At 32.6% G+C, this 113,765-nt stretch overlaps 13 protein-coding genes across 25 annotated transcripts; 5 read left to right on the plus strand and 8 right to left on the minus strand.

Moving 5' to 3' along the window:
• Positions 1-593: 593 nt before the first annotated feature.
• LOC110605602 (protein CELLULOSE SYNTHASE INTERACTIVE 3) lies at positions 594-11,610 on the minus strand. Of its 2 annotated transcripts, none has more exons than XM_021744235.2 (8): positions 11,449-11,610; positions 10,961-11,155; positions 10,420-10,478; positions 7,096-10,168; positions 4,129-6,676; positions 2,946-3,400; positions 1,508-1,624; positions 594-1,201 (listed from the first exon to the last, which is right to left on the minus strand). In XM_021744235.2, the coding sequence occupies exons 3-8, from the start codon at positions 10,476-10,478 to the stop codon at positions 1,049-1,051; spliced, it is 6,405 nt and encodes a 2,134-aa protein (XP_021599927.1). In that variant the 5' UTR covers positions 10,961-11,155; positions 11,449-11,610; the 3' UTR covers positions 594-1,048. The 2 variants fall into 2 exon arrangements, with proteins under 2 accessions (XP_021599927.1, XP_021599935.1); XM_021744243.2 differs by having other exon boundaries at positions 10,961-11,070; positions 11,449-11,604.
• A 9,483-nt stretch (positions 11,611-21,093) lies between these two features.
• On the minus strand, positions 21,094-23,061 carry LOC110609419 (NAC domain-containing protein 2). Its single transcript, XM_021748980.2, has 3 exons — positions 22,701-23,061; positions 22,338-22,612; positions 21,094-21,843 (listed from the first exon to the last, which is right to left on the minus strand). The coding sequence occupies exons 1-3, from the start codon at positions 22,864-22,866 to the stop codon at positions 21,415-21,417; spliced, it is 870 nt and encodes a 289-aa protein (XP_021604672.1). The 5' UTR covers positions 22,867-23,061; the 3' UTR covers positions 21,094-21,414.
• A 10,959-nt stretch (positions 23,062-34,020) lies between these two features.
• On the minus strand, positions 34,021-35,000 carry LOC110609115 (E3 ubiquitin ligase BIG BROTHER-related). The gene is made up of 2 exons (XM_021748463.2): positions 34,869-35,000; positions 34,021-34,736 (listed from the first exon to the last, which is right to left on the minus strand). Exon 2 carries the CDS (start codon positions 34,721-34,723, stop codon positions 34,094-34,096), a length of 630 nt encoding a protein of 209 aa, XP_021604155.1. The 5' UTR covers positions 34,724-34,736; positions 34,869-35,000; the 3' UTR covers positions 34,021-34,093.
• On the minus strand, positions 34,978-37,877 carry LOC110609113 (protein HAPLESS 2). The gene is made up of 5 exons (XM_021748461.2): positions 37,741-37,877; positions 36,868-37,044; positions 36,664-36,764; positions 35,369-35,871; positions 34,978-35,112 (listed from the first exon to the last, which is right to left on the minus strand). The coding sequence occupies exons 2-5, from the start codon at positions 36,963-36,965 to the stop codon at positions 35,044-35,046; spliced, it is 771 nt and encodes a 256-aa protein (XP_021604153.1). The 5' UTR covers positions 36,966-37,044; positions 37,741-37,877; the 3' UTR covers positions 34,978-35,043.
• On the minus strand, positions 37,593-42,682 carry LOC110609112 (N-glycosylase/DNA lyase OGG1). Of its 6 annotated transcripts, none has more exons than XR_002486966.2 (5): positions 41,795-42,681; positions 41,369-41,579; positions 40,316-40,544; positions 39,934-40,204; positions 37,593-37,907 (listed from the first exon to the last, which is right to left on the minus strand). XR_002486966.2 is itself a non-coding variant. In XM_021748459.2 (4 exons), the coding sequence occupies exons 1-4, from the start codon at positions 42,511-42,513 to the stop codon at positions 40,130-40,132; spliced, it is 1,239 nt and encodes a 412-aa protein (XP_021604151.1). In that variant the 5' UTR covers positions 42,514-42,682; the 3' UTR covers positions 39,562-40,129. The 6 variants fall into 6 exon arrangements, 2 of the variants coding, with proteins under 2 accessions (XP_021604151.1, XP_021604152.1); XR_002486965.2 differs by lacking the exon at positions 37,593-37,907 and adding an exon at positions 39,562-39,791 and having other exon boundaries at positions 39,934-40,209; positions 41,795-42,682; XM_021748459.2 differs by lacking the exon at positions 37,593-37,907 and having other exon boundaries at positions 39,562-40,209; positions 41,795-42,682.
• A 4,029-nt stretch (positions 42,683-46,711) lies between these two features.
• LOC110609047 (SWI/SNF complex subunit SWI3C) lies at positions 46,712-53,529 on the plus strand. Of its 2 annotated transcripts, none has more exons than XM_021748361.2 (9): positions 46,712-46,905; positions 47,026-47,598; positions 48,526-49,061; positions 49,953-50,316; positions 50,411-50,484; positions 51,220-51,305; positions 51,654-51,727; positions 51,826-52,001; positions 52,726-53,529. In XM_021748361.2, exons 1-9 carry the CDS (start codon positions 46,887-46,889, stop codon positions 53,197-53,199), a joined length of 2,376 nt encoding a protein of 791 aa, XP_021604053.1. In that variant the 5' UTR covers positions 46,712-46,886; the 3' UTR covers positions 53,200-53,529. The 2 variants fall into 2 exon arrangements, with proteins under 2 accessions (XP_021604053.1, XP_021604052.1); XM_021748360.2 differs by having other exon boundaries at positions 46,713-46,905; positions 51,823-52,001.
• Positions 53,530-54,386: 857 nt separating this feature from the next.
• Positions 54,387-55,322, minus strand: LOC110608623. Its single transcript, XM_021747891.2, has one exon. The coding sequence runs from the start codon at positions 55,179-55,181 to the stop codon at positions 54,615-54,617; it is 567 nt and encodes a 188-aa protein (XP_021603583.1). The 5' UTR covers positions 55,182-55,322; the 3' UTR covers positions 54,387-54,614.
• A 2,142-nt stretch (positions 55,323-57,464) lies between these two features.
• On the minus strand, positions 57,465-62,509 carry LOC110604297 (replication factor C subunit 4). 2 transcript variants are annotated; one of them, XM_021742467.2, is made up of 11 exons: positions 62,378-62,509; positions 62,215-62,293; positions 61,983-62,062; positions 61,506-61,628; positions 61,260-61,403; positions 60,602-60,722; positions 60,443-60,505; positions 59,055-59,114; positions 58,586-58,711; positions 58,420-58,503; positions 57,465-57,752 (listed from the first exon to the last, which is right to left on the minus strand). In XM_021742467.2, the coding sequence occupies exons 1-11, from the start codon at positions 62,419-62,421 to the stop codon at positions 57,648-57,650; spliced, it is 1,029 nt and encodes a 342-aa protein (XP_021598159.1). In that variant the 5' UTR covers positions 62,422-62,509; the 3' UTR covers positions 57,465-57,647. The 2 variants fall into 2 exon arrangements, with proteins under 2 accessions (XP_021598159.1, XP_021598166.1); XM_021742474.2 differs by lacking the exon at positions 61,983-62,062.
• Positions 62,510-67,676: 5,167 nt separating this feature from the next.
• LOC110608617 (cyclin-A1-1) lies at positions 67,677-71,567 on the plus strand. Its single transcript, XM_021747886.2, has 11 exons — positions 67,677-68,070; positions 68,507-68,882; positions 68,989-69,125; positions 69,578-69,670; positions 69,748-69,881; positions 69,995-70,070; positions 70,177-70,253; positions 70,343-70,376; positions 70,502-70,651; positions 70,750-70,884; positions 70,977-71,567. The coding sequence occupies exons 1-11, from the start codon at positions 67,855-67,857 to the stop codon at positions 71,046-71,048; spliced, it is 1,500 nt and encodes a 499-aa protein (XP_021603578.1). The 5' UTR covers positions 67,677-67,854; the 3' UTR covers positions 71,049-71,567.
• Positions 71,568-72,324: 757 nt separating this feature from the next.
• On the plus strand, positions 72,325-75,793 carry LOC110610045 (chloroplast processing peptidase). 4 transcript variants are annotated; one of them, XR_002487153.2, is made up of 8 exons: positions 72,325-72,481; positions 72,590-72,959; positions 74,096-74,158; positions 74,256-74,321; positions 74,667-74,753; positions 74,853-74,929; positions 75,138-75,205; positions 75,448-75,521. XR_002487153.2 is itself a non-coding variant. In XM_021749914.2 (7 exons), exons 2-7 carry the CDS (start codon positions 72,732-72,734, stop codon positions 75,518-75,520), a joined length of 585 nt encoding a protein of 194 aa, XP_021605606.1. In that variant the 5' UTR covers positions 72,327-72,481; positions 72,590-72,731; the 3' UTR covers positions 75,521-75,793. The 4 variants fall into 4 exon arrangements, 1 of the variants encoding a protein (XP_021605606.1); XR_002487152.2 differs by having other exon boundaries at positions 74,667-74,929; positions 75,448-75,793; XR_006350066.1 differs by having other exon boundaries at positions 74,853-75,205; positions 75,448-75,793.
• Positions 75,794-84,942: 9,149 nt separating this feature from the next.
• On the plus strand, positions 84,943-87,831 carry LOC110604395 (amino acid permease 3). Of its 2 annotated transcripts, XM_021742549.2 has the most exons (6): positions 84,943-85,095; positions 85,831-85,948; positions 86,044-86,277; positions 86,369-86,462; positions 86,551-86,905; positions 86,987-87,831. In XM_021742549.2, the coding sequence occupies exons 2-6, from the start codon at positions 85,831-85,833 to the stop codon at positions 87,638-87,640; spliced, it is 1,455 nt and encodes a 484-aa protein (XP_021598241.1). In that variant the 5' UTR covers positions 84,943-85,095; the 3' UTR covers positions 87,641-87,831. The 2 variants fall into 2 exon arrangements, with proteins under 2 accessions (XP_021598241.1, XP_021598249.1); XM_021742557.2 differs by lacking the exon at positions 84,943-85,095 and having other exon boundaries at positions 85,572-85,948.
• An 8,171-nt stretch (positions 87,832-96,002) lies between these two features.
• Positions 96,003-99,241, plus strand: LOC110609650 (amino acid permease 3). Its single transcript, XM_021749398.2, has 6 exons — positions 96,003-96,135; positions 97,159-97,279; positions 97,384-97,617; positions 97,700-97,793; positions 97,875-98,229; positions 98,315-99,241. Exons 1-6 carry the CDS (start codon positions 96,130-96,132, stop codon positions 98,966-98,968), a joined length of 1,464 nt encoding a protein of 487 aa, XP_021605090.1. The 5' UTR covers positions 96,003-96,129; the 3' UTR covers positions 98,969-99,241.
• Positions 99,242-104,013: 4,772 nt separating this feature from the next.
• LOC110609440 (auxilin-related protein 2) lies at positions 104,014-111,370 on the minus strand. Its single transcript, XM_021749010.2, has 9 exons — positions 110,309-111,370; positions 108,237-108,454; positions 107,884-108,134; positions 107,670-107,805; positions 107,480-107,577; positions 106,972-107,037; positions 105,887-105,976; positions 104,673-104,849; positions 104,014-104,513 (listed from the first exon to the last, which is right to left on the minus strand). Exons 1-9 carry the CDS (start codon positions 110,908-110,910, stop codon positions 104,475-104,477), a joined length of 1,677 nt encoding a protein of 558 aa, XP_021604702.1. The 5' UTR covers positions 110,911-111,370; the 3' UTR covers positions 104,014-104,474.
• Positions 111,371-113,765: the final 2,395 nt, after the last annotated feature.

The raw sequence follows: 113,765 nt of genomic DNA on the forward strand, positions 1-113,765 counted from the left end.
TCTCTACTCCCGTCCCGTTTCTGCTACCTTTTACCATCTACTCATTCTTGTTAATTCTTTCAAATACAATAACGGGGAATAAAAATGAACATGCCTTATCAAGGCACAGGAATCGAACAGGGAGAAGCTTCTCTTGTGCAGAAATCTATTGAAAGCTATTGGCCCAATTCCAATTTCAATAGCGTCACCATGTGGGGGATGATACGAGGGACTTTGCGCCCTCCCTTCCCCAAGCCCCATTCCCACCACGCAAGGGTACCCCGGATTTTTTAATTTTATTCCTTTATTGATCTTTGATCGCTATGATGAAGGCAGGGTGCTTTCTTAGATGGAAACAAATGGATTCTTTCTTCCAATTAATTATTTATTTTGCCTATCATGGTTCCCCATTAAACGTAATAGTGTTCACTCTTTCCCTTGGATCCTTCTGATGTAAATTAAGCTGCTGGGACAAAAAAAAAATCTATGATTGCGTCCCGTCAATGCATGATGACCGACTCACCTGCACATTTAGGTGCAACAAAAATACCAACAAAACTTCATTGCTTTTTATGCATCAGAAAATCAATCCTAATAAGTAAAGCAGTCACATATACTTCAATTATTCTTATTATCAATTCCCATTGATTTGCCAAAATAACTCAATTACAAGAAGTACAACTTAGTCCCCTTGGTGTAAATCTTGATTTCATAATTTTCTTTCAATGCTATTTCTCTAATGTTCGCATTAATTGCTAATACCTACAATTGGACCTGTACAGCAAATTACTAGGCAATTTATATATTGTCCTATGCATGACATGGGAACAACCCTCCACCATTTCTCGCCACTGCATTTTAATGAACATATTACACTTTACATGTCAGGCAGTGTATGATTTACTATTACTACTACAAAACTGGACCTTCAAACTATGGATACTTGCATGCAAGACAACTTCCTGCATCCCATCGGATGAAGCGTATTAATTTTCCCTCATTTGGGCTGACTACCGTACCTGATTTCGGTGAGTTTCTTGCATAAAAATACCTAACCTCTGCAAGGCTATCATTCTGACGGCCTGTTGGTCCAGACGATCTCAATTTCAAGTGTTCTGGAAGAGCCGTCCTTGTTACTGTCATGATTGAGACTGAATAATCCACTATATATTCCTTCAGTTACAACTTTATCAATTTGGATAGTCACTTTTCCCAAAGTTGTCTGTAAAAAGTCATCATATCATGATAAGAAATATGGAAGAAAGAAAATTAAACTACAATGTTGAAGCAATGCTCAATAGTATATTCAGCTAAATCTAGAAATAGTGAAATTCATCACGTGCTTAATATTTTCCTCCTCTTTTTCGGCAAACCAGAGGAAAATGAACAAAAAGAAAAAGAAAAGAGAAGAAAAGAAGAAAAAAAAAAAGAAGACAAGTAGCGTTGAATTTAAGTTTAAGATTGTAGAATGAGAATGTCAATCTGCATGTGAACATTGCTAATAACATCCAATTTGAATACCAATTACCTTGCCAAAAGTATTTTTACTTTTGCATACAATGTGAAGCTTTTGTCCTTTTGGTGGTACATCAAAAGCCCATGTGAACCCTTCTTCCCATTCTGGGGAAATACTGTGGCTCACAACCTGATAAATATAGCAGAAACTTGTCATATGAAATGCAGCTGATGCTAAGAAAATAAACATTAATCACCATTTTACATGACATGTAGTTGCAGTTTCTGGATTTTCAATGATATTGGAGTTGTTGATCCATGTTTAAAATTTCCAAATCGAAGGCAATTAATGCATTCATCCCTTTAAGTACAAAAAGACATAAATCCCAAAATAATTTTTAAAAAAAATTGTCATTAGATCTAACATTTACTGTCATATAATATATTCATAAATTACATTTAAAAAGCTAATCCCTCCACCTCAAATGTTACCATGTGACAATTAAAAAAAAAAGAGTTACATATCCATAAGAACCGTACATAAATATCAATACCACAAAATCTACTCTCTCTGTCCCATTATTTCTGTCCACCTTTATATTTTTATTTGTCCCAAAATATTTTCCAATTTCCTTGTTTATATTATGGTTAACATATAAATTAACTATTATAATCACGTCTAATTTTATCTTATTTTTAACAAATCCCTCATTAATTATTTATTTTTTCAAATGGAAATTCAAACCATCTATTATATTTAATATAACATCACATATATCTCCATCTCATATGCTCCAATTACACTCAAGTATTTCCACTTAATGTTAGTAATAATGATTTTATTGTTTCAATAAAACTTAACGCATTCGTTTTATACTAAAGATGGGGTACAATTGAAAAGTTGATTAAAAAAAATAGTCCTCTAACTAAAATAACTATTATTTCTTAATCTGCATAAAAAGAAGTAAAATGTATAAAAATTATGAGACACAGCATATCATAATGAGAAAGCAAACACGTAAGTAATATCTATGAGGCTATTTCGGTCTAAATATTACTATAATTGAAGGCAAAATATTTCCACAATATTATTATTATTTTCTTTTCTCTCACATCCCATGAGAATATAACTTTACTCCCCACCTTCCAGAAAGGGAAAGTACTATCTCATCATGTAAACTCTAAAAGCGATTGTGTGACACAAAATCCCATAATGTAACTTTCTTGGCAGTGCAACTTATCTATATACTCTTGCGGGAATATTCTTGTGATTTCCATTATAAAAACTGTGCACAAGGTAACCCTAATGCAAAATGGCAGATGTAGATGAATCTAATTATTAGAAGAATGATAACATTCACAAACCTTTTCTCCTTCTATTGCTGAGAATCAATCATGTATACCACATGAAAGGCCATAATTACATAAAACGGATTTCATTAAGTAAAATGATAGCGATGCCAGCCACAAAGTAAATGGTTTGCTTTGCACACAACTTCAAAAGCTCTTACCTTGGTTTGCCGAGGAGGACCACTTCCTATTGTCAATTGGCAGAAGGCATTTGTGCTTCCCACTGTCTGCTTGAGGTTATTCCCACGCAAAATTGTAACAGTTAAACAACCTGGTAAGCAGTGCAACAATAGTTCCGCTCTCTCATGGAAACTTGGCGGGCAGGTCTTCATCAGCTGTTGCAGAATGGGAATGGCTTCAGCTGCAACCATTGCTTGAGACTTGGCAATCTCTATAGACATGGCTGACCATGACTGTTTTAACAAGCAGAGAGTGTCCAATACAGATTCCTGAGCAGCCTCATTACCTGACTTTAGTGCATTAATTAAGCAGGGAATTGACAGGGTTGAGGCTTCGGAAACATGGAGCTTGGGGAAGTTAGTGAAGATAACATTCAAGGTTCTCAAGATCTGTACGTTGATGGTTGCTGTGGACCACAACTCTCTCTCAAGTGCAGCTGCACAAAAAGTTATGACAGGTCTCCACATTTAGATAAAAGCTGAAGGGGAAAAAGGAAAAGAAACGTTACCCGAACACTAATAGAACACCAAAAAACAGATTAAGATTTCTCAGTGTCCTTTTCTATACCTCAGCACTACCTCCAGATAACTTTTCTAAAATTCCACATGTATCAAAAAGTAACATCACTTCTTAATGAATACATGTCCTTTCCCCTACCGCTCAATCTCAAGGAAAACCTTCAATTTGTTTTGATAAAAAGTAATGACAGGTAAATCTCTTGGTTCCAAATGTCTCTACCGTTACAGTCAAACTACATGAAGCAGAGAAGCAGCAGACACAAAGATCCTCTTCAACAATGGGGTTTAAACTAAAAAGTAAAACAATTACACATAATCTTTTGGGCACAGGACCCTGTATTATTAATTACAATTAAAAATAGCTAATTTCGCATCTTATAAATCTGTCAGGTTGTGCCTACATTAGGTGGGTATTGGAATTGGATAGATTCATAAATCATATTGAAAACTTCCTTGGGGATGAAAATGAATTACCCATAGAAAATATTGCAATTTCCATGTATCATCCTAAAATTTAGTTGAAACATAAGCTGCTAATTTTTTATAATTCCAGATCTTTTAAGTATAAAATGTGAACTGACAGCTTAAATTAAAATTTTATGGTCAAATGCAACCTCAGAATATATCAAAATTGCATTCAAATTACCTGTCAAAGACCTAATGAGCTCATTTGATACATATTCCTGGAGGGTGTGGTTAGAAAATAGAAATCGGATCAGCATTGCTGCTTGCCCAACAATATCAGCTGTGGGTGACAATAGCAGTTCTTGAACTATTAATATGCCACCTGCTTCTGCAACAGCCCTCCTATTAGTCCGACTATGCATGACAAAATTCTGCAGGGCACAAGTCGCCACCATTGTCATTTCTTCAGATGGCTGATCTTCAAGCAAGCTTACCAGAGCACGGACTGCTGAAACAGAATCACTGGCCCTAGCAAGTCCTTCATGCTGAGAGAGATCTCCAATAGCTAGAGCAGCAAGAAGCTTGCAGGTATCGGATTTGGTTTGTGGGTCTAACAGATACTGTGCTAAAGGTGCAATTGCATATTTGGAAGCCTTCATCTCCCTTACCCTGATATGATTAAACAAAGCTTCAAGTAATCTTCCTGATAACTCTTCACACTGACGAGATCTTAGCAGGTCCAACAAAGCATCTACAGCACCAGATTCAGCCATCTGCTCTGCACTTGAAGCATCAGCCCTCTCCTGAACGATTAGAGCATTAAGAGCCACTTTAACAGTACTCTCAAGTGTCGAGTGCAACATTCTCACAAGGACAACCAGAGGAACCTTAAAGTAGTACTCTGCATTGAAACACAGCACATTTGATAAAACCAAAGCAGCAGTTTCCCACAGCTCAAAAGGTGGTTCAGGATCATCTTGAACAATAACCTTTGCAACCTCAAAAATACCTCCAGCATCAGCAACCACCTTTGGCCAGCTTGTGGAAATTTTTTCCAATGCCTTTATTGCTGTCTGCTGAAGGTTCAATATTCCAATTCCTGCAAGCCGCACAAGTGGCACAACTGCATTTTTGGTTGTGATGTCTTGCTGAAAATGTTCCTGTGCAAGAAGATGAGATAATAATTCTGTGCCAAGCTGCTGAATGGCTTGAGATGGAGATTCCAGAAATGTAATTAAAGGTTCAATGACCCGGCTCGGAGTAAGATTCAATGTTACAAGGCTCTGTGGCTTCTCTAAAATATTTACAAGTGCTTGTAATGCACTGTGCTGTCCCCACAAACCAAAATCTGGCTGAAGCAAAAGCATAAAAAGAGGTTCTACTATTTTTGCTGCATCTGAGCTTCTAGCAATTGCACCACTGTTTGTCAAAATGCGAAATAATTCTGCAATTGCTGAGCATAATGAATTGGGAGCAACAGGGAGCAGCACAAGACATTTATCTATAACACCTGCTTTGACAATATCTAATTTGCGAGGGGCCCGATCTTTTCCTAACTTTATTAAAGCACAGATGCTACCTTCAATAAGTCTAAAATTTGTCCCAGAAACCAAGCTAACAAGAAGATCCACAATAAAATCATAAGCTGCTGCAAGCTCCACCAGTTGTTCATCATCCAGCAATCTCTCAAAAGCACAAACCCCAGCTTCCACAACCAAACTTATGTTAGACTGCATAAGAGAAATTAGAGGCTGCATAAACTCCGAGGCAATTGGATTTGCTCTGAATTTGGCATTGGTAAAAATAATAAAACAAAGCTCTGCAGCACCTCTCTTCAATTCCAAGGAACATGAAGAAGACAATATTTTGTATAAAGTCTCAAGAGGATCACCTTCCAAATCCAGGAATAGTGATGCTTTTAAAGTATTTCCCGACGTCAGTTTGTTCAAAGCAACAAGAGCAGCCTCTTGCTCACTCTCTGATGCAGCACTAAGCATGTCAAATAATGGTTGAACAGCCTGCCAAGCTAATTCAGAGTCTCTGATATTCTCAGCATCAAAAAGTTCTTGAAGAGCCCTTGCAGCACTAAATCTAGCATCCCTTGAGCCCAGATGGAGAACTGCTACAAGTTGATTCACCGAATTAAGAGACGCTTCATACCGAATGGTTTCAGAATTTTTAAACATGATCCTTAAGAGTTCAGAAATAGAGGCCTCGGTGGAGTCTTTAGGACTCAAAGACAAATATTTTGTTAAAGCATCCAGAGCTCCAGCTTCTGCCATGATCAATTTATTTGTATCACTTTCTTTTGCAACACAGGTTAACAGTTGAACAGAAATTGGGGGAGCACCTGGCCTATCAGGGATAGGTCTCAAGAGATCCACCAGCAAAGGAATAGATTTTCGTGCAGTGGAGCCAACTCTTACATCTTCCATTTCAAAAAGGCGTTCCAGAACAATCTGAGCAGGATTTTGTAACAGAGAAAATTCTTCTGATAAAGCAACAAGGTTTGGCATATCTGATTCCACATAACCAATAAGTGTTATTAACCCAGCAACAGCACCTGAATTCGCAATGGTGAGACTTATTCCTTTACTTCCATTGCAAACTAGACTAGCCATTGCTTGAGCAGTAAAATATCTGTCAATCAATTCATCAGATCTTAGCAAATGAGCAAGTGAAGGTATGATCCGCATTGTTGCAGGGGCCAGCACAACAGTTGCATCTTGGAATAAGATAGCCAGTAGCAAAGCACTAACCCATATACCCTCTGTATCCTCAAACTCTGCCTGCAATTGAAGATCAAGTTTTTGGCTCAGCTAACAAATATTAAACACAAATGCTGGAAGCCAGTTATGCATTCCAAAATACCACCTATACAATGAATCAAAATCAGACAAAAAACCGCAACAAACAACAACCTCTCATCTGTGAAAGAAAGCATAATAATCTTCTTAATGACGAATTAAACACCATTTCACGTATGAAGTTTAATTTATCGTCATATGAAGTTTAATTTATCATCTTGTTTATACTACAAGAGATTTTAAACAGACTCGTCCTGACTAAACAAACAACTCTGTTTTAATACTAGCACTCATCTTGTAATACAATGAATTCAGCATAGCAGAAAGCAAACAATACTGTTGTTGCCTAGTACTTGGGACAAGCTGAGACTTGAGTGAACAAAATTTCAATAAGGACATACCTGTGGATTGGATGTATAGCTTAAAAGCTTGTCAGAGAGAACCTCAAGTCCACCAGCTTCCATTACCATAAGCCTATTCTTATTGTGAAAGGAACAAACTATTGATAGAAGCCACAGGGCAACAGTAGCTCCTAAAACAGTGGATGGATCAAGAACATCAAAATCATCCCCCTCCTGCAATGCCGATCTTTTAAAAAGACCCCTTGGGGTTCTAACTTCAATTTCTAAAGAAGAACAACCAGAATTCTGCTTAATCATATCAACTAAAGTATATATGAATGGCTTCAAATATCCTGATAAATCAAGTGCTTGCATTGCCTGTTGTTTGTGTTCTTTTGCAGCACATAAGAATAATGCAGTCCCTCCAACTCTCACTTCTAAACTGGAGGATTTCATTATTCTATTTGCAAGGGAACCAATTGAACTTGATCTCGCAATCAACATATCACCTAGAATGACTGGTTGATCCCCACAAAGCCTGGACAAAATTTCTATTGCCTTATCTTGCTGTGAAGGGGAGCCCTTAGCCAGGCAGTAAACTAAAGACTCTAAGCTTGAGGGTACTTCAGCAAAGGCAGCTGATGGCGGGTAAGCGGCACTTGTACCCTGTTTTGTCTTGGCCAAAAGTGCAACTACTTCTAAAGCATCGGCAGTATCAGTGCCATTCGAGTTTAATGCATTCAAAGAATCAAGAATAGCAAGAACAGTAAAACGACATTGAGCATGTCCCTTAAGAACATCACCCACAGGGAAATGCTTCAGTAATTGATGAAGGGCCCGTGCTGCATTCTTCTTGCCTTCTGAAGTTCCTTCTCCAAGGACCCTTGTCAAAGCCGCAACAACATCTTCTGCCAAAGCTTCAGCAGCTACCTGGGGATCAGACAGAAGATTGGCCAGAGCAGCAACTGCCGTTTCTGCAGCATCAATTGATGAAGTTTTAGCCAACTTAATTAAAGGTTTAACATCTCCTTCTGCAATAGAAGGCATCTTGTTGCTAGTCTTTCTCTTGGTTGGACGAGACAAGGCACTCAATGTTCGAGCCAACTGTGTTGCCACAACTTGAGTGTTGTTACCAGTCAAGAGCTTCATGCAAGGATGCACAACCTCATCAGCTGCAAGACTATCACAAATATCTTGTCTCGTATTAAAGAAATCAGCAAGAACAGAAGCTGCACACTCTTGGGTTTCTTCATGTGGGGAGTTCAAAACCTCTATAAGAGATTTTAGTGCTTTGTTAGCAGCAGATCCCCTTTGCACAATATCATTGAGTGATGCCATTGTTAGTACATGACCCAAAACTCTTATTACATGCGCTTTCGAGCCAGAAGAATCCCCTAGGAGTAGGGCTAACAACTGATTAATAGTGGCATGATCAGCTGTTCGGACCAGGGTTTTAAGTGCCTTAGCCGATGCTTCCTGACCTTCTGGTCCACCACTTTTAAGAAGCCATAGAAATGCTGGGATGGCTCCTGCACTCTCAACACAGGCCCGGATGTCTTCACTGTGACAGCACAAGTTCCAGAGAACATGTGCTGCATCCTCCCGTGCCTTCTGAGATCCTGTCTCTAGTAACTGTACCAACGGAGGAATGCCACCAGCAGCAGTGATAGCCCATTTGCTGTCATCAACTTGGTCAGTCAAGATTGCTAGCAATCGAACAGAATACTCCTGATGCTGCTCAGTGGACAAACCCAATAATGAAATGAGTAATTGAATTCCTTCTCTCTTGCCGATGGCCTCCCAAATACCTATCCCATCACGACATAAGCTAGTTAAAGAAATAACCAGATACTCATGTGCATCCCCAACAGCCATTGTGACAAGTCCAACAAGAACCTTCTTTGCTTCAGCATGATTAACAGATCCTGATAGCTGGATGTTGCCATACAGGCTTGCCATAGCCTCAAGGATACGCTCTTGAATCAGCTTAGTATCACGAGGCTTCAGAAGCTTTACCAATATATCCTCTATTTTTGTTGCATCAAGAGATTCCTCATCAACATCAGAATTCTGTTCAAAGACCATCAAGGCATAAGCAAGTGCTCCAATTATATCAGCAATTGGTGCAGAAAGGCGGGGAGACTGTGATAGTTGACCAAGATACAATATCAAAGCAGACATCCCACCATACATATTTGCTAAAGCTCGAGTTGCATGGCCTTGTAGAGCCTGAGCAGACTCCCCTTGCATGCATTCTTTAGAAGGAGCCACTACAGCCCCAATGAGCACATTAACACCATTTGCATCTACAACAGCTTGCTTAGCCTTCACTGACCTTGAGGAAACTACTTCCAAAGCCTCAGCAGCACTAGCACGGACTGAAATATCATTGTTCTGATCCACAAGCTCAAGCAAAGCTTTGATGGCCCCAGAATCAATTACCTTTGGGATACTATCACTGAAAGCCAACATCAGACGAGCCAAGAGAGAAGCTGCATTGGATTGGGCAGCAGCATTATCGGAGGATAGGAGACCAACAATTATATCCACTCCCCCAGCCTCAAGTGTTGCTCTCCAGTAATCATCTTTGTCACCACAGAGATTTCTCAAGGCCCCAGTAACAAAACCCTCTACTGCTTTGTCCTGCTTGTTCTGTGGATTGAGTTGATCCCATAAGGTTGGTACTACACCTTCTGTGACAAATATTTTGATACCGACATGGTCATCTGAAAGCCCTCCAGAAGAAACTTCATATATTGCCTCTGCTGCTGCCTTCCTAGCATCTATAGATTTAGACTTCAAAAGTGAGAGCAAAGGTGGGATGCACCCACCAAGAAGTACCTTCACTCGCAAGTCATCATCTTTGCATAGAGCACTCAAAGTTCCAGCAACATTAACTTTTGCCCCGAGAGTGCCACTTCTGAGAATAGATATGAATAGTGGCATTGACTGGGTGTGAGAACCAATGATTGCCCTGGCCTCCTTTTTGGCTTTGGCCAGACTAACAAGACGAGCAGTGATAAGTTCTTTCTCATGTGGTGATGATTTTTTGGCATGTAGCTTCTCAATAAAGCGAGCAACTGTAGCTACTGTATTCTCTAGGTCATCCATTTCCAATGATCCATTTGATTCCCTGAATGTAATCAATGAATATACTTGTGCATGATTAAACCCAGTATGAATTTGGTTCCTAGCAACAGGTTAACTAAGTGGAAATGTATTCATTGAACAATTGAAAGTTCAATTTTAGTGGCTTTCCTAAGGCTCAGTATATGTTTTTACTTTTAAACTTAACATGGTATGTTGCTTTTTTTTTCTTTTAATGAAGTACAGTATTATCAACATTCATATATCCAACTAATTTCAGGAAAGAAGGATGCTGACCTAGACTGTAAGATAGATGAGGAATTCTCTTGCAGATCAAAGGAGGAAGACTTTGACATCTGCAGCAAAGCACCACCTTAGCTATTTTATAAGACTCTTGATACTCAAAGTAATCAATCAATTTCAAAAACAGAAATTTATCATCCAATTACATGAACCACCAACGCCTTAGAAATATGAAATTAGAACAGCACACAAAGAAGGGAGAAGAGGGGGGAGAATAAGAGACTGGAACAAAATGAACTTGTAAGATGATCATTTCTAACTTCATTCATCGATCATTTAATTAAAAATTCAATTGGAATTAACTATACAAAGGAATTCTATGCAATTCTCATAGCCCAATTTTGCACCTATAAAACCAAAACCTCAAATAAAGCAACTTTGTCGTTGCCCAACTTCGAATTGATCAATTCCAGCCAGCGTGAAGAATAAAACCAATCCTTAAACAATACCCAGATTAGAAAACCAATATTTGCACAAACTTGTGTGTGTGTAAGTGTATATATATAAACAAGTCAAAGAGCTATCAGTACAATACTTCGCCAAACAATGCAAGTGCCAGAGGAACTCCCTTCTAGCTATATAGAGACCAAACTTCTCGATTCAATCATCATTCTCCTCCCAGTAGAGAAACTTTGCTCACTCGCTCTTATATATACATATAAACAAATGAGATGAATCAAACAACGCAAGCTCACGAGGCAATGCAATGTAGTAAAGCTTGAAGAAGGAACTGCATATCACAAAAACAAACCGAAATTAAGCTTGCACTCCTTAACAGGTAGAAGATACTTAAAATGTTTTACACAATTTAAAATTCAATTTTAAATTGTTGATTAAAAAAATGATAATAATGGACATGAAGAATCCTACAGAGATCGGATCAGAACTGCGTCATCGGAATCTTAGGGCAAGAGAAAGGTCACTTTCAATATGTTGATTAAGAAGGTAAGAAATTATCAATTATCATAAATTGATAGCAACAATGCGAATAATTAAAATAAATTTCAGAAATAAATAATGTACCTGAAAATTACAGAGGAAGAGAGAAGCTCGAAAAGAAAGGTGTCAATGGAGGAGGAAAGAGACACAGAAAAATAAACGTGAGGATGAGAGAGAAAGTAGAAAGAGAAAAAGGAAAGTGAGAGTCCGAGTCTTTTCGTTTCCCTTTCTCTGCCACTATTTTGTGTGTGCTTGTTTTTTCTTTTTCTTTATATTAATTAATTTCATTGATTTGTCTTTTCTATTTTAAGCTTTTCTATTTTTTAATTTTTTAGAAATAATAAATTACAGTATTAGTGATTCATAATTTGTTAGGGGTGTTAGGCAGTGATTTTCCTCTTTTTTTTCCTTTTCCTAATTCGGCGCGAGTTAATCGGCGGGAGAGCGGAGAACAATTGAGCCACTCGCTTGTCCGGGTATACTCGCAGAGTCGCTGGTTGATGGTAACCTTACGCGCAAAGTAAAATTGAGGCGTAAAAAACACGCACGGTTTTTATTCAATATAAACTTAAACTAAATATTTAATATGTTATTATTTACGACATCCTCGTTTAATTATATTCTTTAATCCTTAACTTGACACGGTGTCCGAATGCATTATCCCTTACTCCATTTATTTATATTTTATTTTGCTTTACATTAATTTATATTTTAATTATAAAAAAATTATATCTACAAAATTAAGTATAAATTATAGTATATTTTTTAAAATTTTATATTAATAAAGATATAACCCTTTAATTATATTTTATACTTATTAAATAAAATAATAAAATATATTATATATAATAAATATTTATTATAAATAATCTTCTATAATATAAAATATCACATATAAATATTTTATATTAAATTTATTAAATATTTATATTTAATATAATAAATTATATTTATATTTTTATATATGAAAAATTATATTTTATATAGAAATGTTAATATTTTAGTATATAGAGTTTTATTTTTCTTACATTTTAAATTTTCATTAATTTATGATGTATATATATAATATAAAGTAAGAATAAAGGGTAAAAAATAGAATTAATGAAAAATAATATTATTAAAATAAAAATATATATTTTAAAAATGAATTTATTACTCAAAAAAAAATTATGGTGGCTCCAAATTTTACATTGCTTAGCCCCTCTGCTTCCACGATCATTGAAAAGCGGCATCAGCGTATGACAAAACAACTATTAATCGTTAGAATTGGAAAAAGTTGCAGCAATCATATCGGAGCTCAAACTGGTGTTGGATAATCGAGAAACGGCAAGGCACAACATGTGAAAATGATGCCCTAATTAGGTTCATCCTCGTCCCCCTTCACCTGCTAACAACCGCTGAGGCCGTGAAAGCATGTATTAGGGGTGAGCATTCGGTGGGTTCGATTTAAAATTGAATTAAATCAAATAAATCGAAAATTAAAATTTTAGTGTTTATGAAAATCGAATTGAATCGATTTTGGTCAGAAACCGAATCGAACCGGTCTGATTCGGTTTGATCGGTTTCGATTTTTAATAATTTTTTATATTTTACACTTTATTTTTAATATTTTAAAATTTAATTAAAATATTTTAATCTTAATATGATTTAATTTCTCTATATTATTAAAAAAATATATTATTATCACTAATCATTTCGATTCAATTTTTTCGATTTTTTTCAAATTAAAACCAAACTAAATCAAAATAACTAAAACTTTTAAAATTAAAAATTGAACAGAACTGAAATATATAAAAAACCAAACTAAATTTTTAAATCGATTCGATTCAATCGATTTTTTTAATTTGAACCGAATACTCACCCCGAGTGTGCCCGAGTGAATCTAGGCTCGAGAAATTGGTCACCCATAAAAAAGGCCAATCAAACAATTTGAAAAATAGCTCAACTGCACGCGAGACTGTAGCTTCCTGCAACAAAACTTTACATCATTCAAACAAAATTAAAATCTTCTCTGCAAAACTAACGGTCAAAAGTAAAATGTCCTGTATTTTATAAAATTAAAAATTTTAATTAGTTATTTTATTAAAAAATAATTATTAGTCAATTTAATTTTATTATGATTGGAGCCATTAAATAATATAAATATTTAAAATATAATACCAAAATATATATTAAAAAGTATAAATAATTTAAAGCAATTAAATTTTTTTAATGAAAGAATTAAAAAATTAAATTTTATAAAATATTAAAATTTTCGAGTTGTATGATTTTGAAATATAAATAAATTAGTTAATTTTATAAAATTGTATGGATTTGATAATAATTTATTATTAATATTATAATTTTATAAAAAACTGTAAAATTTAATTGTCTAGAGATTAGTGATATTGGTAGGTTGTATGTGAGAATAAATGGAAAAATAATGAAGAGAAAAGGATTAGATGTCTGTTAGATATGGACATGAATCATGAATTGGTTTGTCTTCACTAGCAACTGTCATGTGTGTACAGCCGAGAGAGAAACAGCAACTTTTTTTTTGAGGCAAAAAACAACAAAACCAAAAAAATACTGTCAGACCTAGGTTGGCCAAAACGTTGTGGTATTTCGAACCTCGGAAGCGGTAAATTTGTTACCGTCGCAAACTACTTCCACGGCCAAATTACTTAGACTTTACTCTTACCGTTACTATTTTAACAGTAGTTAATTATTTTATTAATACTTTTTTAGTTTTATAATTTTTATTTATTTTTTAATTATTTTAAAATTATTATTTATTTTATTTTTAAATTATAATAATATATAAATTAATTATTATATCTCTATTTTATTTTATTTTTTTAAAAAAATATTTTTTTAATATTTAATAAAATTAAATATATTTAAAAAATATAAAATTAAAAATTATATTTTTAATATATTAAAAAATAAAATAAATAAAAATTATGAGACGAAATAAATTATTAATTAAATATAATAAAGACTATTTAAACATCAATTTTAAAAATATAATTAGTATTGAAGATTAATATATAAAATTTATATATGAAATAAGGTAAATAAGTTTATAATCAGTGTTAATTTTTGTTTTATTCCTTGTCTCTTACCTTTCTTTATTTTGAAAGTACGTAAATAATTTTTTACCATTTATAAATATCAAAAATGATATTCTTACTATTTTTTAGAATAATTTTATTAGATCGTCATTAAAAATTTATGAATGGATTACTATCAAAGTTTCTAAATTTCTAAAAAAATTAATTATTTAAAAATCAATTTTAATTAACGTTTTTATATATTGTAAAAGCTAATTTTTTTAGTCATTTTATTTAAAAAATCATTAGCTCTTTAAATATTTTTATTTATTTAATTTTATAATTTTAAATATTTACATTATTTAATTTTTTAATTTTAAATATTTATAATAATTAATTATTTTGATCAATATTAAAATACTAATATGTTATTTGAAAGAAGAGCTACAGCGTTTGATTTTATAAAATATATTTTTTTAATTAAATAATTTTAAAATAGTAATGAACTGATAAATATTTTAAAATACATAAAATTCTCCTAAATTTTAAAATTAATATAAATAATTTTTAAAAAAATTACAATCAAATCTTTAAATTATCAAAAAAAATTATTAGTTAATTTCTATTTTAAAATAACACAATTGAAACATGTCTCATTTTATAAAATTTAATTTTTTAATCATTCTGCTAAATAAATTATTGACTATTTTAATTTTTTTTATTATTTAATTTTTATAATGTTAATTATATGTATTATTTAAAGTTAAAATAGTTAGACTAACTTTTTTTTATAAAAAAAAACTAAATAATTTGAATTTTATAAAAATATTTTAATGGATTGATTTTAAAATAAAAATAAATTATTAAAATTTCAAACATTTAGAGAGATCTAATAATAATAACAACAAAAAAGTTAAATATAATTTAATTTTTTAAATAAAAATTAAGGAGAGAAAAGTAGAATTTAAAATCTTTTATATTTATTTAAATGTATTTACCATTAAATTAAGTATGGAACTATATATTATGATATTAAATTTTAATTTAAATATTTAACGAATTAATATTAAATATTAATATTTAAAAAAAAAAAAAAAAAAAACACAGAACATCCCCGTGAGGTTGCTGTGAATTAACAATTCTAGATATGTACAGTATAATCAAATCAATAAGCTTTGATAAAAAAAAAAATCAAATAAATAAGTGAAAGGTCTGTAGGTTTGCCATGTTTTATATTATTATTAAGAAAAATTATTATTTAGTTATTATATTATGAAAAATTTAATAATTAGTTTATTAATTTTAAAAAATACATCAAATATTTTTAAAGTTTAAAAATCTATTAATTAATATTTTTATTAATTTTAACTGTTAAATATTAAAAAAATTAAAATATTTAAAGATTAATTAACAATTTTTTATGAAATTGAAAAATTAATTAATTAATTTTTTAGTTATAAAAATTAAATAATAAAATATTTAAAAAATAAAATTAATAAAAAATTAACTAATAAACTTCTTAAATGTAAAAAATATTTAAAATTGAAGAGAAATTAATTAATTTTTAATAATAAATTTCTCTTATTATTATTTATTTTTATAATTATTATTTTTGTTTACAAGTGATAGTTTGATACACTGCATGGGCCCATCAAAATCTTCATTTCTTTAATTGTTCATGAGAGATGTTTAGGGTGATGATTCGTTCGATTTGGTTTAAAATCAAATCGAATTGAATAAATTGAAAATTAAAATTTTAATATTTATAAAAATCACATCGAATCGATTTTGGATATAAATTAAATCAAATCGAACAGGTCTGATTCGATTTGATTCGATTCAGTTTTGATCGATTTTAATTTTTAATAATTTTTTTATTTTTTATACTTTATTTTTAATATTTTAAAATTTAATTAAAATATTTTAATTTTAATATAATTTAATTTTTCAATATTATTAAAAATAATATATTATTATCACTAATCAGTTTGGTTCAGTTTTTTCAATTTTTTTTTATCAAAATCGAATCAAATTAAAATAACTGAAATTTTTGAAATTAAAAATCGAATCGAATCGAATTAAATAAAAACTGAATTAAAATTTAAAATTAATTTAATTTGATCAATTTCTTTGATTTGATCAATTTCTTTGATTTGAATCCAATACTCGTCACCCCTCCAAATGTTTGGTGCCTATGCTATATATATATATATATATATATATATATATATATAAAAGATCTTCCCACTTTAATAATTTATTTATTTTCATAGTATAATACTATATTTGTGGATCCAAGACTCTGCAGTTGGTCAAATTAATATTTTAAAATCTAACTTAATAAACAAACATTTATTTATATTTTATTAAAAATAAATATTAACCTTTAACAACTCACTTTCCAGGATTGATTTTATATATATATATATATATATATATATATTCACGTTCTTTTTTTTCCATAAAGTATTTTTAAGAAAAAAAAAACTCACCTATTTTTAGTATTTAAAATGCTTAAGAAATTTAATTATAAAAAATTAAATATGCAAAAAAAAAAAAATTAAATCCATAATCAGAACGAAATATTCAACTTTTATTATTGAATATATATATATATATATATTTTACGAAGCGGCCACCTACCCTACACTCTTGTCTCCGCGCCTGACCCCAGACATTGGCTATCTGAAAGAAAATTGTGTAGGTTCTTCTCCATGAGATTAGCTTGTTTGGATGTGAGAAAAAAGAAATATAAAAATAAAAGGGGTATGGCCAAATTGATTTGGGAGCACATGGAGATTTGAAGGAAGATGCTTTTCTATCACCAACATTGTTCTTACAAGATATGCTTTGATATTTGATAATTCATTTTGTAATGTACTATGACAATCATCCATCAACCCCACAAAAATGTTACTTGGATCTTGGAATACGGCTTAGTAATTATTTATTATAATCCAAATTTTCAGCTTTTGAAATTTTTTAATCAATAAATATTAAATTTTTTTTATTATTATTCAATTAATGATGACAATTTACCAATCTTTCTCAACTAAAACAGCTTTTTACCTGCAAAAGTTAAACTCCAAAACATTAAACCTCCTTTTTAGAATTAGAAATTTTATAAAATATGATAATAGAATCTTTGAAAAAAGCAATACAATTGATAAGCATAGCCAGGATGAATGAGAAGGAATAATCATAAAAACAAAAAATCAAAGAAAATCCAGATGGACCATAAACAAATATTGAGTGCTGGTAGCTTTGCAGTGGATTTCTTATCAAAATCTGACCCATTCCATCTTTTGATTGCCGCTGATGACCCGAATCCACGTACGTTTCGCAATATTTTATGTACCAGACAAAATGGGTTTAATGGACATTCATACGACTGTTTTCTTTTTGGTTTTTGGTCCCACTACTTTTTTTATCCAAAGATAAAATTCATTAGATAAGTAGAGGCTTAAGACCAGGGATGTCAGGCGGGCGGGTTTTCACGGGTATTCGATCCGTCCAAATTCTATTAGAACGGATTTGGGTTTTTACAAAACGGATTTGGGCGGATTCGAGTTTGAAAAATTTTACCCATCTCGGATTCGGGTAGGGTTCGGAATTAGACTATCGGATACCCATTACCCGAACCCGATTAGTATATAACAAAACTAACCCTAATCCTAACCCTGATTCATAATTCCTTTTTTTCATTTTCACTACCCTCTCTCTGTATGCGCCTCTCTCCCTGCTTCCCTTCATATAATTCCTAATTCTCAATCGGCTCTTTCCTCCACTTCATTGCCGGCGGCGCAGGCCGATCACCTAAAGCCCAATCAGATATCACCCTCTCCTCTCTTCTTCATCCGCCCGTCCGCCAGTCACCGTAGTAATGCAGGAGCTCACTGTCCTTCCCCGCCAGTCATTTGTTTATACTGCAGTATTAACGTTAATACTCCTCCTATAAACGACTCAGCTCCTTTCCCTAACTTGGTGAATCGAGTTTAATTTTCAGGTATTTGAATTCATTGGATTGGGATATTTTGTTCATGTTAGGGTTTTGTGATCTTCTTCTCCCTCAATCATCAATATCTCCTCTCTCCAGTCAGTAACATCTCCTACAATCTCACTTTCCAGTCAACGCCTCTCTCCCCATTTCACTGACGAGTGCCGGCAGCCCAATTGACACTGGTGATGTCTCCTTTCTCTCCCCAGTCGACGATAAATCTTCTCTCTCCCGATATCTCCTTCTCTCTCTCCAGTGGCCACATCTCCCACTTCTCAGTCAGAGACAACTCTTCCCTCTCCCCGCCTCTCCACAATCGGCCTCGGCGACATCTTCTTTGGCTGGAATAGGTTTGCAATCAAATTTTTTGATAATCAGATCTTTTATGTGCATATTGTTAAAGAATTTTTAGTTGCTATTAAAGAATTTTAGAATTTATGAACTATTAATTTGATTATTTGGATATTTGCTATTTGATTATTGCTCTCCAATATTTCTACTGCTGTGTTGTGTATATCTTAGGAATAGTTTTAGTTGAATAGATAATTGAGGTTGATATTCAGGTTGTACAAATTTTCTAATTCAGGTTGTGCAAATTTTCTAATTTAGGGTTTGATATTTGGGTTATAAGATCTAAATTTTTAAATTTTTTTTATTGAATTCAATTTAAAAAAATTGGGTTCGGTCGTATTCGGGTGTTGTACGGGTATTGTTAAACAGATTTGGAACGGGTAAAATTTGGGACGGGTTCGAAAATTTTATATATAATCGGATTCGGATTTGAGTATCCTCAATTTCGCGGTTACCCTACCGTTTACATCCCTACTTAAGACTTATATAACATCAAAATAAAGGGAAAAACCCTTAGATTAACAATACGCCATAATTCTAAAAAAAGGTATAAGTTTAAATTTTCCCTCCAAATAATTTTAAGATCAAGCAAAAAAAAAAAAGAACAAAGACATCATTAACTATTTAAAAATAAAAAAAACGATCAACCAGCAACGAGCAAGATTCTAAACTTACATATAACACCAACATATAACGGAAAACAAGTAAGCACATCAATCAAAGTTAGAAGGAACATGAGTTAGCTAAGAGTCTAAAGGAATAAAAGTTATGGGGAGAGGCCCACAAATCTTTCAAAATACTAGAGAAAGGTGAATGTGATAAGACTATCGGCATTCCATTTGCGCCTCCAAAACTTTCGTGGTTTCTGTGAGAATACCACCAACCAATAGCACGTGACTTGTCGTCACCTTCCACAATTTGATCAAAGAAAAAATCATAGATTTTTCTTTTTCAAGATCAACAAAAAAAACAAAAAGCCGATAGGGTTCTGGTGCTAACTTAAAACTTTAAGAACTAAACTAAATTGAATTAAATCAGCTGTCGTTAATATCTCAAAGATAATCAAAATTCTTTTTTATGGGATCTACATGTTACAGCAAGCAAAAAAAAGGCTCCTAATCTCCAAACCACTAAGAGTTTTTACAAATAACAACCACACAACCCACAAAATTATATCAAAAAACTAAACCTCCTTACCTTGCCCTACTTTGTCCTACTTTGCATAAAGTTAATTTAATAATACGAATCTATCGAGCGAGTATTTTGTACGTTTTGGAAAATAAGGTCTTAATGTATGTTCATCATCACTAGTCTATTGAGAAAAAAAATTCATTAGTAAATATATTAGTTAAAAAAATATTAAATTTTATATATTTTGGATATAAATATAGAACAAGTGTTTTGTCATTATGATATTTCTGCTCATTAAGAGGAAGATTTCTTTAAAAAATGAGGTTATTTAACACTTCAAAATGAAAACACTTAATTTTCTCAATTTTTATGAATTTGAAGGAAAATGTTTTGCATTAGTTACAATGTTCTAAAAATACAATCTCTTGTCTTTTTTCCTTTTTTCGTTTTTTAATTTCTTGCAGTCAACTCGTGCTCGAACCGGCTTCTTCATAATGCCTGATATCCTCGAGTTCTTGGTGTGTAATCTTTTAGAGATACTTTCATTCAATATTTTTTTATAAGTATCGTTGACTATAATATGGGATTGCATTTCTAATAAATGCAAACTACGTCGTACCTTGCAAAGCCCACTGTAAGAGCAGAAAATTTTCAGGCGTAACATAAGAAAAAAGCTTAGTAATTGGGCTTACGCTATCATTCTAGGACAATACATTCGTTAGCCCATTCCAATGTAGTACTGATCCTTTATATATATATATATATATAATAGAGACTCAACTGAAATTCGAGTGCAAGACTTGCTTATATTTTACAAAGATTAAAAATATTATTCACAAATTAAAATAATTAATATTATTTTATCTTTTATAAAGTATTTATTGTTCTATTAAAAATTAAATGTCTTATATTACTAAACATGCTTAAAATTAATGGTTTTCTTTATTGTATATTAACTAGAATACAACGGTAAATTAATAGATAAATAAAAATTTTAATTAAAAGAGTAATCTATAATTTAAGAGGAATAAAAAATATTTTTTTAATAAATGAAGAGAATAATTTATTCTTCAAAAATAAATTAATCTTCTAGCTCATTGTCAGTGTAATAAGGACGAGGAATCCTAACTTCTCTGCTGACATTTAGCTTACTGACGGTAACTTGCTTTTATTTATATATATATATATATATATAAATAATATTAATTATGGAGGGAGTTGTTTTAGAATTTAGAAATTAAATATAAATAAGGAAATTAGGATGAATGATTTGGAACAAAAACCTATACCTTAGAAAAGGCACGAGACAACTACAAATATACGAATACAATCATTTGATTTATACCCCCAACCTACAGAAACAGACACGACCCACCTCTAAAACTGCCATTTCTACGTATCTACATAACAAAAACCTATTTTATATATATACCCATAATCCATCTCTGCCACCGAATGTATTCTTCTTCTCCCTTCTCCCACGGCACACTCATCGACTTTGAGTCTCGTGTTACCCGGTGATTGCTAGTCAATTTCCCTTCAGAACGGCTTCTGTAGGTACATGAACATATCCTGAAGCGGCGACATTTGATTATTCCCCTGGAACTGCGACGCGAATGGATTCTCCATGGTGGCATCCGTGTAATTATATGAGAAGTCCAGGGCATTTACGTTCCCCCACTCTTTCCACTTGGGCTCACTCTGTACCTCGCATGTGAACTCCGGCGACACGACGTGATCAGAGCAGCTCGAGTCCGTGTGCAATTTCGGTACTGAATCAGACGTGTCAAAGTAGGCGTAATCATTCACGGTTCCCGTCGCCGATGACGGGGCTGGCGGCGGAGCCATAATCTCCGGCTTCTTATCCTCGATTATTTCCGGCGAGCTCAATTTCCGGTTGATTGGCTGTCCATGCTTATCAATTGTGCCTTTCTTGTTGTATATGCGACACAGCACCCAATCATCCAGCTGCAATACCAAATCAAAACCGTTGATTCAGTCAATGATTCTTAAGAGTGTAAAATAATCAGAATTCTAAAATAAATAAAATTCCACCATAATCTAATGTGAAATTAATGGAATAGATAAGAATGAATATGAATTTTCCTCAACGGGAAAGCAATGATTGCTTAGCGGCACAAGCATATCGGTCAGTCATTAATTAATAATTTTGTTTATTAATCGAGGTTAATTAACACAATTAGCTAATTGTAATACTCGGGGTGGGGCCCAACTGTTCGAGGACCGTCACCAGCCACCACCGCCACCTGATTTAACGCGTCATTAGAAGCTTTCCTTCCTCCTTCCCTTTTGATGTTGACAACGACGGAGTGTCCAGAATTTAGCGTGAGGCCAAAAGAGTCATTTGACCTCAACGTCCGAATTTGGAACCATGTACATGCAATGGAATGTCCAAACTACCCCTACTTTTTAGAGAAATAATGTCAAGATGGCAATTATACCCTTGAGCTGTTCTTCTTGCGAGCCGAGCGATCCACATCTGCCAAGCGATATTCGTGCATAATCCAGTTTGTTTTTTCTCCTTTGGGAGCTTTCCCTGCGTAAAATACCAAAGCCTTCTTGATTCCAAGAGGTTTCGGCTGTCCAATTGGCTTATCTGCTCCGGTAGCCTTCCAGTAGCCGGTCCCGGCCGCCCGGTTCGGCCTAGATCCGTTTGGGTACTTCCTGTCCCTAGGCGAAAAGAAGTACCACTCCTTCTCCCCATACAAGGCCATACCTGTAAATACACCAAGTAATCAAAATTATTCCGATACAAGAGAAAAATCTACAAACACTAAAGATTTGAAGAAAGGTTCTACAATTACCTGGAAGATCCCAGGGGTCATACTTGTAGAGATCGATTTCGGCGATAATCGGGACGGCGATCGACTGAGAAGCACATTTGCGGCAGAGGTAGTGCATCACAAGCTCCTCGTCTGTTGGATGGAACCTGAATCCCGGTGGTAACACCAACGACGCTGCCGCTGCCATTTTTACCTTTTCTACCCTTCTTTTCTACTAATGCTCTCTATCTTCTATCTCTTATCTCTCTATGTGGCGCGTTCTCTTTGTGGTGAAATGCTGTGACGGCGCTTGAAACTTAAAACGCAAGAGAAAGTCATGAATTTATAGAGGAACAAGAGGGAAGGAGGACACAGGGTAGGCGTGATATCTAGAAAGTAGAATACACGTGGGTGATAGCGTTTTCCCTTTTTCGTGGGTTTTTTTTAAATGACAGCAGCCGGGACACGTGTTGCAATCTCAAGTGTGGTGTGTGCGTGTCGATAGCCCACATGGAGGTGATTTTGTCACTGCTTACGACAACTACTTTGGACTGTGGTGCTGAGACACTGTACAAAGAGAATAACCACTAGCCAGTCGGTTCGAGCAGAAAAAATTGAAAAATATTTTTAAAAAAAAATGGAGACCGTCCTAGGGATCCGTGTGGGGTCGGCGAGGTTTGTTCCTCGCGTTTTAATTTTGTTTTCTTGGATAATGAGCCGACAGTTAAACGGTGGATGCGGTGTACACGTCATAAACCAGGGGAGAGCCACGTGCACAGGTGAAGCTCGTCTGATTGCGCTATTTGGCAATAGAAGCGGAGGGAGTAGCGCCGATCCAGTGTACCTGGTTTTGGTAAAAATGGAAAAATTAAACCCTTATCTTGCTATAAAAGGCATGGGAGAAATGAGGGGTAACTAATTAAAAAATATATTAATTTTATTTAATATCTATGTAAATTTTTATTATTTAGTTTTATTTCAATTAATTTTTATAAATAAATTTAAATTTTACATAAAATTGATAAATAAAATCAATCAATCGACAGTTAATTATTTATGCTGTGAAATTAGTATGGGACAATTGTAAAATGAGAAGATGGACACGTTCACATCCAAACTTTTCTAGCTGCAGGGACCTTTCTAGTTTAAAATATTAAAGAAATAATAATAATAAAAAAAAACAAAAAGACATATACACCAACTTTATGGTAGGTATTTGAATATTGACGTGTCCATGGTCTACGAAGATAAGGATAAAAGAAAGAAGTTACTCGCCAAGCGCTCAAACCACCAAAATCTCGCTCCTTCCACGCTTGCTTTTTAATCCCCCCCCCCCCCCAAATGTTTGTCATTGCAAAATTGCGGACCTTAATTATCTTATAATTTATATTGTAAACAAAATTATTTTTATATTTTTCAAATACATCAAAATCAATGCACATATTTTTTATTTTTAAAATTTCATAATTTAATAATTTTTAATAAAAATATAAAAATTAAATAACTTATTTTCTAATTTTACTGAAAATAAATTAATAATGTGGTCAGAATAAAATTATTCTATAATTAATCCATCTGTAAAATAAAAAATGTGAGGTGGTTGGCCATTACGGCAGTCACTTCAATAATTAAGTCAGTAAGAGTAAGAAAAAGACAAATATAATGTTTAGAACTCAATAATAGTCGTATGAGAGAATAACGTATTTTTATCTATGTGATTCTTCTTTTCTTTATACTATAAGAATATAAAAATAAATATAGTATTTCCTAATAATTCGGTGATAATGTGGCCGACTGTGTTTTAAGGGATATCGCCAGCGGATAAGTCGATGATCCCACGATTATAGGCGTATATTGGACTGTACTTGATAACGATAAGTTAGTGTCGAGAATCGACCTATCAAAGAGAGGAAGAGTCTTAGTGATGAAAAGGGTGTTATAGTGTCCGGGTCTTCCTTTCATCAAGTAGAGTCGCGTTATCCAATTATCAAATCCCTGGCATGTAGACCTGTGTTGTAGTGACAACTCACTGCATACTTTAGGTGAGTCTCATGTAGTATCAGAGGTCACCTCGCTGGTCTTTGATTCTTTGAATTCGAATGTGATAGTTGTCTTTATGATTTGGGTCATGTGGCTTTGTTTGTCCGACTGAGTGCATGATGTCCTTGTTTTCTTCTTACCTGCCCTGCCGATCAGTCAAGTCTAAGATTTTGTCTGGAAAAAATTGATCCGAGTGATATTGTAATACCTTGATGAGTTTTCGAGCTCTCTCTAGCCCCGGAAATCATCTGGACATCTTCTAGCCCATACGAGCCACTTGACCTTTTCCAGCCTTGATAAGTTTCCAACATTTTTCAGCCCTGGTATATTTTCGAGCATTTTCTTGCTCCAACTAGCCTTGATGAGCATACGGGCATTCTCTAGCCTTTAGGAGCTCCCTAATCTTTTACAACCGGGCTTTCGTGTATTTTTTTTGCCCCGACAAGATTCCAAGCATTTTCTCAGCCTTGATGAGCTCCTTGATTTTTTACAGTCTTCACGGGCTTTCATGTATTTTTTTTCCCTAACGAGCTTCCGAACATTTTCTCAACCCTAATGAGCTCTTTGGCTTTTATAGCCCTGACGAGGCTTTGCGTATTTTTTCTGTCCTAGCAAGCTTATGAGTATTTTTTTAGCCCTAACGAGCTCATTGGCTTTTTATAGCTTTGGCAGATTTTCTGGCCTTTTACAGCCTTGACAAGCTTCTGTACATTTTTTCAGCCTTGATGAGCTGCTTGGCTTTTTCCAGCCCTATTGAGCTTTCGACATTTTCTAGCTCTAACAAGCTTCCGGGCATTTTTCTAGCCCTTGCAAGTTCCTTACAAACTTCATTTATTGACTTGGCAGTTCGTTCTGCCTTCGTCAATCATCAAAAAGTCTCACTCGCCTACAATGGGCCTTCCTCTTTTGCAAAAAGTTTTAGACCTCCGGAAGTAATTGTAAGATCAGCGACACATGCCTATGCTATTGGTCACATGGACTGGCACGTATCCGTCTTGAGGCCTGGATATCAAATGCCTTATAAACTTTTTGTGAAGCGAGAATAATACCCGGTAGGTCAGCCTGGCGTATATCCACCTTGCGGCCTGGCATCAAATGCCTTAGAAGCTTCTCGTGAAATAGGACTAACACCCAGTAGGTCGGCTTGGTGTATACTCGCCTTACGGCCTGGCATCAAACGCTTTATAAACTTTTTCTGAAACGGGACAAATACTCGGTAGGTCGGGCTGGCGTATACTCGCCTTGCAGCCTAGAATTAAATGCCTTGGTATGCGAGACCCATGTCCGGATGGTCTTTTAGTCTTTTATGAATATGTTTGTTTTCGGGGACCAATGCTCAGATTATATGCGGGACCCATATCCGGATAACCTTATGGCCTAGTATGAGATGCTTTATTACAAGAGACCCATGCCCAATGGAGCTGCGATCTTTTATGAATATTTATTTTCACAGATTAGCACCTGAATTATATGCAGAACCCATGCCTGAATGGTCTTGTGGGTTGGCATGAGATGTCTTGTTATGCGAGATCCATGCCCAACGAAGCTGCGATCTTTAATTAATGTTTATTTCTGCGAACCAATGCCTAGATTATATGTGGGATCCATGGCTGGATGGCCTTGTGGCCTACCATGAGATGCCTTGTTATGAGAGACCCATGTCCAACAGAGTTGCGGTCTTTTATTAATGTTTATTTTTGCGGACCAACGCCCGGATTATACGCGGGACCCATACTCAGATGGTCTTATGGCCTGGCGTGAGATGCATTGTTATGCGAAACTCATGCCCAATGGAGCTGCTATCTTTTATGAATGTTTGTTTTCGCGGACCAACGCTCAGATTATATACGAGACCCATGCCCAGATGATATTGTGGCATGGCATGAGATATCTTGTTATGCGAGCCCCATGTCTAACAGAGCTGCGATCTTTTACGAAAATTTATTTCTGTAGACCAACATCCAGATTATATGCGGGACCCATGCCCGGATATCCTTGTGGCATTTGTTCTTGTCTCCACGCTTTCATCCATCCAACGATTCTGATTTTCCTATAAAAGAAGAAGCTGAAGAATGCATCCTAATTTTATAATATTTCTATAAATCACAAATATTTCTCTAAGGAGAAAATAAAAGACTCGGTCGTCTGACTTGACCAATTTCAAATCTCAGAGTTTGACCGAGGAGCTAGACATATATAACATTTTTCTTATTGTCACCTCTATTAACACTCGGTCCTCTTATAATCACATGAATAACCCCCACAGGTTCACTTTCAGGGGTGGTTTTAAAAATTGTTACCTTAAGCCTGGACCTCTTATCGTCTCTACTCTTTCTGATGAACTTCTGAAGTGTGCCATTCCCTATGAACCTCTCAATCTCATCTTTTAATTGTCAGCACTCCTTTGTTACATGTCCGTGGTCTTCATGAAAATAGCAGTATCTGGTCCTGTCTTATTTTTCGGCCTTCATAGGGTTAAGTTTGAGAGTTCACCTGATCTTCTTGTTATTTTTTCTAATCCATATTAGAATATGTGTTTGTGAGTCATTCAGTGGGATATATATCTTATACTTACATTGGCCATTGCTTTCTCGGGAGACCAGGTAACTTCTGTGGGCTCCCTCATATCTTTACTTCTTTGGCTTTTGTCCTTCCTTTTGACCCATCCTTCCTAGTACCTTTGAGCAGCTCATACCAACTTTTAGCTAGCGTTCTTCGGAGCATCGTCTCATGGCTCTCCTTCCTCAAACTTGTCCTTCCCTTTGGATCATGTTTGGATTGCCTCTGTCTGAGTCCCTGGGTACCTTCAGAGACTTCTTCCCTTCCTCTGGGAGCCATAAGTGATGCCTCTTTTCGAGGTTTGTATTGCTAAAAAATAACCTGCAATCTTCTGACGCACTGGGGTATTTGCTCAATGCACAGATTGTTGGGATCTGCTTCATTGACCGTAGGGAGTGTGCCTTGTCCACTGCTAGGAGTGGAAGAAATGATAGCATCCACATCGATAGCAATCATAGTAGTAGCTTTTGTACTTATAGCCATGTCAAGAGAGAAAGTTGAGATTTCTTTCTAAGAGAAAAGGAGTAGGAAACCGGTTGTGATCAAAATAAACTGAGAGAATGGAATCAAATGATGCTACTGAAAATAAATTGCTGACGTGGCCAAAATAGAGCTGTGCTGTAATTGGTTCACCTGCAAGACAAAGAACGTGAGGTGGTGGGCGCCTATGGCAGCCACTCTGATGCTCAAGTCTGTAAGAGGAAGAAAATGGTGAGTATATTATTTAAAACTCAATAATAGTTGTATGAGAGAATAGCATACATTTGCCTTTGTGACCCTTCTCCTTTTATACTGTAAGAAGATGGAGATAAATATAATATTTTCTGATAATCCAACGATGATATGAGTGACTGCCTGATAAGGGATATCACCAGTGGATAGGTCAGTAATCCCATGATTATAAGCATAATGGAGATATATTGGACTATACTTAATAACGGTAACTTTGTGCCAAGACTCGACCTATCCAGAGGAGGGCGAGTCTTGGTGATGAACTGAGTGTTATGGTGTCTGAGTCTTCCTTTCCTCAGGTAGGATCACGTTATCCAATTATTAGATCCCTGCCATATGGACCTGCCTGTGACGATAACTCACTGCCTACTTTGGGCGAGTCTCATGTAGAATCACTTTTAAAATTATAAGTATTTGATGTGACTGAAACGAAATTGTGCTGTGATTGGTCAATATGTAAAAAAGAGAATATGAGGTGATTGGTGCCTTAAAGTCAGCCACTTTAATGGTTAAATCAGTAAACTGAAGAAAAAAGCGAGTGTAATGAAGTGCTTAAAACTCAAGAGTAACTGTGTAAGAATACGTACCTTGATATCTGTGTTCATCAATTTTTATACTGTAAGAAAGTATAGTTGGTTATCAAATTTCCTGAAAATCCGACTAGCACCGACTAGTGGATAAAGGATCCTGCGATTATAGGTGTAATGGAGATTTGCTGGGTTATGTTATCTAACGGTAACTTTCCATGAAGTCTAGTCCCGTTGAAGAGAGGGCGAGTCCTTAGGAAGAACCAAGTACTATGGTGTCCAGGTCTTCCTTTCCATGGATGAGACTGCATATCTGCTTATCAAACCCTTGCCACGTGACTCTATCTTATTGTAACAGCTCATGGTTTGCTTTGGGCAATTGTTATGTTACACCTGAGGTCCCCCAACTGGTCTTCGATTCTTTAGATTTGAAAGTTGCAGTTGTCTTTACAATCTTAGGCATGTGTTACGTATGAATTGGCTTTTCATGCCTGCGTCGTTTCACCTGTTCCTAGCTATAAATGATGATTGTCTCGTTTCTCGAACCGCATTCAAAACCTGCCATCGCGACCATCATATAAAAACCCTTCTTCTCCCCCAAACTCTATTTTTGCTCACAACTAACTTTTGTGCTTTATAAAATATTAGAAAAGACTCGATCACTCCTCTTTTCTATTCACACACTTCCTTACTCAAGGTAATTTCTATTTGCTTTTCTTTCTATACAAATTAATAGAAGCACTTCTTCTTCTTCTTCTTCCTCTAATTCCTCCGATAGCCCCATTCGTGCTCCTGCTTCCATTGTCTCACCGAGGGTGGTCCATGACCACAAAAGTATCCTGATGAACGATACTCCCTCTGTGCTAACCGAGAAGGATGCAGACTGTTTTCATGATTACTATCAAATCTCATGAGAAACCTTCTAAATTTATGCTCCCACTCCGTGTGTTCGTGTGGATGACCAAATTTTTGTTGAGAGTACAATCATTGTCTATGAAAAGCAATTGAAGGTGGGTCTTCGATTTCCAATAAATCCGTTTTTCGTTGAAGTTCTTCGTTTTCATAAGCTGGTAGTTGCCTAACTGTATCCTAACATTTAGAGGATTTTGATGGTTTTACACTTCCTCTGCTTCAACTAGAACATCAAGGTGAGTGTTGCACTATTCTCCTAATTATATTAGCTAAAAGCCCAAAAAGACAAAAAATTCTGACACTTCAACAATCTCTTTTCGACCGGATACTTTTATTCCTCAAATGCTGAAAAAAAAAAAAATTTAATCACTTACCTATTGAATTTTTATCATTGCCAACAAAATTGCGGACCTTAATTATCTTATAATTTATATTGTAAAAAAATATTTTTATATTTTTCAAATACATCAAAATCAATGCATAAATTTTTCACTTTAAAATTTTAATAATTTAATACTTTTTAATAAAGTTAATATGTAGAAATTAAACTACTTATTTTTTTAAATATAAGTATTATTTTTTATATAATATAATTATTAATAATATTATATATTTAAATGTATTTTATCATTTTTAAAGATAATTAATAAAAAATTAGATGAAAAAATCTCAAATTTAATAGTTAAAATATAAAAATTAAAATTAAAATTTTTAAAAATAAAATCATATATATTTATCCATTATACTTTTTTTTTTTTTTAACTTTGAGTATAGCCCTATGTTAATTCTCTAATTTATACTGATTATTTTATAATTTTTTCAAAATTTTAATTCTATTGAAAAACAATACTTTTGCTCCGATAGTATGAGGTTTAAAGTTTAAAAAATTAATTATTTTCTAGTTTAAATCATAAAAATTATATGTCTATAGAAACATCCCCTCTCTCACCATTTTCTTTAATTATTTTTATTTAATATTTATTTTATTATAGCAATTTCTTTATTTGAAATTATGTTTATAAAGTATTTTAAGAATACAACAATGATTTATCCCGTAAAATAAATTACATTTTTATTTTTCATGATTATAAAGGCATGCGGTTAATAAAGCACAGAGTAATTTTTGTTCAAATCTTTTAATGTGCATTTCCATTCACATTCTTGATTTGAATTTATAAGGACTAAATTGTCATTATAGCTAATAAAATTTATTTATTCTATTTTTGAAAATATAAAAAATATTTTAATATATAATTAAAATTAATAGATAAATTAATACGTTTTTATATATCATTAAAAGTTAATAGTAAAAGTTTCAATAAAAGCCATTATTTAAATTTAATTAACTTATTATAATACAATTAATTTAAAAAAAATTACTATTTAGTTTGATAAAAAAATTATTAATTAATTTATTAATTTTAAAAAATATATTAAAATATTATTGATATTTTAAAAAATTTATTAATTAATTTCATTATTAATTTTAATGATTAAATATTATAAAAAATTTAAAATATTTTTATTACAGAAATTCATTAATAAATTTTTTTAAAAATTTGAGAGACTAATTAATAAATTTTTAAAATTTTAAAAATTAAGTAATAAAATTAATAAAAAAATTAATTAATAAAATTTTTAAAATTTTATTAATATTTTAATATATTTTTAAAAATTTTAAAAATTAATTAATATATTTTTTTACTATAAAAAACTAAATAATAATTTTCCAAGTCCCACTTCAATAGATGGTGTCTTAGGAGTATCCACTAATTCTCATGTCTGTCACACCGATAGGTGCGCTCCTTAATTTTACGCAAAGATCAATACACCAATCGCATTGTGCCACAACCACAATTTATAACGACACTGGACCTGGATAACAAAACGTTCACACCGATAAAGTTTTCTCCATGTCAACAACGTGTATTGACACGTAAGAGTATTAGTTGGCAGGTAGGCAGGCAATGACCTATATTGGTCGCATTGAGTGACGTGTCGCCAATAACTAAGTGGCTCTTTATTTCGTGACGTGGCAAGCTGTTATTGAATATAGGGAGAGGGAAAGGAATAAACCTTTTCACATTTTAAGAACAATGAATTAAGTTATTAGAAATTATAAACATTTATCAACTTTTCGTTCATCAAATATTAAATTCCATATTTCCACTGCTTTATTATTAATATTGAAATTTTTAACTTTACCATATTTATCAACTTCTACATTTTTTTTTACAATTAAAAATTAGTATTAAAATAATAATAAAATTTAGTGTTATTAGAAGATAATGTGTGACTAAATATCTAAAAATTTTGATATATTATAAATATCAAAATAAAGTTTGAGATGGAAATTATAAGGTTAGATTAATTAAAAAAAAGTAAAATAATATATAATTTCAACCAAATGGAACGAAATTAATGTAACATAAAAGAAATTTGATCTGGGTAGGTTTACCCAGGCAGACTTATTCGTCACCAAATCCGGCTGCTGAAAGCCGCTGAACGTAGACAAAAAGCTCAAGTGTGAAATGAATATTTAGAGTAGACCAAGACCTCATTAAAAAATGACATTTGTCGCTTTATAATTTTTTTATTATATTTTTATAATTTTTTTATTAATTTATATATTATTGTAATTTAAAAAATAGATAATAATGTTACAATTATTAAAAAAATAAAAAAATTATAAAACAAAACTCATATGAATCAAAAAGATTCAAATCAAAAGTAAGATCAGGGGAATTAGGGAAGATTTCAATAACATAATCATATCACACTTACTTAAAACTTGCTCATCAAGTTAGTACAATGAATTAGTGGGTAACCGATGAACCCTAATTTGTCTTTATACAGCATTTTCTGTGTCCAAGTTAATTGCACACTTTCTCACATGGGCACTTGCCCGACCACCCATCAAATCCTTTAGATACAATTAAAATATTTTTATATTATTTATTTACAGAAAATATCTTATATTTTAAAAAATAATTTTTATTAAAAAAGTTTTTTATTTTCTATTATTTAATTTTAATTTAAAAATAAGATATATAACTAGATATTAATAAAATTTTTAAAAAACAGAAATTGATTTCTTATTTTAAGAAAATGAACTAATTTTCGTGAGTATTATAAATAATATAAAATATAAAAATATTTTTTTTTCAAAATAAATAGAGTCTTAATTGTAGTCACGATTCTAACGAAAAAAAAAATTTTTTTTTGCTTTTTCAGTTTTTGAAATAATTTATTTGAAAAGGGAGAACTTATTCAGTAGTATTATATATATATTGTTTAATGAGCCGCCAATTTATTTAAAATCCACAGTACTAATTCCAAGTGCTTTCAAGCATTCGTCCATTAATAGTCCCAACTTGCTGAATTTTAAAAGAGTTTGGTCAGCATTTCAATCTCACCGCGTTAGGAACTTTCTATAGCCTGCCTCCATTTTTATTTATTTATTTATTTAATAATTTCATGAGCAATATATATTCGTGGCCTTTGGAATGATAGGATGGATTTTGTCAATATTTAATTGGAGAGTTGAAAAGATGTTTACGGTCCAAAACAATTTGTTTTAATTTGGTCCACAGCTTTTCACAATCACAATGAATCAAAAATATATATTTTTTTAAACAAGTTGGGTTAGATTAGTGATCTCAGTATTTGATGTCTGTTTACAACACCGAAAAGTTTAGAATTTTTTATTACTGTCATGAAATTTATAATAATAATTTGTTTTTGAATTTTCGAGGAATCTTTCAAATAAAGATAATTAATTTATTAGATTTTCTAATTGGAGATGGTCTAATTTGTTGTAATTAACCTTTGAATTTTCTAATTAAAGCTTCTTTTGTCTTTTTACTTTCGATTTTCACATTCTTTAATGTCGTTTTGTGACAAAAGTCTTAGTGCCGCGTTCTGCACTAATAGACAAGACAAAGACAAAGACTGTGTTATTTACTAATACTTCATATGTAATACTTACGGTCCAAAAATTAATATTATAATTTTATATATTTTTCACATTTGATTATAAAACTTGTTAGTTGATTTGCAGTGAGATTTTAAAAATATATTAATTTATTTATTTTAAAAATATATTTCCATTCACAAAATATTCAATGTTTTCAGACAAGCCGGAGACATATTGTAAAAGGCATGGGGGAGTCGTCTTCCGATGGCGGCTTTGAAGCTTTCAAGTGGGCGTCAAACAAATTTGCTCAACCTGCATGTTAAAGGTGGGATTCCATATATCCATTTTCTTTCTGGAATTTAGTGTGATTAATTTATTGGTCGGCTTGACCTTGTTTCTTCTTTTTTTTATTTTTCTCGTTGATTAATTGATACAGTAATATTTATAAAATTAAAAAATTTTAAATTTAAATTTTAATCGAAATTAATTATATAATACATATGAATTTGAGAAGCCAACAAATTAATTACATATTCTAATTAAGTAATATTAATATATTAATATTTTTTTTAAATAAAAATTAAAAATCGGAGAGTAAAATCTGAAATTACTCAAATTTATTCAGATACACTTACCACCTGTATATATATTAATACATTAATGTTACAATATTGAATTAAATAGTGTTGAAATATTTACAGACATGTATATACAATATTCAAATTAATAATAAATAATAAAGAAGAACCCTAGCAAGGATTCTTGGTTGAAGGAATTTCAGAGGAGCAAATAGGGCAAATCTTCTTGACCTGAAGCCAATTGATTACGCATTCAGAATGATAAAGATGATCACAAGGAAGAGCTACCAGAGATTCTCCACCTTCATATTCCACTTGGCAAATCACACATCTCTCAATCCCACTTCTCCTCTCTGCACATTGTTCATACTTCCATGGCCGCAAGCTTTTCCAAATTTCTTCTATGGATAATCCTCTCTTCTCTTCTCCTATGAACTCTCCCAGCGCTATCAGCTCTTCGTAGGATAGCTCGTCGGGGTCGATATCGTCTTCTTCATCATCTTCTTCTTCCATGTCTTCGTCGCTGTTGCTGTCTTGTCCTTCAAGAAGCTCCAGTTCTTGGTTTTCAAAGAATTCATAATCATTTCCATTGTTTGACTCTTCATCAGTTTCCACCTCTTCGCTATCGCTTTCGATGCTTGTTAAGATATTGAAAGCCCTCTCTTGCTCCTGCAAAGCTACTGCCATAGCAAAATCGGAATGAACTTGATCAAGATCAGGGAAAGGAACCCTTCTGGAGGCGGCTTGCTGCTTCCTCTCGTCGTCGTCCGTTTGGCGCTTCCTCTCTTGGTTGTTGTCCATTGATCAAACTAAACTGCCGTAGAAAACAGAAAATAATAACGTTAAATGAATGTTAGTTTCTTGAGACGAAAGGCAGCTTTCATGCAAAATTCCAGATTCTTAGTTGTTCAAAGTTGAAACTCTAGGGTTATGCCATTATTCTTGCCTGAATCTGTCGTAGCTGAAGTATTTAATTTCTTCAGGGACAAGGAAGCTTTTCTTGTGAAGCAACTGAAAACTATTTCTCAGAAGTTATTTTTTCTTCATCTTAATTATTTTTTTTTCCAGCTTATTCCAATGTTCCAATCTTGTATAAAGCCATTGCCGTGAGACAAACTCTCTTAATTTTCAAATGCATTCCAAATCAGTACGTCTTCCTCTCTTGGTTGTTGCACATTGATCGAATTGAACTGCCGTAGAAAAACAGAAAACAAAGTTAAATGATTGTTAGTTTCTTGAGACGAATCCTCCTTTTAAGAATAAATAATTTATTCTGTAATAAAAAAATTTAAATAAATTCTCGTAAAATTATAAAAGATTTCATTTCCTTTAATAATAAAAATTTTATAAGTAAAAAAATTAATTGAAATTTTTTAAACAATTTTTTAAAATTAAAAATAATTGTTTAAATAATTTTTAAAAATTGAAAGATATTCAGCGTCTTACTCTTGAATAAACCTTTGGCCTAAGATTCATGCCTTTCCTAGCAAACATTGACGAGCGAATCACCCTAATATTATGAACTGTACTAATATGATTTCTATGCTTATTATGAAGTTGATAATTTCTGCCATATCTACCAAACTCGGATTCTTTTCTAAACCCAACTCGAATCCGATGACTTCTCGGCCTCAAAGATTTCCTCAGGCGATGGACTCTCCTGTGCTCCCTCATTTCTCTAGACAGTGACCTCCTCATCTCCGTGGTTCTGCTGAGTTCATACCCACAATCGTCTTCGCTTGTATCTAACTCATCACTGCTGAAGTCTCTTTTGCGGCGGTGGCGGTGGCTTATCCTTCTGAGCACTGTAGAAGTATCACACAAGAAAAAGCAACAGTGTTCCCACAAGGAGAGCCAAGAAACCAAGCATGCCCATAACGTTTTGCAGAGGCTACGAACAACACACTCGCAGATACCCAGTTTGTACAGCAGATACAAGAATAAGAGCACTGCACAGCCAGATTTAAATGATTAAAGATACATGGTAACTAATATAGATAATTAAAAGAAGGTGAAATTACTATTGAATCTGATATATAGAAACTCATTCATAATTAATTAGTTCATTGGTTTTCAAAAATACATTAAAATATTTTTTAATATTTTAAAATTTTATTAATTAATTCAACTATTAATTTTAAATATTAAATATTATAAAAAAAATTTAAATTCTAATAGAAAAGAATTAATTAGTAAATGTTTTTAGTGACTAAATAATAAATTTTTATAATTATATAGTATTTTTTTGGTTTCATAATTTTTATCTATTTTTTTTATTATTATTTTAAAATTATTACCTATTTTTTTTAGATTATTTTAATATATAAATTAACTATTATAATCCTATCTAATTTTATTTTATTTTTAATAAATTTTTCAAAACATTATTTAATAACTTAATATATTTAAAATGGGTATAATTGAAAAGTTAATAAAAAAAATTATATTAGACAAAAATTATGAACGGAGTAAAACTAATAAATTAACTAATTAATAAATTTTTTAAAATTCTAATAACATTTTAATATATTTTTTGAGAAATTAATTAATGAGCTTTTTCGTATAATAGGTTTTAAAATGAAAACATTAAATTTAGTAATGATATAGTGATTGATTAGTAAATTTTTTCAATTTACGGAAACTAAATAGTAAATTAATTTTTAAAATAAGGGAATTAAAGCCACTGGCATGTTTAGAAGACTAAATACTACACATTCAAGGGAGTGATGGTCGTTAATTACCCATGTAGAACAGAGCCAGCACCATGGCCATCTTCAAAAGGTTTGAAATGCAGAAATTTTCGATGTAACAAATAAAATCCCATATTGGCCCACAAACTGAACTGCGTCGCGTATAGTTTATGCGAAAAAAAATCAGCAATGTGAAAATTATAATGGAATAAATATGAAAATGAAATAGAACTTTTTGAAAGAAAAATCAAATACCTGCAAGACTTTCCAGCAAGAAAATCGAGTGGAGAGGTGAAAAGATTACTTATTACATTAGAGAAACCAGAAGTGAACGATCTGATTATATTATCCATCTACGTGCCAAGTAATCCACTAGTCAAGTATTCAAACTGCCACAAAGAGATCACTTAACTCTTAAGATTTCTTCACTTTCTGCAATCAACAACAAATCAACGAGAGAAAGTAAATCAATTCGTAGTAGGATGCACAACAAGTCAAGCAAGGATTATATATATAACAACTATATGTATGCTAGCCACAAACCGAGTCTACATTTCCTTTAGAATATGAAAGTGATACAAAATCACTGCATAATTTTTTTTTTGAAAAAACAAATTTCTCGGAATGAGTGGGGTGCGTGTGAGAGAGAGAGGGTTACTGCTTTAAGTCGGTGACAGAATCGGAAGTGGAGTATTGAGAAGATTAATGTTTGAAGCACGGAACAAAATTTGCAACATAGTGAAGATGGTAAAGAAATAGAAAGAAACATAACTGTCAATTACAACCGTCTTTTCAATATTTCCAATCCGTGACTGAGATTTTTTTTTTAAAAAAAATTATTATTACATTTAGTTTTAAATTAACGCATGGAAGGATGGAATAACCATGGCTCCAGACCTCTGGCAGGGGCACATGATCACAGCATCCATAAGCAAGCATGGGTCCAATTGCGAGAGCCAAATATTTTACCTATGACACACTTTAACAATGAAGAGATTAAGGACTATTGAACAGTAGCTCGTTAATTGTGTAAAGGTACATCGGTATAGTTTGGTTGATAAAACCCAAAAATCAAATCGAATTAAAAAGTGAAAAAAAAATTAAATTAAATTGATTCAATTTAATTACCAAATCTTTTACTTTCACTAAGGTACACACAGCAACGGTGTATGGACTGAAAATATTGGAAAACGGTTGCTTAATCTTTGTATAGAAGCGTTCAAGTCTTCGCCTTTCACAAACAATGTCAAACCATTCTTCCCTTTAGGATTCTTTCTTTAAATTCGGCAGGAGTTGTGCATCATAAACATAAAAAAATGTTTGGCTGTCACCACTTATGAATGGATCAAAAGCAAAAGAGAAAAGTTACTGATGAGTACACATGATCAACAGATGAACTGAATATGGACATGAACACGGGAACTTGTGCAAACCAAAGGACACGAGAAAACTCGAGATTTGGAGAACAACTCCAATAATCAAACTCCTCTAGCATGTATTTGGCAACACATGGAATATTAGCTCACTCGTCTTAAAAAGCAGTCCCATCAACATTCATGCAACAAACTTTTAACCACTTCTTAGTTCTCTGGCTAACTATAATATTATGTATCAGCATTTTATTCAAACAAGCAGAAAGGCACAGTTTGGCATCACAAAATGGTAGCTACAACCCCCTCCCCCTCCCGAATTTTTTGGGTTTGGAGCATAGGACAAATACATCCTACATCCCTATCAAATTAAAGGCAAATGGCTTCAATCAAAATTTTCCAAAATCCCATGTAGTAAGTCTCCAAAAGGATAGTTAATAATACTCTTAACAACAACTGAACTTTATGAATTAACATTATATCTTTTCTACAACTAGAATTTCTCACAAATAGAAAGATAAAGATAAGTGTTAATTTTATCATAACTGAAAACAGAATTTATAAAAGGTATTGTTAAAAATGAATTAAAACTTCTCTCAGCCAGTGCATGATTTCTTGGGAAAAGTATTCTATGAACTAAAGTATAAACAGAAAAATGAGACGTAAATGAACGGTTATACGACGTAAACATGTCTTCCCAACCACTCAAAACAGTCTGAATCTACTGATGATATCAATGCTTGTGAAACAGTTCCAAACAAAGGTTGAAACAAAGAGTTAATAATGCTTTCATTAATGACACATAGTAAATAAAGGGACTACTTCAGCAGTATAAATCATATCAGCTACAACAAATTTCAGATGCTAGCCAATGATTCTTTGGCAGCTTGTCTACCCAACAGCTACGCCAACCCTTTTGGTAAATATTAAACAACTGTTATTTAGCTAATAAACCCATTAAACTACTGCAATTTGAAAAGTTATGAAATAAAAATTGTTTATCATCAGCTGCTGCTGTTTCAAGATTAAAAAAAAAAAATACACTTTAACATTATCTCAATTTATATATATATTCCTATATCTTAAAAGCAAGATGCTCTAATTTTCTTATATGATTTGGGTTTTATTTACTTATTTTAATAATAAAATAAAGGCGACATAATAAATAAAAATTGTATATTTATTTAAATAATAAGATAGATTATCTAAGATAATAAATTAATAATTATATAGTTATTTTAATGATAAAAATAAATAATATGATATAAATTATTATTAGTCATTTACGTAATAACCGCAACAGCAATAATTATTACCTGGTTTCAACAATTAAATCAAATAGATTAATGAAATTTAAAAAAAAAATGTCTAATCATTCACTTGCACCTTTCGACAGTTCCATCACTTGCACTTATTTTAATTTTTGAACTTAGCGTTTTTTCAAGCACTTCAACAATAGCCCCTTACATTCATCAACCCTTATACACATTCTAACTAAATACATAATTGCATAATTTTTAAATGCTCATAAAATTAATTTAGCTTATAAACACTTAGAGCAATATACGCTGAATCAAATGCCCTCATAAAAGTCAGAAACCTTCTTTGTTGATAAAAATTTATGTGCATTACATGAATCAAAATATTAGTCTTGAACTTGAATTGAAAAGGCTTGAAAAATAGATCACATAAAAAATGTGTCAGGAAGTGCTCTACAAACAATAATCCTAAGGCGTAAAAGCAAATAAAATGCTCTACATTGGTGATCTCCTTGGCAGTCAGTCTGCTTGAATTTGAACTTCTTTACAACTATAAAATGAGGAACAGCACAACCAAGTACTTAAATTACAAAAGCAGAAATATTGCATTGAGAACCAAAACTTCAAATCAGTCATGCAGTCTACTAATGAAAGGAGTTTTAGAAAAATAAATATAAATGAAGGGAACAAACCAAATGAGACCCTGGGGGAGGGAGGCACGTGGTGCTGGGCAGGGGCTATCCCACACTACATAGCTCATCTGATACCCAAAAAAGAAAATGCACGCATGTACAAGTATCTCTGTGCATGTTTGTGCACGCTTGCACACATGATGGTTTGTAGAACCAACCGGTAAATGTGCATAATATAGACTTTAGATATCACTCTTCAACGGTTCAAATGCCACGATAGATCATCTTCCAGACTCCTTGCTTGCCAGGAGAGGTCCTGAGAGCTATGGATCTGCTCTTAAGAAAAAGAAGTCATACAGAGTACTAGGTTGGTATTGATGAAAACAGAAGATCAAAACTCAAAAATGCAGATTCCAAAACTTAAAACAATTTCCTCAATTACCATCATCTACTTCACTGTCTTTCTCGACAGCAGGTTTAATCTCTTTGTTAGTTGCAAATTGAGATGGTAAAATTGTTTTCTGTGCAGGCAGCTCAGCAATGAAAAGTAGAGTTTGTGCCCATCCAGCATATTTCCCATATTTGCTTACAAATGCATTTGCCACTTGACCGCATAGCTTAGGTGTCAGGCGGGCTCCAGCAAGCTCAGGTAGGAGATATCTTGTAGCAATCTATAGACCCCCCCCCCCCGGCAAAAAAAAATTGAAATCAGAACTTCTTTCATTAACAAAATAATTAAAAAGTACAATGCAATGTTTCTAACAAGTTAAGAAATACCACAATGAGGCCATGGCCATCTTACCCAAGGAATCAGTGTAGTTACACTGAGTATAATCATTATAACAACATCAGAATGTAGCTTTTAGAAGGATCAATCCCACCCAAAAAAGAAACCAGGGGGTAGGGGGTGATAAACTTACCCTTCTTGATCTGCACATGATGTGTTCCATCTACTATGTATCTTCTTCCTAACTTCTACCAATATTATGCTTCATGAATTCCGAAGTCAACAGTTAACTAAAAGATTGACAAACTTTAACATCTTAAAAACATAATTTTGTCTCACTACATTATCCCAAGTAAATGGAGCATAATCAATATACAAAACAACCTTATTGTCATAAACCTGAACAAGCATTCGCAGTTTGACCCGCATTGCTAAATCAGAAGCGAATAAGTCCAGAAAAATTAGCACCTGAATTTAGTAATATTTCTTTCCTTTTGCATAGGGCTAAATTTAAAAGCATATGCTTATTAAAACTGGTGAAGGATAGTAATCAATCCGCCAAGCAGTTGAGAAAAACAACTTCTTTACAATGGCAAACAGTTGCTAATTCACTCAACTTTTATTGGATAAGCTGTACCCTCTGAACCCACCTTTAGGGCAAGGATTAACGTTCACCATTGGTTTTTAGATTCAGTCAAATCCCAAATTGACAATAGTAGATACAAAAACAAGACTTATAGATCGCAAGTTAAAAACCACAGAAGGTACCTGCCACACATGCGTATCAACAGGAATGGCGTGGTGTTGATCAAGAGAGAAAAGTGCTATGCACGCTGCTACTTTGGGCCCAACTCCAGGTAAAGTACAAAGTGCATCAATCACCACTTGGAGGTCCAATTTACGGAGTGATGCAAGCCACTCTGCACCTCCACCAGGTTTTAATTGCAAAGCATCTACAGTGCCAGTTACATATTTTGCCCTGGCCATGAACCAATAATTTAGCCTTGAAACCGATAACGGAGAGATATTGAAAACATGGAAACTCAAAACCCATATCGAACTTGCACCGACATACATCACAATGAATCAACAGTGCTCTCCACTACCGAACTTAGTCAATATCTATTTTAGAATTAAGTTGAAGAAGCAAAGAACTTAAACAAAAAACAAATAATAAAGAAGCTTAAACAATACCTGTAACCAAAACCAGCCTCTCTAAGCTCCTGCTCAGTAGCCATAGCCAATCGTTCCAGAGACGGGAACTCGTGAAACTCAAAACCCCCAACACTCCCCAGATGTTCTCCCGAAGAAGATATAAAATCAACCATTTTAGTAATCCTGGCAATGTTATTATTGGAAGAACACAGGAATTGGATCAAGCACTCCAGTGGGTCCTGCCTCAAAACCCTAGCCCCCTTCAAGTGCCGCGCCAGCTCAGCAAACCGCGAATCCGAAGCCGAGAACTCAGCCCAGATATCGGTGAGTGAGATATCTATGTTAAGGAAGTCGAGAAGAGCCGATTTGGCAGCGGACTCAGAGGGAGTTCGGTGGATGCGGTAATAAACATCGCCGTTTTGATTATGGTGTTTGAGGGATATCAAGTGAGGGCCCAGAGTGCCGGTGTACTGGAGAGGACCAGTTTGTTTCCAGCGGAAGGTTTGGCCAGTGGGAAATGTGAGGGGGAGAGACAGTTCCGATTGGGTGAGGTCAAGTGGGGCCCAGGTTGCGAGGTGTGTCGTTTTTCCGGCTGCGGCGGCGACTTTGAGGATGGAATTTTTGTGTTTTTTGGAGGAGATTTGGCTCGTAGCTTTGCAGTTGTGAGGTTTGAGGAGCCTTTGTGGTGGTGTATGAGGTAATGATGGAGGTGATCTGGAGGCGGCGGAGAGTGGTATTTCCGATCTCGGTCTCTTCATTTATCGAAGACGGCAATGTTTTCAGTTACCGCAGGAATTGATGTAGGGGCTAGATTGCGGCAACTTTTCCGTCCCTCCGCCGCTCAAGGGGGAGACCGTTTCCACCTATTTCCTTTCCAATTTTTCACTCGCATATATTTTTTTTTTCTTTTTTAAAACTGACTCGATTTTTAGATTACTTTTATATTTCATAAATATATACATATACAATTTTTTTTTCGTTTTTTTCAATCCAACACGTTAGCTTTTATATTTTCATTCAGTAAAATTGAAGTTATCTCGGTCAACGCAATATTTTTTCTTTGATAAAATTAAAATATTCAGATTAAATTATCTATTTTTAAAAATTTAAGAAAATAATTGTTAATTTTGATATAATTAAATAGCATTATATATTTAAGAGTATATTATTATCTTAAAATAATCATAAAAGAATTAAATTATAAAGATCAATTAAATTATTTTGAAAAATTTTCCATCGTGATTCCTTCATGACTCGATATTTTTGCCTTTTTCTCTTTTTTAAATCTAACTTTTTCTTTTCCTTTCTTATGAAAGGCGATCTACGTTAATTGATTATCGATGAAGAATAATATGTTATTGTCCCTATTAAGAATTTCAGAGATATTCCGATCGTCACTGTATGATGAGAATATTCCTCACATACAATCCAATCAATTTTCAGAATATGCAAATCTCTTTGACAGATTTATGGCGGGAATTCTCGGACAGTTATTGCATTAAAATATTTGGTTCCTAGTTATAAGCTGGACATTTTATTTTTGATGGAAACAAAAACTATTAGTTCTCGTATGAAATTTTTTAATAATTTTATACATTTTGGTGGTTGCTTAAGATTGGGAAGAGACCTTTCGTTGATGTGGAAGAGTCATAGGTCTGTTTTTATGGTTGGCTTTTCTTCAAATTTTATTGATTCGGTTGTTTCGAAAGGTAATGTTCAATGAAAGTTTACTAGTTATTATGGGTTTCAGAATCGCAACGACGATGTAAGTTTTGGAATCTTATTCGAGCTTTATCTCGTAGAAGTTCTCTTTTGTGGCTTTGTTCGGAAGACTTTAATGATTTATACTTGAGATATGAGAAATAATGATGAGTATCTTTGCCAAATTATCTTATGCACGGATTTAGGCAGACACTTGAGGAGCATTTTTGCCAAATTATCTTATGCAGGTGTTTGATTTTGAATGATTGTAAAACTTTGTTAGACTTTAGAACTCATATTCAGATGGATTCGTCGTAATGCTACTCTAACTGCTTATACTTTGGCTAGATAATCTATCAGGCATAATCGTCTCTCTATTTGGGATGATATCCCTCTTTATTTGATGAAATCTTATTAATACAATAAGTAGATTTGCTTTCAAAAAAAATAATTAATTTACATCGAAACATTCAGTTTTTATAAAATTGTGAAATGATGATGTTCTGAGAACCAGCAAATAGGGTTTTACTATGTGAAGTGGAAAGATCTTCCTTCTCTTTTATGCCTTTCCTTTTATCTGCTAGTGACGTCTAACGGCCTCTCTGCTACAATGCCACCTATCTCTATCACTGAGGTCCGTATGTACGGGCGTGTCAAAGTCCCTCTCCACGTCAGACGGCCATTTAATTCTTCTGGCGCGTATGCGGGCAGAGTTGCGAAGTGACTGGGCCTGCTATCTCTCCCCACGTCACATCACCGGACTGGGTTTCTTTCTTCTGGATCTGGGCTTACGGGTGACCCGGTCTGCCCCGTGTGTCTGTTTCAGGGCCTGAGATGCTGGGTTGGTCAACCTAAAGGGTTTCGCGGATTTTGGACCAATAAATGAGACCCGACGGTCATCAAATGATAAAGTGTTTTTCTTGACTATTGTTAAAGTAAAATTGTATTGCTTTTTGCATGCATGTGATGTATTCAAAGGATTGGTTTCTTGGACTGCACCTATCTTCTCCTGCGTTCTGCATGCATAAGTGCATGCTAGTAGCAATATTGCAAGTTGAAGGGTGTCTATTTATTCTAATGGCTCATCTCCAAAGTCTGAAAGCTGAGCCACAGTTGCTCGGCAACTGACCTTAAGTGGCTATATCTCTACGGCACTGTGATTACAATATTCTTGATAGTCCACAATTTTTAATATTATTAGTAATCAAGAAAAGTTGATGTGAGAAATAGATGCACAAAGTTGAAAAAACAAAAGTTTGAGCTTTTGAAAATCTTTATAAATCTTTAACTTTAACTAATTGGTGGTGTCTTATTAGGATTAGAATTCTTTTTTTCTATTAAAATCCATCTTAGTTCTAGTTCCGAGTTTTGCTAGGAATTTCTTTCTTACCTTAGAATATTTTAACCGTCTAGAATTTAGATATTTTGGTTAACTAATTCCGATGTGACTGGAATGGTTCGCCCTAAGGTCAAAAGACCGTGTTTAAAGATTTTGGTCTAAGAATATTAATTCTCAAATTTTTCAAATAGGAATTTAATGTCCAAGGTCAAATCTCTCTATGTGAGATTCGGTCTTCAAGACCTAATTTTCCAAGTGTGATTCGGTCTTCAAAACCAAATCTCTCATGTGTTGGTCTATAAAAACTAAATGTCTCGATGCGAATTAATTTTTAAAGTTAATGTAAGTTTTAGATTGAGTTTTAAAGACCAAATTTTAAAAAGTATTGTAACATTAGTTCCCTTTCAAATGAGAATCTTCATATTCATTTTGAAAAAAATTAATTAAATATTATGGATGGGCATCATTTCACATTCTTATTTATTTTTTATAAAAAAATATATATATATAGGCTGTTATCGACTTTTATTGTCAAATTATTTTTTAAAATAATAATAATAATAATAATATTTGCCTTTTGTGAATAAAGGCAACTTGAATTTGGCATCCATTGCCAGAGTTCCCTCAGTAGTTCGTCATTTATCGCCAAATTTCCTCTTTTAAAGAAAAATGAATGCTTACTTTTGTGGATAAAAATAATAGAAATTCAGTATTTATTGACGAATCTCTAAGTAATTCAATATTTATTGTTGATTTTTTTTTCCACGAATATTTGCCTTTATTAATAAAGACAATAGGTTTTAGCTTTTTATTGCCAAATCCTTTTTTTCCCTTCCTCTTTCTTAAAAAAAATACACTTTGTGACTTCAAAGCCTTTGTTTTAAAATTTTAATTGTTTGTGTTAAGATTCTTGACCCACGAAGACTTGGGAATTTCGGGTTGCTAATTCCAATGTAGTACTTAAGAATTTGTAATATGAGCTTTTGAATTTTAGTCCATGAACCCGGTTTGGGATGTATCTCTTTTTTAAGCCTTTAAATTATCACTTTGATATTTTATTGGCCGTTAATTTCATTGAATTTACTCTTCTTGTTAATGTATTGCATTTGAATTTTTTCTCTTAACCAACTTTGAATTTTAGTAACAAATTGCATTTTAACTTTTTCTTTTGAGATTCTAGCAAAGAGTTGTCCTTAATCTTCCTTAGACGATCTTATCACCTTATGAGATTTTGATAACAAAATGCCTTTAATTTTTTCTTTGACGATTTTGTTACTTTATGGGATTTTTAGCAATGAATCACCCAATAATTCCCTTTGATAAACTTGTCTTGATTAATTCTTACCCTCCTATTGGAATCAATAATTTTGTAAGAATTCAATTCAATTGAATTATTTTTTTGTAAAATTTTTGTTTGAAATAAAAAAATTCAAAATTTGTTATATTTTCATCATTATATATAAAAATAAAATCATGAATAATTTTGCAAGAAATGAATTCTTACAAAATTATTCATGCCAAAAGAATTGTTAGAGTTTTATTAAGAGTCTCTATTTCAGTCTTAACTCTTAGATTTCTTAGTTAAATGATTTCAAAGTGATCGAGGTGATTTTAATAAATATATTTAAATACACAGACTTAATATGATAATAAATATATTTGAATAAATTTAAAAAATTTTAAATTTTATTTTTAATTTTTATTTTAAAAAATATATATAAATAATTTTTTTTTCAATGATCATAAAAAATTTATAGAATAAATATTTAATTTTAAAAATAAATAGATAAAAGTATTAATAATATTAAATTTTAGTGATTAAATAGCCGTTTTAAAAAAGGCCTTGAGGTAAAAGAGAAAAAGGGAGAAAATAAAGTAAAAAAAAGGGGGAAATATAAAATTTCGGACACCACCAACATCAAAGCGAAGGCACAAAGCAAACAAAGCTGTGAGTGAGAGAGAGAGAGAGAGACAGAGAGAGAGAGAGAGAGAGAAGAGTTTCCTTCTCGCACCCACAATTCTCTCTCCATCCTCTTTGATTCCATTCAACCAATCAAAGACCCCACAAATCTCCACATTTCCCCAACAATAATGCCAGCTTCCCCTTCAGGTTTTCTAATTCTTCCATAAACCCAAAACCCTTCTTTCTTCCTCCTCTTCAATTTTCAATTTTCAATTTTTTTTCTTTTGTTTCTTCCAATTTTCATCTTTTCTATTTTTCCTACAACAGATGGCAGAGGCAAATGGAAGAGGCGAAAGCGGGAGCCCCAAATCACTCGAAAGCAACAACCTAAGCAAGAAGACCCTGATGATGAAGACGAAGACGACGCCTTTGAGGACGACAACAACAATAACGACCACCTCGATGACGATACTGAGGATCCCAACCCCAATCCCAACTCAAATCCGAACCTCCCACAATCTGCTGCTCTTCCTGATGCCAACAATCTTGAAACTGAGGTCTTCGCTGACGGTGGGGTCCGCATATGCGACTTCCCTTCCGTCACCAAGCTTGCTGTGAATCGGCCCCATGAGTCGATCTTCGCGATGGTGGCTTTAGAGAGGGCGAATTTGATCGGAGAGAGTAGTGGTAGTGGTAGGGGGCAGGCGCCCAATTTGGAAAATGTGTCGTACGGGCAGCTGCAGGCACTCTCTGCTGTGCCTGCTGAGGGTTTGGGGTCTGATCAGGAGAGAAATGATGGTGGGAATTCTGCATATGTTGTAACGCCTCCTCCAATTATGGAGGGCAAAGGTGTTGTAAAACGATTTGGGAGTAGAGTTCATGTGGTTCCAATGCATTCAGGTAGTTCATTTCTCTCTATTTGTTTCTGGTTTCTATGTATGTGCGGATGGAGAAATGAACAAAACTTTAGCCGTTTTTGTTATGCTTATGATGGATATGGCTAGTTAGTGAGGTTTTATGTAAATGTTTAGTATCTGGAAAACGGATTTATGCTTATGGAAAAGCGGTTTCTAGTGGTTTTTTGCTCCTTTGGAATTTGAGTGCTGCTTCCTTTTACACTAGTAAAAATGGCTAAATATTGTTGTTAGTTTGATGATTTTTACACTCAAATGTGTTGCAGAAGCAGAACAGTAGGTGTGGATTGAATCTATTTGCATTGCTTGAAGAATTATTAATTCTGTAGGTCTAATCTAATTCTACTGCTTGAAATTTTTTATTTTAAACTCTGATATCTCTTATGAGGCCTTAATAAGGATGAAAAGTTACTTTCTACTGCAAATGCTGCCAAGTTTTGTTTCCTGAAATGAGGTATGGGGCCTCTGGGCATTAGGTGCTCTGCAAGTGTCACATGGCTACATGCAATTTATCGATTATATCTTTTGCCAAAGAAAAAGGAAGGAAAAAAAAAAACTAATCTTCAAGCAAAGTTAATCAATTTTGCATTACAGTTGGGTTCTTTGTGACTAGGTTAGGGTCAGTAAATACTCTGGAAACCTAATTAAAAGGATTTAAACTTGCTACCTTTCGTACATGCATTAATATACACCACATGGATACACATGTAGACATCTTCTCCTAGGCACACAATACACATGTATACACACATTCACATTTTTCTTATAGTGGTTTATTAAATAACTTCTTTTGTGTGAATAACTATTTCCGTGTACATGCATGTGCACATTCAAGTGGGTTTATGTGGTGCTCATTTGCAGTGAAATTCCATTTATTCTTTATGCCATGATAATTGTATAAATTTTGTTGTAGATTGGTTTTCACCAGCGATGGTGAATCGGCTAGAAAGACAAGTGGTACCACATTTTTTCTCCGGAAAATCACCAGATCATACACCAGAGAAATACATGGAATGTAGGAATTACATTGTTGCTAAATACATGGAGAATCCAGAGAAGAGGATCACTGTTTCTGATTGTCAGGGCTTGGTTGTTGGAATTGAGAATGAAGATTTAGCTCGAACTGTTAGGTTTCTTGATCATTGGGGGATTATCAATTACTGTGCAGCCCCACCAATATGTGAATCTTGGAATGGTGGGTCCTACTTAAGAGAGGATCCAAATGGTGAGGTTCATGTGCCATCAGCTGCTTTAAAGTCAATTGATAGTTTGATCAAATTTGACAGGCCCAGATGTAGGCTCAAGGCAACTGATGTTTATTCATCATTGGCATGCCATGATGATGGATTCTCTGACTTGGACAATAGAATTCGAGAGCGCCTCTCTGAAAATCGTTGCACTTATTGTTCTCAACCTCTTCCTGGCGTATACTATCAGTCACAGAAGGAGGTAAATTGCATCACTTGTTTTTACTTTCTTTTACTATTCTTTATCATTATATTTTCTGGTTTTCGCTTTATTTTGTTTCCCTATGAAATCACTAGTCACATGTTACTGTTTACATATGAAATTATACAAAAAATTTAAGGTTTTTGTTGTGTTGGCAATCCTCTTATAGTTGAATTGCATCAAGTTGGGTTTTTTCAACTTCTTTATTTTCATTGAGCAGTTTTGCGGTCATAAGCTGGGTCTTGTTTGCTGGTGCATTATAGAAAAAGAGGACTGTGGAGCGGGGGATGGAATCCATAAGATGTGTTTGCCGTTCAAAAAATTCTAGGATAGTAAATGGAGTATTACGCTTTGCTAAACATGTTAATAGTATTTAAGACGTGCTTATATTCAGTTCACCTGATTCCATCTTTTTGAGGTTATTTTCATGGAGATGGGAGAAGAGAGAGCCGGAAGGGAAGAGAAGTATTAGCTTCCTTTTTCTAATTAAGGTTTCTTAATGGATCTGATGAGGATGTGAACTGAAAGACTAAGAAATGAGCAATTTGAAGCATGAAGATGCTTGACGAGTAGTAGAATTAGCTTCAGTTACTTGAGGGCATAAAGAATTAAATGTGTCAAGGTATTAAAGGTAAGAATCCTGGCAGTCCAACAGTGGTTGGATTGAGTACAGACCACAAAGAGTGCAAAGGTGATCATATATAGATTCTATACCTTGTGAATGCAACCTTGATTAAAGAGCATGAGAAATTGTTTTGTATAAGGTGCAATTATGAACACATGGAGACAAACTATAGAAATTTTTTTGGAATATTTGGTTCACCAGAATCTAGATGTTAATTTGCCTTTTCTGGTTTCGTTTTCTAGACTGATGAGCATCTCATTTGACAGATTGATGTACTACTATGTTCTGACTGCTTCCATGAGGGAAGGTTTGTGACCAGTCATTCAAGCCTGGATTTTATCAAGATGGATCCATCAAAGGATTATGGTGATTTTGATGGAGAGAGTTGGAGTGATCAAGAAACACTATTGCTGCTTGAGGCAATGGAGCTTTACAATGAGAATTGGAATGAAGTTGCAGAACATGTTGGAACGAAGTCAAAATCACAGTGCATTCTTCATTTTCTTCGTCTACCCATGGAGGATGGCCTGTTGGAAAATATAGAAGTTCCAAGTGTGTCTAAGGCACCTGATCTATCAAGCAAAGATTATCATGGACAACTACACTCACAATCAAATGGTGATCTGCCAGGTGTTCTTTTTTACTTAGTTGATGGCCTTCCACCCTTCAAAATGATGATGTCGTGACCTTAACATTCTCTATCTGCATCTCTTTATTTCCGCAGGATTCTGTCTCCAAGATGCTGACGCTGAAAGCAGGATTCCTTTTGCAAATTCTGGGAATCCAGTTATGTCATTGGTAAGTAACTTTGTTTATCCTGTGTTTGTCAAATATTCAAAAGCATATGAACATTTCAATTTGTGATTCAGTTCACATTTAATTACTAAAGGAAACTGTAGGTTTTTTCTTCATTTAATTTTTTCTTATTTCTTTACATTGCTCAGCACATTAATTAATTGAAACATTGTTGTGTTTCTGAGTGTTCCTCATTCTGTTCTCACCTTTTTTGGGGGTTTATACTGAGGTTCCAATTTTCTACATCATCATTTGCTGCTGTTCAGTGTTTGGGATCACTTCTCATCTGTACCCCCTTTGTCTGATTCTATTCCGTATTTTCGCTCCTTTTGCAGCTTATTAGGCATGCTCTAATAGAAGCAATAGGCTTTTAGGAGGCCGCTGTATAATTTTGTATCATTTTCATATTACTATGATAGCATCCAGTTTTAGGAAAATAAAACATTGCCTCTCAGTGATGTACTTTTTCTTTGAATTTGGCCCTTTTTTGGTGTATGGTTAATTGATCTAAACCTAGGGTTTCAAATTGCATATTTATGATGTTATCTTCCAGTGCAACTGGTGTGGCATCCTTTGGTCAAACCAAGTGTTGAGAACATTAAATAATATGATTGGTCAGAGGGAGAGATTGTACTAAGAGATATTAATGGATGTTGCTACCTAATGATCCTTCTATATTATAAGTTTTGATAGCTTTGCTTTTTGTCAGTCATTTCTAACTTGTGGAAAAATTACTAGGTTGCTTTTCTAGCCTCTGCTGTTGGACCGAGAGTTGCTGCAGCATGTGCCCATGCATCCTTGGCAGCTCTGTCTGAGGATAATAGGTAAGTGACTTCCTTCTTCCATCATGTGTAATTGTATATGCTTTAGTTACTTATTGCCTGTTTGTTTGAGTTGGCGTTTCTGGTGATATTTTGTGATTATGATTTCCAGTTATCTTTTCTTCCTTTCTCTCCCAGATTTACTGTGTTGTTTCTGAATGCCTAATTTATCTTTGTTCAGTTCTTTGGCATTGTCATTTGTAAGCTACTCAACTGTTATATCACATATATTTTCTGCTCTACAGGCCAAAATAGTGCAGAATGCATCAGAAAAACATTGCTTTAATAAACTTTGTGCTTGCTTATATCATCCTAGATAACTTCTATTAATTTATTTCCTTGCTTGTGAAGGGTGAATTCTGAGAGATTACATGGTAGAGAAGGTAATTTTCATGGAGAAGTTGCAAATTCCATTCAACAAAAGGGTAGGCTGTGACTTTCCCTTCGTACTGCAGTGCACTTTGTTCATTTTGTTTTCCCCGTCCCCCGCCTTAATTTCTTCCTATGGATTAAACTTCAGAAGACAACTTGCATGGTTCATGGGGTCCAAGCGAGGCAGAGGGTGTTCCATTATCTGCAGAGAAAGTCAAAGCTGCTGCAAAAGCTGGTCTTGCTGCTGCAGCAACTAAGGCTAAACTGTTCGCAGATCACGAAGAGAGAGAAATTCAAAGGCTGTCTGCTAATATCATTAATCATCAGGTATAACTGTTGCTTTTTTTTTTTTCCATTATTTTCTCATCAGTCTTTTCTTTCCCTTTCATGCTTCTACTTGTTCACTTTGTGTGAGATATGTTCCATGGCATTGATTAGAGGTTAGTTGTTATGACCAAGTCCTCTTGCTAATGACTCTTTATCATGTTGCATTTATTTTGCCTGCTTTTATTGTTATCAAATATGATGAACTATGTCTACTTCACCAGTCTTGGATTCAAATTTAATTTTGATATTGGATATTCAAAATCCTTATGTGCCATCTTCTCATGTTCAAGCTCTGTGTGTGTAGTTTTGGTTTCAGCCCTTGATCACAGCATCTGTTAGAACTTAGAAAACTTTCCTTGTTTGCTCAACATGTTGAACTAGGATGGAAAGAAATAACTGATTCAGGAGCTAGCATCTCATTTTCTTTTATTTTATATTAGGGAGTTCACATTTTGAATCTGTGATGATATGACTTGTGGTAATTCTTTTGCATATATGGGGATCATTTGGCTGCTGAGATTTTTCTCTAACAGAAAATACAACCAGTTTATCTACTGGAGGAAAGAATCCTATCATCTTGATGATGTATTCTTGCTGCATGTTAGCTTTTTTTTTTTTTTTTTTTTTTTTTGGGGGGGGGGGTACCTAGCAATTTAGTTTAGGCTGTTCATATTACATTTATTATGAAATCATCCTTTAAATAGCGTTGTTGATTTGGAGACAGTTGAAGAGATTGGAGCTCAAGTTGAAGCAGTTTGCAGAAGTGGAAACTTTTCTAATGAGAGAGTGTGAACAAGTGGAGAAGACCCGGCAAAGGTTTGCTGCTGAGCGGACCCGCATTCTGTCATCGCGGATGGGACCTGCTGGGGCTACTTCACCAATGAACCTGGCTGGCGCTTCTCCTGCCATGGTTAACAATAACATTGGCACCAGTAGGCAACAAGTGATGCCTACCTCTTCTTCTCAACCAACTATTTCAGGATATGGCAACAATCAACAGGTCCATCCCCACATGTCATTTATGCAACGGGGACAACCACAACCAATGTTCCCATTAGGGCCAAGGCTGCCCCTATCAGCTATACAACCATCCTCATCTGCTTCATCAAATGCCATGTTCAATCCCTCCAGTAATTCACAGCCCAATCTCAATCAAATGCTGAGGTCTGTGTCAGGACCTAGCTCTGGTTTAGGTTGAAGCAGAAGAATAAATGTAAATTGGTGTTGTTTTATGGTTAATTCTGTTGGCTACTGGCTCACATTCTCTGCTGCAACTGGGATAGAGAATGATGATACACTTGTTTGGGCCAAGAAAAGTATCATCTGCCCTGGCTTATGGAGTTTTGATCTGAATATAAGATTGCTTGGCGCAGTTTGTAGGATTTGTAACAAAATATACCCCTAGTGTTATGAATTAAATGTGTACTGTTGCAATGGATTAGGAAAATATACTTTTCAAGTGAATAATCGCTGTGTAGAATGTGCCATGAAAAAGGGGGATGTGATTATTGATATTAGTTTCTGTTAACTTTTATTCTTGTGGATGAATCACCAGGAAACTTGTCCCACTTTGCGGTCAAGTTCAAAGTCGTTAACTTCTTTTAGAAAGTAATGAGCGTTGTATCATTTTTCCCTTGGAAGGTTGAAATTGTGGGCATAGCTAATCTCTGTGTTCATCTAATTCTGAGCAAAAAATTATAGATTTCATTTTAAATTACTTTTACTCTCAATTTTGTATTCACATTAAACTTTTGCAATGAAACCAAATGATATGTAGAAAAGACAAATAAAGTTGTGAACTTTGTGATTCACATGGATTAAGTTCTTATATGGTCCCCTCTTGGCCGTACTGCTGCCAAATCTACGAAGTGGGATGATTGCCGGAAGCTCAACTGAAAGTATCATTTGTAAAAACCCATTAATCTAATTACAACACTTAGCTGAAACTACCAAAGTCCCCTTAATCTAATTACAACACTTAGCAAAAATTAAATTGTAAATTTTACTAAATTTTAGAGATTATACTACAAATTACCCATTTAAATATGAGAAACTAATGCGTTGGTTTCATTAAATTATCGAAACTAAACTATAATTACTCCAAAATTTAGAGCAAATTGACTCAGTTTATCAATTTTAAAATATATAAGTTAGTCAAATTGATATTGGATTATAATGACCATTAACATATTTTTTTTTCCCCCAGCTCTAAAAGCTTGTCCTTAGGTGAGCTTTAAATTAATAAATTAATAGTGATGAAAATGAAAAAAAAAAAATTATATCCCCTTCAATATTTTCTTTTAAATTTCTTTGTAATCAATTTTTATTAATTATTTTTTCAATGAAAGCGAAAGAAATAATTTAGTACGAAATCTCGGGCACTAAATCATGGTAAAAAAAATCACCAAATTTTCTTGTATATTATCTCCTCCCCAAGAAAAGAAATAAAGCATTCCGGACTCGACAACTCGGTCCAGTAATATTAATACAGTAACTTCTCAACTCGCTCATTCTCTTACACAGGTCATCTCAACTCGGGACAACTCTTGTGCCTTAGACTCGTCTATATCATTATAAAAACCAAAGCAACTACACTATTTACACTGGGATTCTTCAGAAAAGACCAAACCCAGCCCATTCAGCATCACTCACCACTCGGGGAGACGACCGATACGACGAGTAAGACGACGCTGATGACTCACGGAACGGTGAAAATGACTTTCGGCTTGACACTGACCACCTAGCCAGTGTCTCAAGGTCGGAAGTATAGTCGGATTCGGATTCAGCTACGTGGGTGGTTCTTCTCTTGCTGTCTTTCCTCCTCAATAAAGGAGATGGAAAGCATCCAGGCGAGACACATTCGGGTCCGACACGGGTTGGTTGGTCGAACCTCCAACGCTCAGAGCGGGTACGTGGAGTTGAACGGAAGGAATGAGTACGTGGCTCCGGTGGAGGGAGAAAAATGAATCCAGCTGGGGGAGGTTTAAGCATTTGCTGATTTAGTGAAGCAGGTGACGGACGGCGAGGGGCGAAACGCGGTGATGGGGATGGTAAAACAGGTGGTGAAAGTTGCCTCGGTTGCAGTTTCGGCTGTTGGGTATTTATCTTGGGGACACCGGGTCGGATCTCCCAGTTAAAAGGGACAGCTCCAGGTTTCTTGAAGGAATCATCTATAGCCATCTATCTGCCTTGAGAGTGAACGAAGCCTGAAGGCGGCCATGTGTTGAGATTGTGTATATATAGGTGAAGAGGATGGCTGGTCTCGGCGAGATTAGAGGCATGAAGTGGGCTGGTGGGCCACCCAATAAGTAGATGTGTCCATGCATGAAATTGACCAAAGGATGAGGGAAAAGCAGGATATAGTAAGCTTTAGTAGAAAATTCAAAATCTTTGAAGGCTGATGAGATGAGTTTGGGGACAACTTTGAAATTAGATAACAAATTTGTAGCAGCAGCACATAATTAACTAAATCGAATTGCATGTTACGTGGGGCCAACCTCAGTATTTTCAACATCAATATGTCCAGTTCCTTGGCCTTTTCAGCAGTAGATAGTGGACATTCTGCAACATTTATTTGTCAACATTTCCTTTGTCAATTTTTTTCCTTATTTAATTCACAATTACAGATGGATGATACTAATTATTTATCTCTCAAACTCTGTTGCCAATGTAATTGGATCCTTCCGATCTGGTTTAAACTTAACGTTTTTTTCTGATATTTATTGTATAATACAATTTTTAGTTTATACAATTTGGCACGCAAATTGCGTGAAGTTAAAGTTTTTCCTATATGTCTTATTTGTTCTGCACGAATAGAAATTTTGGAGTATTTTTTTTTTTTTCTGTTCACATACATGTGTCCCTTAATTTTTTAATCTTCACTCTTACAGGTATGATATTGTCAGATCTTTGAGTTTTTCAGTATGGTGAGAAATGCTTTAAAATCATTTTCATGAGAATCGAATTCTGCGGCTATCATGCAATTCATTGCAACCCATTTCTCTAACTCTTTAGAATACTTGAAAGACACGTAATAAATAAATTTTTAAATTGTTACTCTAAATCTCTATACTACTTCATCTCACATTTTTGTTAGCCATATCGAATTTCAACAATATGATGTTTTTATTACTCTTTCATCATATTGCAATTGACGTCAATTTAGACAAGAGGTTTGTTTACCTCCTGATATATTGAAATTTAATATTGATGTAGTTTGGAGGAATGAGTTTTTCCTTGTATTATGATGATTCAAAATGATAATAATATTTTATTAGATGAGATGTCTAAACGTATTTGATGCCATTCTCCTTTAGTATCAGAAGCTTATGCAGTACTTACGATCCTTCACTTAGTTTTAGTTAGAGATTTGCGATCACTTATTTATTCGATAAATGCAAAAATTTTCTATTTATTGTCTTAAACCTAATTTTATACTTTATTTAGATATTTTAACTATTTTTTACGGTTTCAATTATTTAATCTCTCATTTAAATTATCAACAGCATTATAGAGTTATTAATATAATAGCTAAATTTCTTTTAACAAATATTTTACCTTTTGACTGAATTTTGGCTAGTCCTACAAAACTAATTTTTGTGGATTGTGGCTAGTCTAGTTTTTGTTTTATAACTTTTACTGCAGTTTTAGGCAGCCATGTAATGCTTTATTTTGTGGATAAAAAAAAATTAATAATAAAAGAAAGTAGACCAGTAGCTTCGCCATGACAGAGGCCAGAGGGAACCATTACCTTGAATGGAAGGACATGGGCTCCACTTTTAGCTAGAAAAGACAATGATCTTAGAGTCCACATGGAATTTCAAATATGGGACATGATTATGTATCATATATGATGTCTGCAAAGCCTGACAAGACAAGCCTGTTTGCAACGGTAAAATTACCACTAATGCAGTTGTGCTGTTGATCATGGAAACGTGAAAGTATATTCAAATACTATAATCATATCAACTTCAAAATCGTAAGGGCAAAGCGAATATACAACCTGCTCATGTTTTCCAGGCTTTTATAAATACTTAAATCAATTGCTTCATAAATCTGATAAGCTGCACTTGAAAAGAAACTGTTCTTATTGCCTCTTCATGCCCGCAAATCTACAGAACCCTTATGTAAAATAGTAAATCCAAAATACGAGAAATCATACGGTAAAACGGTTGCATCATGTAAAATTACCTACATATATAATAAGTTAATAAAAAATAAACAATTATATAAATATAGCCTAATAAAAAACAATAAACTCTAAAAATACGGTAGTTAATAGTAAATTTAAAAAATTAATAATAAATAAATTTATATAATTATCCATCTCCTATTAGCTTAGCTTGTTGTAAGCAATTCTACGTGATATGATGGCCTCACTGTATAATTTTTCCACAAATACAAAGCTAATTTTCATAGTTCACTTGTAAATTCAAGTTTGGGACCAATTAGACATGGGAGTTACTGCTGAAGTACCCTAATCATATTAATCAAGAATCAAAAGATTTACGAGCACAGGGTCCTTTGTTTACTAACATAAAGTTTGTGATAACTTCATTAACAAAAGAGAACATTTTGCAAAAGCAAACCAAGTTATCATACAAGATCTCAATATATGCTGCACCTCAATCTGAACTACAATGCTACCTAACTCTCATAAGAGAATTCTTGCGGCATGTTACAGAGAGCCTGCATTGTGTTGCTGGCCACATCCAGCAGCTGCAAGTATTCATCTGCGCCGTCAACAAGACACTGCAAATCCACAGGGGGATGAAAACGTAAGAATTGTGTCCAATAGATGCCTCAGTGTATCAATTATTATCATCAGAAAATAAAAATACGAAGAATGTATTATTTTCCATTAAATGTTGTATTATTTTCCATTAAATGTAAAGCATTATAAGACCAATAATGAAGAAAAAATAATTCCAGGAATGCTAAAACAAAAATAGCCTAGTCAATTTGTCAAAAGCATCACATAACATAAACTTTTGGGAGCATTTATATAAGCTCAAATTTTATATAGTAATGAGCTTAATAACCGTTTAATTTAATATTTGTATCAAGTTTTATGCAGAATTAATTAAATTATGTATAACGAATACAAGAATCTAGATGCAACTATTTACTCTAGCAGTTAGCAAACTCAGTCTCATATAAAGTGATGCTTATAATAACCAACCTATAACTTTTTATTGTCTATAACTCAATTTCTGCAGTATCATTTAATATCTATCAACAACAATAATGACTTAACAAATGACACCTCCTAACTGGTTTAAGCCTCAAGGATAGAATGATTTCTTGACTGAAAAACCATATGTATTATAGCAAATCAACTTTTACTGCAATATTCTTCATAATAGTCAGAAACTTGAGAAGGTAGTATGCAACAGAATTGAGCTTTATGGAAATTGACCTTATCAGCTGCAGCCAAACTCTTGCATATTCGAGCTTTCTGTTCATCCGATACATCATCTGCTTCAACCACTACATCAAACAACTGGAAGAAAACATCACATCAATTGCATATTTGTCTAGAAACAGCAAGGTTATCGGAAGCATCATACTGAGCAAAACAGTACCTGAACAAGCATCTGAGAGACTGGATAGCCTTCTGCAATTACATTATTGACCTCCTTGTTTGCCAAATCAAAGTCCCCACTTTTGCATGCTGCATAAAGTGCATCTACAAACTCTTGTGGAATGACCTGATAAACCAAAAGACAGATACTAAGCTCAAAACATCCTATATGATAGCAAATTGCCCTTGTTTATTATTGCAAGTCAAAATACTCAGCTCCCTGAGCACCAATGTCCCTCTGGCCCTCAATGAATTATCATATATTTTACTGCAAAGGACAGCATTTTGGTTATACAAACCTATATTCTACGCTATCAATATACCTTACAAAGAAAAACTACTAATGTATATAAATATATAGAATTATACAAGCAAGCAGACAGATGCATATGCAAAATGCACAAATATCAAGAAACAATTTCCAGGAAATTTATTGCCAGAACAAATAAAGTTCAAGGAATCCATATTACCCCAGACACACTCAAAAGGTCCTTGGACAAAATTGTTGAGCCAAATAAGCGAGCAGCTCCCTGCAGTAATTAATAACAAAGGAGTTTAACTTCATCTCGGGGATGAGAAACAAAGCACGTGACTTTACACAACTTTCATCTTGAACATTGATTATTGAACAAATGATGAATAAAAACGTTAGATGACAGTGGAGTTCCACATAAATGATCAAAACTGTCATACTGAAGCAAAACTGAAACAATTAGCATTTATATATATAACTTTTAAATAAAAAGGCACAAAATCTTCTATAAACAAAACTTGGATCCTTGTTTAGGATGACAGTCACATATCACACGTCAATGCATTTGCTATGGTACTAGCTTATTGGCAATTTCAAAAGAAGACAGACACATCAACAAAGAAGGAGAATAGTGTAATTTCTAGCAAAGCCTATGGGTACAGGCATTGAAGTATATAAAACAAATTGATATATGACCGAGGGTCAAAACTTTCTGATATAATCTTACACTACTTGGACCTTTACAGAAGTAACAGAACCCGGTATACAGGCTTGGAATGTATTCTCTAATATTAGTGGTACGAGAGCCTTTATAAAATAATAAGTCCTGGAAAGATAAAGAGCTACGTTCCTCACAAATACTACAGTTTTAAGACCCCTGTAAAAACCAATAAGTACTAGTCCCTACCACCTATACAAAGTTAATTAAAAACATAAATTTGGATCATATAAATCCACATTTTAACCAGAGGAAATAAAATCCAACCATTCTAAGTAGAATGAGAAACATTATTTGTAATTGAGAAACCAACCCTAGAGTCTTCCCTTCATCCTTTTGTCAGAATAAAAGATTTCATCCTCAACTTACATTACATTTAAGCACTTCTATTCATCTATTTCAAACAGCTATTTTTCTTTTTATTCTAATATACCCACAGCTGAACCTGGATTCTAGATGCTTGAAACTTGAGACTGAGTTTTACATACTAGATAATAAATGAATAAAGTAAATTTTGGCGAAACAAGTTTCTATACTCAATTTCAATTAAAATAAAAGGCCAGTCATCATACCAATACTTGATACAAATTTACCAATTGGAACTTGATACAAATTTACCAATTGGATTAGTCATGCTATCAGCTGAAATAATATTTTATTTAAATACAGCGATTACATGATAAATATACAAGGATAACTCGACAAATATACAGGGATAACCTACTTCATCCCTTTATGGGCCAGAAGAAACAAAAATAGGCTAGAGGGACTAGCTGGTTTAACTTGCACATGTGGAAACGCAATATCAAAAATTCATTACTACAAGAGTGCAACATAGGGTACAAGGATAGTATCATTGTATAACATAAAAATTAACCATATCTTACTTGCAAGTATGTGATAGCCCGACGAAGATCACCTTGTGATATAGAGCTTAAGGTTGAAAGAGCCTACAGTGGAAATCATATGTTTAGTAAAGGAAAACAAGCCACTGTTAAATTTGCTAATGGGAATAAGACAAGGTTTAAGCCAATTGAATTGCTTACCTCTGCATCCAAACTAAGGCCTTCTTCGTTGCAAATGTGCAATATGCGGTTGCTCACAATTTCTCCCGAAAGTGGCTTGAACCTGAATTTGGCACATCTCGAAGCAAGAGGTTCTATGATCCTATAGAGATAACAACCACCTTTTATTACAATCAGGTACTGCCTATAATAACCTAGACACTTCAGTAAAATGTGATAAAGTTGAGCCTATTCTCCAAATCAAAGAAATTCATCATGCAATATGAACATATCAAAGTCCAACCTAATAACTAGACTAATCAGGTTGAATATTCAATAATTGGCATCTAGGTTCCTTTTTTCCTTTTTGAATTTCAATTGATCATAAATTGCAATAATAGAGATGCAAAATGAATGCTGTCATGACAGATAAGTAGGACCCTGTCAAGAAATAACTTGCAAAGATTTAATTTGGCAAAGTGGCACAGAAAGTTGCATGATATTGATCCAAACAGGACAAGGGTTATAGGAATAATAAACTTCAGATCACATTCATCCTCACCCCTGAAGCACTAACGGAAACCAAAAAGAAATAAGTGCTGATTATGGAAAATATTTGACCACTTTCAATAATATGCATCATAACATTTTAAACAACCTTCTGTTTCATGGAAACTAAGCAAAGTAGAAAAAGGACCACCTGCTGATATAATTGCATAAGAAAAAGAATCTTGTAATTTTGGAGTAACTTTCCATTGTACGTCTCAGGGCATTCTGAGCGTCTTCAGTCATTGAATCCGCTTCATCTAGTATAATGATCTTATAAGGTGGACAAGGATAAGCCCTGAAGAATCAGAGAACAGAAATGATATTACAAGGGACCTATCACACTTAACAAGCATAAATGATCAAAATCAGAAATAAACGTTATTGCAAGCATTAATACCCTCCATGCTGACCAGAACGTACAGCCACAGCAGCAAAATCCTTGATCTTAGTCCGAACAACATTGATTCCACGATCATCACTTGCATTTAGCTCCAGAACCCTGGACTTGTAGAGTTCAGGCCTGTAAAAGATTGCTACAAATTTAGGACCAACCACGTGAAAGACATATTTCAGAATGGTTTTGACTTCTATCATCTAATCAATGGCAGCAGAATCCACAATCAAGATAGTAGAATCATTTCTCAAGATGATAGCAGGCATTAAATAACTAAGAGTAACCTCTCCAAGCTTCCGTCTATTCCAAACTATTTATATCAGCTACATGAAGCGCCAAAAACACCATAAAGCAATCGAATTAATCTAAACCTGCATCTAACTTTCTATTTAACCATTCAAATCTGAAACTTCTTTACCATTGTCTAGAAATAAACTCAAACTAAAAGCACGCAGACCAAAAAGATGTTGCTTCAAGTACCCAAAAAGCTGGTGAGCGATGGCCAATGCGGTTGTAGTTTTGCCAGTACCAGGTGGACCATAAAAGAGCATGTGTGGGCACTGACACGACAAGATAACCCAAAACAATTTATTATAGTGTTAGACCTAGGGTTTGAAAATAAAACAACAAAAATTACCCAAAAAAAATAAGTTGCAAAGACAACAAAATCAAAAAACTGATAGTATGAAAATTTTGGAGTTGAATTTCTCACATTAGAGGTCTCGAGAGTGTTGGTGAGGACACGGACGACCTCGTCCTGGTGAGCCACATCCTTCACTTGCTTCGGCCGACTAAGAAAACCAAAATTATCGTAAATGGAAAATGTTCATGTGAGAAATAAGACAAAATGAATAGCTAAGAAAGATATTCGTTACTATTTCTCAACCCATGGCTGCGAGCTCTGCAATTCTGGCGCCATGGCCTCTCAGCGAGTGGAAGGAGCTATTTCTTTTTCCCGCTTTTGCTGAGATAGAGAGGGATGGTTTATTGGGCCGGCTTCAAATAACAAGCCCAAGAAGCCCAATGTCATTCTGCTCTATCTCCCATAAAAATCACAAATTCATCCCTCTGCTTAGATAAACTACAATTTAATCCTTGTATTTTAATAAAATTTATAAATTATTTTTTATATTTTTAAAAATCAGTTATTTAATTTTTAATCTAAAAAAATAAATTAGTCACTTCTGTAAAGGATTCGTTATTTTATTTATATAACTTAATCACTATGATTTTACAAATTCTAATAATTTAAATGTATATATCAAATTAATATTTAAATAGATATGGTGATTTAGTATATTTTATAAAACTGAATAGTTATTTTTAAAAAAATACAAAAAAATTAATGTATTAATTTTAAATTATGAGGACAAAATTATAATTTAGCCTAGCTATTATTGCTTACCAATTACCATTGCAATTACTGTTTGCACAACCCCCTCATAATTACAGTTCAGTTTATGGCCCTTAATTTTGTTTCATTTCAATTCCTCGTCCTCCTTTTATTTTATATTTTTTGGGATGATTTACAATTTAGTCCCTGAGTATTACCATTATTAACAAGTCAGTCCTTGTATTTTTAGAAACCTATTAAAACGTCCTTATGTTTTATTTCCGTCAACGAAATAGTCCTTCCGTCCTATTTTCCGTTAAAATTAGATAAAGGAGGAGAGATAAAATTTTTAAAATCCAATTTTACCCTCAAATAAAACCATTTATTTAGTCTTTGTATATTACAATTATTAACAAGTTAGTCCTTACATTTTTAAAAATCTATTAAAATATTTTTATCTTTTTTCATATCTATTAAAACGTCCTTATCGTTTTTTTTCGTCAATGAAATAGTCCCTATCTTTTCTCATATCTATTAAAACATTCTTATCGTTTTTTTATGTCAACGAAATAGTCCCTCCTCAAGAAGAAGAAAAGAATTAATGAAGAATAAGAAGAAGAAGAAGAAGAAGGAGAAGAAGCAGAAGAAGAAGGAGAAGAAGAAGAAGCAGAAGAAGCAGAAGCAAAAGCAGAAGGAAGAAGAATTGATGAAGAAGAAAAGGAAGGAGGAGGAGGAGAAAAATAATGGGGGTAATATAGTCTTTTACTATATTTTTAACGGCAAAAATAGACAGAAGGACTATTTCGTTGACGGAGAGAAAACATAAGGACGTTTTAATAGGTTTTTAAAAATACAGGGACTGACTTGTTAATAATGGTAATACCCAGGGACTAAATCATAAATTACCCTTTTTATTGTTGTGTTTCTCATAGTTCTATGATAATATATAAAGAATATACTCTTCTCTTTATCTAAACATGCCAGTTCAACAAGACCTTAATCAAATAGATTCTATATCGATATACCTTAATCAAATAGATTCTATATCGATATACCTTAATCAAATAGATTCTATATCGATATAAATCAGACAGATTGAACTGAAGACTTAAGGTTGAATTACAAACCGATTATTTTCTCGGCACATTTCCAAAATTATAAATATATATGTTTTGAACTAAATTGATATAATATGAGAAATAAATAAAGAATAAGTTAATTGATTCCGCATTTATTAGTCAATTGATCACCGTTAATGAGCGATTGACATACCTACAAAAGATATTTTTTACCAAACCAATGATACGATGCAAAAGTAGTCAAAAGACATTTTTTATCAATCCAATGACATATGATGCAAAGGTAGTCAAAGCGGACAAGAGAATATATATACCCTTGACAAATCCTAAAAGGAAGACTACTCAAAAAATCACCACCATTTCACATTTCTAAACAAAATTTTAATCTCTTCAAATATAATATCTAAACTTATTATTTTCATTTACTATTAGCGTTTATTCCCTTTGAATTAATTTTAATTTATTGATATTCTCGTAAATCAAAATATTTATTCAAATATTTACGTCCTATACTCATCAAATCAAATTATTTATTCAAATATTTAGATTCTATACCTCTCCAAATCTAACATCATCGATGCGTAGTTAGTATTATTTGAAATTTTTTTATTTAAATAAAAGTTATAATCAAATTATTATAAAAATAAAACTAAATCAAATTAATTTAATTTAAATCCGTTTAATTTATAGATTATAAATAGAACAATAAAAAGATAAATCAGCATTAAATTACATAACTATTTTATTTAGGCATTAAATTGATAGAAAATTAAATATTTTTTAAATAAATAATTTTATATTATATAGACTATGATCCTAAATTTTAGCTTAATTAATGGATTAATTCTTATATTTTTAAAACTAAATATTTAAATCTCTTTATATTTAATCTATATAAAATTATAATTTTTATATCCGTTATAGACATTAGTTCAAAACTAGTGGATAATTAAATTTTTTCTAAAAATATAATTTTTTTCTAAAATACTATTTATAAAAATTTACAATCCATTTAAAAATAGCTGGAATTATAAGTTTTTTTTGAAAATTTGAAAATTATAAGTATTAGAATATTTTAATAAATGAAAATTAAAGAATAAAAAATGTTAAAAATTAGTTAAATGATATATTATAAATAAAAATTAATGGAGACTTAAGTATTATTTTAAATAAAAAAAAATGAAGGATCAAAATGTTTAAATTGTAATAGATGAGGACGGATTGATTATAAAAATATTTAAGTGTATAAATTTAAAAACACATAAATTGATCCATTGATTATGTTAAAATTTAAGAACTTAAATATAATTTATTAATATAAAGATAATAGTAAAATACATTTTAATAAAATACATTTTCACGATAAAAAGAGATATAGAGACTTCTAATTTGAATGGACTGATTATAAAGAAAATTAAGTGTTGGATTTTAAAAATATAGAAACCGATTTATTAGTTATATTAAATTTTAAAAATTAAAATATAATTTATCCATATTTTTATATAGATATATTCTTATTTTTTTATTGAAAATACCTGTCTGAGTTACTTACATGAATGTATATGCCTTATTATATTAAAAGGATTTTATGCATAAATGACACTTCAAATATTCAGAAAAATGCTTTGAGAAGTTAAAACTCTCAATTCATTTGTTGATTTGCTAAATAACTTTGATTACTTTTTAAAAAGTTCACCACCCAAAACGTAGTGTATTTATATTAAACAACGTTGATGATGATTTGAAATTAAAAAACAGAGGGTAAAGTTTTTGGTATATATATACGTAAGATTAGTCTGAATAGTTTACATTTTTTTTTTATTTATCATCTGGTGATGTGTAACCGTCACCCCTGCTATAATGCTCATGTCGCTAACATACAGAACGACATACTATTTTATTTCTATATCGTCAAGCGACTATTTAATTTTTTTCGGCGCTCATGATATGGTTCTAAATATAGATGGGTCTGTTTCCCGCTAACCCATCAAGTTAGGTGAATTGAATATCTTTTTATTGAGTCCGAGCCCCGTTTTGTCCGACCTGTTCGAGCGTGATTTGAATTGCGTGCCAGTAAATAGGCTTGCATAATAGACTGGATCAGGTGAATTTAATTAATCCTTTTTATTAGGCCCGAGCCCCGTTTTGTCCAGTCGTCCAGTCTGCTTAAACGTGGTTTGAATTGCCTGCTAGCGTCGATTTGCATAACGTCCATGCTGACATGATCCTAAATATAGATGGGTCAATTTCCCGCTAACCCATCAAGTTGGGTGAATTAAATCTCTTTCTCTTGAGTCCGAGCCCCGTTTTGTGCGGCTTGTTCGAGCGTGGTTTGAATTGCGTGCTAGTGGACAAGCTTACATAATAGATTGGATCAGGTGAATTGAATCCCTTTTTATTGGGTCCAAACCCCGTTTTGTCCAATCTGCTTAAACGTGGTTTGAATTGACAGCTAATGTCGGTTTGCATAATGGACTATAGTGGATTACGGCTTGACTCTCTTATATGGGTTCGACTACGGTTCGAGTCACAGAGACCAAGCGGTACAACGTCTTAGTGAATTTAGTTATTTTAATAATTTTATATTTTATGTATTTATTTATATATTTGTTTGGATTTTAAATTTGAGGATTGCTACTGTGATTTTATGTCACCTTCAATTTTTTAAGGTTGAAAAACTGAGAAATGTTCAATTCACTCCTCTTAAAACTTTATTTAAAAACTTTAATAATAAATTAGCAGAATTTTAAAATCTAAAAATCTCACTAACATGCTTGCAAGTCACAACTTAAATTCAACCACAATAAAATTCAAAGTAAAATTACAAAGCTTCCTGCTCTAACTGAAAAGGGTTAAGACAAGAAAACTACAATTCCATAAGTCAGATAATTTTAATTAAATGATGAAATAGCCTCACCTATAACAAATCAACAACTCAAAAAGGAAAATCAAATATCATATATTTTTTTAATTAACCATTATATTTTACTTTTTATGTTAATATTTTTTTATAAAGTTAGAAAATTACCACTATTTATAATAACATGATATTATAAACACTAATTTTATATAAATTAAACTAAATACTCTAAAGTAAAAATAATAAAAATATATGATATTTTTTTATATTTTTAAATACTCTTATACGTTATTATTTGTTAATTTAACAATAGTGTAACTTCAATACTCCTAGTAAAATCTGCTCTACGTTTATAAATGCAACTTAATTAATTTCAAATTCATAGAATTATAGATCTTCATTGTCAATTAAATCCTTCATTAACATTCAAAGGGCAAAATTAACTTAAACAACTAAATTCTCAACATAATGATGACTAATCCCCCAATCATATGAGCCAATTTGTAATTTGCAGAGTATAAAAATTCAATTTCTACGTGTGACTGACTAGCTCAATTATTCAGAAAAATGTCTCTCTTGCTCTTTAACCTACTACTACTAAGGACAGATTCAGTGACCGTTTAAATTTCGAATTCAAAACTTCACGCTTCACCTGACAGTTCTGTGATTTTCGAAACAATAACCAACCAATCAAATAAGCCAAAACGAAGATGGCATAAAAGTCAATCCAGGTGTTCTCAATTGGTTTGTCTGTCACGGCAGTATTTCCCAACAGAAAAGGGCCGAGGACATGAGAGTGGGCCCCACTCCGCTACGCTCCTAACGAATACCGAGCCAGAATCGACGGTCTCGATTTTCCTTCAATTCAAATCAACCCCTTCCCCCGCTTCAAAAGCATTAAACAAATATTAAATAACGCAGCACAGGATCACTCTCTCTCTCTCGCTCTCCATCTCTGAAAGGAAAGAAACTCTGCAAAAGAACTTCAAAGAAAACCATTTGATTTTGCCTTTTCAAAATCCAAACAATTCTCCTTTTAAAGGCTCTCTTTCTCTCAGAGGGAGAGTATTGTTGGGGAAAATGTCGACTCAAACTCGCCGCCCATCGTTTTCTTCCTCAACCACTTCGTCTCTGGCGAAACGACACGCATCGGCTTCCACGGCGTCGGAGAATGTGGGGAAGGTCATGACGGCTGCTACCCACTTGGCGAGGAAGCGGGCTCCTCTTGGCGATATCACAAATCATAAGAATGCGCCTCAAAAAGGGTCAAGAACTTCGATTCCATCGTCTAATTCGGTGGGTTTTTGTTCTTTACTTTGTTTGGTCTCTCAGAGATGAAGGAAAAAGAAAATACTTAAGTGGGTCTGAATTATCGTTTGATTTTTTAATAAATGCGTCCTTATTAGACATTGAACGGTTCAAGTTTCTGTGGGGGTTTGAGCATTTTCTGTACAGGGTTTGCATTTTCTTCTCAAGGGTTTGCAGTCTGATTTATCAGCATGAAAAACCAAGAATTAGAGAAGGGTTTTTTTTTTTGACAACAACAAAGATTATAGTATCTGAAGAAATAATAAGATTAATTCTCTTATGTGATCATTAGTTTACTCTTACAGGTTTTCTAGTTTAATGAATAAACCTTCCAATATTGAAATGAAAATGCCATGCATAGACTATATCTTTGTGAGTAGCGAGTGACAAGTAGTTCTTACTAACTGAATTTTTATATGTGAAGGCAACAAGTTCAAATAAAATTGCCAAAGTGAAAAAGGGTCCTGCTTGCACCATCAACACAGATATCTCGGGGAACAATTTGCCTCCATCTTTAAATGCGAAGCCAAATGCAGTTGCTACATGTAGTGTTACCTCTGTGCCAAGAAGTGATGAGGCTGTCCCTGGAATCGCTGTTGATCCTGTTCCATGTAGCATGGATGTCTCTCCTAGTAAATCAGATGGAATTTCAATTTCCTTGGATGAGACAATGTCAACTTGTGATTCTTTCAAGAGCCCTGAAGTTGAGTACATTGACAACAATGATATTCCAGCAATTGATTTTATCAATAAAAAAACGCTAAGCAATCTTTACATCTCAGAAAATGTGCAAACAGCAGGTTTAGTTTCTTTTTTTTTTTCCTTCTTTTTCTTCCCCACCCCCTTCCGTCTTCCTGACAATTGCTTTTTCTGACTCACTAATTTAGTTTTAATACTTCCTTGCAGAAAATGTGTGCTGCAGAGAAATACTTGCTGATATGGAAACAGATGATAAAATTGTTAATCTTGATGACAATTATGAGGACCCACAGCTTTGTGCCACAATTGCTTGTGATATTTACAAGCATTTGCTCGCATCAGAGGTTTGTCATTTTTTTTCCGTGTGAATGTTTATGCTTCCGGATAGTTTATATGCCTTTTCTTTTGTTTAATTACTTTCCTTGTTAAGGGGAACAGGTGTGTCAATTAATCATTTGCTGCCATCAGAAATTAATGCATGTTTAGTAGAATGTAATTGAATGTAATCAAATAAAAAATGGGTAGAAAAATGAAAATAAAAATTAATTTTATATTATTTCATCATTATTTTTAACCCAACATATACACCCAGCATTCAAGCTGAAGCAACGAGTACATTGAATCTTATAGGGAAATCAGTGGTCTCATATAATCTTGTAATGAGTCGCTTCCTTTGATATATAGTTAGTCATTTCATGTTTTTCTTGTATGATTCTAGCGAACCTCATGCATCTCCTAAAATGCTATGCTTTAGATTATTTTCGTTGCTCTGACTCTACATTTTATTGGATTCTAGACAAAGAAAAGGCCTTCCATAGACTTCATGGAAAGAATTCAGAAAGATATAAATGCCAGCATGCGTTCAATACTCGTTGATTGGCTCGTGGAGGTAATTTGCTTCTTTATCAACCATCACATATTTGTAATATCTATCACCGTACTGATCATGCTTAATTCAAACTGCAGGTGGCTGAAGAGTATAGGCTTGTACCTGATACATTGTTTTTGACTGTGAACTACATAGATCGGTATCTGTCAGGGAATGTGATGAATAGGCAAAGACTGCAGCTTCTTGGTGTTGCTTGCATGATGATTGCTGCGTAAGAAAACATTCTTTGCTATGTCTTTCTTCATTCCCATATACTGCAACTCTTTTATCTCTAGAAATTTTCTCCAAATCACATACTCAAAGGGGAAGTTGTCTTTATGGCAGAAAATATGAAGAAATTTGCGCGCCACAGGTGGAAGAGTTTTGCTACATAACAGATAACACCTATTTTAGGGAGGAGGTATGGGTTTTATTTCCCACATTGGGAAATGTGCATTTTCTTGTTGCTTCCTCACATTTGCTTTATTATCTGGCCTGCACAGACCATTAACATTTAATGCTTGCAGGTTCTGGAAATGGAATCAGCAGTTTTGAATTACTTGAAGTTTGAATTGACAGCCCCAACAGCCAAATGTTTCCTTAGGTAATTACGAAATTATGACTTTCTCCACCTTATTTTTTTAAGTTTTGCTACTCGTTTTTGATCCTGGGAACCATTCCTGTGATATGTAGACGGTTTGTTCGTGCTGCACATGGAATCAATGAGGTACCCATCCTTGTGTACTTCGAAAATTGGCTCTGATATTTTTGTCATAAGAAAAGATTCATATGACTATCCTTTACATCATTGGATTAGCCCTTACCATTGGTTCTGCATGCTCGGTTTCCTAGGTTCCATCAATGCAATTGGAGTGCTTGGCCAACTACATCACTGAATTATCTCTCTTGGAGTACAGTATGCTTGGCTATGCTCCATCACTCGTTGCCGCCTCCTCTATTTTCTTGGCTAAATATATACTTCTTCCTTCAAGAAGACCTTGGGTATGTTTGTAATAGAAGACTAAATTTTGATATGGAACTTTTGCCCTATTGCTTAAGCTAAACTATAATGGCCTGATCATCCTCCTGCTTTGGAACAGAACTCAACTTTGCAGCATTACACGCTTTACAAGCCTTCAGATTTATGTGACTGCGTTAAGGATCTACACCGCCTGTGCTGCAACAGCAACAATTCTACCTTACCTGCAATCAGGGAGAAATACAGTCAACACAAGGTAAGCAAAACTTCCTTTGCTGACATAGTGTGTAAAATCTATGTCTTCTAATCTAATTTGGGTTGTTTTTATTTTTTATTTTTTTGCCTCAGTACAAATTCGTAGCAAAGAAGTACTGCCCTCCTTCAATAACTCAAGAATTCTTCCAAAACCAAAGCTGCTAAAGCAGTTGCACAACTCTTCCAATGTTCCGTTGGATAAACTTCAACTGTATCATTTTTAGTAGCTCTTTGTGTTTCCTAGCAATGGAATACATGCGTTCTTTTCATTGTATCATTTTTTTCCCCTTCAAAATCTTGTAGCATTTCAGTAGCTTCTGGCTTATTAAATCTTGTAGCATTTCAGTAGCTTCGGGTTTATTTGGTTTAGGTTCTGTTGAGTTGAGTCTACTCTTTCTCAGAAAAAAAAAAAAAAAAAAGAGTTGAGTCTACTCTTTCAGCAAAGATATTAATGCTGATAATCTTGTATGATATAGAATTTTTTAGCATAGTTGCTTCCTATTGTATCAAGCAAATATCCGCTGGTGATATTTTGTTCAAGAATGGGTATTGCTGCTGCCTGCGACGCCTTCTTTATTATTTGTAAATCTTCTTAATCAGTAACATCCCACTGAAATTAATGATTTAACATATCTGTAATGATAGCTCACGGACTGAAATGAAATGGCCAAAGCTCTTGTGTCCTGTTGCTTCTTAATATCTCTACCCTAATAATTTATCATTGGAGTGAGCAATAAGTGAGCAATATTTGGTTTAAACATAATTCAGTTTTATATTAATTTTAGTTCGATCTTAATTTTTTAAAATTTAAATAATTTAATTTAATTTAATTTAATTTTTTTTTTTTTTAAGAAAAATTTTTCTATATACAATTAAGGATGAAATTAAGAATATAATTTAGGTATACTAGTTATGAATAAACAATTTTATATTTTTCATTTAAAAATGATAATTTTTATTTTATAAAAAAATAAAAAATTAGGAAAACATGTTAATAGTAAAAAAATGTTTTTAAATACAAAAAACTCATAATTTTCATAATTAAAAATAAAATTTAAAAATATATATAAAACTTAATTATTGTTATTTTTAAAATTTTAGTTAAAAATTTTGAAAGATTAATTAAAATTACCTAATTTTCTATAAATAAACATATACTATTATTGAGATATGGTTTCATATGCATAATTAACGCCTAGCATTTTTTTATTTTTATTTTATCGAACATTATAAGTTAATTGCTGCAAAGATTACAAGGTTGAGCTTAGCAATAAAAACCTCGAACATGAGCTCAAGGTTACAAGAGATAAAAGAGAAAAATAAGGCCTACAGGTAAACCAACAGCCGCAAGAGGTCCAAGGCTCAAAAACAATAAAACCCAACCCTAGATTTACAAAAGGAGATAAAGTAAGGAAACCGTCGCTGCCGCTCCTCCAATAGAAGAGAAGACCCGTAAATAACCACAAAATCTGAATTTATTTTTCCAGGAGTAGAACCCTGAAGGCCCACAGTAACACCATCTTCAGTAACTGACGAAAGCGTCCGTGGTCAAAACTCCATTTACCAACAATTCAGGGACCTGTAATAATTTCTTCTCGGTGGACTCTCTCTCTCTCTCTCTCTCTCTCTCTCTCTCTCTCTCTCTCTATGTCTAGATCATTCTCGATCTATGTGGAAGCTCAGTCTTTTTGTTTTTTTTTTGCCAGCGTGGATACTCACTCCTTAATCCTTAAGAATAACGTGGTCAAAGGATACACATTTCACTGTCTCCTTCCTCTCTCACAGGCTGAAGCTTATTACCTCGTAGACCAGACTCGTCGTCGTTCCAATTTTGCCTCTTTCAGTTCAATGAGTTTTTTGAGACCCTCTGTACTGCATCAGTTCCTTCTAACTTCCATTTCTCTTAAATGGATGCCGTGCCAGAGCTGGGGATTTCTTCGATGGCCTGGTCTTGATGGTTTCTTCAGACTTCTTGTTTTGGTGCTTTTATGGTCTATGTGTTCGGAGATTCGATTCATTCCTTCTTCTTCCATGTACCCCACTCTTCGCGTTGGTGATCGCGTCTTTATTGAGAAGGCAAGGATTCTTTCCTCATTTACTCTTTGTTTTATGATATTATTTCTATTTTGATAATTGATTGATCTAGATTCTCGGTGGGAATCGAATCGTTGTCAAGATCATGGTTCCAGAATTTGCTTTTGGTATCTTCAGTCCCTGTAGCTTGATTATTTAAAGAACTGATTTTACATTTTCTCATTTTCCTTATTTTTACATTCACAGCTGAATGACTAGTTCTTTTCTATGGAATTGCTCTTACTCTGATGATCGCTATATATTTTCTCATATAATTATTATGATTTTATTCGCTTGATATGCTAATTGGTTTGGATTCTTTTTTATTGCTCGTTCTTTACTGGGTTATTTGGTTCTTGCCATAATAGGGTTCCTGGTTGCTATAATGAGCATGATGTGTCCCTGTTTAACTGAATTGGGAACATTTAAGCCTAAGTTAACGAAATTTTGCACTTAGTGTTTTTCCAACTTGCTTAAGTTCTGCTATTCACCTAATTAGGCATGGCTTCTTTTTCTGTTATGGTAGCCCTTGTGTCAAAGGGGAAATTTATCCCACATTATTAATGGCCTAAGAGCCCTAGCATTAACTCATGTACAGAGGAAGTGATCAGACAAAATTTGTAGTTGTTTATGGACGCTTCTTTTGGTCTAAAAGCATTTTAGTTAAGAGTTATTAAAGCATTTTAGTTTAGAGTTGTCAGCAACTTCTTAGATACTTGTTGATGTCTCCTGTATGTCTGATGATAGTTTGAGTTCATTGTTCTTGACTGCACTTTGCCAATCTAATCCTCCATCTCTATGAGTGTATGTTGTCTCTGTCCATCAATTACACTAATCCCATGACTTTATGTCAGACGATCAACATTCAGGATAGAAATTTTAAATGTTTGCATAACTCCCATTTTGTCTATGATAATCAGATGAGAAATTTATTCAGGCAAGCATCTACCAATTAGCAAGAAAATTATGGGACAAGAAAACACCTTGCAAATTTTGCAAAGCCACATTGTTCAATTCTTTTAGAGAAATACAAAAAATCTGTGCTAGTTCTAGCAAGAGCTAAAAGGGTGATCTCATTTATGTCTCTTCTGTCAGTAACATTAGCTTCGAATTTTAACTAATATTTCTTAACTTATCAGGCCTCATACTACATCCGGTCTCCTGCTATAAATGACATTGTCATATTCCGAGCTCCAAAACAGGTGTGTTGTTTGGGTACTGAATCTGCCTCATTTCTTTCTATAATGGTGTTCTTTCTTCTAGATTCATAATATCCCTTTTCTTCATTGTCTGTGGCAGCCTGGAACCAGCGAGGAAGTTGTTTTCATTAAGCGAATTGTTGCGAAAGCTGGAGACTATGTTCAGGTAAAACCATTTCTTTAGTTTACAGCTCCACATGTGCAAGTCATAATAATTGATTTCTGCTTAAGAATGCGATATGGCAACTAATTTAAGCACTAAATTCCTGCAATAAACTGTCATTTAAACATTTTGCTTTTCAATATCTTCCATATGTGCTGACTTATTGAAAGATTCTTATACTTTGGTTAGCTGTGTGGCTGCATTGTCTGTAACCAATACATTTCATTCATTAAAAAGGTGGATAACTTAACATGCTTATTTTATGCATGTCAGAAGCACTTGTTAGAACTAAGAGCAGGGGCTGTTTTATTGCCAAGTCCTTAAATGTTGTCCTTCAAAAACTTGCAGGTTCATCACGGATCACTTTATGTCAACGGAAAAGCTCAGAGGGAAGACTTCATAGCAGCACGACCAACATACACATCAGAGTTAACTGTGTGCCCCTATCTTTTACATATTTACTCTTCTATATCGCTGCATTCTTTCAAAGCGTTTTTCCAAACCACCAAAAAGTGTTCTCGAACGACATTACAGGGTTGTAAGCTGGGCAAATGGCTTATAAAATAGCCAAAAATATTGAATGCACTGAATACATCTTGTCATTGAATGAGGTACGCATATGTGATTGTGGAGCGACCCATTGGACTCTACATTGTTGACAATTAAAAACTCTCATCCAATCATTTGGATTTTACTAATCATGAGCCATGAATGCTGCCGTGGGCTTGCTCTTCCTTTTACGAATGAGTCTTAATTTCTCATGGAACCATAGCCCCTTATTTTTGCTTCATATTAATTTACCTTTTACTGGGTTTGCAGTATGTGCCGGAAGGTCATATTTATGTCTTGGGCGACAACCGCAATAACAGCTATGATTCTCATGACTGGTACTATTCTCAATCCTGTACTTCCTATTTGAAGATACCTTTTCTCTTTTAATTATTTCTTTGATTCCAGTTATTTAAGATTCCATTACAAGGTAACATAAGATCTCTATGATGCTCAAATGTAAAATAAAAATGCCCCTCCTAGGATTTTTCCTGACCAATGTTGATGCATAGTTGCATTATTTTTATCTCAACTTATAGCTTTTTACATTCTCATATGCTCATTTGGTATTGATGCTTAGGGGACCTCTTCCTGTAAAGAACATCATCGGAAGATTTGTCATGTGTTGGCACAGGCCGTCAAGCTGCCGCTGACCATGATCATGTGGGTTAGATACACCAGAAATCTCCCACGTCTTGATAGATATCATTGGCATATTTATTCTGCTCCTAGGCATGATTTACTCATTGATTGATTGTTTCTTTCATTGGTGCCAATATGGTTGTAACTTGTAGATTGCATATTGTTGGTAATGTTCACTCCTTGTTGGATATAATAGTGTTACGAGTAGATTTAACTCGAGCTATGATTAGAATGTGAAAGTTAAATTAGCTTATCAAGCAAATTGGTTGGTATTGTTCACTTCAGATTGGGGTTTTTCATGTCATTTAAAATTATTTTTTAAAAATCACCTTCTAGGATGCGGCATGATGAAGCTGTATTTTCTACCAATTATGATACAAATATTTTTAGTGGATTGATAATTATTTTTACTTAGTTAATATATTTTATATAGGTCTACTCTCATTTTACACTATAAATTTTATCTAGTTAAAAATTTTCTACAGAAATTAAAATCAACACAAAAAAAGAAAAAAAAACCACAGAGGGCTACAGAGATGATCGCATTCTATAATAGTAAAGGCCGTATGATTTTTTTTATTTAATAAATTTATAAATTTAACTCAATTTTATTCATTGTGAAATAAATAAATTAATTAATTCACTGTATTCCAGTAATTATACATATATATATTACAATAATATGTAACTGAGGTCTTATATCTATTGTGCAGCACTGTCTGTTCATTCTTAATGGCCTGCTAACCTGATTGTTCAACTGGACAAGCTGTAGACCCGATTAATAGATAACTATGGTCGAATAGAGCCACATAAAATTCGAGTGATTAAGTCAGGCCCAGCCCACTGACTAAGTTATGTTTCCCAACCAGATGGGGGAACATATGCCATTGGCAAGTAACCAGATCCTCGCTACTGTCGAGTGGCCGCAGGCCTGGATAAGTGATACGCCTCCTTCCATGTAAAGATCCCAACTAGGTTATTTTTGGTCTAGTTGTCTTGTGCTACAGCAGATTTGGAAAATAAAATGAAATACAATTTTTTTAAACAATATCCTATGAGATAGGTTGATTTAATTTGTTTTTGATTTAAATTTGTCGATACTAGTTTTTTAGAGGTAATATAATTCAATATCACATCTAATTATAAAAGAAATAAAATAAATAAGTAAATAAACAAATTCATATAACCTTATTGTCCTAATAAATTGGAGTACTTATTTATTATTATTTTGATATTATATATGTATCTTAATTTTTAATTCCATAAAGGGTTTCATACAATCAAGAGTTGGAATTTAAAACTTTGATTAAAATAGAGAAGATCCATTGAGAGAATATGTAGAAACTAAGTATAATTTAAAATTCTAAAATGAAGAAATTCTTTTTTTTTTTAGGGGGAGAAGGGAAGGTACTCTATTATCAAGTCAGTAGGTATAGATAAGAAGTGAGTTGATAAGAGTTTGGCATATCCCAAAATGAAAAAAATATAAATTTAAAAGTCTATAAACAGGATGGTAGATATTTGTCATTAGATATTTAAAGTGGAATCATCTCAAAATTCTCCACTCTTTGGAAGGTAAGCTTGCAGGTTGTTAATATATATTCCAATAAGAAAATTTTCAAAGATTATAATCTTCTTGCCAATCATCCCTACTCCCACACATACAAACTCTCTAAAAAAATATCTAGCTAACTGTAGACTGAAAAAGAAATTGAGCTTTTACACTTTCTACATTCATGCTGGTTGATCATCATTTGGGTTTTGATGAGAAAAAAGAAGAAAAGGTATAAAGGAAAAAATGTCATATGATTGTCTTGCTTCTGATTTATTTTTACCAAACTAGTGAAAGTTATAGAAATCAGATCTTTTTAATACTTTTTTTTTTTGCATAACATTGCTAATTTGATAATGTTTTTCATCTTTAGTCAAATTTTCTATTAAATTTGAGTAAAAATTTCAATTATATTTTATTACGATGTATAAAATATGATCTTTAAATATTCATATATAAACTTTAAATTGTCTATTGTATTGAATTATTCGAAATGTAATTATTATGCTAGTTGTTTGCAAATACTGGCAAATCAGAAGTTTTAATATTGACCGATTGATGATAAAAAGACAAAAATCTTTAAAATCATAAGAAATTAAAACTGTTATGAGTTTTATCACGATATCTGTCTTTAAAAATTACAATTTTTTTTATTTTATACTTGAAATTTATTAATTAGTAGTGAAGAAATATAAAGCATAACACGAATTTATAGGATATTTCTATAGCTTAAGACATGATTGAAAGCCTCAATTTTCCTCTAAATGGTTCATCAAACTCTCTATCTTTGAAAAGACTGAAGGGCAACTGTTACCTATTAAATTAAGCTGCATTTTTTCTTGCAACTGCAATGTTTGTTCGTTAAATTGCTTATCTTAAAATGGGCTTCATGTCTTTTCCAATTCTTAATGAATGCTACTTTGAAAGAAAGTTGAAAAAATAATAGAAGTGGAAATAAGTTCATTGGTCGATTTTAACTTTTTGAAAAATTTCTCATTAAATAAGATGTATATATCATATGTCTAAATTTTGAATCAATGTTGTAATGATTTATAAATTGATTTATTTGTTTGAAAAATGGCAGTCCCTAGTCCTTTGTTGTCCACCTTCCTTGTCGTCCTAAGACAGGCAATGTCTGGTGCTGAAAACGCACGGGGACTTCATCTTCTCAAAATGCTCATTATGATCTTTACATTCCTAACTCTACTACTTTGCAAAAGAGATTGAGACTGCTGCAAGTTTTGCCATGTGCCTTAATTGGGAAGCTACAATTATATTGGTTTTGTATTTGAGATTTTTTGGCTAAGATATTTCTATAGTTTAAGACAGGACTTACGTAGTAAAAGCCTCAATTTTGTCCTAAGTGGTTCATCAAACTCTCTGCTAAGGGCAACTATTTTTTATTTTTTATTTTTAAATGTTAGAACTTTCTATATTTATGGGCATTGGGCCTTGCTTGTGGGGTTAGGGATAGTAGGCTAAAGCTATCCTTTTTCTTGCAACTGCAATATTTGTTCCTTAAGCTTACTTATTATTTTTTTTTAATATGTTAAATTGCTTATCTGATAATGGGGCTCATGCCTTTTTCAATCCTTAATGAATGATCTGCAGTCTCTAACCTTTTTTAAAAAATTTAAAAAAGTTTAAATAATTAAACCAAAATTATAATAATATATTCTTTATAAGAGTTATACGTACTACTGTGAATTAGAGTTTATTTAAATTTAATATAATATCAGAATTTTTTACTGATGTTGGATCTCTCACGTTCCAATCTAGTCCTATCTCGATCTGAGATAGCGATAATATGTCTTTTTAGATATTTTTTCTCTTTAAATTAGTTTTTAAGTGAATTAGACGTGGTCCAAATTTAATACAAATAAATCTAACAATTAATTTTAATTTTTTTGAAAAAAAAAAACTTTCGATGAATATGTTGAATATAAATTGATTTATCTGTTTCAAGAATGGCAGACCCTAGTCCTTTATTATCCACCTTCCTTGTAGTCCAAATACGGGAACGTTTGGTGCTGAAAACCCACGGGGAGTTCATATTCTCAAAATGCTCATTATGATATTCTACACATCTCACTTCTCATAATTCAATTCTTTATTTAAAAAAAAAAAAAAACATATGATTATCAAGAAAAATTTATTTAGACAAAGTCTATATTAATCCGAATCATAAAATTATAATAAAATCTATTATTTATATTTTGAATCTATACATATAAATCTGATACAGTTAAGAAATTTCTCATAATTATTATTTTATTTTAATAAAAATAATTTTTTATTAGACATAATAGAATATAAGTGCCACAAATTATAAAGCATAATTGCCTTCAATATTGCATGAAAAACACTCGATTTAACTGAAAAATTAAACTGGTTAATGATGAGATTCGAATATTATTCTTTTTTTTTATTGTGAAAAAAAAATTAACTTTAATAATTTAAATGAGAAAAATAAAAATATGTTATATGTTTATTAAAAAATTATTACAATTAATTTAAAAATCACTAAATCTAATTGTAAACTACTTTAAAACGTTAATATTAAATTAAGCAAAGGCAAAACCAATCAAAATCAGTTTTAGTGTACAAAAATGCGAAAAAGGCTTCCATTACAAGAAAAACGAGAAACACGGTGACCATGTTTCACATCTACCACTAAAAAGCTCTTCTCCACCTATTTTGGATTAATAATTTAAATCATAAGCTGCAATTCTCGCTGATTCTCGAGTTGAAATTTTAAATATAAAATATTTTTAAAATTTAAAATAAATTATTTTATTTTATTTTTAATAAATTTATTTGATATAAATTTAAATTAATCGAATAAATAAATTTTAAAATATTAAATAATATATATATATAAATTATATAACTTATATATTTATGTATTGAATTTGATGATCATCGGTGGTCACTCATCAGGTCTAAAAAAAACAGAACTGGTTTTAAGTCTCAAAATTTTTTAGGTTGATCAATCCAATATTTCAGACTCTAATAGACACGCGGGGGAGATCAGATCACCGATTTCAAATCTAATAAAAAGAAATTCAGTCCGGTGATGTGACACAAGGAGAAATAGCAGATTCAATCATTTCGTAGTCGTGCCCACTTGTATACCGAAAAAAATTAAATAGTAGCTTAGCGTGGACTGAGATCTGACACGTATGTACGTAGGCCTGTGCAGATTTCGGTTTAAACCGAAAAACCGAACCGAACCGATTAATTTTGGTTTTTCGATTCGGTTAATCGGGATGATCGGTTTGGTTCGGTTAGTATATTTAAAATTATTCGGTTTTCGGTTCGGTTCGGTTTAAACGTGTTAAATAACCGATCAAACCGAAATAACCGATTTCGGTTCTAATCCCAACCCTCGGCCCAGGCGTTCGCCTCCCCTGTCCCCTCTCCATCATTGAATCTCTGAAATCTTTCTGTGGATCAACTGAGGACATAACCACTGCAAACCGATTTTACCCAAGCCAAACCCGAACCACTGTCGCCTCATCGCCGTCAATCAAATCGACCGGCGTAGCGGGGATTGCAGTGGAGCCGGCAGCCGCCGCCGAGGGAATACCTGTAGCAGAATTGTCGGACCACGAAGTGGCAACGACTTGCTCCACATCGATGTTGCTGCAGTTCCGGCGGGACTTGGTGCTGAGCTGGCGAAGTTGGGAGGGAATTTCAAGATCAGAGATGACATTCCGCCACCGAGAAATGAAGCCGTTCCAATGACGATGCCGCTTCGTGGCGACCGTCGAACTTCCATGACGATCCAGCTTTCATGAAATTGATTAGTTATTTCGGTTTGAACCGAACCGAACCGAACCGATTTTTATCGGTTTGGTTCGGTTCGGTTATACTTTTATAATCGGTTTTTTCAGTTTTGAAAATTTTAATAAATCGGTTTTCAGTTTTTTCGGTTCGGTTCGGTTCGGAACCGAACCGACCGATTGCACAACCCTATATATACGTACGGATATGAGTGACAGAAACATGTAACAATGTAATAGAAAAGTTGTTAGACCTCACTACTAAAAAACAAGAAGAACGAATCTTTCCCAGGTTTACACTCAAACTCCAAAATTTTATTATTTAAATTTTAAAATATAAAATTTATAGTAATCAAATTTAGATATACAGCCATTTACATTTTTTTTTTTAAATAAATCAGTGGGAATTTAAATTAGTTTGAATAGTGATTTTAGATATTAAATAATTTTAAAAAAATTAACTACAAATAATAATTAAAAAATATAACTGAAAAAACTGTATAATAATTAATTGATCTGATATATGATGTGAAAAACTGAGTAATAACACCTGTTTCTCCTCCAAAGCTTCCACCGGGACCCCTTTTCTGATTTCTTTGCCCTAAGACTTCTCTTTTACTTTTCCTTCCTTAATTCTAAGCCCATAACTAAAAGCTGATAAATTATGAGTAATTCTCTGATGCATTATTTAATTAAAAAAAAAGATAATTTCTAAATGTATATCATAAGAAGGATGTATAAGCCACTTTATTTTATAATATTGGAAAAAATAATTAATACAAATCTTAAATTAACTTTTAAATTATTCAGTAAAGTTAAAAATGTTAAATTTTTAATTTTTATTAAAAGGTAAAAGAATATTTAATATTACTTAATTTTATTTGGTTTTTTAATCATTTAAGGGTAAATTTCTAATATTTTAATTATTTAAAAATATAAAAAATGAAAATAAGTAAATAAAAGCCTATATTTGATATAACAATTGAAAATCTGAAAAAATGGATTTGGCATTCGTGTGGTGCACACACGGAGGCGATTGTGCCAAACCTTTCCCACGACTAGGCAAGTTGCATAAGAGGACCCACTTTCAATCAATCAATCAAATGAACGAGCGATGGTGATGGTGATGGTAGCGTGACGCGGAAAATATGAGCGAATAACAGCGCATGCTCTTTAGACACCATAGTTGACTGCCGTATCATAACATTTCTCCTTCAGTCATCAGTCTTCTTGTGGGACCCATTTTGCTTCTCACTTCCACCTTCGTTGACTCCTGCTTTACCATCCAATGTGTACTTTTCATCCTGCGGTTCATATCTTTACTATTTTTTCCTTTTTAATCAATTCTTAAGCCCCGTTTAGTTAAAAGTAATTGAATTAAGAAATTTTAAGTTTTTAAAAATATTAAAATTATATTTATTTGATTGATATTTTGATTTTACCTTTTAAAAAATTAAAATTATTTTTAATAGTTTAAAATTTAAAAGTTAAAGATTACAGAAAGTGTATAAACCGAATGAAAATTACATTTTTTTTTTTTATTTTTTTTTTCATTAGTGATATTTAATCATCTCACTCCTATAGAGCCACTTATATTTGTCATTCAGATTGGTATATACAGACGTGTCAGAATATTTTTACACGTCAGACGACTATTTAATTTTTTTCGACGTGCATATTGATAGAACCGCAAAGTGACTGCACTCATTTCTCTTACCTTATATCACATCATCGAGTTAAACTTTTCATGGATAGGTCCGCACATGTAATCAATTCGGTTCGCCTCTAATCATAAGATTGATCAAGTAATGTTGAACCGACCTACCTGCGTATGACTTGATAAAATTTATATCGTAATCTTCTCTAAAGTCAGACTTCATCCTCCGATGAGAAGCAAAACGTATATCAATTTCTTTTTTATGAATTTAATTAAATTATTTTTAAAAAAATCACCTCTAAAAAACAACCAATTTAACTAAACAAACTCTTAATTTATGTACTGCATTCTAAATTTTCATAAAGATAATAAAATTAAAAGTGTTTAGCATTGTCCTATTAAAATTGATCATATCTTATTCTTTTAATAAGTTATTACTAATATAATTATTTATTTATATTTTTTTAAGTCTAGTTAAATATACAATTATTTATATTCCAAACCAAATAAAAAAATTAATAAAGTTTAAAAATCATGTACAATTTTCTTATAAAAAAATTAATTTACCTAAAAAAACAGAATATTTGAGTTATTATGCCAAAAATAGATAAAATAATGATAATTGTTGAGGCTTTGAATTTTCAATTAAAGATATAGTCAAAAGGGATAATAATTAATTCATTTGTTAATTACTTGTTATGTATGGCTTTCTTCATTTGATTAATTACCATAAGAATATTAAGATAAGTGTTTCCTAAAAAAAAATAATTGCTGTATTAAATTAATGTTATCCATCAATATCATGTACTTAATTACTTAGGCATGTCTTTTATTATTTGTATAATTTAACAAAAAGCTTGTCTTTACAATAAATGAATCTTTTTAATTTTGGAATATTAATGTTTGTCTCACACTTGCTATAAAGTTTTTTTTTTTTTTTTTTAAATTTCCCCATAAAGCAAGGAGTTTTAAAAAATCCCAACTCGTGATAATCTTGCTATAATTAGTTGAATCTCCACTAAAATTATGTTAATAAATAGTATAGCTTTTTTTAAATATGGCATCCATTATTCGAAATGAATTATTTCGATTAATTTAAATTTTCGCTGATTACGTCTTTTAAATTATTTGAAATTAAATTTTTTTGAAAATGAGTGTGTAATTAAAATCTCTTTTAAAATTAAGTATATAAATTTATAATAAATTGATATAATAATAATAATAATGATATAATATATAGAAAAATAGAGTTTTACAGGAATTTTGTGAATTTGGAAAGAGCTTAACCTTAGAGTAGAATGTCTCCTCCCTTTTATCCTTTTCTTTTCTCCCTCACGCGAGATGGTCTCTCTGCTATTGGTACACATTTCCCTTGGTGCAGGTCCGTACGTACGGATAACCCCAGGACCCTCTCTGTGTCAGACAAACATTTAATTCTCTTTGGCGTGCGAGTAGGTAGGGCTGCAAAATGACAGGACTTGCAGTCTTTTCTTCTTGTGACTGGATTTAAGGAAAAAGGACCGAAATCTTGAAAAGGGTTGGCTTTAAGGCTGAAATGAACCGGACCGATCTGATTGAGTAACTTAAATAGGAGTCCGATTAGGAAAATGAATAGATTGGATCTGGCTTATTCGGGACTTAGGAGCCTTCTGATTATGTGCTGCTACTATCGGTCTGACTTCGTAATGGGATTGTGAAGTTTTGTGGTCATTAAATAATAATAATAATAATAATAATAATAATAATAATAATAAAATACAGTAAATTTATGTTTTAAATTTAATTTATAAATCTGATTTAAATAAAAATTTAGCACGTGTGATGTGGGGAAATGGCAGTTGAATACGCAACAGACTCACGAGTACCACATCACACTTGGAGGCCTTTGTCGTCTTCACTGTTAAGAGTACAAGTTAAGGAACTTTATATACCTTCTCTCTACCACAATAACAACTCAATTATAATAAGTTAGATGAAAAAAAAAATTTTTTTTTTCTTTTACTTTTCTTTTTGAATGAAATTCACATTTTAAAGATGCCATTACTAGAGGATGCATTTGCATTATAACCCTTTTGTTCAATTCCTTAGTCATTAATTACGAATAAATAAATAAATTATAAATTAATTTAATTAATTATAGCATTATTTTTTAAACTAAAATTGAGATATTTTAAATTATCAATTTTTCTTTAGGGGGGCGTGAGTATTGATGCTCTGTGTATATACGTGATTTTGTTAGGGCAAGTGGTGAGACCATGCATGGATTATACTTAATCTCATTCTCAATTTGGTTGTAGATTGCCACTCATTTGATTTAATGGGATGAAAGAATCATATTCTCTAACAATAAGGATGGATGAGAATTGAAGAGAAGCATTAGGGTTGGGAATTTTAATTCAGAGGTGGTCCTTAAAAGAGATAGATAGGTATATTAGAATAATATTTTAGCCAGCTTTGCTCTCTACTATATATAAGTTGAGTGTTTTGATCCAAGTGAATTGCATTCCATCAACTTTCCTTCTCCTTTTCCTTTGGATTTTGATCCCTTCTTGCTCAAACAACAGAAGCTTCAAGGATCTCGCCATTTTAAAGGTAAGAGTTTCAAGCTTTTCTCTATTTCTCATTGTGGACATTACGCATTTTAAGCATTTTGATATGAATATTATTGCATTTTATTGCTAAAAAATACAATTTTTTTTTTTTATTTTGAAAACAACAGAGATTATTTCATTTTTAGTATGTTTCTTATGGGTGATAAAAAAATTATTGTTGGGAAAAAAAAGGAAAATATAAAATTAATGAAATATAAAAAGAAATCCGCCAGATCATTGTCTCTAGCGGCAGCAGAAGAGTTACGTGTCTTTCTGAGCTCTGAAAAATAAAGCGGTGAAAGAATGGTCGGTGCTCCGGTGGGGTAGTGTTTGTTAGTTAATGGTTGGGAGGGATTTTTGAGATCTCTTTATTATATTTTAAAACATAATCAAATTTAAAAAATTAAGAAAATTAATCAAATTTTAATTAGATATCAGTTGATATTTAAAGTATAATTGTATTTTTTCTTTTTAAATGGGGTCACAAAATCTTGAATACTGGTATTGCTAGAGGACAGATATCACATACAGAGAATCCGAGTCGAGTCACGAGTCAAAAGGGTCTTTAGAGCATGTGCATGCCCTTCAAATCTATAAATAGCTACTCTTCTTAGCTTCCATTTGCTCATCATCCCTCAAATCAATCTCTACTTTTTCATTAATTAGCTTGCTTTGTTCATCTTTAGTTCTTTAAAGCACAGAGAAGAACTCACTTCTGTTTCTTTTGTGAACAAAGATGGTTGAAAATACTGCAGCAAAGACCCATTCCCACCAAGTTTTCGATGTTTCCATTGACATCCATGCACAAACTGGCTCCATGTGTCTCGACGACGATGGTCGTCTTAAGCGAACCGGTAATTAATCTTACTTAACACAATCTTAATCACAGATTATAATCCAGGAATGTGGTCGATGCTTGATACTGATTATGATGATGATGATGGTTCAGGGAATATGTGGACTGCAAGTGCCCACATCATAACGGCGGTGATTGGGTCTGGGGTTCTGTCTCTGGCCTGGGCCATAGCTCAGCTTGGATGGGTTGCTGGTCCAGCGGTTATGTTCTTGTTCTCTTTGGTTACTTACTATACTTCGACTCTGCTCTCTGCCTGCTACCGTTCTGGTGATCCTCTCACTGGCAAGAGAAATTACACTTACATGGACGCTGTTCGATCCAATCTTGGTAATTTCTGCTGCTTGTTTCTAACATAAATCTCGATCTTTTCAAAGTTTCTGAACTCAAAATCCTTACATTACCATGAAAAATTTCTCAGGTGGGGCTAAGGTCAAGATTTGTGGATTTGTTCAGTATCTTAATCTCTTTGGAGTTGCCATTGGTTACACAATTGCATCATCCATAAGCATGATGTGAGTTCACAGACTTGAAAGTGAAAATCAAATCATTTTGGTTTCATGTTGCAGTGGCTAATCAGATTTGTGGGTTGTGATGAAACAGGGCTGTTAAGAGGTCTAATTGTTTCCACAAGAGTGGGGGCAAAAATCCTTGCCGTATGAATGCTAATCCTTACATGATTGCTTTTGGGATCACAGAAATTATTTTCTCTCAAATTCCTGATTTTGATCAACTATGGTGGCTCTCCATTGCTGCCGCTGTTATGTCCTTCACTTACTCCACTATTGGTCTCGGACTCGGCATTGCTAAAGTTGTAGAGAATGGGAAATTCATGGGAAGCTTAACAGGAATCAGCATCGACACTGTGAGCCAAACCCAGAAGATATGGAGAAGTTTTCAAGCACTTGGAGACATAGCTTTTGCTTATTCCTACTCCATCATCCTCATTGAAATTCAAGTATACTTAAATCCCAAAACTCAAATACATTAAATAATGAAATTTGCACATTAAGTTGACTTCTGTTTGATTCTGTAACAGGACACAGTCAAATCTCCACCATCAGAATCCAAGACGATGAAGAAAGCAACTCTAATAAGCGTAGCAGTGACAACACTTTTCTACATGCTCTGCGGTTGCTTTGGCTACGCAGCTTTTGGAGACATGTCGCCTGGAAATCTCCTCACAGGCTTCGGCTTTTATAACCCATATTGGCTCCTAGACATTGCCAATATCGCCATAGTAATCCACCTCATCGGCGCATATCAAGTCTACTGCCAACCCCTCTTTGCTTTCATTGAAAAAGCAGCAGCACGAAGATTCCCAGACAGTGACTTCATTACCAAAGAAATCAAAATCCCAATTCCTGGCTCCAGTTCCTACAAGCTTAACCTCTTTAGATTGGTCTGGAGGACAGCTTTTGTGATTCTGACAACTCTGATCTCCATGCTCCTTCCTTTCTTCAATGACATAGTTGGTCTTCTCGGAGCTTTAGGATTCTGGCCGTTAACTGTTTATTTCCCAGTTGAGATGTACATATCGCAAAAGAAGATACCAAAGTGGAGTACGAGATGGATCTGCCTCCAAATCCTGAGTGGTGCTTGCCTTATAATCACCATAGCTGCAGCCGCTGGCTCCATTGCTGGAGTTGTTGGTGATCTTAAATCTGTCAAGCCATTTCAGACCTCTTACTGAATCAGTAGATTTGGGCTGTCATGTCACTCATCCATAGGGCTTAAAGATTAAGAATTCGGAGCCTGTTTACGTGTCTTGATCTAATGCAAATGTATGAAAATTTCATTTTTTATCTTTAAGAATTTGCAAGTGTAACACGTGTGCATATTCACATGCAAATTAATGTTGAATGTTTCATATTTTCACCGTTAGGGAATGGGAAAATTCTTGCTCAAGGTGTATAAATAAAAATATTAATATATTTTTATAAGTGAAATTTATTAAAATGAATAAACAAATTAAAATAAAATTTCCTTATTTCTTATTTTACCATTTTTATTTTTTTTTCATACTTAAGTATTTACGTGAAAATTAGTAGAAAATTGAAGATTATATTTTTTTTAATAGATAATGATGTGTGAAAAATTTTATAATATAATTTTATTTAAGTTTTTTTTTTTTGAAAATAAATTTTATTTAAGTTATATATTCATTCAAATGAAGAAAAAAATTAATTAAATTAAATATAAATATAAATATTTTTTATATTTTATGACAATTTTTATTATTATCATAAAAAAAGTATATAATGATTATTACTGAGATGAGTATTTACTTCTCAAAATTTAAGTATTTAGTTAATATATAATTTTTTATATTAAATTAAATATTGTATTTTAAATATTATAAATATTATATTTTCTAGAAAAATAACTTTCTTAGGATTGTACTTTTCAAAAAAAATTAATTTTTTCTGAAATTATACTATTTTAAACCAAACGAGACCTTAATTTTGATGATTATTGTCTAAATTCTTACCTAATGTTGGCATGTCTAACATGCTTCTCTTTTTCCTTCTTTCCTTTTTTCTCCTATTTTTTTTATACTAAGCATGTCTCTTATGTTTTAGAAAAATGCTTAGACTTTGATTATTTATAAAAAAAAAGGAAAAATTACTTTTTAATCCCTGAGATTTAACGTAATTAACACTTCTGTCCCTCTATTTTAGCGACCCAACACTTAAGTCCCTCACTTTCTTTTCTGTCCAAATTCGTAGTCCTTACGTCCAAAATAGCCGTTTGGGACACGTGAATTGACAAAATTAACCCTCACTAAAAATCCCGCTATTTCAAAATCACAAAATCACAAAACCCAAACCCAAATATCTCTTCTTCTTCTTCTTCTTCTTCTTCTTCTTTTTTTTCTTCTTCTTCTTCTTCCTACCCTTTATACAATTTCTTCTTCTTCTTCAACCGGAGAAAACATGAAAGAGAAAAAAAATAGAAATTTCACATTGAGAGAAGGGTATTTTTAAAAAAAATTATCACCTCTCACCTTTGACTCTTTGACCAAACGGTTTAAATGGACGGAAGAGAAAGTGAGGGATTTAAATGTTGGGTCGCCAAAATAGAGGGACAGAAGTGTTAATTACGTTAAATCTCAGGGACTAAGAAGTAATTTTTTTTTAAAAAAAATTACTGTATAAAACATTTTATTTGCAAATTATTTTTTGATAAACTAACTAAATTTTATTCATTTATTATAAGTTAAAAAATTAAAAATATTAATAAATAATAAAATTTTTGAAGTTCCTTCATCTTTTTAATACAGAGAGTTTAAGGATTGTGAATTATTATAAATTGTTGAAAAATTAAAGGAAGAAATTAAAGGCTACCAAGAATAAACGGAATGATTGATTTTTTACTGATAATAATTTATGCTGCATTTAATTATTTTTATTTTGTCAGACATTCTAAAATTCGTAACAAATTTGAAATTCCTTAAACCATTTCATTAATTTTGTAAAAGCTTAGACCCATTTCTCATCAAAATTGAAATTATGGTTTATTCAAATTATTTAATAATTTTTTTCTAACTATTATATATGTTCAATGATTACTCAGATGTGAGATTGTAATTTCACACCAAGCGTTGACATTACAAAATTTCCTCCCATGAAACCATTAATTTCTTTTTATTCAATTTTTATTTAAAATAAAAGAATTTAATTTTTATTTTAAAAAATTATTTTAAAAGAAATTTAAATTATATATAACTGAATTTATTTATAAGATTAAAGTTTTTATAATATGAAATCATGAGCTATGAAATAAAATAAAGTTACGTGATAAAATTTTAATAAGCTTAAGACCCATAACACTTGATATTTCATTAAAATTTATTTTTTTAATAAATTAAATATTTATAAAAAATTACCGTTAATAAATATAATATAGTTTGATATCTGTTATGCACATCCGCTGAATTTTTAAAACATTCGATAACTAACTTTTTATACGATATAAAAGTGAATGTATATATTTAATAATTAAAATAGAAATAATATATACGTATAATCAAAATTACTTTTTAGTTAATTTGATTTATAAAAAAAATTAAATAAAATTAAAGCATTAATAGATTATAAGTAACAAATCAGGTTATATTATTTTTTCAAAGTATTTGTATTTAAAATTTATTAAATCGATTAATTTAGATTTTACGTGGGACATAAGCAGTCGACCTTAGATTTTAAAGATACTTGATAATTAGAATTTCAACTCAGAATTATTGATTAAGAAGAAAAAGAAATCGTAAAATTGCATCTCATATACTGTGGATAAATCAAAATAAACGATTTCCAGGCCCGTTTTAAATGGGAGCCGCACGTGGCCAATCTAGTGGGGGAAGATTGGCCTTTGTAATCGGCGAAAAGGCACGTTGCGTGGCGAGGAAATCAGTGTGAACGTTTCACTTTGATTAGATTGGCACGTGCTTTGTCCTTTCCTACTCCTAACTAGCCAACACTGACCAAATATACCAAAACAACAAGACAATTCAAGAACACGGGTCATAGTTCTCTCGCCGTCCTCCTGTCACTCTCCAAAACCGGGCCGAATCGCCTCGCCAATTGGTGAGTCAACCCCGAGTCACCACCACACATAAGCAGGTATAGCTTTTATTATCCTTGGATAATGAAAATATTCAGCGACATGTACAGAAAAGAAAAGAAATTGAAAATAAACAAGACTTTTTTTTTTTTCCAATTTCAAATGAAGTGGGTAATCAATCAAAGGAAAATAAATAATGATTTAAATTTAATTGGCTTCTCTGAAGACGCCCATAGTGGACCGGCGTATCATGTGATCAGCCTAGTCCTAGTGTAGTGTCCTAACAGTGCCTCACACGTGGGACCCCCTCTCTCTCTTGTTGACTCTCCACTTGCCGCTCAATGAGCTCCAATTTCATGCAATCTCCTACCCTAGCTTTGCTACCTGCTTTTTATTTCTGCTTTCCTTTTGGTTTTTATGATTGGATAAATAAATTTTTAAAATATATTAAAATATTTTTAAAATTTTCCAAATTTTATTAATTAATTTCTAATTTAATTTTAATCATATAAAAAATTTAAAATATTATCAATATGAAAAGATTAATTAGTAAAAATTTCAAATTAATTAATAAAATTTTTCAGTTTATAAAAATTAAATAATAAAATTTATTAATGTTTTCAAGAAATCAAGATCAAGATGTTCGAGAAGACTTCAGTTATTTTAGTAGATGGTGATTGTTTTAGTGACTAAGAAAAATAATTCATTCGTTTAATTTTTTCATTAATTTAAAATATTAAATAATTTAAAATATAAAATAAAATAATTTAATCAGCAATGCACTTTTAGAGGTTAAGAGTCAACAAACCTCTAGACAAGAGTTCTTAAGGTCTTCCTTCTCCAAATAAATCATAAAAATCCAATGGGCCAAAAGGACGTTGAAAATCAAAAATTCAAAATAAACCGAACATGAGGCTATCAACTTGCTTGAATAATTGTAGCCCAACACAAAATTTATTTTATTTTATTTCTTGAAATTAAGATAGTAAAGATTCCGCAAAGAATTTAATATTCAAATTATAAATCTTAATTGGTATGGATAACATAATTATTTTATTAATAAATTTATATCAAATAATATTGAAATTATTAGGAATTTGGATTTACTAATAGGTTGGAGTTGAATTAATTTTGTATAGTCACAGGTTAGGACATCATGCGGTGTCGATTTTCGCACAAGGGAATTTATTAATTAAATTAGTTGGCCCAAATGTCATGGTAATTACATGAAAGTCAATCCTTTCTTCTTGTATTAATATTTGATTTTAATAACTTGGTCGCTCAAGCATGCACGTCATCTTGTTCCTTTCACACCTTATTTTAAAATATCAAATTAAACTATATAAATTAATATGACAAATATGATATGCATTATTACTATACGATACGATAGAATCACATGATAAATTTTAATAATTTTTAATATTTAATTATTTAAATTTTATTCATAAATAAATATTTTATTATTATATGATAACGGTTTAAAATCATAGAAAATTTATTTTTATATTTAGTTAAATTTCTCGTAATTTTTAAATTACTGTTAAAAATATTATATAGGAGATTCTCATTAAATTTATAATTATAAAATTTATTGTTAATTAGTTAATATTAGTTAAATTTATAAAAAAATCACTATTTAAATTTATTTTTTTATAATATAAAAATGAAATATACACATCTTCTCTTTATTACCGGATAATCAAATTTTATAAAACCTTTTCCTGTATCTCTTCCTTCCCTTTCCTTCTCTCTTTTTTATCAACATAAACCTAACCTTGCTTTTATTTCAAATGGTGATTTCAACAACACAATAAAAAAAATTATACTATTATGAATAATTTAATTTTAATTAAATGAAAATATAATTTAAATTGTTTGATTAGTCATATTGAAAGCAAAAATTAAGAAAAGCATAATTATAAGTAAAATAATTAATTTTATATATTGAAAGCATAAAAAAATAAGTATATATTTATAAGAGAAATGAAATATATATAAGAAAATAGTCCTAGAAGTGAAATTATAACTATGAGAAAAACCATCGATAATTTTATTATCGATATTTTAAATGGTTGGTAAGCGGTCAATAATTTATTTTAGTGATCATTTTTTTAATAATTTAATAAATAAATTTTATCGTTATTTTTTTTATTTTATTATAATATATTATCTGAAATTATATCTTAATATACATAAAAGAATGGAAAGAAACATATTTTGTCTAGAATCATGTTGAAATATTTACAAAATGGTGGATGGATTGATTGGAAAGTTGATTTTCTAATTCAAATAATTGTTGAAAGGATGCATAGAGCAAGGCAAGTGGTTTGACTATAGAGTTATAGATATTGTGGACATTGTCAAGGGAGGACACCTTGTGGATATTATCATTTTCTTCTCTTTGGATAGACATTAACATTTTTCTTCATGATTCTGAAGAATAAATTACTATCTCTGTCCTGTAATTATAACTTTATTTTTCTTTCTCAGTTTGTAAGAGCAAAATGTGCAAATCCCAACTGCATAATCAATCTCTGCGTTGTAAAGCTGGAAAAAATCTTCACTTCTTTTGCCTTCATTTTGGTAAACAATTGTAGGCTAATTGTTATCCAATCAAATAAATTATTCTTATTTTTTTATTAATTTTTGTAAATCATAATAAATTAATAATAATAAATGGGAGTAATTGCTAGGTGTAAAGGCCAAAAGCATATGATTAATCTTTGTGGGAGATCCATCAACTTCAGGTAGGGTTTTGAGAATTCAGGCAGAAGCAGGTGAGTCAAAGAAATTCAGCTGAGACCATACAAAGAACATGCACAAGATGATGTCATGTTGGGTTTCATACTTCAAGATTTTTCTCTCATGTGTACATCATCACCATTTATTATATTTGTTTTTTATAATTTATTCGGAACTGCCTCCTTTTGAATTTGACTCAAACTGAATATGTCCATTTCGGTAATTAGCTTGCAGTTAGTACAACAATAAAAACTGTTAAATCGCTCTGTTTATTTTTAGTATGTTTTTTCAAGTGCATCTTAATTATTTTTATACTATAAAAATTAAATAATAATAAAATAATTAGTTAATAAATTTTTTAATATTTTAAAAATTAAATAATAAAATTTCTTCATAATTAAGACTTCCATGTGGAATTCAAATCTTATTAATTAAGACATAATCTCTCAGGCTCCATCAACAAAAGCTTATTAATATTATATATATAAATAAAAAATAAAAAAGAGATAGAATCTTGCTTTATATTTTTTATTTACCTTAAAAAGATTAATTCGCATCAAACGACAACTAATTAAGTAGCACATAACATTAAGTTTTCCCTTTTCACTGAATTTTAAATTAGCAGAAATATATACACACACTTTTGTGTCTGATATTTTGTAATAATATTAATTTATATAATATATTCCTTTAATTTTATAATTTTTATACATTTTTACTTTTTTTATACAGATTAAAAATTAAAAATTATTTTAATTAAAAAATCAAATTTTCTATTAACTTTTTAATTATACTATTTTTAATACAAAATGAAAATATTAACTTCTATTAAAATAATAAAATATTTATTAATAATATATAATTTAAATGTTAAGCTGTAGTTTGAATTTTCATTTAAAAAAAATTATGAGGTATTGTATTGAAAATTTAACTAGTAAATATTACAAGTAACTAATAATTACTGGTTATTAATTACGGTTAAAACATTCAAGGAGTAAATTATATTTAAATATTATTGTTTATACATAAAATGAAGAATAAAGGTATAAATCGTATAATTTATTTACTATTAAAATATATATAAAATTAATAATTTATCATATAATATTTAAAAATATGATTATTAATAAAAATAAGTTTTTTTTATTGTATATCTAAATTATATTTATAATATTTATATTTATTTTATAATTATAAATAATTTATTAATATATATTAAAATTTATGTTAATATGAAAATTTAATAATAAATACTAAAACAGATATATAATTTACCCTAAATTAAATTGTAGTCGATTGAAAATAGACTAATAAGTTATTTTATTATCCGATGATAGCTGAATTTTCTTTTTTTGGCATGAGATCGAATCCAAGAAAAAAAATGTTAGTTTAAAACTCATCAAACTTTCCTTACACAGATCGATTCAGTATTTTAAGTTTTGAATGCGGGAGACAGATTAGATTCACCGTAAATTTAGATCAAATAGAAAATAATTCAACTCAATAATACGATGGAGAATAGTTATACACGCCAAAAGAAATTAATGGCTGTTTGGTGTGAAAAGAGATTCTGACACACATCTATAAAAAATTAATTTTTTTTTAAGACGTGTGTGATAATAATATCAAAATTGTTGGTGGCAACATTGATGTATGAGGAAGGGAAGGGAAAGGAAAATGCAAGCTTATCGAAAAAGGAATAATTGGAAATGGGAAAATGAATTAATGGAGATAGAGAATTAATTGAGAAGGGATAGGATTGGTCAAAAAGCATATAAGTGATTTTTGCATCTAGTGATTGCTACAAATTAAGACAGCCAATATAATACACTTAATAATATTAATCAATTTAAGAATATGCCTTTAAACTTATCACTTTTGATAATGCCTTTTTATTTTTTCTTCTTACCTTCGTTATTAATTCCTCAATTCAAGGGACTCCCTACAATTCCCTACGTGTTCATCTCTTCTCGTTGCCACGTGTTGGGACCACATGATTTCACTTCCTAGAATTTTCTAAAACACACCAGTTACATATGCAATCCACCAACAAATTGGGTTTTTTTCTTTAAAGTAATTTAAAATATAATTTTTTAGATTTAGCAATACTTATAATTTATTAATAAAATAAATTTTTATTAATTTTATAATAAGCAGAGATATTAAAATTTGTAATTAGGACAGAAAAAAAAAATCTAAGTACAGTCCAACAGCATCAAGCATGAAAGTATGGAAGTGGAGCTCAAATGTACATTGAACTGTTTTAAGGTACTCATATCTTTCCACTGAAAGAGAGATCAGATCCACTACATGCCAAATAATTTTTTATTTTATTTTATTTAAAAAAAATAAATTAAAACTTAAGACAGTATCTGAGAGTGAAGTGTGTCTTTACATAATAACCTTTCTTTCCACATTCATTGGGAACAAAAGATGAGAGAATTAGATACTAGTTGTCCACCCATCAATGATAATCATAATAATAATTTTTTTTTTTAAAAAAAATACTGCATAATTATATGTTTAAGTGGTCACACACTATGTCTGAATTATTTTAAGAAAATACTAAAAAAAATTAATTAAAAAGAAATCAAAATTTGACTGATAATAAAAATTTATATGTTTTAATGGAATGAATGATTGTATATGATAGAGGGGAAGAACCTAATTCCCAAACAATAAGGATGGATGAGAAGCTATACACGTGAGAGATTTTTCTATTGAATTCAAACACTAGTTTCATTTGTTGTTTTCAGACATTCTTCTTTCTTCTGTCTATATAAAGAACCTATGCTTCTTCTTCTAACACATATCTTCGCTTGCTTGCTTCCTAGCTTTCTCCTGTACTTCTTGCACTGATAGAGGAGAGTAATCATGAAGGTAAACTCTTTATTCACCTTCTTTTTCTTCATTTTTTTTAAGCTTAAGGAATTATTACATAATAAATGGTCAGACTGTAATAAACTTTATTTACCAATTAATTATATATTTATTTTCTATCTGGGTGAGAATAGTTATAAAGGTGTGACTAAGAGAATCTCAACACTTTAACATAAAGTATAATTATTTACTCTTTATATATTTACCCTTTTGCTTTTAGAATGGTATAAAAGATATATTTATTGCAGAAAAAAAAAAACATGAAGCACTCTTCTAAGAAACAAAAGTAATCCCAGAAATCTTGACTGGATTATTCATGCTTAGCCTACACAAAAGTTCATTTTTACACAGTTAAGCTCCATGGATGGATCTCCAGGAGCTAGCATCACTTCTTAGGTGGTTAAGGAATTTTCTTTTACTGTTTAGAAAGTGAAAAAATAAAATTTTCCTTCAGCTGATTTAGAACCGATGTTTTTGAATTTAAATTTGGGCAGAAGCATAATAACAAATATTTATTAATATATAAAGAGCAATTACGTATTGTTCTTAAGAACGAGAGAGCAAGTGGAGATGTGGGGTAGAGTTTATAGCTTATAGGGACTGTGAGAGATCAGAGAGAGAAAGAGAGTGAAGGCAGCGGCTGAATCTGGTAGACCGTTGACATCCGCGTTACTCTCACACGTGTCTTACACTCTCCTCGCCTCTTATATATACCTCGCTTCATTTCCTCTTCTTGTATCCCTCAATCAGTTTCACTGCCTTCCCTGAGAAAGAGCGTCTCTTATTTATAAGCACACTCTTCTTATCTCTCCATTTCTTCAAGAATAGAGCAAAAACAAAACAAGTTTCTGAGAATCCGTCCGAGTTTTTGTGATTCTGGGGAGGTGCAGTGAGACCAGAAGAAGACCCACCATTTTCTTTCGTATATATATTACTGTTCTTTCCAGAAAATTATTATACAGTTGACAGAAATTTCATAGTGCTTACGGTTCCTTTGTGTTTGAAATCTTTCTTGAAACAAAGATGGGTGAGAACGCTGCCACAAAGAACCATTTTCCTCCACAGGTTTTCAGTGTCGCTGTTGACATGCCTTCTCAAGGTGGCTCCAAGTGGTTTGATGATGATGGACGCCCCAAGCGCACTGGTAAATTTCTTTAACTCTATTTGTTACGATTCTCTTGTTTTGTTGCGTTCTCAAAGTGGGTTGTGATTCTTTTTTCTGTCGGTGTTTCCATTTTTTTTAACCAGGAACCGTTTGGACTGCGAGTGCTCACATAATAACAGCTGTTATTGGGTCTGGTGTTCTGTCCTTGGCTTGGGCCGTCGCTCAGCTTGGATGGATCGCCGGTCCCGCTGTTATGTTCTTGTTTTCCTTCGTCACTTACTATACTTCGACTCTGCTCTGTGCCTGCTACCGAACTGGTGATCCTGTCAATGGCAAGAGGAACTATACTTACATGGACGCTGTTCGCTCCAATCTTGGTACAATTTCGGTTTTTTTTCTCCATATTTTGGGTTCTTTTCAGAATTCCTTGGCTTTACACTGATTTTTAACCATTTTCAGGCGGTGGTATGGTTAAGATATGCGGATATGTCCAGTATTTGAACCTTTTCGGCGTCGCCATTGGTTACACAATAGCATCATCTATAAGCATGATGTGAGTTCTCTCTCCCTTGGGGTGGTTCTATTTCTTGCCTTTTTCGGGTGTTCTTAATTTTTGTGGGTTATAATGGAACAGGGCTGTGAAAAGGTCGAATTGTTTCCACAAGACAGGAGGCAAAGATCCATGTCATATGAATGCCAATCCTTACATGATAGCATTTGGAATTGCGGAGATTATTTTCTCTCAAATTCCTGACTTTGAAAAGCTGTGGTGGCTTTCCATTGTTGCTGCAGTCATGTCCTTCGCTTACTCAACAATTGGTCTTGGACTTGGAATTGCTAAAGTTGCAGAAGCTGGAAAATTTCAAGGAAGTGTAACTGGAATAGGCATCGGCACCGTCACTGAAACCCAGAAGATATGGAGAAGTTTCCAAGCACTTGGTGACATTGCCTTTGCCTATTCTTACTCCCTCATTCTCATCGAAATTCAGGTATAATTTTAAGCAAACAACCTATATTTGCATTCCCTTCATTTTGAATTTTAAGCTGATGTCTGTGTAACTTGTCCTTTGACAGGACACAATCAGATCTCCACCATCAGAAGCCAAGACAATGAAGAAATCAAGTTTAATAAGTGTTTCAGTGACCACCCTATTCTATATGCTTTGTGGCTGCTTTGGCTACGCTGCCTTTGGAGACATGTCTCCTGGAAATCTTCTCACAGGCTTCGGCTTTTATAACCCATACTGGCTACTAGACATTGCCAATGTTGCCATAGTGATCCACCTTGTTGGTGCATATCAAGTCTACTGCCAACCTCTCTTTGCCTTCATTGAGAAAACAGCAGCACAAAGATTCCCAGACAGTGAATTTATTACCAAAGATGTCAAACTCCCACTTCCTGGTTCTCGCTCTTACAACCTCAACCTCTTCAGAATGGTTTTTAGGACCATTTTTGTGATCTTGACCACTGTAATTTCTATGCTCCTTCCCTTCTTTAACGACATAGTTGGTCTTCTCGGAGCTTTAGGATTTTGGCCGTTAACAGTGTATTTCCCAGTTGAGATGTACATATCACAGAAGAAGATTCCAAAGTGGAGCACAAGATGGCTCTGTCTGCAAATTTTAAGTGCAGCTTGCCTTATAATCACCATAGCAGCTGCTGCTGGCTCCATTGCTGGAGTTGTTGGTGATCTGAAGACAGTGAAGCCCTTCAAGACGGTTTACTAAATCAACACAAGTTGTTTGGTAACACCATTAATGAACATTTCAGAAACATGGGGAAAGAATCAAAACGCTAGTTTTTTAGTTTTTGTTCATGTTCATATGAAGCCCTTAAAGGGTTCTGTCAATTTCGATGTAGCTTTCTGATCTCTGTTCTCTCTCCAAAAAGAAAGAAACAGAAATTGAAGTGGGACCATGTCTGTAACATAAGTTGAAGAAGAAAAGCATGAGTCTCTTGCTAATTTCCTATTTTCAATGCAAATCTGAAGAATTTCTGCATAGACTTTGTGTTTAATAAATTTAATTTCTAGTCTGCGTTACTCAAGTCCTGCCAAATAATAATTGCTGGCTGTTCTGAAGAAATAATTGTTCAATTGTTTCAATCAATTAAGAGCTTCCTCTATTTTATTTTATTTTATTTTATTTGATCTTTTTCAATGGTTCTGCTTGAATGCTATGGCAAATAAGGCATCTTCCTTCTCGCCATTGAAAGTGCACATTTCAAATCAGCAGTAATAAAAAAAAATTGGAATAAATAAATAAATAAATAAAAGGACAGGACGAGCTAGGACCAGAGGTTGAGGTGCTGCAGAACCATGGCTGATCGTATCCAATCTGTCAGAGAGCTAGATGTGTATAAATCATGAGATGATGGTCCAGTTATGAACAGTGGGGAGATTTTTTTTTTCTTTCTTTCTGTTTTTTTTTACCTTTTTTTTAATCATATATAAGTTAGATTTTCTTTAACTGGAAAAAAAATTTTCCATATTAGACAATTATATTTAAATTAGATTTATATTTTATTTACAGAGAATTTATATTCGTTTATATAAATAATTAATTTAATATAATATTTTATAATAATATTTATAAAAAATTTTATACATTTTTATTTAAAAATTAAAATTGAAATATTTTTAAAAAATATTAAATTTTTTAAATAAAAATTATTAATAAAAAATATTTTTATATAAATTATCAATTAAAATATATAATATTAAATGAATTTATATTTTATTCGAATAATAATAATAAAATTTAAAATAAATTTAATATTTTAACTTTTACTAGTATTCTACCCTTTATATTTCTAATTATAATCTCTTGCTCCGACTTACGTTCGGCGATTGACATTCTCGATTTAACCCAACTCCACAAGCATGATTTTTTTGTTTTTTAACCAATGAATACTATATTGGATTTCTTCAAGCATGGATTTACTACAAGTGCATGTTGACAATTTTGAGACGAATTATTGGACAACCTGCCGCCAATTCTTTCACAATTCTTACTTTAAAAAAAAAAAGAGATTATTATATATATTTATAATATAATATATATTCTTATTTACAAATTAAAATTTTATGAGGGTAACAGTTTCCTTTTACGTAGGATGATAACAGAATATTTCTGAATATTAATAATATGACAGGTTTAAATAATTATAATAAAGTTTGAAATGAATTTGATTTTAAAAAATAATATTTATTACGGATTTAGATTGAATTAAATTTTATTTATAAGATATATTTTATTTAAATTTTTTATATAAATAAATAATTTAATATAAAAATATATATTTTATAATAATATTTATAATTTTTTTATATATATTTTAATATTATTTTTATAATTTTTTTTATATATATTTTTAATATAAAATTTAAATATTTTTTAGAAATGTTAAATTTTTTAAATGAAAAATATTTTTTATTTAAATTATTAATTAAAATATATAAAATTAAAGGAATTTGATTTTTTTTGGAAAATGATAATTTAGTAATTTAAAATAAATTTAAAATAATTTTTAATTAAATTTAATATTGTTAAAATAATTCAAATTTAAATAATTTAATTTTCGTGGAATTTTACCTCTATTTTTACCCTGGTAGATCCGTAACTGCAGAGTATGTTTAATGGTAGAGAGATTTAATAGCTAGACAGGGACCATTAAGAAGGTAGATCTGAGTCTGATTTGAAGTAGCAACAAGTGGAAATTTCTCCTTTGGAACTTGCAACTGAAACTGCAAAACCATCCTACCATTAATGCAGGGAAATAATTTGGGAAAAAGGAAGGATGATTTATGGGTCATAGTAAAAGCAAAAGCAGAAACAATCTTATTGAATTTAGAATGATGAAAGCAATAGATTCCTAAATTTGCACTGTGAGATTTAGACTCAGAGAAAAAGATTCTCTAAGTCCTACAGTTTCCCTACCACATCCCTTTGAAAATTTGATGTGAAGGTGGTGCTAGTGGAATTGCAACTTATCAATAGGATAACTAAATTTGCTCCTTTGTCTCTCTTTGCAACTTGTCAGTTGTTTTTCTTTAAAAGATAATACAAAACATTCTTGATGGAAAGAAAAGTAATATACTTCATCTCCCTATTTGTCATGATATTCTGATATTTAGAGAAAATATAATTTTTAAGAGTATGTAAACTTGGTCCGAGAAGTCACATATTCTCTTTTATCATTTTTTTTTATTTGTTCTCTAATGATGCATAACTACCACATAATATAGTATTATTTATTTCAGTCAGATAGATCCATACATACGGATGAACTTGCTCGCCCATACTCGTTAGGCGGCCATTTAATTCTCCTCTGACGCACATGCTAATAGGATCGGTGCGTTGTCGGTTTTACTCTCCTATTCTCTGTCACATCACCGGTGCTAGAATCTCCTCTGAAGAATCCAAACTTTGGATTAGTCCGGTTTGATTCAATCACGGATTGAATGATGCACTGATGGATCGGTCTGCTTAATAAATTCTACTATATTTTAGATTCGCTTCCTTCTCCAAAATTGATTTCAGTCTGAATGTCAGAAGCCGGCGGTTATCGGTCAATATCAACTTTTTAAATAAATGTAGGTTATTTTGATAATAATTAGCTAAATAAAAAATTTCTAAATATTAAAAGACAATTTATAGTGAATATTACTAATTATCAAAAGAGACAAAATTATAACTATATAAATAAATCTCTCTTATTAATGAATTTTTAAAAAAAATTCATTTAAGTTTATACTAGATTTTTAATTTCACGTGAATTAAACAAATAAAATAATTTATTTATTTTATGTTAAAACAAAAATCCTTGGCTATAGCATCTGTATAATATGTGATTTTTATGAATACAACTTTTTTTTTTACACAATTTATTTTAGATACCATAAGTGGTGGTGAAATTAAGCGCAGGAGTTTAGTGGGAAGGCGGCCACCATCTACGGCGGCAAGTGGAGGGGCCCTCCGTCGTTATCATGGGACACCACTAAAAGATTCTCCTAGTAATTCTTTTACCAGTTGTGCTTTGCTTTCTATCAGTGGGGTGGTGCTGTGATTAATTTCTAAGAGCATAACTTTCCTATTTACTTATTTTAATTTTTCCCATCTAACAATTCAATAAAAGATTTAACTAAAATATATATATAAAAAAATACTTTTTTTATTTTTTGGTAAGTACAGAAATTGAGAAGATTCTCCGAGAAATGAGGAGATTTCATTAAGTTAATGTCAAACCAAGAACAACCATCATTAGTTTCAGTGTCCACTCAAAACAACAATAATTAAAAAAAGTTTAGTGTTAATTACATATGTTCTTTTTAGCTAACACCCACTAAATAATTTTCTGGGCTATGGTTTTTTTATGATTTTTAAATTTTAATATTGTAAGATTAGAAGATTTTTTAAATTATTTAAAAGTTTTTACGAGAAAATTTTGTCCATCCATTAATTTAATGGATTGGAATAGGAGGTTTTAAAAATTTTAAAAAACCTCAAAAACTTTACTTTAAAAACCTCAACTCTTCTAAATGTAAATTCAATATTTTTAAATTTTAAAAAACTTTTCATTATTTTAAAAATCCCCTTCTAAATGGATTTTCATTATTTTGATGAAGATGGATTATATAAATTTTGGAAGTGTCCTGTTGATGGGAGTTGTAAGTTTGGATAATTTTGAAGCAAATGTCAAATTGGATATGGTAGGAAAACTTGACTTGGGCATGGCATGGTGATTTAGTGGAGCAATAATGAGTTTGGAAATTAATAATAAGCATGTGAAATTTCGGATGCTTAAACTGAATTTGCAGAGAAAATCCACTTCAAATTCATCTCAATAAGGTGAAGATTCATTGGACCAATTTATGATGGAACTAGCGTTTGTGGGAAAGTCTGGATGTATATGAACTACTAATTTTACTTTTCTTTTGGCTTTGATTTTAATATTAAAAATAAAATATATCTTAAAATATAAAAAAATATTTTTTCTTTTAAAAAAATTCCCTCTTTTCTTAAAATAATACCTTTATTTTCTTGTATTCATAGGCTTAAAATAATAACTTTATTTTCTTGCATTCATATACTTAATCTGGAAATAAGTGCATCTAACTAAATCTGAGAAGTCTCGAATTCTACTCTTCCAATCTCAATTTAAAATAAAATATATATTTTCTTAAAAAAATTCCCAAAATTCCCATTTAAAAAAAAATTTATTTTCTTACAAAAAAATTCAGAATGAAAAAGTATCGACATAATGAATTTCTGATTTCGATAAATCATCATGGACTATTGTTGTAGGTGGTCTCTGTATTCGTTTTGTTTGATAACCCATCAAACAAATGCCCTGCAACCCTAATCTTATTACTGGAAAATACCTAAACCCTAATTTTCATACCGAGCATTCTCAATAAGCCCCAACTCACCAACCATAACACCTATCTTCTTAACAGGCTTTATCCCATCTCATAAGCAAGAAAAGCTTCACTAATTTGACAATGGCTTTTTTCCCTCACCTATCCATTCTCTGAAATTAACTGCCTTTAACTAATCTAAATTTAAACCGAACATAGAGATAAGAGAGAACTAATCAAAATCTCCATATCTAGAATAAATACTTAACCACCTATTAAAAGAGAAGAAATCCTATCATCCTATCTCACCTATCAATTATATGTAAGCCCGCTACGATCATAGTCATCATATAAGACTAATAATGCACTGTTGGATAACCCATCAGCAGCCCAAATCACAGAATTATACCGTTGTGCTTCAAAGACAACCATTAAAAACAAGTGATCCAGTACATGAAGCCTCAAAGAGAACCATTATTACAAATAAAAAGAACATCTCGCACCCGCTTTCCTCCTTTCAAACAAACAAACAAAAAAAAAAAGAATCACAATAAAGCTCCTGAGCGCCAACATCAAATGCATTGGCCGTTTGAACCCACTCTGGGGGACAGTTACATGATTGTTGTAACGCGTAATGTTTAGATTTTTAATATACAACATCATACACAAACAAGAAAGTTCTTTCCTGATCATCAGAATATCACTTTGCATGGACCAAAGTGTCGCACAATAATGGAATTCATGTCATAATGCAAGCACTTTGCACCTGAAGCTGAAGAATGGAACTGCGCAAGCATCATGTTCCCTGAAAAGAGAATTCTGAGATTGCCAAATTGCGCCACACGAATATCAACAACACAGATCATCAATGATTTTTAAGAAAGTTCCTCCTTATTGAACTTGTTCCAAGCTTCCTGTTTTGATGTAAAACACAGTAGAAAATGAGAAAGAGCAACAGGCAACAAGATGTAGCCTTCAAAAAGTTGCACTTGAAATAAAGAGGGCAAGAAAGCAAGCACAATAGACTATGTAAAGCATTTTTGCCTCGTATACTTAAAAAATGAAAGCGGTACCTTGAGGATATCAAAAACCTTCTCCGCTGTATATTTTTGTTCAAGAGTGGCACCCTTCTGCTGAACCTTATCAGGATGGACACATAATGTTGCCTTTCTATAAACTTTTTTCACCGAGGATGAAGTAATCAAATCTGTCAATGAAACTGGCTCCCATCCATAATCAGGGGAAAGCACCTGGTCATAAATCATAATTGCTCAATTAAAGTACATCCATTGGTATATAAATACAGTATGAAACATTATGCGATTAAAGAAGGTTAAATTCTTCAACATTCAAGATCAGCTGCAAAACTAAGACGACACAAAGTTTTAAAGCAACTGAAAATAATTCAACATATTTCAAAAGATTAAATTTAATGAAGAACTAGAAGATCCCAGTACATAAAATTTATATAGAAATAATGTTTGTAGCAAGCATACTCTCTCTACAGACCTCAAGGCACGTGCACACACCAAATTTTTCAGTAAAGGGTACATTCCCACAAGATGGAGAATACCCCTCTTTAGATTCTTCTGGGGAAAAGTGAGCTTTAAATAGTGTTGAAGAAATCAAGAAATCTGTAAAATAGGACTTGCGGAAAGAAAAGCAAAATTCTTCTCAGTATTTATGGAGTTGAAGATGTCATCACTCATATGTGCAACATTTAACATTTATTCAAGAGTACCAAGACAATAAACAAAAGCACAAGTCAGGTGTTGAACCTTAAGACCCGTTCTTATGAGGATTATTTTGGTTCATGTTACACTTTCAGCCTTAATAATGAGCAACTTACTTAATATTAAACCCAGACAAAACTATTGAATGCTAATACCATAACTACATTTGAATTTATTATTTTTATCAGGCATAGAGACTGAAACAGACAAATACAACTTTCTTATCTAGCTAACACCTCTTTTCAATAGGAGACCATGCCAAACTAGGAGGTCTTCAAATTTACAATATTTAATGGTGTGATGAATCCCGAACTTTTCCAAACCAGCTCGAGAGAATAAAAAAGTTTCATAGGACATTTAGTCTAGCACTGTCATTAGACTCATCCTAGCATATAAGACAAATAATTCATCATACTCATGTTAGCAAAGTTTCATATGCTCTAATTCAAGACATCCTTTCAATGTGGGAAATTGATACCATGTTTTCTTGCACGCTAACATTCTAAAAAGTCAGAAAAGGATATAAATTAAAAAGAAACTGTTGTATGACACACATGTTGCAACGATGATAACAATGCACGCATGTTGCCTTCTTTCCCTGCAGCCCAGCGCTTTATCTCAGCATCCATTTTGTCAGCAATCCTCTGCAAATTAAGATTAAAATGTTACCACGTACAACTATCATACTATATGAATTCAAGAAGCATTTTGTAAAAGAAAAAAGGGGTCAGAAGATAGACAAATATGGACTGTTACAATCAAATCTACACCCTAGAACTAGCTAGGGGCCAGTTAGCCCGGTTCAGCATAAACCTAACCCCGATGACCCCAGGTCAATGGTTCAAGGGCTTAACACAGCCCTGAACCTTGTATAAGAGGGCTAGTTTTAGTCCCCCTTCAACCCTAAACCGGAACTGGCAGTTTGGCCCAACAGTCTGGTTCCAGTTCATCTCCTTTCTCAACCCTGACTGCCAGTTTCAGCATAGCCCTGGACCGATGGCTAGGTCAAATGAATAAATAAAAAACAATGTGCCCACTTAAATTACTAATATGCATAGACAAAATTTACTCATCTTTAACTGAGAAACATGGAAGTAATGACGAATGCAACATTTAGGTGTAGAGGGCTAGCTACGGATGCAAAGTCTCTTACATTTAAGACCAGACAGCTAGAAACAGACATAACATTTAAACTTAGGTATCTTTTAATGCGTTTCACCCACGACTGATTTTCTCTTTTTAGTTCATTTTTTATTACTTAAAAGGAAATTTAAAGAATATAATCCACTGAAATTTTTTATATCAGTTGGCCCAATAAAAATTAACATTTTAAGTTTTTAGAATATGAGCTCATTAATTAGATTGGGTCAATAAACAACTATTGACATCTTAAACTTTTGTTAGAATTTTTTTTCCCAGGAGGCCAAACGTGAGAGTTTAATAAAAATATACTCACATTAACCTACACTGAATTAAAAATTGAAATTTTAAGGACCCCGGTCTGTCACTGCATACATGTGTGCACACGTAGAGGCTCATTTATATTTACATGTGTTAGAAACAATCAATTAATATTTCAAAGAATCACGCTACCGAAATCCTACTGCATGCATCATGATAATTTTAGTGCAACACTTACACGCCTCTCTTCTTGCTCATGCTGAGTTTGAAGGTCACGCTGGTTCATATCAGCAACCGCTTTTGCCTGTATTTGCAAAAATCCAAATGTGAATCCCAGTGAGAATATGAACAACTCAGTTTCACAAACCCACATGAAACTGTGGTTATATGTATATTATAAACCCAAATACTAAAATGCAATGTCCAAAGGGCAATCTTCCAGTATAGTACGCTACGTATACAAAATTTATAGCAGATGAAGCAAACAAAATTTATGATACATGACCACTTAATGACAAGAATTAAGTGCTGAAAAAAATCTTTGAGGACAACAAATTTCTTATATATCTTTTTTAGTTCTGTCAGTCATTGAAAACTTTTGTTTCACCTTTAAGTCAAAAACCCCAGCAACCAGATACCTTTCAGATAATGCGAGAACCAAAAAGAGCATAGCATTATCCAAACCTAAGTCTGGTTACATCTAAGGGGAAAAGATAAATAAAAGTGAGAAGGGGTAAAACACACACCACCCGATCTTGGGTCCTCTGGTGTCGGCTCAATCTGGCTCTTCGTCTTTCTTCGCTTTCCCCTTCAACTTCCTCAAATTCTCCAAAAAATGATGCATCTTTGAAAACAATAGTCAAATGTTAAGAGTGAATGGAGATGCATCAAAAGGTAATCTGCACTGCTACAGATGAACATCAGTTTAGAACCAACCTCCAAATAATGAAGAAAAATCATCAACTATACTTGTTGTAGAAGAAGCCTTTCTTATGCCAGATGAGGCACCACTAGACTTCCTCTGGGCTACTGCAGCTCCTTTGTTGTTTATCTTTGCATCAAATACAGGATCCTAACAAAAGCAGCAGAATCAAATAAAATATGCTGCTGGTTTTGCATAAACCATTTACTTCTATATCAACTTTCTCACCACAGTTGCAGTCCTTGACCTTGGTACACTGTTGGATCGAAAACCCATGCTAAAAAAGGATTCTAGATCATTGGCACTCTTTTCATGATTCTTCCATGCAGCAACTTCAGCTTCTTTATATTTAGTTGCTTTTGCAGGTTGTCTCTCACTTACTTCCCTAGCATGGTGAATTGATCTTCCAGCATTATTCTGCACCCTGCCCATAGCAAAATCTTCAAGTTCATCTATGGAAGCCACATTTGAACCTTTAACTGCATCATGAAGCATTGGACTGGTATTAAGGTTATGAAAAGAATAAGAAAAGGAACACTTGCATATTAAACCATTATTTGTACTTAAAAATGCAGAATAACCTTTATTACTCTTCAAAACTTGCCCCGGTCGTGGAGGGGGCCTTAGTGGTGAAGCATTTGTTGAACCAGGGGGCTTTGTGCTTCCCGAGTGATTGAACTTACTGAATTCTTCCAATGGGTCTATGGATGTTGATTTCATTGTGGTTGAAGTCGTTTCTAATACTACAAAAGGGTCATCTAATGCAGTGAAAGTTGATCTATTCATCCCAGTAGTTTCCCTATGCCAAAAAGTAATAACAATATTTAAAGGCATCAATTTTCATACTCAAGATTGTGCCATAACAATGTAGAAGATGGATCATACATAAATGTTTAGAAGAGAATTTTATATTGACTAGTTAACTCACTAATACTTTTAGGAAGCTTAAGGTAAAAGAAATCATTTGACTAGTTAAAAACATGTTCCAAAACTTGCTCCAGATCAAGGTTTAGGGAATTATACCACCATCTATGAGTTTTTGAGTGAAGCAACAAACAACCCCTTAAGTTATTGCTGATACGAGATAGTGATTGGATATGAAAATACAAAATGCATGCAGCACAATAAATGCAGTCTTTGAAGGCTACCCAATCAAATTCTGCATCGCTTACTAGTTTATTCACAACGAAACAATTAATGCATCCTTACTATGTTGACGAATTCAAAACAAGCAAAACATGTGAAGGAAACAACCGGGGATTTCTCATTTGGTACATTTGGAGGTATATTTAGGTGCATAGTTATTAAAGGCTCGAGGCACAATAAAGCACAAAGGATCCTGCAACCTAGGCGGAAGCCGCAAGCACACGTCTCAATGAGGTGAAACTCAAAAAACAAAATTTAATAAAAAAGCAATTTTGGATAATCAAGAAGCAGGGACCTAAATAACATGTTGAATTTCTTTTCTAAAGGAATAATCAAGAAATAAATTACTTAAATAACATGTTATTTCTTTTCTAATAAAGATAATAACAAAGAAACAATATCACAATAATAATGTAATAGATAACTCACATAGCATTGTCAATGGTATTTAAAAAGGATAATTTTAGACAAACCAGAAATACAAGGGCTCAAAAGCAATTAAGGTGAGAAAGATAATAAACAATATTGAAAACGACGTAAGAAGAGAGATCAAAGTCGATTCACAAAATCCTAATGATACTAACTATGAGAACTTTTTAGGCATCAATACTGCATTGTGGTAGATGTAGATCAGCAAATTTGGAGTCGAGAGGCTTGTTATCAATGTAATTACTTGCCGAAGGTGGAAATAAAGGTGTGCCTTCATAGAGCCTTGTGCTTGGGACAAAGCATCTAGGTGCATTAGGTGTTAGGGTTGGAGCCTAGTGAACTGCTTGAAGCGCACTTTTTGAAAACTGTGTTTAGGAGGACACTGGGAGCTAAAGATTAAGTGAAAAATCCCCAAGAACCAAAATAGCACATTCCATAGAAGATATATTCAGAGAGAATGAGTCACAAATAACGCCCGAAAGACAACTGATAGGCTATAAAATATGGGATTCAAAAAAGCTTCCAATATATATTTATGCTTTATAGTTAAGCATCATATCTCTCAGACTCTAAACGTATAAACTCACTCCAATGCAAACTGCAATGAGTGATTTCCATCAAGCAATGGACCTAAATGTCCTATTAATAACGATAATATGACTCTAGCAAGGCATTGAGAAAACCACAACACATTCCCCATAATGTTATATGATGATGGCGTATTAGGCCAGCCACTCAATCAAGCAAACTTCCACATAAAGCTATCGATCCCGACATCATTATCCATCAAATAAAAGGAACTTGACAAATAGCAAGTTCATAAATAAGAAATTAAATTAAATTACAATAAAATGGCATACATTTGCTTCGATACAACCAACAGAATAATGCACGGCATCGCATTTCTCATGTGTAATTCAACTTGATCAGTCTCTTCAAGCAATCAAAATCCTAGATAATCCGACAGCTAGTAAAAAAAAAGTGTATAAACAAACTCGAGCATTGGCAGTCAACAAGTAAAACAAATCGATCAAGTAACTAATCAGTGAAATAAAATTTTCGTAGGAAAGTCACATACCCCTTTTTTAATGAGAAGCTTGAATCAAACCCAGGTATCAAATCATCGAAATCTACAGATTCATTCCGACTAGGACTCTTCGTTTTTCCACCAACGGTCCCAAAGAAATCATCAATTGTTGCGGTCTGCTTTGGCTTAGAATCATAGGTCCCAAAAATATCATCCGTGCTAATGGAACCCGAGCTGTTTAACCCGCTCAATATATCGCCATCGAATGACGATTTAGCATTCAAGTTATTAGAATTTGAGAAAATAGAATCGTAATCGAAAGAAGACCCAGCGCCATTATTAGTTGTTTGCCTTGAGTTACTTTGGAAACCACCAAAAATGTCAAACCCATCATCTAAACCACCAAAATTCTGGGGTTTTTTACTGCTAAAAAGAGTTTCATTATCATTGAAAAAAGACCCATTTAGGGAATTGGAATTATGGGCAGATGTCGAAGCATATGATGATGAATTTTGGTTTGAAGCTGAATTGGAAGCGAGATTTCGGGTTTGAGCACTGGAGGTGTTATTTGTTCGTCTCGATGCGGCCATCGGAGACGATTTGCCTTGAGATTTTAACCCAAAACTCTCCGTCAAGACACCAAACTCGTCCATATTAAGAAACCAAACAAAAGAAGTAATATATTTGAGCTACGAATCGAAAACTTCAATTGAAATAAGTGTTTATAAAATAATTTTCAGAAAAACAAAAAAAAAAGAAGGGACGAGTGTGCTTGATCTATGTATAGAACATAAGAATGTAAAGGAAGCTAATGAAACTGGAAGAATTGAGGCAACGAAAAGGAGATCTAAAACAGAGAGTTAGTTACGTTTTTCCCCTCCTAACAAATTTGTTTGTTTGAAATGAAAATGAGAAGGAAAATAAATGGCGGGATTGGATGATAGAGAAAAATGAAGGGAGAAAATTTTCCGGGATCGTGTAAGAGAAAATATTGATTTCAACGGAGTCTCTCTCCGAGTCTCTCCCTGCGTTTGTGCGTCAAAGAGAGGGAAGCGGTGGTGGGTGAATGTGGAAGCAAAGCCTTTTTGAGTGGTGGCCCACATTGTATGCCCCTTCACTTCTAACATTTGCTGTCCCACATTAAGGTAGTAGTATTATGTGATAATAAGGTTGGGTAATTTATAACTGTAGTCCCTCAACTTTAGAAGTTATTACATTTTAGACCATCATTTTCAATTTGTTGCCGATTACCTCGCAGCCCCTTGTCCTTACTACTGTCATAAAAAAAAATAATATTTACTTTTAAAAAATTACAATTTTTTGGTTTTATAATTTTTATTCACTTTATTTTTTTATATATATTTAAAAAATTATTTTTTATTAATTTTTTAAGTATATTCTTAATATTAATAGGTATTTAAAGAAATTTTTTAAAAATAAAATAGTATTATCACTATGATTCATTTTTTTAATAAAATAATATAAATAAAATGTATTAAAAAAATATTTCATAAAATCTATTATTTTAACTATATAAAATTAAAATTCTTTATAAAAATACTTAAATTTATGTGCTTCTTTTGATTGTTATACTATTTATTTATAGTTAATGATAAATATAATTAATTTTTATATAATAAAGATGAAATTAATTATTTTAGATTTCTGAAGTTATACTTAATAATAAATAAATTTTAAATTAAAAAATTCTTAATTGATCCAATTAAAAGAAGAAAAATAGGAGAAAATGGATCAACGGGTCTATGGGTCGTATTGTTATTTTTTCTTTTTATCATAAGTCGTATTGTTAAACACCTACGCATTGTTGGTCATGTATTGTGGCTTTTGGCAATGGTCATCACTCATCACAGATCATAAGGGTGGACTGTTCATGAGTCATGTCGTATTATAACTTTGATACTTGCGTTTAATACAGTAATGCACATCTACTTAAAAATATGCTTGTTACGGATAATATTAAGTTATTCTACTAATATTATCTCTTCTCAATTAACTGTATTTAGTTATATTCTAATACTAATATTGTACTCTCATAGTTATTCTCTGTAACTACTATATACGTAGAACTGTATAAATAGAGTTGATTATTGAATACAAAATACATTGAAAACCTAATTCTCTCTAAGTTTTACATGGTATCAGAGCCACCATAATGGCCCTTGTTCCACTATCCTCATCTTCCTCCACCTCTTCTTCCTCTCCATCAATTACCTCTGCATCTTCGTTTTCTATCAAATTAAAAGACAATAATTACCTAGCTTGGAAAACCCAATTCGGTCCAATCCTTAATTTTCAAGATCTCAATGGTTTTATTGATGGTTCTCAACCAGCTCCTCCTAAAACTATACCCACATCTGCTACAGATGCCACACCTATACCAAATCCAGTATATAAGGATTGGTTCAACAAAGATCAGATGCTTCACTCATGGTTGCTAGCCTCTCTTACAAAAGCAGTTTATTCTCTTGTATATGGTCTTAATTCTTCATATGAAGTTTGGCAAGTTCTAACCAATGCATTCGGTGCTGTCTCTCAAGATCGGCAGCTGCAATTACATATTGAACTTCAAGAACTCAAGAAAAATGATCTCTCAGTCTCTGCTTATCTAAAAAAAGCAAAATCCCTAGCTGATGAGTTAGGTGCGGCTGGACGACCTCTTTCTCCAGCTGAGTTCAATGCGATAATCTATCGTAATCTTGGTTTTGAGTTTCATTCGATTATCACCAATCTTAATCTTCATCCTACACCAGTTTCGTTCTTTGAGTTGCATAGTCACTTGGTAGTGCATGAAATGCTTCTTAATAATCTTCATCAACCTATGGCTCATCTTAGTCTTCGAGGGAGTTCCTCTACTACTCCTCTTCTGCCTACACCAAAATCAACTGCTACTGCTAATGGTAGTTTTTCTTCAGATTCTTCAAAGGCTCGTGTGGTTTGTCAAATCTGTAACAAACTCAATCACTTTGCTTTGAATTGCCGTCGGAGGTTTTATCGTGGTACTATTAGAAACAATACTGATGGTAATCAATCTGGTTATAATAATGGCAATTATTCAGGATATCATCCTTCTCGACCTTATAGACCTCCTGTTGCAAATATGGTGCATACCATGGCTTACCCGACTGCTCCTTCCATGGCAGATTCTGCTTCTGTGTCCTGGTTTCCAGATACTGCTGCAAATTATCATGTTACCTCGAATCCGCAACAATTAAATACTATTAATGAGTATTCATGTAATGATCAATTACTGGTTGGTAATGGACAAGGGCTGCACATTTCGCATACTGGTAATGGTCTTGTTTCTAATTCGAATTGCAAGCTTAAGCCGAATAGTGTTTTATGTGTTCCTGCAATTACAAAAAATTTGCTCTCTGTCCAAAAATTTACCACTGACAATTCTGTTTTCTTTGAATTTTGGCCTCATTATTTTGCAATAAAGGACCAGTGCACCAAGAAAACACTGATGCAAGGCCCCAGTGAAGATGGC

This window comes from Manihot esculenta, chromosome 2 (assembly GCF_001659605.2).
Source record: "Manihot esculenta cultivar AM560-2 chromosome 2, M.esculenta_v8, whole genome shotgun sequence".
NCBI classification, from domain to species: domain Eukaryota; kingdom Viridiplantae; phylum Streptophyta; class Magnoliopsida; order Malpighiales; family Euphorbiaceae; genus Manihot; species Manihot esculenta.

Excerpts from the sequence above, each read along its gene's own strand:
- LOC110604297 (XM_021742467.2), bottom strand. The coding sequence starts at position 62,421 with ATGGCGCCAGAATTGCAGAGCTCGCAGCCATGGGTTGAGAAATA. Across the intron at positions 61,404-61,505 it reads CGTTCTGGTCAGCATGGAGG|GGCTTATCCTTGTCCACCTT; the intron begins GTATTAATGCTT and ends CTGATTCTTCAG. Across the intron at positions 57,753-58,419 it reads GTTTGGCTGCAGCTGATAAG|TGTCTTGTTGACGGCGCAGA; the intron begins GTCAATTTCCAT and ends GTGGATTTGCAG.
- LOC110609440 (XM_021749010.2), bottom strand. The coding sequence starts at position 110,910 with ATGGACGAGTTTGGTGTCTTGACGGAGAGTTTTGGGTTAAAATCTCAA. Across the intron at positions 108,135-108,236 it reads AGTTTTGAAGAGTAATAAAG|TTAAAGGTTCAAATGTGGCT; the intron begins GTTATTCTGCAT and ends TTCATGATGCAG. Across the intron at positions 107,578-107,669 it reads TTTTTCTTCATTATTTGGAG|ATGCATCATTTTTTGGAGAA; the intron begins GTTGGTTCTAAA and ends TTGTTTTCAAAG.
- LOC110605602 (XM_021744235.2), bottom strand. The coding sequence starts at position 10,478 with ATGTCAAAGTCTTCCTCCTTTGATCTGCAAGAGAATTCCTCATCTATC. Across the intron at positions 6,677-7,095 it reads GCTATACATCCAATCCACAG|GCAGAGTTTGAGGATACAGA; the intron begins GTATGTCCTTAT and ends CTTCAATTGCAG. Across the intron at positions 1,202-1,507 it reads GTAAAAATACTTTTGGCAAG|ACAACTTTGGGAAAAGTGAC; the intron begins GTAATTGGTATT and ends GACTTTTTACAG.
- LOC110608617 (XM_021747886.2), top strand. The coding sequence starts at position 67,855 with ATGTCGACTCAAACTCGCCGCCCATCGTTTTCTTCCTCAACCACTTCG. Across the intron at positions 69,126-69,577 it reads AGCATTTGCTCGCATCAGAG|ACAAAGAAAAGGCCTTCCAT; the intron begins GTTTGTCATTTT and ends ATTGGATTCTAG. Across the intron at positions 70,652-70,749 it reads TTCCTTCAAGAAGACCTTGG|AACTCAACTTTGCAGCATTA; the intron begins GTATGTTTGTAA and ends GCTTTGGAACAG.
- LOC110604395 (XM_021742549.2), top strand. The coding sequence starts at position 85,831 with ATGGTTGAAAATACTGCAGCAAAGACCCATTCCCACCAAGTTTTCGAT. Across the intron at positions 86,463-86,550 it reads GCATCATCCATAAGCATGAT|GGCTGTTAAGAGGTCTAATT; the intron begins GTGAGTTCACAG and ends GTGATGAAACAG. Across the intron at positions 86,906-86,986 it reads TCATCCTCATTGAAATTCAA|GACACAGTCAAATCTCCACC; the intron begins GTATACTTAAAT and ends ATTCTGTAACAG.
- LOC110609113 (XM_021748461.2), bottom strand. The coding sequence starts at position 36,965 with ATGGATAATATAATCAGATCGTTCACTTCTGGTTTCTCTAATGTAATA. Across the intron at positions 36,765-36,867 it reads CTTGCTGGAAAGTCTTGCAG|TTCAGTTTGTGGGCCAATAT; the intron begins GTATTTGATTTT and ends TACGCGACGCAG. Across the intron at positions 35,872-36,663 it reads GCTGGCTCTGTTCTACATGG|TGCTCTTATTCTTGTATCTG; the intron begins GTAATTAACGAC and ends CTGGCTGTGCAG.
- LOC110609112 (XM_021748459.2), bottom strand. The coding sequence starts at position 42,513 with ATGAAGAGACCGAGATCGGAAATACCACTCTCCGCCGCCTCCAGATCA. Across the intron at positions 41,580-41,794 it reads GAGGCTGGTTTTGGTTACAG|GGCAAAATATGTAACTGGCA; the intron begins GTATTGTTTAAG and ends GTTCATGGCCAG. Across the intron at positions 40,545-41,368 it reads TTGATACGCATGTGTGGCAG|ATTGCTACAAGATATCTCCT; the intron begins GTACCTTCTGTG and ends GGGGGTCTATAG.
- LOC110609650 (XM_021749398.2), top strand. Across the intron at positions 97,794-97,874 it reads GCATCATCTATAAGCATGAT|GGCTGTGAAAAGGTCGAATT; the intron begins GTGAGTTCTCTC and ends ATAATGGAACAG. Across the intron at positions 98,230-98,314 it reads TCATTCTCATCGAAATTCAG|GACACAATCAGATCTCCACC; the intron begins GTATAATTTTAA and ends GTCCTTTGACAG.
- LOC110610045 (XM_021749914.2), top strand. The coding sequence starts at position 72,732 with ATGAGTTTTTTGAGACCCTCTGTACTGCATCAGTTCCTTCTAACTTCC. Across the intron at positions 74,159-74,255 it reads TATTCCGAGCTCCAAAACAG|CCTGGAACCAGCGAGGAAGT; the intron begins GTGTGTTGTTTG and ends TGTCTGTGGCAG. Across the intron at positions 75,206-75,447 it reads AGCTATGATTCTCATGACTG|GGGACCTCTTCCTGTAAAGA; the intron begins GTACTATTCTCA and ends ATTGATGCTTAG.
- LOC110609047 (XM_021748360.2), top strand. Across the intron at positions 51,306-51,653 it reads GCTCTGTCTGAGGATAATAG|GGTGAATTCTGAGAGATTAC; the intron begins GTAAGTGACTTC and ends TTGCTTGTGAAG. Across the intron at positions 51,728-51,822 it reads AAATTCCATTCAACAAAAGG|AAGACAACTTGCATGGTTCA; the intron begins GTAGGCTGTGAC and ends ATTAAACTTCAG.
- LOC110608623 (XM_021747891.2), bottom strand. The coding sequence starts at position 55,181 with ATGGCTATAGATGATTCCTTCAAGAAACCTGGAGCTGTCCCTTTTAAC.
- LOC110609115 (XM_021748463.2), bottom strand. The coding sequence starts at position 34,723 with ATGGACAACAACCAAGAGAGGAAGCGCCAAACGGACGACGACGAGAGG.
- LOC110609419 (XM_021748980.2), bottom strand. The coding sequence starts at position 22,866 with ATGGCAGCGGCAGCGTCGTTGGTGTTACCACCGGGATTCAGGTTCCAT. Across the intron at positions 22,613-22,700 it reads TGACCCCTGGGATCTTCCAG|GTATGGCCTTGTATGGGGAG; the intron begins GTAATTGTAGAA and ends GTGTATTTACAG. Across the intron at positions 21,844-22,337 it reads GCAAGAAGAACAGCTCAAGG|CTGGATGATTGGGTGCTGTG; the intron begins GTATAATTGCCA and ends TTGGTATTGCAG.